This window comes from Odocoileus virginianus, chromosome 22 (genome assembly GCF_023699985.2).
Source record: "Odocoileus virginianus isolate 20LAN1187 ecotype Illinois chromosome 22, Ovbor_1.2, whole genome shotgun sequence".
Classification (NCBI taxonomy): domain Eukaryota; kingdom Metazoa; phylum Chordata; class Mammalia; order Artiodactyla; family Cervidae; genus Odocoileus; species Odocoileus virginianus.
The window spans coordinates 55259435-55400406 of NC_069695.1; the positions used below are offsets into that span (position 1 = coordinate 55259435).

Here is a 140972-nt window from a genome sequence, read left to right on the forward strand (position 1 = left end):
ATTTACAGAAGAAAAATGACAGTGACTCCACGTCCCGGGACTGCCGTACAATCTGTTAGTAATTTAGCGGGATGGGAATTTCCTTTCTCGGGCCTGCCAGTGGAAGCGCTTTTCCAAATTTCCACAGCGGGGGAAGCCTGCGATTTTACATAATGACTTCAGCATGCAGGGCTCTCTAGGCACCCCCGTCGGCCCCCCTCCCCGCCCCGCCCCCCTCATTAAAGCGCAGTGCGGTTCTCTCAGGACACCCGCGTGAACCCAGGCGTCCGGGCCGGGCCGGGCCGCACGCGGGTGCGCTCCAGCCTCTTCGCTTGCGCCCCTGTCCACCCCCCATGCGCCCCGCGGGACGGGCGAGCGGCGGCCAGGCGCGGGGAGGGGCGGCCGCTCGGCGGCTGGTCCCCCGGGCCCAGCGCCGGCTCGGGCGGGCGGGGGCGTGATGTCACGGCAGGGAGGGGGCGCGGGAGCGGCCGGGCCGGCGGGGAGGCGGGGGAGGTATTTTCCAGCTTTAAAAAGGCAGGAGGCAGAGCGCGGCCCTGCGTCAGAGCGAGACTCAGAGACTCCGAACTCGCCGGCACAGTCACCGCGCCGGGGAGGGCGGCCGGGCGCGGGTGCACACCTCCGAGCCCCGGCCACCGCCACCTTGCGGGGCTCCCGGGGCCGCAACCCGGCTCTGCCACGCGCGCACACACCCCCACCACCACCACCACACTTCTCCGGGGCGCGCGGGCTGAGCTGAGCCCCGGCCGGAGCGCGTCGGCCGGGGGAGAGGGGGCCTTTCGCGGGAGACCCGACCCCGGGCGGCAGCGCGAGGCGCCCACTTCTCCCGCTCCTCCTCCTGCTCGCCGCCGCCGCCGCGTGGATGCCAAGTACCAGTTTTCCAGTCCCTTCCAAGTTTCCACTCGGCCCTCCGGTTGCAGTCTGCGGGAGCGGGGAAACTTTGGGGCCCTCGGCGCCCGCCGGCGGCACCATGAAATCGGCAGAGGAAGGTAAGCGGGCGCAGCGGCAGTCCCCCACCGCGTCCCCCGAGGCGTGGGGGCGGCCCCGCACCCTGAGCCCCGCGCCCATCCGGTCCGCGCCCGGCCCGCCCGCGCCCTGCTGGGTCCCGGCCCGGGGAGGGGCGAGCAGGCCGGTCTAGAGTCCGCTCGCGGGGAGGGGCGCGGGCAGCCGGGCGCGCAGCGGGCGCGCTGCAAAGATTGGGAAGCGGTGTCCCCCTGGTGTTTCCCCAGAGCGGCCCTGATTTCGAGCGCGCCTTCTTGCCAATAGGTGTCTCCTCTTCTCTAGCGCTGAGTGCGCGCACTTGGCCTTCGCTGGTGCAGCCGCTCAGCAGATCCCGCTGTGGAAACTCGGTTCAAATGCAGGCGGCTTGGGGACCGGCGAGGTTAGGGCCGTCAGAGCCACAAAGGAAGGACATTTGGGGAGATTTGAGGCTTCTTTAGGAAAGAGGGATGGCCTGGTTTCTTCCCCGGTGGGACAGGGCCACCTTGTAGCCTCGAAGACCAGCCGTATAGTGAGGTGGGGATCTCTGCTCCCCTCTACGAACTTAGCCAGGGGCGGATTCTCACCAGGCGCCGGGCCACGGGAACCGCTCCGTGAGGCTCTGCCACGCCGATGGCTCAACCTCAGGACTAAAAGCGATGAAAGGCGCGGTGGAGCGCAGCCCCTAATTCAAACCAGTTTGCAATCTTGTGGATTTGAGAGTTCCAACCGTAGATGTTTCAGGACCGTTTGGGAAGGGCCTGCCGAGTTTCAAGATACTTTTTCATAGTCACAAGGATGGCATAAGCGTCTGCCCTGAAGCTGGTGATGGCGAGACCCCTACTGACAGTCTGCTGGTGACCCTCCTGCGTGCAGCCTCGGGTCCATAGCCCCTCACCCGCCCTTAGAAACAGCCACCACCACCCCCGAACTCCCCCACCACCCAATTAGCCTGGAGCAAAGGGGTGACTAGCCTGCTGTGAGAGGCCACCAGGGCCAGGGTTCCGGTGGAAGCCGGAGACACCTTTTGAAACGCCTTATCAGCGCTGAAGTACTTTGTCTAAATTATTTTAAGAAAACTGCCAAGGCTGCCAATGTGTAATGAGTACTCATATTTTATAAGGGCAGACATCCTTCTGGGAAGTGCTAGAAACTAAATGCTACCACCTCCTGCACGATTCTAATAAATATGACGGCCCCACTTGCATCACAACTGCAGTTTTCAAAGACTGCCTGCTCTGGAGAACTTTCTCACCGTCAGCAAAATACGCTCAAGACCCTACACTCAATGTAAGAACGTCATTTGGGGGTCAGGGCCTTGATGTCTTATGTTATTTCTATGCAGTTTTAATCAAGGGAAGGTATATATTAACATATACCTTATGTTTCTTACCATTTCATGCCAATTTAGAAAATGTTTAAATGTAAGCAGTAGATAATGCTTACAGGACGAGCTCTTTTACTGTCAGAAAAGTTTTACAAGTTGTCAAGATTTTGATTTTACATCTTTGGACACTTTCCATCAAAGTTTCCCCCACATATTTCTTACCTCTGCTTTTTAAATATGTGGGTCTTTCAAAGTTTAGATCTCTTTACTTGAGCAGTAGGTGGTCTGTCGTCAATAAAGGGTCTTTCTTTTCTCTTACAAGAAGAAAAGACATCTATAGGGGGTGATTATTTGTCCTGTTTCCTACACAAGAGAATACATTCTAAGGTGCCACACAGCTCAGAGACAGCTCGCCAGGCGCGGTGATGCCCTTCGACTAAACAAATATCGGTGCATGTATCAGGACTGCAGAATTAGGCCAACAAGAAAGCATGATCTAATCCTTCATACAGACAGGAGCGGGGTGTGAGAGGCAGAGCCCGTCTGCAGGTCCACGCCTGCCTTGCTGAGGGCTGGCGGAAGGATCTGGCCTTCCCCGCCGGCCGGCCTGGGCTTTGGTTGCCCATCTGAGAATCTGAGGGAATCCCCAGCCTTCCCCTCCAGTTAAATGAGCATCTGGTCAAAGCTCATTAGGCCTGTTGTTCGGGAAGGCCCTGTGCTTGTTTTTCCGCGTGGGGAAGGCAGAGAAATGCGGGCCTTGTAGGTACGCCCACCACCCATTCAGAAGTTGCTCCACACGGAATGCCTGGGGCGCTCCAGGACAGAACAAAGCCCGCCCTGTTCTCTCGCCGCCTCGCTCCGCGTCGTCTCCTAATCCAGATTAGAAAGGCCCCGTGGCCGCATCGCTCGCAGGGCTGGAGGCCTGGGCCCCGAGCACACCCGCCGCCGCTGAGAGGAAGCGCCAAGCTAAACATTTCCATCAAGACAGGAGTGTCTGCTGAATTGGCAAATAGCTCCAAACCATTTACAAGACGCAAGGCACTGGGGGTGCTGGTGAGGGGACCAGTTAGAAAACGGCCCCCTCTCGGGCGACCTTGGTGGGCGATCAGCTCCTTCTTGGGACAAAGCAGACCTGAGTCCTGATCCTGGGGGACTCGGGTCCACCGGGAAGGGTAAACCCACTTTCTCCAGGACAGAACAGTTGAGAGAGACGTTTTAGTGTAAACAGTGGGTAGAGGCTGTTAGGTTTGTGTGTAAGTTTTTGGCGGGGGTGAGAAAGTGGCTGAACTTAAAAAAAAACGAAAAGAGAAAAATGAAATGCTGTGGCTTCTGAACGGAAAACAGAACTTCCATTTGCCTGAAGGTCAGCAAAAAAAGCAAACTAAAACAAAACAGCCCTCCAACATACATCTTAAGTTAGGACTATTATTAGAAACTAAATCAGGCCAAAGTGAACTATGGTTTATCACTGGACAAAACCAGCCTTTTGAAAAGGGTCCTGAGAGAGAAGAGTTGGGGGGGAGGGCGTCAGGTGATTCCCAGGTTCTCTGCTTCCAGAAAAAGCAGTCCCCAGGGGCCGAGGGACTGCAGGGCCGAGGCGAGGACGCGGCAGGCTGGATTAGCAGCCGAGTCGCAGAAACGGACCATTGAGCACCGCCTCCTTCCCCCGTGGGCGATCCTCTGCCTACCCGCCCCCCGCCTTCCTGACCACCTTTCTCGGGCTTTTCCAGATGTTGCTTTCACGGGGCGCCAAGACCCCGGGGAAGTCAGAACGCCTGGGAGAAAGTCCAGTTGGGCCGGGGGCGGGCTGGTCTCAGGCGGGCCTAGCTCGTACACGGACTTTGTACACACACGGTGCTCTGTGCCCTGGCCTTGGGTGTCACCCCCACGGGCTCCCCTCTTCTCGCTCGGTCTGGGGGAGCTCTGGGGTGATTCAGGGATGGTTGGCAGGCTACTCGTGGGCCCACAGGCGTTTGCACGCGTGTTTCAGGAAATTTGAGGGACTAAAGTGAGCGGGGTACAAAAAGGAAAGGTAGCCAGTTGGGCATCAGCCTGCCGGTACCAGGCCGCGCGAGAAGGCGGCCGGCGCGGGCAGCAGCGCGACCCTGGCGTCCCCATGACCTCCCACCTCCTGACTCTCCGGGCGGGGGTGGGGTGATCTGAGCTGCACGGGCCGGAGCGCAGTGTCGTGCATGCGGGCTGGGGAAGAAGTTGCTCCTCTGGAAGCCGGCCCTGCCATCCAGGGGGTTCTGAGCCGGCCCGGCCTGCAGGGCTCCGGCAGGACGGAGGTGGGGGCTCCCCGTCCTAGGGGCCGGCGGCCGCCCGGAGGTTCCTTCGGCCGCCCAGCTGAGCCGTTGTGGTCCGGGCCGCGCGTCCCCGGCTCTGCGCCCCTCCCCGGTGGAACCGCCGTTGCCGCTCGCTGCGCCCGCCTCCCCGAGCGAGACTGCGGGTGGGAGGGGGTCCACCGCCTGGTTCCGTCCGCACCCCCAGCTTCTGTCCACTTGGCACCCGCCGCATGGGTTCTCGGGCGGACCGAAGTGGCCGGAGACCTAGTGTGCCCCCTCTCCGGCACCAGTGCACCCCCCGAGCGCGGACCCGGGTGGCACTCGGGGATCTCCCTCGCGCTGGAGGGCCGACCCCGAGAGCTTCCTGGGGGGCCCCCCGGCACGGGTGGGGGCGCGGGGAGCCGGGACACCAGTGAAAGGCGTGCGCTCCTGCTCGCGGGGAGAGTTTATTTAAAACTCGGAAGCCGGCAGCCGGCGAGCCGCTTGTTTATGTAAACCCGGAAACAGCGGGGGGAGGGGCACGGCGGGGGAGGGCCGGGGGGAGGGGCGCGGGAGTCACGTTACCGAGGACGCGCGGCCGAGCTCGGGCGCAGCCGAGCCCCGGCGGCGCGACCACAGGTGCCCGCGGCCCGCGCCCGATCGCGGAGCCCGGCCCGGGACCCCGTCACTAGACCCCGACCCCGGACCCCAGCCTGACCCCGACCTAGGAGCCCGACCCAGCCTCGACCCCAGACCTCGACCCCAGACCCGATGAGACCCCGGACCCCGAATCTGACACCGACCCTGACCTCGGACCCCTGACCTAGGACTCGGACCCCGAGCCCCGACCCCCACCCTGGACCCCTGTCCTCGAACCCCGACTCCGGCCCTGGCCCTCTGACCCCCGACCCCGACCCAACATGACGGGGCTGGAGGAGGACCAGGAGTTCGACTTTGACTTCCTCTTCGAGTTTAACCAGAGCGACGAGGGCGCCGTCGCGGCCCCCGCAGGTGGGTGCGCGGCCGGGCGCGGGGCGGGCAGCGGATCCGGGTCGGGAGGGGCCCTGTCTGGAAGCGCGTCGGGCTCCAGCCCCTCTGCCCGTGGCGCCCCCCGGCCTCCCTTCCACTCTCCTCGGCGCCGGGCAGAAAACAGGTCAAACTGAGGGGAGAGCGGGGCGGCGGGGGAGGCCCTCTGGGGTCATAGGGTCGCCCAGCCAAATGCGCTAGGCTCCGGGCGCCGTCCCGTGGAGGGGCCTCCTCTTTAGGGCGCGGTGGGTGCTGCTCGTGCCAGGGGACAGGGAGTCAGGCCCCGGACTTGGACGTCCCGCGGGGCGGGGGCCTGGAGCCCCTACCTCTGCCCTCCAGGTTCCTCTTGTCCTCAAGGCTAAAACCTCCCGCCTGGCCAAGAAAAGTCCCAGGGGAACCAGCCTTCAGGCCTGCGACCACCGAGTTCCCCGGCCTTTTCTTTCTTTCATTTTCTCTTCTCTGTCAAAACTAAAGGTTCTACTTAAACAAGCAGCTGATGCAGGAACCCTCCAGCCCCCGGGACGGGTGCGTACTCTCCAATAGGAATGAGACGTTGAGCAGTCACCCAGTTTTGCAGGAAGACGGCCTGAGCTGGAGGCCGCCCCAAGTGGAGGGAGGCCGGAGCCCCTCCCTGCAGCCTGGTCCCCCACCTGTCTCTTGTGTCCCCTGTCGGCCTCCTTTCTTGTTTGTCTTCAGGACACTCTCTCTGGCCCTGCCCACGTGGCGGGGAAGTGGTGAAGCTGAGCCCAGCAGCTTGGCACCGTTGGGCGCCCAGCTCTGCGATGACTGTATAATATTTTCCGTATCATTCACCACCCCTCTTTTAAAACTGCAGCGTCCTCCTCGTTTTTTAAAAACACGAATGTTCCAACCAGGCCAAGGTGGCCTGAATCAGTCCTCCCTGGATGGCCTCCGTTTTCCTCTTCCTGGGCTGGGGGTCCCCAGGCCTCTGGGTGGGCGGGAGCCAAGGCAGGCGGGGGTGGGAGAGCGTGGCAGTCTTCTGAACAGATGTGAGGCTCGAGGTGGAGAAGCGGGCCCCTCAGGCCTTCTGTACTCGCTTGGGTTTGGCTGTCTGGACGCAGGTTCTGGCTGGGCCGTCTGGGCTGTTTCCACTAGCAGACTTTCTCCCTCGGTATCCAGCTCTCGTTCCAGTCTTCTTAGCAGATGTGTTTGAGGCCTGATGTGTGAACTGCTCCCGACTGCTCCAGGGTGTGAAAGCCGGGTGAGGACAGAGTGCCACGCACATCCTGTGTCCTCAGGCTCTGCCGCCCCAGAAGGCTAGCCTGGTCAGAGCAGAGGCCTGGGCTTGGGAGTCCCCTGCAGTGGCGGGAAGGCCCCGCTGCCCCCTCAGTCTCTGTGCATGTCTGCTCCCCTGACAGCAAGTTGAGCAACATTCTCAAGGTGCTCTTTCAGCATCGTTGTCAAATGTATACCCCCACCCACCCCAGCCTCTAGGGACCACAGTCCCAAGAAAGCCTCCTGCAGGAAGGCCTCCAGAATACCAGCACTCGGGGCCCAGCATTCATCGGGCCTTGGTGGAGGGGCATCAGGCAGCTGGAGAGAGGTCTGGGCAGAGAAGAGGTGGTGCCTTCACCTTGTCATGGCGTTAGAAGAAAGCATCCCTTTTTATCTATTTATGTGAGAGACGCTCCTACTTTTTATTACGATTATTTTAGAGCAGGTTTACAGCAGAATTGAGAGGAAGGTATGGAGATTTCCTGTGTACCCCCTGCACCCACAGGCACAGCCCCCCCACTATTGACATTCCCCCCTAGATGGGACGATTGTTACAGTCAGTGTACCTACATGGACACACCATCACCCAAAGTCTGTAGATTACATAGTGTTGCCTCTGGGTGTTTAATCCTGTGGGTTTGGATGAATGTGTAACCACATGTGTCCACCATAGTGGAGTCATTCAGAGCACTTTCACTGCCCCGCCCCCGTTCATCCTCCCTCCCTGGCCCCCAACCACTGACCTGGTCACTGTGTCCCTAGTTTTTCCAGAGCATCCTACAGTTGGGATGCTGGACGCGGAGGGTGCGGCCTTTTCAGATTGGCTCCTTTCACTGAGTGACACTCAACTTGTGTCTCCTCCAGGCCTCTTCCTGACTTGATGAGTCTAGTGCTCAGTAATATCTCTTGTCTGGACGGATCAAGTTGATCCATTCACTTACCGAAGGACATCTTGGTTGCTTCTAAGTTTCAGAAGTTATGAATAAAGTACATTCTTCTTGTTCTTATTAATTACTAACATTACATTGCAATTATTAAGTTAATGGTTACATTGTTATATTAAATTCTTCAGCTCTTAATGGGTGACACACGACTTCACTTTATTTCTGGGATGAACTTGGATAGAAATAAGTGAATGACCAATTCTGAGGTTGTGAAGCAAGGTGACAGCTTGGGAAGTAATTATACTCAGCCCAAAATGGGCACTTTCTCAAAAGGACTCGGCCAGCCCTGACCACAGGGCCCCTCGCCCTCATCATTCTGAGTGAGGGTGGCATCTTCTCACCTGTCACCTGTCGCTCACGCCACCTCTTGCTCGAGGGCGTGACACCCCCGCGTTCGAGGGGGCCGTGGGTGCTGGGGTTCTTTCTGTGCAGAGAGCTTGGCAGGTGCAGATAGTCACCATTTGTTGGAAGAAAGCAAGCAGAGTTTTAAAAATAACCCGCCCTGGTCTGGGCAGGGTGTTGTTTGCCCAACAGGGGCTGCCCTGGCCCCTCTGGGGAGGAGGCTGGCTGGGGGCTTCCCTTCTGGGGGGGCTTCCTGCTGCTGCTTCCCTCTGGGTCTCAGGAAATAGCTGCTCTGCTGTGGGCCGGGCGGGCGTGGCCCTGCTTCCCGCCCCGGGCTCCTGTTTTCTAAGTTATTTTGGCCGCCCAGCTGGGGCTGTCACCGTGGCAACTCAGGAGGAAATGGGCGGGGCCTCCTGGCGGCCTGGGGGCGGGTCCCTCTCTGCCCTGACTGCTTTGCAGTGGGGGCCACGGTTCTTTCGTGAAAGGGGACGTTTCCTGAGAAAAGGAAGACTTGGACTTTTTATTGTCAGTGCCCTCCTCAGTGACGGTGGTGGCGTGGAGGCCCCAGAGGCCCACGTGTCCTGCTTGCTTGGAGCCCGCCGGGCTTCGGGCCCAGAACCCAACTGCCGGCCGACCCGGGGCCACAGGCCGAGCGCCGCGCCTGCGCCTCCAGCCGGCGGGCCCACGCCCTCGGTTTGCTCAGACCTCCAGAGACACTCCACCACTGGGGTCTTTTGTCCGGAGGATGTTTTACTCCTCCGTGGAGTTTGTCGGAGGAAGCGGCCGGGGCGAGTCGGCCTGGGGATGTCTTGACCCCTTCGACGTGGGGCCTGGAGCGGGAAGACCTGAGGCTCGAGGCTGGGCTTCGGAGCCGTGGGCCTCTGGAGGCCTAGACGGCCGGCTGCTCTGCCTCTGGAAACGTCTGCCTTGCAGGTGGCTGACTGGCCCTCAAAGCTGTGTGTCTGTCACCCATCGGCCTGGCCGCCCCTGCTCAGTCAGCGGCTCCCCACAGAAAGGTCCTGGCGAGGAGTGGCTTTGTTTTGCTTTGTTTTGTCTCCACTACCTGCGAAGCTCTAATCTAGCCCTGTGGGGCCACACCCGCCACCCGGGAGAGGAGACCTGGGGAGGCGTGGGGAGGCCGGGCCTGGCTGCCAGGCTGCTTCCAGTTCTATTTCTAGCTTTGTGTCCTGCGGTTCAACCCCAGCAAATGCTGAAGGGGATGTTCCTTAAAATGAAAAACAGAAGGCGCATGTCGCGTTCCCTCTCAGGGTCTGTGACCGACAGGAGTGAGGTGCTGTGACGATGCAGCTGTGGTGGGTGTGGGGGGAGCGCGGCCAGCCATGTGTCCGCGTCCCTGCTGCTCCCTGGGAAGGGTGAGGGGTCCTGACCTCACTGGCAGGGAGGGTCCGAGCAGTCAGGAGCCTGCCAGGATGCAGTTGGCCATAGTGGAGAGACACCAGACAACTTTTTTTGGTGATCATTCAGTGAAGTGTTAGTTGCTCAGTCGTGTCTGACTCTGCGACCCCATGGATAGTAGCTGGCCAGGCTCCTCTGTCCATGGGATTCTCCAGGCAAGAATACTGGTGTGGGTTGCCCTTCTCTCTCCAGGGGATGTTCCCAACTCAGGGATTGAACCAGGGTCTCCTGCACTGCAGGCAGAGTACTGGTTGTTCAGACCTAGCATGATTGAATGGTTCTAGAATCAGTGGTTTTTCAGAATGAGAGGAAACACTCCTGCCCATGCTGACCTGTTGGACGTGCTGCAGGTGGAGTTCGCCGTGGGCGCTGGATGGACCGGGAGCCATGCATTGTCCCCTGGCTCCACGCTGGCATCCAGCTCTGTGTTCACCAAGAGGACGGGGTCGGCACTCTGGAGGCGGGGCTGTGGCTGTCTTCAGAGATGAGACACAGTTTCATGAATGTCCGTTACGTTAAGGCTTTTTGAACAGGCTCTCCCTGGTATTCGCCTAGACTCCTGCGCTGAGAGTTAATGACCCTCCTTGGCGGGCAGCCAGGCTCCAGAGGCAGCGGCAGAAAGTGTGTGTTGTGGGTGCTGAGCCTTTCGGTGCCGCCTGACATGACGTGAATCAGCCTGGGCATCTCAGGATTTTAAGAAAGTCACTGAAAATATTTTCATCTCATGTAAATGTAATCCCTTTGAATAGTTAAAGAACTCAGATTTGAATATGGTTCAGGTGCGAAATAAGCCCAAATTGGGTGGAAGTGGGGCGGGGAACAGGGAGGTGCCCCCCAGGGCAGGCAGGCCTGGGCAGGCTGGCAATGACCTGTGGGCGTTTCGTCCTGCAACAGAGGTCTTCATCCCAGATGCTGGCTGAGCTCAGAACAAAGTTCAGGCACTTAGGGGTTTCGCTTCATAATTTATTTAATTGAGGAAAACTCATGCGTATGGGGTCTTGTTTGTGTTCTAGTAAAGGCTCATGCCTGTCTTTTCCTCATTGAGCCGTGGCTCTCAACAGACCTGGGTTAAACAGTGACACTCCTGGGAGGTCTGGGGGTCTGACCCTTGCGCCAGTCGCCCCCTCGGGCCATGGGCCGTGGTGGAGTCCTGTGGGCAGGTGGTGGTGGGGCCAGGACTTGTTCTGCCAACTGCAGGATTTTTCTTCTAATTCTTAAAATTACCTTCCTGCCAACAAATGGTAGTTCAGGGGTCAGATGAGCTGTAAGTCCTAAAATAAATGACAGATTTGCATCATATTGTTTGGCTGAGCAGGATGCGTGGGATCTGTTCTCTAGACCCTGTCAAGACCCCGTGGGCTCCAGGAGCTGAGGGTGGCCTGCCAGCCCGCTGCGCCTAGTTTGCGCGCTGTGTGCACTTCCCGTCAGCCTCCTGCTTGGGCTCCCCTCCTGGAGTTGGCAACTTGTCTTTGAAGTGAAGTCCCGTCGCTGAGTGCTAAAGTCTCACAGTGGCCCCGGAGCGAGGGGTCCGGTTTGCGGCACAGTGACTCCTCCTGGGGCAGCTAGGCCTGGGGGCCGCGTCTACCTGGGGGCCCGCGCAGTGTCCCGGCCACCGGACAGGGCCGCCTCCAGGACGGACGTCACGGAGGCACTGGAGCGCGCTCGCCTAGCAGCTGTTGCCCCTGGGGAGGGGCCCCCGCGGGTGCTGGGCCAGGCTGGCCTGTCCCTTTGCTTCAGGGCACAGTGTGACCACCACGCTGGCAGAGGGGCCCGTATGTGGGCTGTGGGCGGGGAGCAGGAGCCAGGGTGGGTGACCCCACCCCTGAGATGGAGCCAGATGCAGCACCGGTGGTCCAGAGGACCCGCCTGGGAGGAGGCCAGTCCTCGCTGACCCCTGCGCTGCCTCTGTAACTCACCGGTGGTCTGGGGACACGCTGAACACAGCATAGCCCCTTGCTGAGAAATCCCTGCCGTGTGCACAGATAATGCAATCTGTTACTGTTCCGCTCGTCGATCACGGTCCTCATCACGTCTCACAGTCCAGGTGGTGCTGCTGGACACTCCATCCTGGCCGGCCGGCCTGCTTTCGGTTGGCCTGGTCGACATCTGACTTCTTACCTGAAGCCTCACCAGCGCTGGGAACAGCTGTTTGTTTTCTGAACGAGCAGCTCTGGTCAGAATGGTCTGGAGATCTGGGTGGTGAAGGGGACCCTCCGAGCGGGAGGTCTGCACGTGGCTGGGACGTCCATACAGATTGCACCACTGTGGCCAGAGGGGTCCTTGTTCCTGCGGGCGCTCCTGCTGGACGCCTTTGGGAAGGAGCACAGAGCCGTGCTTAGGCTCCTGTGGCAGTGAGGATTCCGGCTGACGCCACTGTCCAGTCGGTCCTGCCCTGAGGGTCGACCCTCCAAGGGGCCCCGGGGCCTCCTATGGGAGATGCCCTACCTGTTGCCCCAGCCCCTCTGTGTCCAGGGCCTCTGCCGACCCAGGCTGAGGTGGGTGCCTCCATACCTGTCCTGAGGGCTCCCTGCAGGGTGGGCAGCCTCATCCAGGGCCTCAGTGGCCTGACCTGCAGCCCACCGGCCAGCTGCTTCTCAGAAGTGTTGACCGTCTCTTCTGGACATGCCTTTGCAGGGTTGTTAACTTCCTGGAGGTTTTTACAAAGATGGCAATCTGAGTCTCACCATGATTTTTGTGTTGAAGTGTCAGTGAGCCTGCGGGTGTTGGTGTGAGGAGTTGAGGGCAGCTTCGCCCAGCAGCCCCAGGAGGGTCCCTCCGTCCCCCTTGGGAGCGTGGGGGCAGGTGGGGGTTGGGACGACAGGGTGGGGGATGGTGTCTGCAGATCCGCTTATCCCCCACCTCCTCCCCCCCGGAGCTTCAATTCCCTCAGCTGCAGTTTCCCCGTTCTCGTCCTGCTCAGCCTCGCTCCGGGGCCGTTTAGATTCCGGCAGCAACTCTGAGCATCTGGACGCCTTCTCGAAATACAGCCTGCCTGCGAGGCCCTCGGGGCGGGCCTGCGTGCTCTCCCGGCCTGCCCTCTTGGGGGGCAGCTGAGAACAAGGTTTGATGGGATGGTATTTCAGAGTGTAAAAGCTGGAGCTCCTCACTAGCAAGGATGGTAAGGGCCTGGGTTACCAGAGGGTAGTCGCAGACTCCTGAGATAAGCAAGGATGGAAATAGATCTCCCAGATTTGGGGAGCTAGACCCGTTGCCGTTGGTAAATCTGTGGTGGTTGAGCCTGCACTTCGAGGTCCCTGATCTCTGGGGTCTGTCCAGGCAGGTTCAGAAGCCTGGAGGCTGGCTGAAGCATCTCTGGGCCAGTGTGCTGGGCCGGGGAGGTGGTGTGGGGTTTCCTCAAGTGGCTCCATTATTCAGAGACCTTGGGAGACTTGGCTCCAGGCTGCGGTCACGAGGAAGCAGCAGTTATGAACCGTCTGTTCAAATCGGAAGTCCAGGCGTGTAGCTTTGCTGCTAAAAGTGACTAATTACACTAGTAATGATTTTTTTACACATATTTTACTGAGGTTATAATTAGCCCGTAAAGATCTAAATTATGGCCGTGCATCGATACCCTACACTTCGCTTTTCTTTTGAACAGATTCTTGGGCCCCGAGTCACTATCAGAGGTTGTGTGAGAGACCCCGGAGTCTGTGCGTTCACCTCAGCTTTCTTTGTCTCTGGTGATCAGTCTGTTACAGGGTCTGACACCCTGGGTCTAAACCCCATCCATCTGTTCATTTAATTGATCAAATCAGCACCATTTGACTGGAAACAGGAGTGGATCACGGGGCGCACTGGGGTGGCTCTGATGCCCCCACCCTGAGACCCGGGGTTTCCTCTGGTGGGAGATATGATGGATGATCAACGTTACGAAGGGAAAATAAAGTGGGGGAGGGTGACATGCGTGTCGGGCTGGGGGGTTGGGATTGGGATAGGGTGGTTGGGGGAGGCAGTGTTTGAGTAGAAGAAGCACAAAGAAGGGGCCCAGCGTGCGGCTCTTCAGGAAGGATGTGTGGGCAGATGGAAGCCCCAGCGGGTGTGTGACCAAGTGTGAGACCAGGAGTGGAGAGAACCGGAGCGGGGCCTGAGGATGAGGCCAGGGTGGATGAGCAGCAGGGTTGTCTCAGTGGCCTACGGGATCGGGGGGCGGGTGGGGGCCCGTCCCAGTGCCCTGCGGGGTCAGGGGTCGGGGTTGCGGGTGGGGGGCCCGTCTCAGTGGCCTGTGGGGTCAGGGGTTGGGGTCAGGGGTGGGGGCCCCGTCTCAGTGCCCTGTGGGGTCGGGGGGGCCCGTCCCAGTGCCCTGCGGGGTCCGGGGTTGGGGTCGTGGGTGGGGTGGCCCATCTCAGTGCCCTGTGGGGTTGCGGGTGGGGGGCCCATCTCAGTGCCCTGCGGGGTCGGGGGTGGGGGGGCCTGTCTCAGTGGCCTGCCGGGTCGGGGTCGGGGGTGGGGGCCTGGGGGTGGGCCCCAGACCCCCGGTCCAGGCCCTCACCATCTCCCTCTTCCCTCCAGAGCACTACAGCTACGCCGCCCCCGGCCTGGGTGTGGGCCTGCCCCTCTCTGCAGTGCATCCCTCGCTGCCTGCTCCATGCCACAACCTGCAGAGCTCGGCCGCAGGCGGCTCCACCGTGGGCTACGGAGGGGCGGTGGACAGCGGGCCCTCCGTCTGCATCCTGTCGTCGGGCGGCGTCGGGCCCAACGGGGCGCCGGCCCTTGAGAGCCCGCGCATCGAGATCACCTCCTACCTGGGGCTGCAGCACAGCACCAGCTCCTTCCTGCATGAGGTGGATGTGGAGGACGTGCTCCCCAAGCGGTCCCCGTCCACCGCCACGCTGAACCTGCCCAGCCTGGAGGCCTACCGCGACCCCTCCTGCCTGAGCCCCGCCAGCAGCCTGTCCTCCCGCAGCTGCAACTCCGAGGCCTCGTCCTACGAGTCCAGCTTCTCGTACCCATACGCGTCCCCACAGACGTCCCCCTGGCAGTCCCCCTGCGTGTCCCCCAAGACCACAGACCCCGAAGAGGGCTTCCCCCGCGGCCTGGGGGCCTGTGGCCTGCTCGGGTCCCCGCGGCACTCGCCCTCCACCTCCCCCCGCACCAGCATCACTGAGGAGAGCTGGCTGGGGGCCCACACGTCCAGGCCCTCATCCCCCTGCAACAAGCGCAAGTACGGGCTCAATGGCCGGCAGCTGTCCTGCTCCCCGCACCCCTCGCCCACGCCGTCCCCGCAGGGCTCGCCGCGGGTCAGCGTGACCGACGACACGTGGCTGGGTAACACCACGCAGTACACCAGCTCCGCCATCGTGGCCGCCATCAACGCCCTGAGCACCGACGGCAGCTTGGACCTGGGTGATGGCGTCCCGCTCAAGGCCCGCAAGACCACGCTGGACCACTCGCCCGCGGTGGCGCTCAAGGTGGAGCCGGCGGGCGAGGACCTGGGGGCCACGCCGCCCACGCCTGACTTCCAGCCCGAGGAGTTTGCGGCCTTCCAGCACATCCGCAAGGGCGCCTTCTGCGACCAGTACCTGTCAGTGCCGCAGCACCCGTACCCATGGGCCCGGCCACGGTCCCCCGCGTCCTACACCAGGTGAGCGGGCGGGTGGGCGGGCAGGGCTGCAGCCTCCCGGCATCCCTCTGCCTTCTCCGGCCTGTGTCTGTGTCTGAATCTCCCTTTCTCAGGACCTGGTCACGTTGGCTGAGGGCCAGAGACCTCGTCTTCATGCGTTCTCTCCTTCCTAAAGGCCAGTGTCCAGACGAAGCTGTGTTCTCCGGTGCTAGGGGGACCTTCGGGCACATTCTCGGCCGTCTTGGGGTTTTCGAATACTCGGGCTTGGTTTTTGTCTTGCTCTCTGTAAAGCCAGGCGCGGCTCCCGTCTGTGTTTTCACCTCCCCTGCTACACCTAATTGCTGTCACTGCACGGTCGGTGCAGATGGGGCCCTGCTCACAATTCCCCGGAGCAGCCCGCCTGTGCCTGCACCAGCCCTGCTGGCTCGGGAGCGACACGGTCCCTCTCCTCGGAGACCGCCGCCTGGCAGGAGCCCCAGCTCCTCCAAGCCATGTTTTGGGCTGTTGATTTTTCTTTTTAACAGTGTTGGGGCTGCTGCTGCTGCTCCATTGGGTCCATTCACTCAGCCTGGGGTTTTTATTTTTAACTAAACAGCTTTCCCAGCAGGTGGACCACTAATGACCCCTAGCCGAGTGCTTTCTGCCCCAGGACTTTGGTCAGGTGTCGGCCATGCGCACAGGCCCTCCCTGGAGGCCCATGCTCTGCTGAGGGTTGTGGCCGCCTCCCGGGAGGAAGCTTCTGCCTGTGGCTTCGAGTGTTGCAGGCTTGTTGCTTCTCCTGTTTGGTTCTGGAGGCAGGACTGCATGTTGGGCCTTGTGGCTTCCAGTCGTCCTGTCCAGACCTTGAGGAGAGTGAATCAGGGTGTTACTTGTTACAGAGCTTTCTGTGTTTTGTTCAGAAACCCCCTTTTTTCTAAACTAAAGATGCAGTCAGAGCTGTAAGTGGACAGTTTAGTTCTCGGTGCCAAACCTTTACAGAAGCTTGTGGCAAAGAAGTGGTGTGAAGGGTGAATTTCTAAAGCTGAACACTTCCTTTCCGCTGGCGTGGGTAGCAGTCGAGAGCCAGGGGGCAAGGGGGCCGTGATGGGTCTCGACTGGCTTCACGACGCATCCACATAAAGTTGAAAAAGCTGGCATTTCCAAAGTTACATTACTGTCAGGTGTATCTCGGAACCGGGATTTCATTCATGAATTTGGGAGTTTAAAAAAATCCATTTGGAGGCATTTTAAAATGTAAGAATTTTTATTCATGCTCTCCTTATAATTATTATTTAAATAAAAAAAGAATATATCAAAGCACCCTTCTCCAGTTTAGAACGACGCTTCAGTGAACTTGCATGGTGACATTGGCGTGAAGGTCCTAAGGGTTTGTGAGGAGACCATGATCCTGTATCTCCAGGAGCTGCTGGGACCTAGCCCCACTGATGGGGCGGTTTAAACAGCAGACGTGCCTTCCTCGCGGTCTGGGGCTTGGAGCCCACGGTCCAGGCATTTAGCTCCTTCTGTGGTCATTGGACAGGACCGCTCCGGGGGCTTGCCCTAACTTGACGGCCCCTGTAAAGACTGAGCCTGCAGGCGCAGGGGTCTTCTGCTGTCTCTGCTTAGGACTCCACCCTGGAGCCTCTGGGGGGAGCGGCTCGGCCTGAGACCCCGGGTGGACGGGGCAGCTTTCCCGAGCCCCAGTGGTGGGGTGCCTGTGGGAACTTACATGGTTCTGAGGGGTTGTCAGTGATGGAAAGCACCAGTGCTGCCTCGTCTCTGCTTGGGGGTCTTGGTGACAGCTCCGCGGGCCAAGTGCCCTGCTCTGTCTCCTGATCCAGGCCCCCTTGGGTGGCCGCCCCCAGCGCTCCTGTGAGCTCGCGCCAACAAGCCCCACACTTCCTCCCGGGCTTGAAGTCAACTTTTCCCACTGTTTTGGTTCCACATCAAAATATGTTTCCTGGTCCCTGGCAATGTTTTCCGTGTTATCCTGTCCACGGGCGCCAGGGGCCAGCTGGAGAAGGGAGAGGTCGTGCCATTGCCCTGGGGGGTAGTGACCACACTTCCTGCCCTCGGACGTTGCCGTGTGTGCCCAGGGACTGGTGCAGGGAGGGGGCGGCACCCGGTGTCAGTGGGTCTCGGGCTGCATGGCCGGGCGCCTGGTGGTGACAGGCTCCAAGGTCTGGGATGGGCGGCTTATCAGGACAGATCATCGCTGCCCCCATGGGAGCAGACAGTCCCTCTGGGCACGTCCACGTCTATCCTGCCAGCGAGGGGAACTTTTTAACGAGATGTGTGCGGCGTGGGTCTCTTCCCGAGGAACGTGGGGCCCGTGGGATCACTGCCTCCAGCACCCGCAGCCTTCTGTTCTGCGTGGAGCCTCCAATAGGCCCACGGGGTCAAAGATGGTTCCCAGTTTCTGCCACAGAAGGAGTCATGTTTGTGGAATCAACAGTGTTGTTGGATAGAATGGTGCTCTGCTCCTGAAGCTTGAGAGATGCAGAGGAGTCGCAGGTGACCCGTCTGAAGCCTGTCTGTCTGATTGGTTAGCCAGGCCATGGGGGGCCTTTCCAGGGAGGGCTCCCCTCTCCTATCCTCGGATAAGAATAAGCAGGTCCGCCCACGGCGCTGACAGTGACGCTGCCCCTGGCCATGGCAGAGAGGGCAGAGATGGCCGTGGACTGACTCCCGCTGGTGGCTTCCAGGGGCCGTCATTGTCCTGGAGGCGCTCAAGCGTGAGCCTCTGTTGGTTTAAGCAAATGCTCTGGAGCTCCTGCCCCGGTGAGGGCGTCATCCCTATCCAGGGCCTGCTGCATGCATTCAGGGAGCTTGTTCTCCCTTTGGAATGGGCTGGTGGAGAGTCCCGACTTCTGAGGTCTCATTGCTGTCTCTGTGCCCAGCACAATCTCTGGATGTGACTTCAAGGGGCAGGGTTACATGAGGAAAGGACTGGAAGGAGCTGGTCTGGGAAGGCAGAGCATTTTGAGACGCGCTGTTTCTGACAGCAGCAGCATTGAATTAAATCCCTGCAGATGAAACTGTTGTGATCTGAGCATTACTGATTTATTTCTTTGTTAGCCGTGTCCCGAGGCTTGGGGCATCTTAGTTCCTGGACCAGCCCCGCGCCCCCGGCTGTGGAAGTGCGGAGTCATAACCACTGGACCCAGGAGAGTCCCTACTGCAGAACTGACTTCCTGAGGGCGAGGGCGCGTGATGACGCCTCTGTTTGCTCTGGTTCAGCGACCCAAGGGCCGCGCCTCCCAGTCAGTGTGTTTCAGACATGGTTTCTTCTCGGTTTTGGGTACAATTGATGACTTTAATGATATCCATGACCTTTGTGCCGCGCCCAGGTCTTAGCTCCCAGAAGCCTGATGAAGCTACAGCTGATTGCTGCATCTTTAAGTTATCTGAATATTTCAGAGTGTATTCTAATTTGGGATAAGATTAAGTAAAGCTGTACGCTGGTACCAAATCCGACTGCACATCATTCCACCAGAATGACCTCCCTGGCCCCAGCCGTCTGCACTCGAGCAGTTTGCATCTGGCCAGCCCACCCAAGGTCTAGGACACATTGCTTCTGGGTTATTTTCCCTTTTCTGACCTGGCCGAGGAGTTCGTCATCTGGAGGTCACAAAAGGAAGCTCAGCAGGGACTCGCCTGGAGAGTCTCCTGGTTAAGACTTGGCACTTCCACTGCAGGGGCCACAGGTTCAATCCCTGGTCCAGGATCTAAGATCCCACGTGAGGCAGGGACAAAAAAAATTTATACCCTTCTTCCAGTAAAAGGAAGCCGCTGATAGTAAGCTTTAGAAAGAAGCCAGTGAATGGAGTGGTCTCCATACGTCCCCCCAGCGCTTACAGGACCGGGGGGCCCAGTACCCGGGCCACTGTTCAGGCCCCTCTGGTAACAGGTGGGGCTGGACTCAGGCCATGATTGGTGGACCCCTGGCTGGGCCCCTGCTCCCAGGAGTCGTGATGTGTTTGCCTGCTAGATTGGGGGCTGTGGCGGTGTCGGGGGTTGGGACCTCTTTACAAAGTCCATGTCCTGCTCCCAGGGTATTGGCGGCTGCACAGGGAGGTGGGAGCCCGGCAGACTTAGGCCTCAGGAGGTCAGAGGTTGACCATGGCCTCAGCTGTGCAGAGGTGTCTGCAGGTGAACTTGTGGCCAGGGTTGGGCCTGGACTGCGAGTTTCTGCAGATCGTGCTCTCTCGCTGCAGGAGTAGATGATCTCAGAGGCCCAGCACCCGTCTTCTCATGGAGGAGGCTCTCTCTGGCTCCTCAGAGTCCACCGTGGACCCTGGACACAGCGCCCCGAGCACTGACTTCCGGCAGGAAGGCATAGCCTTGAGGGTTCAGCTGAGATCTGCGGGTTTGCGGCAGAGGCTTCTCTCCACCTTTCGGTCTTTCCTCGAGATGTAGGTGGAGGATGTGGGCCTGATTGCTCTTTTTATTTTTTTTTCAAAGATTTATCTATTTTGTGTTTTGGCCGTGCTGGGCCTTTGTTCCCGTGCACAGGCTTTCTCTAGCTGTGGCGAGCGGGGCCCTGTCTCATTGGGCTCTCCGGCTTCTCGTGGCACAGCAAGGCTCCAGGCACACTGGCGCAGTAGTTATGCTGCACGGGCTTAGCTGCTCCGTGGTACGTGGGATCTTCTTGGATCAGGGATCGAACCTATGTCTCCTACGTTGCACAGTGGATTCTGTATCACTGAACCACCAGGGAAGCCCCCAGTTGCTTTATTTGATGTTATCCTGTGAATGTTTGGACTTCCCTGGGGATCAGACAGTAAAGCGTCTGCCTACAATGCAGGAGACCTGGGTTTGATCCCTGAGTCGGGAAGATCCCCTGGAGAAGGAAATGGTAACCCACTCCAGTATTCTTGCCTGGAGAATCCCATGGATGGAGGAGCCTGGTGGGCTACAGTCCATGGGGTCACAAAGAGTCAGACACGACTGAGCAACTTCACTTGTGAATGTCTGGTATTATTAGCTATGAAAAGGAGAACAAGGATCTCAAGGACTTTTGCATTCCTGGAGCGGATCAAACAGTTTGAGTCTTTGTGACTTTATACACTGATTTTCAAGTCAAGCTTTGAGACCCGTGATGGTTGATTTTGTGGATAATAGAAGTGCTCAAAGAGTTTTGCTTTTGAGACTGGACAGCTCCCTGCCTGTTCTTGCTCGGACCCGGCTGGCCATGGCACGTGTGCAGGACTGGGCCACACTCAGGGATCTCCAGTCTTGAGTTTCCCAAACTGGTAGGAGCCTGACTGGGAGGAAGTGTCCAGTGACAGCATGCACCAGTGACCACAGACAAAACAGAACTCTTTCTGTCCAGATGTTTTCCTCCGAGGAGAGTGCGGGGTGCTCGTCGGGGCCCCAGGCACTTGCAGTGCACCTGGGTTAGGCGGCCAGGGAGATACGGAACCTGTCCCACAGAGGGTGAAACTTAGTCACATTTAAGACTAGGCCTTCTGTGGATATTAATGGGCCTTCATTGACAACTGTTTCTTGGGTTCATGAGCAAAAAATGTATGTGTCGTGATGGGGTTTTGAATAAATGCTTCTAAAATAACCTCCTGGAAGCTGGGGCTTCACGCCCAGCCTTGAGCTGGTTTTTGGTGAAGAAAGTAACTGCCCAGAGGCTTTGTGTCCAGGTCTGGTCAGTGGGCTGAGTGCCCAGCAGGCACCCTACCCCGCCACGGGCACACGGAAGTGCTGGTTAGCGCTGTGCCTTGCCCCGGCTCACTCAGCCATGGTGCCCTGGTCATTCCAGCCACACCGTTTCCGCGGCCCGTCGAGGTGGATGGCCCTGCTCAGGCTGTACAGAGGTTTAAGCAGCCGTTCGCGGGGTGGCCAGAACTGTTGGGATCGAGCCTACGGGGCAGGGCCTGAGAGGCCCACGTGAGATAGACCTGGGTTTGGGGGGGCTGTGGGGGCAGTGCAGAGTAAAGATAACGGGGATTTCCAGAAAGCTGGAAGAAAGTCCCTGCAACTTGGAATTCTCTACACCTTGGTTGGTGGAACCCCTGAAAGCAACAGAGTTTTGTGAAATTCCTGAATCCAAGATGGTGACCTCGCTATTCTTGCTCTGAAAGTTCTAGCTCTGTGACTGAACTCAAGTTTCTGAGCAGGTCTGGGCCCATGGACGGAGCCCCTGGGGGTGTGGGAGGGTGAGCAGGTGGCCTCCCCCCGCCAGCACCCCCCAGGGGCTTGACCTCATCTGAGCCCCCGTCCCGGGGCACAGGGACGCTCCTGGGATTCTGGGGACTGAGGTGGCGCTCAGGAGGGGTTTGGGCCCATGTGACCTGGCCAGAGCCTCCCCGGGGACCCTGAGTCTCAGGACAGGTCGCTGGCCGCAAAATCTCAGGGTGGGGGTGCTCTGTGCGTGGCACCCCGAGGACAGGCAGGGGATGAGTGGGTCTCTTCCCCCCCCCAGCTGGGCCCCTTGTATGTTACTGCCCAGCTCTGGCCCTCGGCCCCCATCCACCCACCGATACCCCGGTAAAAGCCCCTCTCTATCCGCCTCTAGGCCACCAGCCCCCTCGGCCGGTCCTGTCCCTAAGTCCCCTCAGTGCAGAGGAGGCCGTCCCGACAGTCGGGGGTGGCAGCCCACAGCGTCCTGAGACCCGGGTGAGAGCTCCTATCTGAACAGCCCCCGTTGCATTCTTTCCAGGCCCATCAGAAGAGCCTGGCCAGCCCTGGGACTTGGGCCTTCCCGTGGTTGACCCCCAGCCCCTCCCTGAGGGCGGTTCCCTGGGCCCCAAGAACCACTGAGGGTCACCACGGAGAGGTCAGCCTTGCCCGGCTGCCCTCCAGGAAGCTGACCTCAGTGGGAGCCGCTTTCTTGCCTGCTGGGGGTGAGGGGCAGGGTGGGCCTCCGGCGAGGTGTGTGGTCCTGGCCCGACCTCGGCCCAGAGCGGTCTGGGAGCCCAGAGACTCTGCTTCATTAAATAGCTGGGAACTGAGCCCGTGACCTTTTTTAAAATTAAAGGGAAAAAGTAAAATCAAAGCAAGTAAGTCAAGCGGCCCTTCCCTTGGCTGCGACCCTGGGAAAGCGCATTTCTTTCAAGCTTGGGGTGGCGGCCTTCCTCTCTAGGTCTGGTCCCCTTTGGGTAGATTTGAACCCTGCCAAGTTCAGAGTTTGTATCTTCACCTCTTTTAGAAACAGCTGAGTTCTAAAACCTTTGCAGTTTTCTTCTAAGTTCATATGGGCTTTAGCTCTCAAAAATTCAACATTGAAAGGACTTGGAAGAGCAGCCCCCTCCAGCCCCAGGGGTCTACATGGAAGGAGAACTTCACAGCACAGGGCTCCCTGAGGCTCGTCCATGGCCCCTGGCATGGGGCACGTGCACAGCCATTCAGTGTGAACCGTTCTGTCGTGGGTGGACGTGGCCTCTCGTGGCAGAAGGCTCAGGGGGCCCAGCTCAGGTGAAGCCAGACGAGGGAATAGTCACCAAGCTCACAGGATAAGAGCAGGAAGGTGGGAAAGCGGGTGGCTTGGGGGGTTTACAGCTGATAGTGTTTCCTGTGGCATGTTTTTTAATGTTAGTAAACCGAAAGGAACGTGAGTACCTGCCGGTTCCAGCCTGGAAGATCCCCGTGGAAACTCGAGTGTGTGTTTCTTAGATTTGCTCTTTCAGTTTGTGTCACAGGAAAACAACCTTGTGCAATGTCGGAGACTAGTTGTGGTGCCCACACCCACCCTTAACGGACAGAGGAACTTGGGGTCCACCTGCCTGCCCCCACCCACGCCCATTACCAGACCTTGTGTGACCTTTCCAGTAATGTTCCGTGTGCGTCTTCCAGAGACGGGGGCTCAGGTTTAGATGCGAATTGTGGCACCAGTATACATCACACTAGTCACTAATGTGTGATTCAAATAACCCCTCGGTGTCACCCAGTGAGTGTTCAGACCCCCTGACCCGTGGTTACCCTGAGGCTGTCGGAGTCTGGCTCCATGCCTCCTGGTCTGCTCAGGTACCTGAGCCATTGTCGTCCCCCCCCCCCCCCCGCCTGTAGTCAGATGCATATCAGACATCAGGGGACACCTGGAAGCCCAGACACTTTGGTGGGTGTTACCACTGGGAGTTCAGGTGTTTATGTGTATGTCACCACCTCTGTGGTGCCCATTAGTGTTGCAAGAAGACGCTGCCTCGAGTGCCCTTGTCTATGAGGCTTGGCCCAGATTACAGCCAGCAGGCCCCGTGCAGGGAGCCAGACCCCCAGGAGGCATCAGGAGCCCCGAGGGTTCGTGCTGTGACAGAGGCTGTGGGTCTGTGCCAGGGACATGGCAGCAAGGCCGCCAGGGTCTCACACTGGACGTTCACCTCTCTGGTGTCAGTAGTGGTGGGGTTTAGTCGCTCAGTCCTGTCTGACTCTTGTGACCCCATGGACTGTAGCCTGCCAGGCTCCTCTGCCCATGGAATTCTCCAGGCAGGAATACCAGAGTGGGTTGCCATACCCTCTTCCAGGGGATCTTCCTGACCCAGGGGTGGAACCCAGGTCTCCTGCATCACAGGCGGATTCTTCACCATCTGAGCCACCTGGGAAGCCCTTTTATATCTGTATAAAAAGGCAAAAAGATATAAAAGGGATATATCAACAGAATAAAATAGATGTGATACCCTGGCTTTTTTTTAAGAGGGTGAGGTAGTTGGATGACATCACTGATTCAGTGGACTTGAACTTGGGCAAAATGTGGGAGATGGTGAGGGACAGGGAGGCCTGGCGTGCTGCAGTCCATGGGGTCTCAGAGTCAGACACAACTTGACAACTGAACAGAACAACATCCCTTTTATGTAGAAATGCTTAGAGATGCGCAGCCAGTCGTGGAGGTGGTGTCTCTGGTTGATTGTAACACACGTACATCTGTGTGTGTGGAGAACGTAAGACAGCTCCTGTTTGCATGGGTCAGCTGGGTCAGCTGGGTGTCAGATGTGAATTTAACCATTTTCTTCGTTGCATTGAGTGTGACCTTTTAAGAAATCATATTAAGCTGGAGGTGAGGTTGACGTCATCCGTTGTGCTCAGCAGCCGGGGCTGCCGCACGAGAGAACCTCCAGGTGTTCGGGGTCCCATGGGGGCTCCGCTCCAGGTCAGAGTTACCCGAGGAAGGTACTCTAGCGGCAGAGCCACGAGGGGTCAGGATGGCGTGGCAGGCACATCTTGGAACGTTTCTTCCAGGTTGAGGCCTTTTCTCTGAATCAGAGGTACATTTACATTTTTGTGGAGCTGCCAGATTCATGCTGAAAATTTCCAACCTCAAACAATAATTTTAATTGTCTGTGTGTGACAGTATTTATTTTGTGAGCCATTCTAACTTTAAACTGCGTGCAGCCATGTTGCTGGCTCTGTCAGTGACTCAGGAGCAAGTTACTCCCCAACTCTGTTTTCGGCTGTACTCAAGCGCCGAGTGGCTCTGAGACCTTGCCCTCTGTGGACGGTGAGGAGCAGATCTTCCGATCCTCCTTCTCCACTTCTGTTTCTGTCTCTCAGTCTCTTTCTGTTTTAATTTCCTGGGAGTCAGATGAACCTAACTTCTACTTATTTTTATCTCTTTCTCTTCTATTTACAGCAAAGGACAGTCTTTTCACTTAGATGGACAGTATGTATAAGGGAACAGATCAGTACACCGGACGTTCTAAACGGAGATGTGGTCCCCTCACATGGGCCCGGGACCACTGCCCCGGGGGCCTGGAGGTTCTGTGGCCCGGTGCTCTCCCCACTCCTCTGGCAAAGCTGCCTGCTGCTCCCTTGGCCCTGCAGGTCTTGGTTGCTGTGGGTCACGGGCACAGGGCTGAGCGAGGTTGCTGCAAACCCATCGCCGTATCAGACACCCACCACGTGTCAGATCTGCTCATAGCTGGCTTATGGGCAGAGGAAATGGGAGCCAGCCTGCCCATTTCTCAGATCAGGCTGATAGAGCTGTGATTTTAAAAAGATGCATCTTATTAGGGAGGTTAAATAATTTTTAGGCCTTCCATGAAAGAAGGAAAATATTTAGGGTCGAGTGTGGAAGAGGTTTCCATTGCATTCAGGAGCCTCGTCGTGAAGAGCTGAGAGGGTCTGGGCGTCCGTCACAGTCAGCTGGCCATCCACTCTGAAGCTTTAACGGCTGCTCGTGTGAGGACAGTGACCTCACCAACGGGAGTTTCAGACCCACCCAGATGGACGCGCCACCCGTCCGTCTCAGGCCGGGTCCGTGGGCGTGGGAAGCCGCCCATGCCTCTAACGCTCCATGTGTCCATTTCAGCCCATCCCTGCCGGCTCTCGACTGGCAGCTGCCGTCACACTCAGGACCCTACGAGCTGAGGATCGAGGTGCAGCCCAAGTCCCACCACCGCGCCCACTACGAGACGGAGGGCAGCCGCGGGGCCGTGAAGGCATCAGCCGGGGGTCACCCCAGCGTGCAGGTACCGCTCTGCTCCGACCAACGCCGGCCCTGCTCAGGGAGGCGCCGGTTCAGCCCAGAGGCCGCTCTGCGGTGACAGCCAACAGTGCTTTCCATGTTCTTAAAAAAATCTTCACCTCCCAGCCAGTTTAGCTGAATATTTTATATCCACTCGAGTCCCAGTCTGCTCGGTACAGACAGGGGTAGATCGAGGGTGCGCTGCCTGCAGCCCCTATATGGGTGTAATGCTGGGGAGGAGCCTTCTTTTCAGCGAGGTGCTGTGGGGGCGGGGGGCGGGTGATACCCCGGAGACCATGGGGTGGCCACTGTGGGCCTGGGGGTGCTAGGAGGGCTCCCTGGATGGTGCTGTTGGGGTTACCCGCCTGGACCTGGGGGAGCTAGGAGGACCCGCTGGATGGTGTTGCTGCCAAATGTTTTTTCACCAAGAAGGGCGAGTGGCCATAGCTTTTGCTTGTGACTCCTGGTGGGGGCTACAGTGACCAGGGCACAGCCAGGCAGCTGCTTTGTCCAGAGGGACGCTGCCCCATTCCCCCGTGGGTCCCCGAGCATGCCTTACTCAGAAAGGACGGGTGAGAGAAGCCAAGGAGAGACAGCATGCCCAAGGAGGTGCCCCGTGGCCAGTGGGCAGCATGGGCTGGGGCTGCCACCTAAATTAGGCTCTTAACAGACTTGACCCTGATGCTGCGCCACTTCAAGGTGTCCTGGAGTAGGAAAATCTTAAAGAAAATAAAAAGAGCTTTGAAATAAGAGTGCTCCATTTTCCAGGACCTTTCTGTAACAATCTGTGAGAATGAACGTCTGGGGTTGGTCGAGCCGCAGAGAAGCTTCTGCTCAGAATCCCCCTCGGTCTCTCATCCGGCTCTGTTGCCCTTCGTCCCTGATTCCTGCCACAGGCGCTGCACAGCCAGATCATGTGCTGGGCGCCTCACACCCTGCATGAGGACAGGCAGAGGGCTTCCGCCCTGGGGAGAGTCAAAACCCAGTCCGAGGGCCCTCTGCCCACCCCGACCCCTGCGGGAACAGAGCCCCCTCTGCCCGCCCCCTGCTCAGAATGGCCCCCCAGCCCCCAGGCGTCCCTTCTCTGCCCACAATCCTGTCTCCCAGGGCTTCTCCCCAGATGTGGCCACGGTCCCTGTCCCTAAAGCCTCGACCGAGGTCACCTTGGGCCACGTTCAGATTCAGTCCAAGTGAGGTCTGTCTGCACAGGTTCTGCTCTGGCTTGGAGTTTTCAGAGGCTGATTCTAAAGACTGTGCTTTCCTCTCTGAAGCCTGGGACCCTTGGAGGCAGTGGCTCCCAAAGTGTGGTCCCCGACCTGCAGGGTCGTCCTCGCCACGTCCCTTCAAGATGCGAGTTCTCTGGCCTGCCCACCCCACTGGGCCCAGGGCCAGGCCCTGGGTCCGATGTTGGGATGCTGGCTAGGACCTGCCACTTGTCAGCTGGGAATGGAGGAGCGGGCACCCACCATGGGATGTCAGGGCCAGGGCAGTGTGGGGGAAGCGGGAGCGGTGTAGGCTCCGGGCGCCACTCCCCTGCACACACCCTGGGAGGCCAGCTTGCTTAGCTGCAGTTAGCATCCTCAGAGCTGGTGCTCAGACCTCACCTGCCTTGCTACCATCCTCCAGCCCTAGAGATAAACTTGAGCTCCCAGGTGGGCTGTCTCTGTGGACGGCAGCGTTCGGTCACACCTGTGACACTGCCTGCTGGGCCCTGTGCTGTAACCTGTGATAGTCCTGCCGGACACATGTTTGCGTCTTGTCCCTGAGAGCGGCAGGCCTCGAGGTCCCCACCCCCGTCTAGGCCCCACGGTGACCCGGGCTCCCAGCCCTGTCATTTAGGGAATGGTGCAGGCCAGAAGGTAAGGCAGCAGGCACTCCTTGTTTGTATTTTACTCCATTTAGATAAATAAAAAATAAAGCTATGGGCAGTAGGGTGCAGGGACAAGTGGCCGTCCACCAACGCAGCAATCAGGGCCTGGAGTCTGCGGGATGATGTTGAGGCGATGTTCGCAGCCACGCACTCATTGCCAATCAATACCCACTTGGTTGGCGGCTTGACTCAGAAGTACAGCAGGGGCCCCATCAGTGCCCAGGCCACCGCCTTTCAGGTCCTCCCTGGCGGAGGCAGGTCGGCAATGCCTGCACTTAGCCCAGTGGCATAAACATAGTGTTTACAGCCCCTCCCGCTACTGCTTCCACTGGAAGAAAGTGCATTGCTGAATGGGAAAGACATTACATTACAGAGGCAAGGAAATAGCTGTTAAGTACCAAGAAAATGAAAATAAAGCAGCAGAGAAATAACAGCCGAATGCCCCCTCCCTCATACATTCTGTCAGTCAGGGGTGCTGTCCTGTAGGGCAGGGAGCCTCGTGTGGACTGGGCGCTGCTGAGATGCCAGGCGCTTGGCTGTGGCCCCGAGCGAGGGTGTCTGCATCCTCAGTGTGGTGGCCACAGTCCTGGGGACGTGCCCCCCGCCGCCGGCCAGGGCGCTAGGCTCCCATTCCCTTTGGGGCACAAGATGCTATTACCCTCTCAGTGTAGACAAGAGAGAGAACTGAGATGTTCTGGAGGAATTCTGAAACTTGAAACAGCGTTTGAAGCATCTTAAGCATGAAAATGTTAGTTGCTCAGTCATGCCCAACTCTTTGTGACCCCATGGACTGTAGCCCACCAGCCTCCTCTCTCCATGGAATTCCCCAGGCAAGAATACTGCAGTGGGTAACCATTTCCTTCTTCAGGGGATCTCCCCAACCCAGGGATCCAACCCGGGTCTCCTGTATTTAAGGTGGATTCTTTACCATCTGAGCCACCAGGGAAGCCCCACCCAAGCATGAATACCCCAAAATGACTCGAGTTCAGTGCAGGCAGAACGGGGGCGGTTGGTTCTGGGTCTAAACGGTGAGGCCGCTCCTGCACCGTGCAGCTGGAAGAGGAATGCAGGCCCCACAGAAAAGTCAGCCTGGCTCGCTGTCTCTCCTGAGAGAGCGAGTCCTCTGATCTCGAGGCAAGGAGGAGCTACGTGCAGGGCTGAGGCAGCAGGTAGGAAGAGGGGCTTTTAGGGTTTGTTTTCTTTTTCAGTTAGTGGACCACAAATTGGGTAAAAATAGAATTTGCAGATAATTATAAAACAAATGAAAATAGAAAACTCTCTCCAGTTGCTGTGAAAGCTGGGTAACCACAAAGTTTTATTCTGTGCTGAGTTATTTTAGCACATCCTCCGACACAGCGGCTCCTCCCACCATGGCGTCGCAGCCTCGGCCAGGCCGATCCACACATCGGGGAACCGGCCGCTCCCCCGGGCCCTTCTCGGTCAGCTGGTCAGAAGGAAGCCAGGGTTTTTTCCGGAGCATCCAGGCCGTCAGTCAGAGCCACTGTCACGCAGAGCGGGGAGGAGGCCAGCACACGTATAGGCTGGACAGGGGCTTTCTTGCCCGCCTAGGACACCTAACTCATCGAGTCTGAGTCTGCGTCCCCCAGCTTGTTGCAAAGTCAGAGGCTGCGACTGTATGCAAGTCGCAGGTCCCTCTGTGCCCAGATATGGGGAGTGCTGCCCCCTGTGACCCCTCCCCTGAATCTAGGAGACATGGCAAAATGCAGAACCTTCTTTCTAGGCAGAATCAGACTGTAAGATTAGGAAAGGACTTCGTGTTTGGGGGGGCCTTGCCCCCCATTTTCATTTGGGGGCACGGATGCATGTGGGGCTTGGCCAGCATTGCTCGGAGATTGGGGGGAGTGTTTCAGACTGTCTGCCGCCCCGGCTCTCCAGAGGTCCCTGCAGCCCTGGTGGCTGTGTCCAGCTGCTGTGGAGGCCCCTTTGGGTGCCGGCTCCTCTCCCCCGGGGCCTGGAGCTGGGTGGGCACTGGCTGTCCTCAGCGAGGCCTCGGGCTCCACCGGCAGGTTCGGTGTGACGATGCAGCCAGGGCAACAAGGCCCCGGGTCTGGGCGGCCTCTGTAGTGATGGAACAGCGAGGAAGGGACTGTGGGCTTCTCTGAACTTTACAGTCCTGCCTTTCCTCTGTCAGCAGTTCAGACACATGCATGCACACAGTGCTCCCCGCTTCTGGCCTCTCGGCTGACGTCCAAGCTGGGGCGTTCGTCTGGCTTGCCCTCTGCACTGATGCCCCAGCCCAGTCCTGGGAGCAGACGGCCTTGCCGGAAAGATCCCCAGTCCGGCCACTCCACGGGGCTGGGGAGAGACCTGGGGGTCACCACTGTCCTCCGACCCAGGGGTCAGAGGACGACGCTCCATTTACCCAGTTACCAAAATAGCCCAAGGGATAGCATCTAGCCCCACAGCCGGCCAGTCCTCAGTGAATAATTAATAGGTCATGGAAACGTGAGACTCTGTGGGGCCTGTCAATTCCTGAACAGCGCTTTAGTTTGTAACTTGTGTCCTTGTCCCTATGAATGACCCATGTAGCCCCTGTGTGTCCAGGTGAGCAGACGAGAGGCCCTGGCCCAGGCGGCGGGGGCTGGGAGGCTGGGCTGCCCAGGGGGAGGGTCCTGGCCTTGCCTCATGCCCCGAGCGTCCCTCATGCTTCTTAGGGTGGCCAACTTCTGGGCTTAATTTTGCCCTGAAGACCATGAGAGCTGACACCAAGGAAGGAACACGCCAGGAAACAGTCATTTTTTACCAGATCATTAAAATCAGCATATCACATGATCATCACTTGTCATTTCATGTGGCATCCCTCCCCGCCACCACCCCCTGTCCCAGGTACAGAAGCATCAGTATTTCAAGAAATGAGCTTCCTGGGAGTGTCTCAGTACTGTAGCTAAGAAATGAGCTTCCTGGGAGTGTCTCAGTACTGTAGCTAGACAGCAGTGCTTCCTTCATCTGATGTTCTGGTGTGTTTTGTTTAACTCTGAGCTTCACTCCATTTTTTTCTTACTTGGTTTGTCCTAAGTGGGCATCTCTTTCTACTCTGGAGATAGAATCGTTTAACCTGAAACCAAAGTTTTCACAAAAGCCAGAGGAACAGACGCTAGTGGAAAAAATTCCATTTGACAGCAAACCTCCTCAGGCCCAGCAGGGAACTGAGGGTCAGAACCACCCAACTGCAGCAGCCCGACTCCCCTCTGCCCTGGAAGCCCAGACGCCACTCGGATGCAGGTCTGACCACAGCCACCCCTCAGCGAAACTCCACCGAGCTGCCCTTGTGATGAATCAGTGCTTCACGGGGCAGCGGGGCAGGGGTGCCTGCCCTCCGCTCTCCCTGCAGCTCCCAGGCAGCTGGCATTTCCCTCCTGCCCTTCCTTCTCGGCCATGTGCACAGACCTGGAAGGTCTCCCTCTTGGCAGACATGCCTGTGCCGCAGGAGATGCTGCTGTCGGGCAGCCTCTGTTCCCACGATGCGACGGGCTCCGCAGAAGCTCTGGGCCCCGTTCAGCCCCTGCAACATGTGGTCAGTGCCTGTGCTGAGCAGAATTGCCATTTGTACTCCTCCAGAAGCAAACAGGTGCCCGCACTCACAAGGTTGCGGGAGAGGTGTCTAGTGGAGTCACACGGCATCAGCACGAGAGTGCGTGAGGTGGACAGTGAGAATAGTAGAAGAGATGGCTGGGTTTGTGGCCGTCGCTGACTCTGCAGACACGGAGCAGCACCCGGGTAACTGAGGCCCCCGCCCCCAGGCTGGACCCCACGGCAGGTCCTCCCGGCCCCACCCCTCCTCCTGCCGTGCTGTGCACACGGTCCTTTCTTTGTGGGGGGCTTGCCCCTGCCCAACGTGCAGTGTGGGAGTCAGGAGCACCCCGTCCACACACTCTGGGTGGGGCAGCACGGTCTTTGCTGAGCTGGGCCCTTCGTCTCCTCTCCTTCGAGGGCCACTGGGCTCTGGGCTGCGGGACAGCCGCCTGCTCTGCGTCAACTCAGGTGTAGGCCACCCTGTGTAGGCCAGGCCCCACTCAGCAGGACCCGCAGTCCTGCCTGGCTGCTGTGTGGCAGCCATCCCCTCCACGGCACCCGGTGCCAGGGCTGGGGCTGGCCCAATGGCAGGCCGATGACGGGCATGTGGGCATCTGACAGGCAGTGCCCTTGGTCTCTCGGCACCTCCATCAGCCCTCTGGCCTGGCCCAGCCCATGGTGCCTCTTGGTCACTGGTGGCAGGTCCACAGCCCAGGCTTGGCCGCCAGAGTCACACCTCTGCCCACCCGAACCCCTGGGGAGTGGCCACTGCCCCCATCCATCATGCGATATTTACAGTGAGTTCAGAGACGTTGTCCTGAGGAACGAGGGCTCAGAGCACAGCCTCGGCCCTGCCCGCCCAAGGTCTGGTCTGCCGGGAGCTAACCTCACGCCGGGGGCCTGTCCTTCCTCCTAGGCCGTGGAGGATGCGAGACGCCCTGGGGGGAAACCCTCTTTTGGGTTTGGAGGCCGAAAGCTCACATGGCAGTCTCTCAAGTTAATCCAGTACTGGGAAAATTTTGGTTGAAAAAAGTGGAACCAGCTTGTGAACTGGAGTTTTTCTTCCTGCAGAGCTCCTTTGGGTATTGCATGAAGATGCAAATTTTACATCTGGGTTAAACGCATAATTTCCCTTTAAATTGCCTGCTTGACTGTGTACAAGGATCCCTGCTTGGTGTATGTTCATACCAACTGGAAACTTAGTTGAAAGTAATTTCACTCAATTAACTGGTCCTTTGTTTGACAATGCTGCTTCCCCTGTGTGTGCATGTGCTGTGGGAATTTCAGCGTCCGGTAAATTTGGCCTCAATCATTCCTCACCTGTCATCCTGCCGTGTAAGTGCTGAGCTGAGCGCAGCAGCTAAAAACAAACATCTCTGTGTGTAGAAAACTCACTAGCTCTCGTACCTTGAGAATGGAAAAATACATCCAGTCTAGTTTAGGGTGAAGCAAAGAGAGGCCATTGCTCTGACAGGTAATTTTATAAATATTATTTTGACAGATACTATAAGGTGCCAGGGGCAGAAAACCCATGCAGTGGAACATGTGAAGTATTTAAATGACTTCTCTTAAAATGAACTTCATGTTTTAAATAATAGATGTTTACCTCCCAGGTTAAGCCTTAAATATTCCCATTTTCACTGAAATGGTATGTTTTTAAAAAGGCAGCATTGTACCCACAATGCACTGCCCACCGGCAGAGCCAGGCCCCAGAGTGGGTCCTGTGGGATTCGAAGTTGTTGTTGTCAGACCGTCTGACCCCGGCCAGGCCACGTGCCGCCCTGGCGGCCCCTCCTGACACGAGGAACACACCGTGGCCACACATGAGCGAGTCTTGGTCAGAGACTCACCTGTATACTCTTGTGTTAAATGTCACAGAATGTAATACTGAGAGCCAGGATCGTTTCTTCCTCGGTCTCTGATTTTATTTTCACGTTTCCTGTTGTGAAAACCTAGGTCGAGCCCAGCACAGGTTCCTCAGGAAGCTTGTTGGTTTGGCAGAAGACTGGACTCGGGCTCCCCAGAAAGGGAGAGAGCAGCTGAGCGGGCTGGAGGGCCAGTCCCGGTTCCCAGCAACCCCCCCCCCCCCAGCACCATGCTCAGAGACGCTCGTGGGTCCACCTAGGAGAGTGCGCGTCCGCCCGAGTGGGTAGGGCGTGCGGTTCCTACAGAATTAACCTTGTCAGCAGGACCCACCGTCAGGAGTTGGTGGCCCCAGCAGGTTCTCTGTGTCGATGGCCTCAGAGGTGGGGGAGGCCCCATGTCAGCCTTTGTCCACACAGCAGGCCGGGAGGACAGCGAGTGGACATTAGGTCTCTCTTAGTAAACTTAGGCTCTCGCCAGCTCTCTGCTTGCTGTGGACACTCAGGGATCAGCCACAGGCCTGAGACCAGCTCACTCCCTCTGCTCACTGCCCATCAGGCACACGTCTGGTCCGTACGGGGCAGACCCTGTGGATCAGGATGAACACAAGATTATCCTAATAGGAAAGACCCACTTGGAAGATGAGCACACCCATGGGTGCCTGGGGCTGTGTCACAGACAAAGATGATAAAAACAGGGAGCCTGACGCCTGAAACTGCTGCTACTGCCAGCAAATAAGATCTTTAACCAACTCCAGGGTCCCAGAGAGTCTGGAGAGTATGTGTGCACATGTCAGCCTGTGAGCATGCGTGTGTGGCGTGTGCATCTATGCACACCCATCCTGTGTGCACGCCCGACTTGTGTGCACACCCGACCTGCATCCTCCTCGTCTCCGTAAGATCTCACAGTGATGCTCAGATGCCCCGGAAGCCACTCTGCAGCCTGTGACATTTAACAAACACGGGCTGTTAAATGTTACTCGGGAGCTACAGACTGCTCCCCAGAGACGTACGCAGATGCCAGTCCCCAGTGCTGGGAGTCAGCTGCCGGACGCTTACCTGAAGCTGTAAACTCGTTCACTGGGGCTGCTATTCAGCTGCAGTCAGAGCTGGGCTCAGTGGCCTGTGGTCCCGTATTGTCTGTTGTAATGCTGTGCAGACCACATCTGCCGGGAGATGGGGCTGGATGGACGGAGCCATGACGCTACGCGAGCCCTACCCTGACGAGGTGCCATGCAGATCCCTCTCTGGCCCGGTGCTCTGCCTGACGCCCCAGCTCATCCTCCCACATCGGGGGTGAACAGCCCGGCACTCTGCTCAGTGAGTGAGCGTGACTCTCATGAACAGCCTGTCATTGTTTGGATTCTCTTCTGAGGCCTCAGAATTTACAAGTGACTTCATCTCTTAATTAAGTGATGTCAGCGCAGTAGCTGGGTCTGTCAGCACGTCCTGATGGACCGTTTGCTGCTGCTTTGAACCACGCTGGAAGCAGCTCGCACTCACTTCTCTGGGAGGAAGAGACTCGTCCCTCACCGTGGGGTCAGAGGAGAGCTGGGGAGGCCGCAGCCGAGGACTGGAACAAGGTGGATGCCGCTACCCAGGTGTCGTGAAAAGAAGTGGAAACCAGCCAGGGAAGCGTGCAATGGGATCTCCACAAGGAGGAGGGAGACATGGGGCAGAGAAAGTGCCGGACCTGCCGGCAAAGTTCTGGCTTGTTTGTCTCTGGACCGTCAGCTTCCATTCTGACATCCCAGCTTGGAAAAAGTGAGCCCTAGAAACAGCAAGCAGGGTCTTGGACGTGGAGGTCAGCTGCTGCTGGACCTGGAGGTGTCCTGTTTCTGTGGATCACTGAGTCTGTCCCCCTGTGTGTCTGAGAACTGTCTGTGTTCAGTCTACCTCCATCCCAGTCCCAAGCCAGCGCTGCCTGAAAGTGCTCGGTCGTCCAGCCTGGACGCCTGCCTGTAGCTGTGAAGTGACCATCAGGACGACTTCCTGCAGGGCAGAGGCGGAGCCTGAATGGCAGGGCGGGGACTGGTCCCCACGAAGCCTCATTTAAGCAGGGGCTTTGGGTCTCATGTATTGGCCGGACCTGAGAACAACCCCACTGCAGGGCCAGTTCTCCTGTGGTTTCCACCTGGGGAATAGGGTCGGCCGGGGGGTGGGCGGCCGTGCCCTCACCCACATGGAAGCGGCGACTGACAGCCACTGAGCTGCCTGTTGTCCGAGCTGCTAACATGAGTCCAAGGAGCAGTGATGACGCCCCTCGAAGGGGAGAGTGGCCCATTGTGCCCCCTGAGCCTGTGTCGGCGGCTGCCCTCTTGGGATCCTGTGTTGGGACCCTAGCAGGTCCCCGCTTCTGTGGGGGGGGGGGGTGTTCAGCACAGGGGCTGGCCCTGCACTGCCTGCTTGCTTTGGGTTTCCCTCTTGAGGACGGCCTGCCATAAACAGGATGAAAGGCAAATCCAGTGCCGTTCCGAGAGGGACTTTCACGGAGGGGTGCAGGGGGAGGCGAGGCAGGGACTCCACCCAAGGTCCATCCAGGGGCAGCTGGTGAAGGTCCTGGGAGCGGCACTCACCCCCAGCTCCTGGTGCAGAGTCGGCCTATCATGTGTCTGGGGTCCGAGGCTAATGGGTTTTGTGCCCACAAAAGACCATGTGCCCAGCACACAATTGAAATGGCCATGTGCAGCCCCCCCTACACACCTCCCATGTGGGGTCTGAAGCTGGCAGAAGACGGGCCATGACCTGGGCCACATGGGACAGATCCTAGAGCCCCACACACCCATGGCCTGCCAGGCGGATGTCAGTTGTGTCTGATTTGAAGCATCCTGTTTCTGGTCAGGAGGGGGCTGAGTAGGAGAAAGTGGATCGAGTCCCATTGGGTGCGTGTCTAAATTCATTGGGGGAGGGGCTTGCACTTTGTGCACCAGCTTTGGGCTTGGCCTCGTGAGACGCTTGTGTCCACATGCGTGGGCAGAGGAGTGTCTGCGGACGAGGCCGTGGCCTGTAGACCCCGGCTCTCCTCCCCACCTGCCCCTCTTGGGGTCCCTTTTGCTGTCTTGAGATGCAGGCAGACACATGCAGGTGTGTATGGTCCTTGTGTGCACTCGTGTTCAAAGCCGACTCCAGAGCAGAGGCCCCAGACTTTGGGTCACGAGGTATCCAGACCAGTAGGAGGTGGGGGACTGACCTTGGGGCCACACACTTCCCTCTGAACCTGCCTCTGTGGGGAGCGAGGCGGGTCCCAGCGTGGGTGCGGCACTCATGGGCCACTGCTCCTCTGTCCGCAGCTGCATGGCTACATGGAAAGCGAGCCGCTCACCCTGCAGCTCTTCATCGGCACGGCAGACGACCGGCTGCTGAGGCCGCACGCCTTCTACCAGGTGCACCGGATCACAGGCAAGACCGTGTCAACCACCAGCCACGAGGCCATCCTCTCCAACACCAAGGTCCTAGAAATCCCACTGCTGCCGGAAAACAACATGCGCGCCATGTAAGCTCATCTGCGTGTCCGCGGGCCCTGCATGTCCGAGGGGCTGGCCCTCGGAGGGAGGGGGAGTCCTCTCCTCACATTTCCAGTTTGCTCAACACCTCAGGAAACTTTACAAATATTTACGATGGCAGACTTGTTTCCTTCCAGGGTTTTCATGTTGCCACTCAGTTCACAGCTATGTGTGCCCCCTCCGTGTGCAAACGTGGCACCCACTTCTTTTTTTTAAACTTTTCATTTTGTATTGGGGTATAGCCGATTAACAATGTTGTGATAATCTCAGGTGAACAGCAAAGGGACTCAGCCATACATATACATGAAGTCATTCTCGCTTAACTCCCCCCCTACCCCCGCATGGCACCCTTTTCTTTTTGAAAGCTCTGTGAAAGCCAGAGGAGTGGTTAAAATGCAAATAATGTTGAAGCATTATGGAGACCGGCATGTCTGGGTCGTGTTTTCACTGAGGGTTTCTGCTGATGTGACCAGCTAGAATGTTCAGGTCAGGCCTGGCTCGTTGGCGTAGAGGTGACTCTGTTAGCGAGCTATAAAGTCATCTTCTCAGGTCCAAGTGGGGTCCCTGTTTGTGGCCTCATTAACCGAGTGACCACAGTGTGCCCAGCCCTTCACTTCAAGCTGCAAATGCGGCAGAGAAAGGGGACAGGGTTGTCCCTCTGGACTCACCTTCTCCTGGGGGCCTCTGGGTGCAGGATGGAGCATCAACACCCTGTGTGTCTAGATCAACACGTAAGGCAGCAGTTCATTAACACGGGGTTCTCAGGGTGTCTGTGGGGGTGGCCTTGAAGCTGACTGTGCAGGGAGACAGCAGGTGAGAAGGCCCTGAGGCCAGGTGGGTTTGGGGTATCCTTGGGTGAGATGAAGCCAGGGCCATAGTTGGGGAGGGAGGGTGTGGGAAGCCACAGTGTGGGCTTGTGTGGGGTGTTGACCAGTCATTTGTAAGTAGCTCCTAAATCCTCCGTATTATAAACAAAATGAAAGCCTTCTCTCTGTGTTGGCTTTTCAGGAATTTGGGGGGGATTCATTCAGTTTCCCAAGGACCAGGAATGCTGACAACTGGGAGACCCTGCTGGTCCCTCTAGCAGCTGCAGCTCTGACTCCAGTGGCTGCGTTTACTCCATGAAATAACCCTTCAGCCTGGGGCAGCGTGGTCAACGCGGGCCAGGCTTCCCGCCACTCTGGGCCGGGCTGTGGTCCCGACCTGCAGGCCTCGTGCTGCCTCATCTCTGACCTTCTGACAGAGGCAAGGGCTGGTTTCCATCTGACAAGTTGCCTGTGGATTGTGCTGGAGGCTGGTGTTGGTTAGAATCATTAAGTTAAATGAAACTAGAGGAAATCACATGAGGCCCTAGCAAATCCAGGATCCTGAGTAGAGGGGGGACACTCCCAGAATCTTGGGGAAGGAGGTTTTCAGAGCCTGCCTTGGGAGCCTTCCTCTGGGGCGTCCACACTTGCCCAGTGCGGCAGGGCCCTGAGCAAGTGGGGCTCTGCCTGCTTGAGACCAGGATGCGTGAAGATCTAGCTTGTCCTGCCTCTTCGCTCCCCCCCCCCCCCCACTTGACGGGTGGACGTGGGGCCGTCCTGACAGGTGAGCAGGTGTCAGGCAGGCTGGGGGCTGAGGCGGCACTGTTGTTTCACAGCATCGACTGTGCTGGGATCCTGAAGCTCAGGAACTCCGACATCGAGCTGCGCAAGGGGGAGACGGACATCGGGAGAAAGAACACACGGGTGCGGCTGGTCTTCCGCGTCCACATCCCACAGCCCAACGGCCGGACGCTGTCACTGCAGGTGGCCTCCAACCCCATCGAGTGCTGTGAGTGCCCCGCTCCCGCTGCCCCATGTCTAGGCCGAGGGCCAGTCCCCGCCGGACACTTCCCTTCCCACAGCCCACAGCATTCCGCCCCGCCCCAGGGAGTGTGCCGTGTCGGGACCCCCATCCTCATAGCTCACCGGCCCACTGCCTCAGGGAGCATCCTGGTTCATTCCTTTGTCTCTGACCTGAGCATCAGTCAGATATCAGTGACGGCCCCCCTCTGCCCCGCGGCCCCTCCCTCACGGCCCCCCTCTGCCCCGCGACCCCTCCCTCACGGCCTTTCTCTGCCCCGTGACCCCTCCCTCACAGCCCCGCTCTGCCCCGTGACCCCTCCCTCACGGCCTTTCTCTGCCCCGTGACCCCTCCCTCACGGCCCCCCTCTGCCCCGCGGCCCCTCCCTCACGGCCCCCCTCTGCCCCGCGGCCCCTCCCTCACGGCCCCCCTCTGCCCCGCGACCCCTCCCTCACGGCCCCCCTCTGCCCCGTGACCCCTCCCTCACGGCCTTTCTCTGCCCCGTGACCCCTCCCTCACGGCCCCCCTCTGCCCCGTGACCCCTCCCTCACGGCCCTTTCTCTGCCCTGTGACCCCTCCCTCACAGCCCCCCTCTGCCCCATGACCCCTCCCTCACGGCCCCGCTCTGCCCCGTGACCCCTCCCTCACGGCCCCCCTCTGCCCCGCGGCCCCTCCCCTCACGGCCCCCCTCTGCCCCATGACCCCTCCCTCACGGCCCCCCTCTGCCCCGCGGCCCCTCCCTCACGGCCCCCCTCTGCCCCATGACCCCTCCCTCACGGCCCCCCTCTGCCCCATGACCCCTCCCTCACAGCCCCGCTCTGCCCCGCGGCCCCTCCCTCACGGCCCCGCTCTGCCCCGTGACCCCTCCCTCACGGCCCCCCTCTGCCCCGTGACCCCTCCCTCACAGCCCCGCTCTGCCCCGTGGCCCCTCCCTCACAGCCCCGCTCTGCCCCGTGGCCCCTCCCTCACGGCCCCCCTCAGCCCCGTGGCCCCTCCCTCACAGCCTTTCTCTGCCCCGTGACCCCTCCCTCACGGCCCCCCTCTGCCCCGTGGCCCCTCCCTCACAGCCTTTCTCTGCCCCGTGACCCCTCCCTCACGGCCCCCCTCTGCCCCGTGACCCCTCCCTCACAGCCCTTCTCTGCCACGTGGTCCCCTCCCCCACTCTTGCTGGACCCTCCTGTCCAGTCTCCAAATGTCCATCCCCAGGCCGTGGGCTCTGCTGCAGGTGGCCCCAGCTTTCTGCCCTGTGTTCCTGTGAGAAGGAGCAGGCCCCTCATCTCAGGCCCTCTGGCTACTGGGGAGGGCTGTGTGAGGACCCTGGTCACTGAGGGGTTCGTGTGAGGACCCCGGTCACTGGGGGGCCTCGTGTGAGGACCCTGGTGCCTAGGGGCCGCAGAGTGTATCCTCATTGTTGCTGCTACACAGACCTCTGCCCCACATCCCGAGCTTGGCTGCCTGTGCCCTCAGCCCCTGAGAGCCCACCATGGACAGCCCTCCACATCCAACTTTAGCCTGGGGTGCCTTGCTCTGTGGGCCCTGTGCCCAGTTAGACCCGGGAATCACCCTGTTGCTGCCGGCGGGCAGGCTGTGTCCCCCCTCACCTGCAGGACTCCCCACAGCTTCCCCAGGCCCTTCAAGGGTGATCACCCTAGCAGAATGCATTCACTCTCACGGAGTCACACACACACACACACACACTCACAGGTATATGCACACACGTCTCCACTTGGACCAGTCAGAGGTGTGCTGCCTTCCCTTTGACAATGGGTCATGGGTGGACCAGCTGCCCAGGAGGGGCTGGGGGGGTGTGGGTGGACCGGCCCTCCTGGGAGGGGTCTCACTGGCTCACTTCTCGCCCCACCCCTGCAGCCCAGCGCTCGGCCCAGGAGCTGCCCCTCGTGGAGAAGCAGAGTGCGGCCAGCGGCCCCGTCCTTGGAGGGAAGAGGATGGTCCTGTCTGGCCACAACTTTCTGCAGGACTCCAAGGTCATTTTTGTGGAGAAAGCACCAGGTATTTCCTCTTAAAACCAGCATTGAGTGTTTGCTGTTTGGCCGTTGGCAGAGGCTGGCTGGCGGGAGAGGGTGCCATGCGCGGTCCCAGGGCCTCCCTGCGTGGCTTCGAGGGGCTGTGGGTGTGGGGCCTGCGTCTGCCCGGCTAGCGGGTGCCTCCTCAGGGGCTCCGACCAGCTCTTGCTGGTCTTTGCCTTTCTCAGAACCACAGACCATCCTAGGCGGGTATCCAGGTGTGCAGTGGGCACGGCAGCCGTGAGGGACCCCACTGGGGCCCAGAGACCTTTCTGTGCCGCTCATTCTGGTGGCACAGCACCCCGCGGTGCAGAGGGAAACACTGGTTGCTTTCAATGACGGTGGCCCCTGGGGCCACAGCTGCCCATGTGCGTGGGTGTGTGCTTGTACGTGGACCTGTGTTTGTATGCTATGCTGCAGGTCTGAAGGGAAAGGGTCTCTGCTCTCTGGTGTCTGGGGAACCAGGTGACCAGCCTGTCATCGAGCTGCAGGATGGATGCAGGGCATTAGGGGTAGGCATGGGAGTAGGGCTGGGGGAAGCATGGCTCCTGCCCCAGGGCTGCCCGGCCCGCCCCAGCCCACATGCTCATAAGAGTGAGCATGTGGCCTCACCTGTCTCACACCCTGGGGTGTATTTGTAGAGCACGTTCCTTGTGGGGAGCTAGCCTGAGGGGGTCCCGCTGCCCACAGACTGGGAGGGGGTGCCCGCAGGCCGAGTTCCGGGGCCAGTTGCCCAGCTGCTCCTCTGAGGCCCAGTCCAGCTCTCGAGCCTAAAGCAGGGCCCCTGCTGCTCACCGCTAACCGCGGAGGCTCTCAGCCTCCATAATGAGGCTGATTTTGTACAGTCTGCAGGAAACGTAAGTGCTTCAGTCAAAACGGGCTTGAGAGTCTCTCACGTTGACTTGGTTCTGCCTGCACTATTGTGCCTGTGATTGGAAATTATTTTACAGGAGGGAGAAGACGCGCCTTAGTACAGTGGTGGGGGAAGAATTCACATTACCAGAATGCCCCTCTTTGGAGGAGGTGAATTTTGAAATAATTTCAGCGTTTGTGTTCTAAATGTGTGCGTGGGCACCCCCTCCCAGCCTGTGGGTGGCGGGGTCCTCACCATGCTCGGAGTTGTGTGTGGTGGGAGCCGGCCGGTGCCCCAGGCTGTTTCCTCGAGCGATCAGCCTTGACCTCGACCTGGGTGCCATGACGGGACCATGAGGCGTCTCCCGATCTCCTCAGCTTATCGTGGACGGCGACGGGCTCCTCGGTCACGGTGGCCTGGTCACGGGTCTCCACAGTGGCCATCCGCTTGCAGCTGGGAGCTGAGTTCCCGGGCACCTGGCTGTCAAACTGACTGGGCTTCCAGGGCTCCCTGACCCCCAGGCGGGCTCAGTGCCACTGCCACTCGCTGCCACACTGGCCTGTCCCCAGCCTGCTGTTTCTGCAGCAGTTCCATGTCTGGTGGGCAGAGGGCGAAAAACCAGTAAGTGGGTGGAAACCAGACGTCCCGCAAACACATGGTGCGTCATGAAAAGTGCGATGTAAACACACAGCTGTACGTCCTGTCATGTTGTGTCTGCATCTAAACAAAGTTGCTCACACATTTGCATACACATCCATGCCAGTCCTGTGTGTCCAATGTGCATTCTTGGCCGAGCACACATGCTTCCTGACGGGCCTGAACAGTCAGTGGGCTTTTCCTGGTTGACTTTTGGGCGAGAAACCACTAAAGTCAATTTAGACTGAAAGCCTGGTCATCCTCTAGGCTCCCAAGGAGGTGCCTGGTGTGCTAGAAAGTTCTGTCTTTAGCTGCTACTTGGAGGCAGCAAGGCCAGCATGCGAGTGGTGAGGCTGGGCAGGAGCAGGACTGTGGCTGCCCTGTCGCACGTCAGACGCTGGGTGAGGTGGGTGTTTAGTCACCATGTCGCCTCAGCTGCTCTGAGCAGTGCTTGGAGTTTCTTAAGTGTTTCAAGATTCCTCCTGGCCAGGGCCAGCTATCACCTGTGCCCACCTCGTGTGACTGAGCAGGGTCCCAGAGGAGGATGGCCCTCAGGATGTGGGAGCAAAGGCCCCTCCCGTGGTCATGGGATCCCTCAAAAAGAGCCGTGAAGCAGCCGCTCTCATCTCTGAGATGTTCGTGTTCTCAGCTGCATTCATGGTGGGACTCTCCAGAACCAACCTGCAGTTCTGCTCAGGGCTTAGTGTCCAGCAAGAAACCACAGGGCCTTTCAAGGAGGACAGCTGTGGCCTCTGAGCCAGATGCCAGCTCCCTCAGTGAACATCCCTGAGCGTGGGGCCTGGGACAGACTCACTGGGAGGCCTGGCAGGAGCAGGACGCTAAGATGCCCCCCCGCCGTCTCCTGCTGGAGGTCAGGGGGCTCTGTTCAGACTTGTGCACGAGGGATGTACTTGCACACATGTGCGAATATTAAAAAAATATAAAAAACATTTAAATACGAGAACACAGAGTGCCCACATGAAGAGGGATCAGGAGAGACCAGGGATTTGGAGCTTGCATCACCCTGAACATTACCAGGTTCTCGATTATGATGCTTATAGTCAGCGGTGTGCAGCCCAGCCTTTCCACGTGGTTCCTAGAAACCGTGTGAAGCTCAGCAGACCTCACCAGAGCTGGCAGCTTCGGCAGGCAATATGGTTTGCTGCAGCTTATGCGTGGCTGGACATGGGTGTGGCCCCCAGGGTATCCTCAGTGGACACTGGGCCTCCTCAAGGCCCAGACTCGAGGGGGACCCCTTGGCACTGAGGCTCAGGCAGGTCCTATCTGCCCAGGCTCAGGGCTAAACCACCCAGGGTGTAGACTTGGAGAATCATTAGGTTCAGCGTGACCGCCAGCTACACGACCAGACCACCTCCCTGTCAGACCTCTTCACACCTATTATTGAGGTCCCAAACCCCACGTGGTCACAGACCCAGAAGAGAATATCACGTCCTCAGTCCTTGCAACAGAAGCAGGACTTGTTTCATGCAGGGAAGGCCTGCCACCCACCCAGGATTAACCATCAGGAAACAGCGCTGACCCTCAGTGGGTGGAAAGGAGCCGGGGCCAGGCTCCTCTAGTCCTCAGGAGGCTTTTTCTCACTTTGGGCCTCGGAGCCAAGTGGTCCTTCCACGACCCTGAACTGAATGTTTTCAACAGTCTTGGGGGGTTGTGTTTCCCAAGTGCCTTCAATGAAGAAGGCAGGCAGGTGGGGCCCTGCTGGGGTCAGGGGACCTGGCATCCTATTCCCAGCTCCGCCACCCAGCAAGGTCCTCAAGGAGTGTCCCGTGAGGGCATCAGAACATCACCCTTTGAGGGCCAGAGGGTGCCCGTCCTGCTTGTCGCTCGCTGTGGGCGGCTGTTGGTGTCACGCACGATGCCTCAGTGGGTCTGTGTGCAGCTCATGTGAGTACACATGTGTTCCTCCCCTGGGTGAGGGAGTGATCTTCCTTCACTCGAGAGGCACGTCTGCTTGTCCACCTGGGCGTCAGAGGCAGCACTCCCACCCTGGCCCCGCAGAGGGCTGGAAACCAGCGAGTTTCGGGCAGGGTCAGCTGCCAGGGACCCTCTGGCCTCCGTCCAGCGGGCCCGCTCGGTCCCCACCCTGCAGAGCCTGGAGCAGGACGTGCGGCCGCGGCCCCTCCCAAGGCCCGGCTCCTCCCGCCGGGTGTGGCGGGGAAGCCTTTCCGATGACTCATGCTGCAGGGAATTCCCTAATGACTCGGAATATTTTTACTCCTGGGCTTGCACACAGTTTCCTACTGAGGAGGCCAGCAAGCTCCTGATAAGGCTGGAGCACAAAGGCCCATTCAGGCCCATGGCCTCCCTTCCCATAGGGGCTGCGGCTGCGTTCCACACCCGGTGGCCTCCCAGCAGCTTTGCAGACACGGACACCAGAGGCTGGGGTGCACTGGACCCAGGCCAGGGCAGTGCGAGGAGTCAGCGGTCAGCGGGGTGGGGGCTGCTGGGGAGCATCCCGTGTGGGGGTCCCACACAGCAGGCACCGGCCACCCTGGCTCCTACTCCGGCCTCCTCCTGGAGCAGGACTGCGTGTGCACTTCTGACCACAGAACAGAGACTGGGCCAGAGCACCCAGGCCAGGGTGAGGGACGCGGGAGCCCTGGGCCTGTGAGCCGGACCTCAGTGGCCTGTCTGCCTCTCCCCTTTGCTCCGTGCTCATCTGTCTCTGGCTCTGGGATCTGTGCTTTCAGACGCTGTGACAGGGCTGTGAGCCTGTGCAGGTGGCCAGGCTGGTCGGCTTGCGGACGTTCCTGCACGGTGGGACCGCTGGACCCCAGGCCAGCACTGGAGGGGAAGGTGCCTCCTGCCATGCTTGTCCTCGGTGTGCACGCCTACCACCCACTCCACGCCCGTGTTTCTTTTCATGGCTGTTCCACCTGTGGACCTGCAGCCCGTTCCCAGGAGGCTGGGCTGGTCTCAACCCTCCTGGAGGGTGGGTGATGGACGCTGGATGAAGGGGTCTGTCAACCTCTATGGACCAGAGGTGAAGTAGTTGCAAGGCCTTGCCCCAGCTGTTCAAGTTTTAACATTTAACTGCTGTTTTGGGGGCAATGATGGGCTTTGTCATAAGAAAAATTGTTGTTTTCAAAAGGCACCAAGGACGTGGGAGGCTCGGTTACAAGAAGAGTCATTTTGGTTTCTTCAAACCAGTGGGGGTGGGTGGGGCCCAGTGGCACATCCACAGCGGGTCTGGGCTGTGCCGCGGGAGCCGTGTCCACAGGTGCTTCGCACGGGCACCAGGGACCCTCTGCCGTTTATTGCCTAAGTTGGGGTCACTCCTTCCCTGAGCCCTGCTCTTGGGAGCATCTGCTGCTTGTGGAATGCCGGTGCTTTTAAAGGTGGGGGTGTTCTTTCCGTCTCCTGTTGGTTTTTCCTAGAGGAGAGACGGATGCGGGTCCCCAGGCTCCAACAGTGTTTGATCCCCTAGTGGGTCATCTGCTGGATGCTCTGCACGGGCACTCGGCGTCCCGAGGGGCTGATGTGGACTGGCACGTCCAGGCTTCTCTGTGACTCACATTTCCTCTCTGCTCCGCCCTCCGCCCCTGCCCGGCCAGCACCGCGAGGGAGAAAAAAGCAATGCTGTTTAACTTATTTATAATTTAGTATTTGTAACACATACATTTCTTCTTGGAAAACAGAGAGAAAGCAAAAACTAGACCCAGAACCATTACTAGATGTAATGATTCATTTGGGGAGTGACTTTATAAAAAAGCGCAACGAAGTCTGTGTAGGAGATTGGCATCTGTTAATTCCAAATAACGACCAGGCCTTGTAGGCAAAGCATGCCTGCCAGAGGGGCTTCCTAGCACCTGGAACGTGGCTCCGTCACCCCAGCCAGCGGGTCCCAGGCCTTGCTTCCCTCCAGGGCCTGGCCCAGGGACAATAAGCCCTTTCTTTCACGGGCACTGGAGCCTTTTCATTTTTTCAAACATGCAAACGGCCACGGGGTAAGGTTAAAAATACCTAGTGTTTTGCATTTCTGTGTCCTGATGTGGCAAAGAGTAGTCTCAGAGAGGATTTTCTTATTCAGCCCCCAGATCCCCTGAGCAGGGCAGGACCCATGGCTCTAGGGCCACACTGATTAGAATAACTCTGCTCCCAAGACCCACGAGGGCTCGTCAGGCCCAGGTAATGAGGCCCCAGCTCCCACTGTGTGCACTGCACTCAGGCCCCACATCCTAGACGACGGCCTTCCTACCGGGGTTGCCTGCGTTCCTCCTGGGTCACTCCCCCTTGGAGTGTAGACCCCTTCCAGGGCTGATGCTAGGGACGCTCAAGGGCTTCCCCCTGCAGAGTGGGGGTCTCCAGGCCCCCACTCCAGACCTGCAGTTAGGTCTGTTCGAGCTTCTCCCCTGGGGGCCTGGCATCCACTCTCTGGTTGGTCAGTCACGCAGGGACCCACCCCCCCATCAGCTGCTGCTGAGCCGGCCGGGCAAGTGTGGGTCCTCTCATCGCAGGACTCTCATCTGCCTATGTCCAGGTGCAATTTGGGGGCCGCCCCGTCGGGACAGAATAACAGACTTCCTGAACCCTTTCTTGCAGATGGCCACCACATCTGGGAGATGGAGGCAAAAACCGAAGGAGACCTGTGCAAGCCGGTGAGTGTGGGCCAGACAGGTGGCTGTGGGGGCCCGGGGAGTGGACAGACGGCCTCGGGGGCCACGGGCTCTCTGGGGGGACTCTCGACTTCAGAGGAGCTCCTGGCCCAAGGTGCATGGCTTCTGATTTGTTGCAGTGAACCAGGGATGAGCATACAGAGAGAGTGAGGAGTAGAAACGGTTGTGTAGCACAGGGAGCAGACAACGCAGACGCGGGGTAACTGCAGAGAGCCAGGCATCACCTGGGCTGCCCGCCCCCACCAGGTAGACCAGGTGCACGCACATGCCCAGAGCCTGCGGTCTTCTCTGGCCATTGTCACCAGGGACCCCAGACTTGCTGCCCTCTGGGAGGACCCCCTCTCCGGAGGCTGAGCCCTGCCCCTCACTGCCTGTCCATGCGGGCCCAGGGTTTCCGCCAGCGTCCTTGGTTCCTCATGGGCTGTTCTTCCAGCAGGACACAAGCTCAAGGTCAGATCTAAGTGCTGCTCCACCTGCTTGTCCTGCTGGCCTGGGTGACCTGCAGGCCTGAGGTCCGCTGTGCACACCTGCCCTCTGCAGGGCCCGGGGCCTGCCGGTGCCCATCTGTACACTCGGCCTCCATGGTGTTTGTGGCTGCTCACACCTAAGGAAGAACTGGGGGGGCCTGAGGGAGAACCAGGAGGGGGGCCTGAGGGAGAACCAGGGGACCTGAGGGAGAACTAGGGGGCCTGAGGGAGAACTAGGAGGGCCTGAGGGAGAACCAGGGGACCTGAGGGAGAACTAGGAGGGCCTGAGGGAGAACTAGGAGGGCCTGAGGGAGAACCAGGGCAGGTGCTGAGGGAGAACCAGGAGGGCCTGAGAGAGAACCAGGGCAGGTGCTGAGGGAGAACCAGGGGACCTGAGAGAGAACCAGGAGGGGGGCCTGAGGGAGAACCAGGGCAGGTGCTGAGGGAGAACCGGGGTGGGGCCTGAGGGAGAACCAGGAGTGGGGCCTGAGGGAGAACCAGGGGGGCCTGAGGGAGAACCAGGGGACCTGAGGGAGAACCAGGGGACCTGAGGGAGAACCAGGGAGCCTGAGGGAGAACTAGGAGGGCCTGAGGAAGAACCAGGGCAGGTGCTGAGGGAGAACCGGGGGGGGCCTGAGGGAGAACCAGGAGCGGGGCCTGAGGGAGAACCAGGGGGCCTGAGGGAGAACCAGGGGGGCCTGAGGGAGAACCAGGGGGGCTGAGGGAGACTGGTGCCTTCTTGGCGTGTTTTTGTCTGAAGTCGGCAGCAGCTTCTCCACTGACGTGGTGCGCCTTTTGGCCTGCCTCTTTGTTTTGTAAGAATGGCCAGCACAGCAGCCCTGTGCTCTCACCCACACTCCGTCCTTGCCTTCTGGTTGGGGTGTGGAGACAGTGTGTCTGAAGTGTTTGTTGATGGGTTGGAGGTGGACAGCACCTCCAACTGTCTGTCTTCCTTTGTCCTCACAGAGCAGGAGGAACCTTCAGGTGACATAATGCACAGGCTGGCAAGTGATTTTTTTTGACTTTTTAAAAATTCTTTACATTTAAAACTTTAAATTTATTTATTTTAAATGAAAAAAGATGAATTTTTTTTAATGATAAAAGGTACAATTCACAAAGAAGATAGACATTATAAACCATTAGACACCTAACAGCAAAGAAACAAAGATACATAAAGCAAAAATCAGAAGAAATATAAGGGAAAAGAAAAAATATATAATCACTGTAAGACATATTAGCATTTTTCTGAGAATGTTTTATCAAGTGCAGAAAAAATAAGAATAAGAACATCTTGAATGAGGTAATAATTTAAATATAATAGACTTATATTTAATAATTTTATATTACTCTTACATCCTACGGTGTTTTTGAAGTTCAGAATCCCTCCAGTCTTTCTCCCTCGTCCCTCTGGTCCCTCTTGATGGTGGCATGTGGACGGTCCATTCCCGAGAGCACAGGCAGTGGCAGTCATTGTTCAAAGTCTCATTCATGATAAGGACTGAATTTTCTTCGTTGGCTGGAAGGTTTGCAGATGTGATCCTGGTGCCCTCTGCCCTGTGTCTGGAATCTCCTCCCTCCACACAGGTGGCTTCATCAGGAAGAAGCATCTTATTGTCGTTCAGCTGCTAAGTCATGTGCAACTCTTCGCAACTCCATGGACTGCAGCGTACCAGGCTTCCCTGTCCTTCACCAACTCCCAGAGCTTGCTCAAACTCATATCCATTGAGTGGATGATGCCATCCAGCCATCTCATCCTCTTTTACCTCCTTCTCTTTCTACCTTCAATCTTTCCCAATATCAGGGTCTTTTCCAGTGAGTCAGCTTTTTGCATCAGGTGGCCAAAGTACTGGAGCTTCAGCTTCAGCATCCAGTCCTTCCAATGAATATTCAGGGTTGATTTCCTGTTAGATTGACTGGTTTGATCTCCTTGCTCTCCAAGGGACTCTCAAGAGTCTTCTCCAGCACCATAATTTGAAAGCATCAATTCTTTGGCACTCAGCCTTTTTTATGGTCCAGCTCTCACATTCATACATGACTACCCCAAGCATCTTTACCTGTGACTTTAGCTTCCTTTTCCAAGCACTGCTCCATTTACAGAAACCTTTCCAAATGGTGTCAGAGGAAACCTTTCCTCCCAGGCCCAAGGAGGACACCTGTATCCCCCTGTCACCACCACCCCCCAGGGTGTCCAGGCCTCTAACCTCACACACTGCCTCACGGCTCCTCCTGGTTCCCTTGGAGAAGTGTTGCTGGCATAGGAACTCCACTTCTGGACAAGGACTCTAGGCCCCACAGGCCCCGCGGTTACTGAGGTGGACCTCGGGTTTACCATGACCAACACCAGCTGCTGGCGGTCACGCCGAAACAGAGGCCCTTGGCTCCAGGTTCCAGCCCCACTGTAGGCCCAAGTCCTCTGCCCCCGGGCCACCCACCCCTTCTCCCTGGGCAGGAAGGAGAGGCCAGAAGAAACTGCATTTTTGGCATCGAAATAATTCCGCCAAGTTGCATGTTCAGATTTTCCGTTGTTGGGTTTCCTTTTCCACTGTGAACAGTGCATATTTTAAAGAAAACTTAACCATTATCAGTCGTGTGTTCTGAGAGAAAAGCATGTGAACAGCAATGTGCTTCAGGTTTACGGTTTCACCTTTCTTATCTCTTAAATGAAGTTTACTTTCATATATTTCTTCTAATTATGAAAGAGTGCCATATTCATTGTGGAAACTTGGAAGATATTAACAAAGTATAAAAAGGAAAACGCCTAGTGAAATTTCAGTGGGATGTGACCACCATTAATATGTGGGCGTATTTCCTTCCACCCTTTTCCTGTCATGGGCGTGTATCTACACGCACACACACATACATACACATTATACATTTCAACAAGGCTGGGTGGCACTGCGTGTGTGGTTTATGTATGACCTTAAACTGTATACAGTTGGTATGTATCTACACACACACACATACATACATATTATACGTTTCAACAAGGTTGAGTGGCACTATATGTGTGGCTTATGAGTAACCATGAGCAGTGTAGACAGTGGGCATGTATCTACATAACACATGTACATACACATTTTTCAACAAGGCTGGGTGGCACTGTGTGTGTGGTTTATATACAACCATGAGCAGTGTAGACAGTGGGTTTTCTCAAAGTAAGTGGCATGGAGGTGCTAAGTGCCGTTTGGACCCCTCGCCCTGGTGCTGGAGAGACAGGTTTCCCTTCTGACCTCTACCCTCACTGTGCATTTAGTGCGTCATCATGATTTAATAACCTGTCCAGCATATCAGTCTGTGCCCACATCTAAATACAGTCCTCCAGTCACTTGGAACAAAGAGTACCCGACCCCCCGATGTGGAACCTGCTGAAGGTTCCTTGCCCCACCGGGCATGTCCCGGTGCGTATCTGCAGCCATTCCTGCGTCCCAGCTCTGGTTCTGGTCTCGACTTGAGCAAGCCCTCTACCTTTCTGCTGTTGACTCCAATGTCTTCCGTCATTGAGCACCAGCTGTGTGCGCGATGCCAGCATTACCTGCAGTCCCCTCCTCAGACCACCACCCCGAGGAGCATCTTCCTTGTCCTTTCCCATGTGCCAGTGGTGGAGCGAAGACTTGGAGATGTCAGAGCCTGGGCTGAAGTGCAGGCCTGTCCAGCACAAGTCGGGCTCCCGGACACGGGCTGCGGGGCTGGGACACAGACTTGGCAGAGGTGCAGCCCCGGTAGGGGTCTGACTGAGCACACATGCCCTTGCAGGGTCACCCACCCTTTGCTCCACTGGCTCTGTCTTGTTCCAAACAGGATGAAGTTACTGAAACAACAGAAATGCAGTTTCTGACCCACATGTGGTCACAGGAGATAGAGCCCAGAGCAGGCTGCAGGCCTGGTCCTACCACCACCCGCCCTCCCGCCAACCAGATGCCCTTAGCAGACTGTGCCTCATGTTTTAATCTATAAAGGGAAGAGTTGCCCTGAAGTTCTCACTTTTCTGTTTAAACTTTCTTAAGATTTCATTATTAACTGGATTGAATCAATTTTGCTGTTAATTAGGTAATAGGCTACAACAACTCTTTAAAAAAAAGTGATGCCACGGATTTTTCTTCTACATTTTCCTCTTGTTAACTGAAATCGTATGATAAAAATCATTGAAGAAACCTTTTAGGATGTGAAATCTTACCCTACCCGACCCCCAAAATCAGGGCCCCTCTTTGGTGCTGAGGCTGGGCCCTCATGTAGATGGCCGGGCACCTGAGCACATGGACCCTCCCTGCTTCCTTCCCCAACACACGCTGGCCCCGCCCCAGTGACTCCTCTGTGTATCTGTACTTGAAAGGGGGCAGTTTTGTGCAGATGTTGCTGATCATTAATTTAAAACCTGGAAGGGTAACAACAGCCTCCATAAACCCTTGGTCCATCATGCCTGCCAGTCCACCTTCCAGTCCCCGTCCATTCTTGGGGTCCTGGCTCGGGCTTTGGGCCATTGGCACAGAGTATCTCCAGGGGGCACTTGCCCTGGGTCTCTGCTGCCAGTTACCTGGACAGGTGCTCCTGGCTCCACCTGCAAGTCAGTGCCTGGGGGCTTATTAGTTTCCTGCAGGTCATGCTTGGGTTTGGGGGCAGAAAGGCGTGGAGTCCTGCCCAGTGGCTGGTCCCCTCTTGGCACCTGTGCTCAGGGCTTCTCTCCTGGACTCAGTCGGCGGCATCTTAGATGAAGCCCCTGCCTCCTCCCCGGATGCTCCCCTCAGCCCTCTCTGGGCTCTGGCCGTGCAGGAGCCCAGGGCCTCAGGCTCTTGGGCCAGCCTCTCCAGGGAGAAACCTGCGCCTCTCACTCTTGGGGGCGGGGGGTGGGTTGCTGGGTGTGTCCCTGCCTTGTGAGTTGCTCACTGCCCTCGCCCACCTCTTTCTGTCTAGAACTCGCTGGTGGTGGAAATCCCGCCTTTCCGCAACCAGAGGATAACCAGCCCTGTGCAGGTCAACTTCTACGTCTGCAACGGGAAGAGGAAGCGGAGCCAGTACCAGCACTTCACCTACCTGCCTGCCAATGGTAACGCTCTCTTTCTAACCGTAAATGCTGCCAACGAACCCACGGGGTGCTTTTCCTAAAAGAAAATCAGGGACCCTGATGTTTCAGTCGCTTCAAACTGTGTGGTCGCGCTGTGGGCCCAGCCATCATGTCCTGTTAGCAAGATCTCGTCGTTGGTTCCTTCCAAACAGAAGTGGAGCTTTTGGTGTGCTTTCCTTCATTACTGTGGGAGTGGGGCTGCACTTGGGGGTGATTACTGATCCTTTGGAGGCTGCTTGCTGATGTGAAACCACCAAGGGGGCAAGAAGGTGCAGCTGTTTTGTTCTCAGAAGCTGATGAGGTGGCCTCGGCATGAGTTAAATTCTCGAGATGCTTAAGGTGGAAATGCAAGTAGTTGTCATGATTTTGCAGGTGCTTGAGAAATAAACCTGAGGCCTGAGGCTGGTGACTGGTGTGGTCATTCACTAACATGATGGTTCCGTCCCCAAGCTGACGTCCCACATAAAACTCTCAGCTGGAAAATTGCCTCTCCCCTTGACCAGGAGGCTCTCACCCCCAAACACCCTTTGTTGTTGTTGTTCAGTCGCTCAGTCGTGTCCGACTCTTTGCGACCCCGTGGACTGCAGCATGCCGGGCCTCCCTGTCCTCCGCTATCACCCGCAGTTTGCTCAAGTTCATGTCCATTGAGTTGGTGATGCTATTTCACCAAACACCCTTTACTTAAGCAAAAACACCTTGTTCACATGGTCCATTCACACACTTTGAGGGTGGTTTCTCGTTCTAAAAAGGCCTGTTTGCACCTGTTCCACGTTCCAGGCTATTCTCTTAAGGAGAGCAACACTGTTGTTGCTTCACCCCTGAACTTGTAGGCAGTTGTTTCCAAGCAGAGCTCAGCCCTGCAGCCTGGTGCCCCAGCCCCTGCCACCTCCTCCAGGCAGGCAGGTCTGTGTCCAGAGAGGACCTAGTCCTGATTCTGTTGTGTCATGTAAGCGCAGCTGTTATACTGTGGCTTTTGTTCTCAAGACTTGAGAATCCCTATAATCTAAGAGGGAAATCACATACTTAGAACTAATTGCAAAAGCAGTTATATCCTTATGAAAATATTTTTAGAGGCTTTAGTTTTTCTGTAAATGTGAAACCCTCTGTGTTACAATAGACTAGGTGACAGAAAGCCCTAGAAAACCTGTTTGGCCATCAGACAGTAGAATTAACTGTTTTCCGGGAAACCAGTAGCCAAGGCTTTCCAGGTTTGAACAACGTGGTTTTGCTGTAAAGTCACCGTGTCACAAGCGTGCACATGGACAGAACCGCAGGAACACGTGCTGCCGTGGGCCTGTGCACGAGGAGAACATCTGCCCTCCTGCCCTGGGCCCATCTGCACATCTGTGGTCAGTACTGGGTGCACCTCGCAAGTCCTGCCTGCTGTTGGACACAGTACTGCAGCCCTGGTGGCAGAAATATTCAGTGTTGACTTGAAAATGTAACAATCATGTCCTAATTAAAATTCAAGTATGGTTGATTAAAAATCGAATGTTATAAAGAAAAATCACTTTCTGAAACAGTTTAGAAACTAGTTCGAACATCATTTCCTACATTTCACTCCAGGTTCACCTCCCACTAACACAGATGCTCCAGTGTTCGTGGGGCCTGTGCAAGAGCCAGGCCGCCCTTCAGATGGGGGTACTGAGGCCCCCAAAGAGATGTTGCTGCGGTCATGGGCGGGGCTGTCTTGGGGCCCCCATCTCCCCCTCCCTGCAGCTATCGTTCAGTCCTGCAGGCCCCTCCACCAGCCCCTGCTCCACACCCCTTCACCCCTATGTCTGCCCAGAATGCCCCTTTCAGCTGGTGACCCTGCTCCACCCGCAAATTCTCTGTCCATCCGTCTGTCCATCCAGAGCATGGCCATGTGGCCTGGTCTCCCTTCACATCTCTCCTGGACATTTGCTTCATCCCCAGAGGCCAAGGGGACCATGCCACCCGCCCCTGGAGCTCAGCCCTGCCCACCTTCCTGAGTGGTCTCCATGCCCCAAGGGGCTGTGATCACAGACACCACACTGAACTGCAGGTTCACTGTGAGCAGCCCCCAGGCAGCCCGGACTCCTTAGCAAATCACAGGGGCCATCCCTATATGTATGGTTGTTTTCCTTTTCAAAAAAATAAAATAAATGCATGAATGAAAAAACAGAATTCAAGTTTCCAGTTTTGGGTTTGGTGTTCTTACCATTGTCACTGCCTCCTTCAGCTTCAGGCTGAGTCTTCACAACAGTGGTGCTGCTGAAGGGGGCGGGCGGGCAGAGCCCCACATCCCCACTCCTTCCCCACATCTTGTCTCAACCCTGCCCTCACCCCTGGAAGCCTTGACCGCAGGGAAACCCACCGCAGCCCCCTGCCCCCTGCCGTCCGCCACATCACGTTAGCATCAGCTGTTCAGCCTAGAAGGGAGTCCTGGCTGCTGGCCTGCGTGGGGCCCAGGCAGTTTGGGTCCCTTCCCTGGTGGCTCAGACGCTATTGCAGGCTCCTGCAATGCTGGAGACCTGGGTTCAATCCCTAGGTCAGAAAGATCCCTGGAGACCACTCCAGTGTTCTGGCCTGGAGGGCTACAGTTCATGGGGTCGCAAACAGTCGGACACGCCTGAGTGACTTTCATTTTCATTTTCTTTCCCTCATGGAGAGGAGTCTACAGCTGTGGTGGGACACTCAGGGCAAGCAGAGTGGGCAGGGCTGGGCTTTGTGCAGGCTCTGGGTGAAGGTCAAGGGCAGAGCAGAGCAGACATCCGGGCGCTTGTGCTGCAGACACACCGTGTGCGGCCGGGGCGTTTCCCTCTGGTTGGCCACCGTCTGGGTTTAACTCACAGTCTTCTGAAAGGAAGCGTGCAGTCTCTGGGGTAACTAAGCTGAAGACCCTAGTCCTGTCGTGGGACTGAGACCTTCTGGGGAACAGTGATGGTCCTGAAGTTGCCATGCACCAGCTGTGTTAAAGATGCAAAGCAGCTTGCCTGTGGGGGGCGGCCCCTGAGTCTGGGGGATGGTGGTGTCCACTTTAGCTGTGTCCCTGGGGCTTGCGTTCTTGGCGATGCCTGGTGCCCCTTGGACAAGCAGCCTGCACTCAGGGAAGAAGCCCAGCTAATGACCGCAGGATCACAGAAGGAAGTCTGCATGCTACTAAGTTGAGAGTCCAGCAGAGCCTGGGGTCTAGAGATAACTTTCTCTCCATCTGAGATGCTTCTAGCTGTTCCCCAGACTGCCGGCCATGGTGCCCAGCCCCCTGTCTACCTGTTGCTCAGGCCATGAGGGTCCTTGAGCTTCGCGGGGATCGCGAGAAAGCCCTAGGGACACTCAGGCACCCACGTGGCCTCCGCTGACAGAGAAGCCAAGGGCCTGAGGCCGAGGGTCGCACACTTGCTGGGTTCAGGTCAGCCGGGTGGCCGCGACTGGTGGCCAGAGTCACAGGCAGGCAGCCATCCCACCCGGGCCGTCAGCGCTGCGACCTTGCCTCACAGCCAGCTCTGGGCTGACCTTTCCACTGGGCGTCTGGCTCATCTTTCCCCGAGTTCATGGCGCTGACATTCCATCCCGAGTACTGACCTCCCAGAAGCCAGTGTGCACACCCGGCAGTGACCGAGGAAGGCGCCTGTCTCCCGAGCTTCGGGGGCCGCCCCCGGGCCACCCTCTGACCACTCCTGTGAGCTGGGCCTCACGGGCACCCACTCTTCAGCATTCCCTCAGGTCGCAGATCCCAATGGGCCCCCATGTCCCCTCCCACCCCGTGTCACAGCTGTGTCTTCATGGCCTTGACCGCAGGGAGCCGTGCCTCTGATCCTGAGACACGTGTGTGCACAGGCCATGTCGCTTGCTTGGAGCAGCTGTGTCCAGAGCTCACTGAAGCCAGGGCTTCAGTCTGTCTCCGTCCTTCGCCCTGAAGGCCCTGGGCTGAGCTTTCTCACCTTGTCTCCCGTGGGAACGGGGGGCCCAAGAGACGGTGCAGATAGACCTCTGTCCACACCAGGACCCGGCTGGCCTCGCCTCATCTCAGAGGACCCGTTGGCCTCCCGGCCAGGCAGGTGCTACAGCGTTCCCCCCATGCAGGCGGAGGACCAGGGGTGTCCGTCCTGGGCCTACAGCCCCTAAACTTCCGCCCGAAGGCTGAGTGGAGCTGCATGGGGCCGGGTGCAGGTGGGAGAGTGGTGGGGGGAGAGCCGCTGTGGTTGGTGGCCTGGCCAGTCCTGGGAGCTTGCAAGTCAGCTCAGCCATGTGGCCAGGGTGCCGTGTGGTGTGGGGGCTCGTGCGGGCACCTGGCTAGGCTTCTCCTGCTGTTACTAAACCCCAGCTTTGTGGGCTCCCTCACAGCTCCAGCCGGGGACGAGGGATCCCTGTTTCCAGCTCTTTCCATGTTAAACCTGCTGCACAGGGGAGCTGGGAGCTGGCCGCCTGTGTGTCCAGGGCCCTGCTGCCGGCCCCAGAGGGACGAGTTGGGGGAGGGGGCTTGGACACTCCTTGCTGTGGGTCTGGCCTGCGTGCCACTGGCCTTGGTGTCTGGACCTGGTGGTGGAGAGCCCAGGTGTTTGGTGGGGACTGGAGACTGTTCACCTGTAAAGGCCTTCACCGGGTCAGCACCATCAGCTGTCTTGACCGCCGACTGCTTCAGGCTGCTGCCCGGCCTCAACTCTGCAGGGAGGGGTCTGAGCTTAGAATGGAGTAAGGATGGGGGAGGGTGAATCGGAGGCTTGAACTGGTGGGAACGAACGTGGGCGCCCTTTCCGTGGGGGTCTGGGCCAGGAGCCCAGTACAGCCACACCAGGCCTCCCCTGCAGAGACCATCACATACGGCGGAATGAGGGGGTGGAGGGTGGACAGCGAGGGCCACCAGCCACCGAAACCTGAGGCAGCCTGAGTCAGGCGTGAGGCTGGGCCCCCAGGCACAACCTCGCGGAGCAACTTGGCAACTCCTGGTCCCAACGAGGTGCTCACACAGAGGTCACCCCAGGCCGGCCCCTGGGCCCCGAATGAGTCACAGCCCCAGACGCACAGTTGCCTGGACCAAATGCGGGAGGGTGAGCCACGGTCCTTCTGACGCAGCTTTCGCGGCACCAGGTAAAACCCAAAAGTGACCCGCTTGTTGGTTCGTTTGGTCTGTTCTGCCCGCCATCCATCGTCAGCCCAATCAGTCGGATCCCCAGGCCGGGTCGACCCAGCAGGGCCATCGCCATGGATGGCCAGGCCACCTCACAGCTCACACCCCACATGTCTGCCTTAGAGCCGTGAAGCCAGTCCATATCAGCGTGCCTGAGCCTGCGGTCGCTCTGTCTCTTGGGGTCCCCTTGGTGCTCCTGCAGAGCTGCCAGGCGGCACCCCCAGGATGGCTGGGGGGACCCGGAGAGGATCGGCCTCCTGCCCCATCGGGCTTGGCTGGAGCTCCTGGCAGCACGGACCTGAGGTCTCAGTGCCTGCCATGGTCGTGAGGTTCCGCCCCGAGCCAGGAGCTTGTCCTCTGGGACCCGGGACCTGGCACAGGTGTGTGGGGAGGCCAGAGCTTGTGCGCAGAGGAGGAAATGTTGCTCTTGCCGTTGTGGGCTTGAGTCCCCTAGTCCTCTGGTCCGGCCGCCCACCCCCATGGTTCCCTTCTGTCCTGGACTCGTACAGAGGTGCCCGCCCACCGAGGCTGGCAGCTCGGGCAGCTCCCCTGCCCACGATTCCTGCTTCAGAAACCATGCCCTGAAGTTATCCTGTGGGTGTCTGTGTTCACGGCTTGAATGTCATGTAACAAACAGAAGACAGTTTGGGCTTTGCTCTCTGGGTGGACAGCCTCTCCTGTGCAGGTGGGGGCGGGAGGGGCTCACGGAGCGTCCTCACCACAGGCTGGGCTCACGCCCATGCTGCCCTCAGGAGGCTCTGCAGGCGCAGGGGCCGCGTCTCCAAGAGGTCCCAGCCCGCCTGGGGAGGCTGCAGTCAGCTCAGGTGCTGGGGGTGCCAGATCGGGGGGGAGGGGGCTGGCCCACCTGGCTCACAGATGCCCCTGCCTCAGTGTGTTCCCCTGTGTCCCCCCAGTGTCCCCCTCACTGTGCCCCCTCCCTGTGTCCCCTCACTGTGTTCCCCTGTCCCCGCCTCCCCCTCCCTGAGTCCCCCATGTCCCCCTCACCGTGTGTCCCCTCACTGTGTCCCCGTGCGTCTCCCGGGTCAATAGACAGTGAGACCCTCTCTCTGTACCACGGCCCCACAGCATCGGCGCTCTCCTCTCACTGCCCCGCCTCCTCTCTGCTGTCTGCCTCCAGACGCCGTCCCCAGGCTCGGGGTCTCGCCGCCCGGCACCCGTGTGGGGCAGGTCTGCTGGCAGCAGCCCTTGGGCTGTGGGCTCAGCCCAACCCCGGCTCCTCCTGCGCAGTGGGAAACCTCGGTCCCCTCCTAACTGGACGTCACCTGACCGGGGGGACCATGCCGCCGGCAGGTGCTTCCAGGGCCGAGCCCACCCACCCACGTGCGGTGTGGACACTGGCCATCCTCCCGGGTCTGTCCATCAGGAGAGCGCCTCTTCTCTGCCTCCGTCACTCTTCTTGTCCATTCATCTCTATCTGGATGCCGAGCCTCCTGAGGAGAGCGGGCAGGTGTGCCAGGACCCCACCTCTGCCGCACGCTGCCTGGAAGTGCCCCCTGGGCTGACTCACTGGGTTCCGTCTCAGTCACTGTCCCGGGACCGTGCGGAGCCCCCAGGGTGGGCAGCAGGGGGGTCATCTCCTTGAGTACACAGGAGTTTCTTCCCAAAGGGCGCCGTCGAGATGGCCTTGTGCTGGGGCTTCAAGGCGGGGGCGACCCCGGTGTGCAGACACGGGAATACGTCTGAGCGAGGAGGCCCTGCTCGGCTGGGTCACCGAGAAGCCGGAGCTGGGGGCTGCGGGTGCGGGGGTGCAACCTGGGTCACGTCCACCCAGTGTGGTGGGGACTCCAGGACCCCACAGGCTCACGACCTGATGCCAGTGCCCGCGGCTGCATAGACGCCCGCCAAGGCAGGCAGACCAGCCGCGGCATTTCCCCACAGCACCTCCAGAGCAGGTGGGGCGGGTGGGGGGCTAGTTAAAGCATTCTAGGGGCACCTGAGGAAGGAGGTAAGCCCGCCCTGGTGCCAGGCTGAGGACCCGGCACGGGAGGGAAGCCCCGAAGGTGTTGGCTTAACCTACCAGACGTGCTACTCTGAGGCCCCAAGCCCTGCAACCGTAACTGGAGCCATCCGGGCCGTGCGTGTGCCGGAGCGGCCGCCGGGCTTGTCGGGTGACCTCAGCGCCATTGCTGCCCGGTCGGAAGGCCCCACCCCAGCGCGCCCCCTGCCACTTCCGATTGTCCTGCTGCCCTGCTCGCTAGGCAGCATGGTCCGTGGAGCCACAGCCTGGAGCCCCGGACCACCCCAGGCAGGTGGCCGGCTCCCGGAGTGGCCTCGCCCGCACAGGAGCCGCCTCACACCGGGCTTCTTGGCCGGCAGCAGGTAGGCGCATCACGGGTTCTGTGACCCGTGGGACTGGCGCCTCCGTCAAGGCACCTGGCCCGCTCTCCCCACCGCCTCTCTGGGATGTGGGGCTCAGGGCAGGAGCCCCAGTCAGGAGGCATGCAGGGCTCAGACCCAGTCAAGACATCTCCTGAAGTGGCTTCCACGTGGGGCCCCAGGCTGGAGGAATGGTGCTTACTGCAGAAGCCCTGGACTGTGGCTGCCGCTGACCACAGGCATGCAGATTGGAGGGGAGGGGTTGCCTCTGAAAGTGGTTCTGCACACGCGCTCAGACATGGGGCCCACAGGCACACCAAACCTTGGGGACCCAGCCTGGACTCGGAACAGTCCCGGGCCCAGCACATGCCCTCCCCTCGGGCTGGCGGTCTCTGCATTGGGCTGTGTCCAGGTGGGGAAGTAGCACACCCACTTGGGAGGGGTGGGGCTTGCAGACTCACCTACGGGCTGTGGGAGACCCGCCAGAAGGGGCACATGGAGTCTCGGGAAACCCGCATCCACAGGGCTGCAGGAGACCCGCAAGAAGGAGGAGACGGGAGTCATGGGAAACCAGCACCCTCGGGGCCACAGGAGACCTGAAGGAAGGGGGACACAGAGTCACGGGAAACCCACACTCACGGGACCATGGGAGACACGTACCCATGGGAGACCCACAGGGCTGCTGCGGGAACCAGGACCTGCGGGTGTTTCCCGACGTGCGATCCAACTAGGACAGCTGGCCCTTCTCCGTGTCTGACTGGCAGCCAGTGAGGCATCCCTGAATCCTGCCCCATGGCGTCTGGAGCCCCTCACACAGAGCTCTGGCCAACTATGCGCTCGAGAGAGAAGTCTCTCGCCCAGCAAAGGACCGCGAGTGCGGCGTGGGCACCGGGCAGGCCAGGGCTGCAGGAGTCGGCCTGACGGATGGAGACCGACCAGCACCGGGAGTGAGGATGCCTGCCATGCCCACACCTGCCATGCTGGACACCTGCTGTCCAAGGATGCCTGGACACCACAGCTTTCTACCCGACATGACTTTGGGGACGTGAGTGACCACCCTGGCTCTGCCTGCAGGAGGCTGAACGGTGGCCATCACCCGCTGTGCTTCTCCCTGGCCTTCCAGCTGCAGCACTGCCTGGGGACCCAGTGCCTCCCTGCCTGCACAGGCGGGAAGAACAGAAACAGGGCTGGGGATGGGCCACAGGGAGGGCAAGACCGAAGAGAACGACTCTGCTGGGCATCCCAGGCACAAGCCGGGACCTGGCAACACTGAGTGGGGTCATGCGCTCTCACGTCATTGTCCCCGGGTCTCAGCCACGCGGCCACGGCACTGCCCAGGCACACTGTGGATGGGCTTCGGGAAAGCCAGTCCTGGTCCTCCAGACTGCTGTGGGTTGCAGGCACCAGCCGTAACAGAGAACAGATGTGCACCCGCACCGGCTCGAGACTGTTACAACAAAGCTGCGTCTGAGAGAGGACCTTTATTTACTTAAGGCAGAGGCTGGGTGCGTGGAGGCCCACAGGCTGGGATGGTGAGGGGCGTTCCCTCCACGCGGCCCACCCCGCCGCCTGGAGGCCAGCAGCACACACATGAAGAGGCGAAGACATGATCAGGAGGGTCTGGTGACAGTTTGCTGTCCTTCCTCCATCCGCGCACGGCAGCGCCAGGCGTCTGTTGTGAATTCAAGTGTGCTGTCGCCAGTTGCTCTCCGGGGAACGCAGCCATCAGGGTGTCCCTTGTGAACATGTGCGTAAGAGGCAGGAACCAAGGAGAAATGAGACACAGGAAATGAGTGGGCGGGTGGGGTGGCCGCGGTGGAGCCCAGCCCACCACAGACCCAGGGCACGGGGCTCAGTGCCATCGGGACCTGGTCAGGCCCACAACCTGGAGGGAAGGAAGGAACCGTCCATTGCCTGTGGTGCCACTTCCCAGCCTGGCTTTCCGCACCCTGGGGGTACCAGAGGCACTGCGAAGGACCCTGTGGCCATAGTCATGCGTTTTCCCCTGGGAACGAAGCCGTGCGCGGGAAGGAGGGCTGGCATTCTTGCTGGTGTAAAAGCATTTCCTTGTCTAGCGAAGGCTTCTCTCCTGCAGCAAATGGACACTCGCCTTTTCTGTTGGATTTTTACTGACCTCTGAGCGCCATCTTACTCTCTACTCAAGTTCACCCCATGTCAGACATTTATCAGATAGGATGTCGGTAGCAGCAGAAACGCAGTAGTACATCCAAGTTAAAATTTTCACTTTGATTGCTACAAATCCACAGGCCCTTGGGTCCAGGCTTCTGCTGCAGCTCGCAGATGGGTTTTTATAGCACATTAGTGCCGCAGGAGAGTCCAAGGAAAACAGTGCTCTCGGCCTGAGAACCAGCTGCAGCTCTCCCGAGCCGATGACTCACGCCCTCGTTTTAATTGGGTGGGAGAACCAGGCAGGAGACACACAGGGACTCAGTCAGAGCACTGTTTGTTTTCGGAGGGTATCCTAGCCACAAGCCCGCCCCGGCGCTCCCATCTGCAGCTCATGTTTATTTAATTTTTTTTTTCCTCCTCGCAGTTCCAATCATAAAAACGGAGCCCAGCGATGATTACGAGCCTGCCCTCACCTGTGGACCAATGAGCCAGGGCCTGAGCCCGCTCCCCAAGCCTTGCTACGGCCAGCCGCTCGCCCTGCCACCCGACCCGGGCGCCTGCCTCATGCCCGGCTTCCCGCCCCGTCCGCAGGGCAGCGCCAGCCCCGAGCTCCACGACCTCTCCTGCGCCCCTTACGGCTCGGCCACAGCCGGCCCTGGCCACGGCCCCCTCGGACTTCCGCGGCAAGTCGGCGGGGTCCTCGCCAGCCAGGAGGCGCTGAGACCCTCGGGCGTGCCTCCCGGGCCCCCCCAGCCGCCGCCTCCCAGTCTGCTGCAGCCACAGGTGAGTCCGACGTCGAGCGGTAGCTGCTCCCCGGGGTGCCGGCCAGCGCTCTGTCCCCACAGCCCCTCCTCTCCGCTGCCGCCCGGGACCCGAGAGCCGACCCGCCTGCAGTCCTGTGGCCCAGCGCGCCCCTGCGGGACGGGCCGCCAGCAGCACCAGCCACCCGAGGTTCCGAGCAGCGAGCCCACCACCGCCCGGCCCCCGCCGCCGCCCGAGGTGCGTGAGGACAGTAATCGTAGTCTGGCCCCCATTCCCGTAACGGTCAAGCGAGAGCCTCAGGAGCTGGACCCGCTCGACCTGGACGACGGTAAGTGCCCGCCGCAGCAGGCGCACGCCCAGCCCTGGGCTGAGGGGCCCCGGCCTGGAGTGTGCCCACTGCCCTGGGAGTGTGCCTACTGCCCTGGGAGTGTGCCTGGCGTGTCTCACGCCAGAAGGTCCCGGCGGTCAGCAGTGCCACCGTTGGCCAGTGGGGGACGCCATCCCCGCCTAGCAGCTGCCTGTGCTGTGCATCCTGGGGGCACGTGGTCCCTGTGGCGATGTCAGCTGTGCTGACCACGGTCCCTAGAACACGGCCTCCACCAGCTGAGATGTCCCATGAGGACAAGAGGCCTCTTTGGACTGGGCTGTGGGCCCTGCTTGTTGCTTAGCGTCTGAAGTGCCTCTGTAGTTGCATGAACCATCATTAAGTGGTTAAATAGCTAAAAATGAGCGGCTTTCACTCTGTTCAGCTTGGGAAACCTTGTGTTCTGTGCGTGTTTGCTGTCACGTCCAACCCTTTGCAACCCTAGACTGTAACCCTCCCGGCTCCTCTGTCCATGGGATTCTCCAGCAAGAACACTGGAGTGGGTTGCCAGATCCAGGGGCTCTTCCTGATGCAGGGATCAAACCCACATCTCTTGTGTCTCCTGCACGGGCTGGCGGGCTCTTCACCACTGTGCCGCCTGGGAGCCCAGTGATCAGATGGGGAGGGGGGCAGCACTCCAGCGCACCCACCCAGCGCAGCGCCCACTCTGCAGGGGCGAGTTTGGGTAGATGTAGGGCATGCTTTCGGGATCCCTGCAGTCAGGTTGATGATGCAAACTTTCTAACATGAGGTCTTCCTGTGAAATGATGGCAGACGGCACCTGGTCGAGAGATTTATTCTCTTGCTTTGGGACAAAATGCCAGGGGCCCCCAGGTTTTGTCACTTAGGTGATTCAGTGCTCTTGTGGGCCCCACATGGCGCATCCGTGTGGGCGTCTGGCCTCTGTCAGCCAGCAGCCTGTCTCCCTGGTGTAAGTCACTCCCTAAGCAGGGTATGACCCAGCGCCCACCTGCCGCCCAGCTCCCTGGCTGCAGGGCTCGGGGAACCCGAGAACTGCAGGACAGTCCTGGGCACAGCCCCACACCCCCGCCCCCTGTCGGCCACCTTGGCCTTTCTGCCTCCACCGTTGAGGCTCCTGGCCTTTTCCCTGAAATCGGAGCCAGACACGTGGGCATCTTCCTTCCATGACTGCCGTGTCCCCCACGCCTGTGTTCTGCCCCAGAAACCCTCCAGGGAGAGTCGCTGGGTGTGTTGTCCCAGGCGTGGGTACAGGGCCCCCAGCACCCACCCTCACCCTTGGTGCCCATTCCCACCTGAGGTGTGGGTACAGCCAGACCCAGGGCACATGGGCCTTCCTGGTGGGGACACCTGGTCATAGCCCCCAGCCCAGTGACCGGGAGGGCCCCAGGCCTGGCAGTCCCCATCTGCTTGGGTGGATCCCGGGATCCCGGGCCTGGCAGGTCCCCATGTGCTTGGGTGGATCCCGGTGCCCTGGGCCTGGCAGGTCCCTGTCCACTTGGGTGGACCCCGGGCCTGGCACGTCCTCGTCCGCTCGGGTGGACCCCAGGCCTAGCAGGTATCCATCCGCTCGGGCAGCCTGGGGCCCTTCTGGTGCCTCTCCAGCTCCTTCCTCATGCGAGCTCACCGGCTCACGAGTGTTCTTGTTCCTAAATGCTTGCTTCACAGCAGGCACCCCCTTTGCGGGCTGTGTTTGTGGGTTCCTAGAGAGTCATCTCTGCTTACCCTGGTCCCACCCCGGGACCCACTTGCTCATGGGAGCTGCCATGTATACATGGGTCAGCCCCTTGTCAGTCCTCAAAAGACCGTCTGGTGCAGAATAAAGGCATCATCAGCATGGGGACCTGAGTCCCCAGCCTGGATACCACAGGGGTTGGGGTGGTTCTCACTGGTCCTCTCTGACCGGATGGTGACGGGGGTACACAGGTGTCATGGAGTGGGTGGGGGCCTCGAGGGGTTTCTGTAACGCTTGGATGACTTAAGTAGGCACCAGTAATCTAATCCCTCAATGGCCTCAACTTTACACGTCATATATGGTCGAAGTATCTGAAAATTAATTTGTGAAGAGGGTCGGTATCCAGGGGTATGCACAGTGCGGCCCCGAGGCCTGAGCCCAGGAGCATGCGCGGTCCCGAGCCCTGACCCCAGAGCCGTGCGGTGCAGCCCTGAGCCCTGTGGGGAGAGGGAATCTGTGGGCTGGGGCCGATCCCTGATTTAGAAACAGACCCCTGTGAAAGGTCTGGAGGGGGTTGGGGCAATGGTTGGAATTCACTCCAGGCCATGTGAGTCTCTACTTGTGTCTGGGTTTGAATTTGCAGCCCAGCCCAGAAAAGTATAGACATAGAAGATGGAAACAAGGGTGAACAACTAAATCAGAAAATTAGAAACCATTGGTTTCAAGCAGTCTTGACATTAACAAGCAGACACTCCATCTTTGTCGTTTGAGCCCAGGAAGAGGCAAGAAACGGGGGTGACTGACGGTACAGACCAGGGAACTAGGACGGGGCGGAGGGTGCAGCGGCATGTCCTCCCTACAGGACAGGGGAGCTAGCTCTGATGGCACTGGGGGGCCTGCTGTGCCCTCTCCTGGGTCTTTGTCCTGCGAGCCCTGGCACCACCCCCAGGACAGGAGGGCCTGGCGTTTGCTGCGGCTCCTGTGGGGAAGTCATCCTCCCACAGGCTCAGGAATGGAGCAACTGCGCGTCTGACCCCATGGAGACGGTTCAGGGCACTTCTGCCAGGTCGACCCCACAGTGATGGGGTGACTCCTGCCAGGCCGTGCACCCTCCGCACTGGGCTCTCAGAGGCTCTGTGCTGACCGATAGGAGTCGGGGCTATGTGGGCTCCTCTGGCTTCCTTGTGATGCTAGTGGTGCCGGGCCTGTGAGCAGTGAGAGTTCATTTCATGTGTGTTCTGGTGTTTTATTTAAGGTTTTTGTCTCCCAGAAATGTAGAGTGAAAAGGGCAATAGTAGGATAGTATGTCCAGTTCCAGGGAGCCAGGGCATTTGGAGCGCATAAGTGAATCTTTCAGAGACAGGAAAGGTGCCGTACCTTAAACAGGACGCCCATGCTCCGTGCAAAGTGAAGCCCTACACACAGCGGGTCCGTGCTCGTGCCAAATCTCCGTTTGCTTCCAAGACATGCCTCGAGTGAACCCCATTTCTTTGTTTTTCAGGTGTTTCTGCTGTTGTATCAATAGTATCTGGCCCATAAGTTACTTTGGTTATAATTGATTCTTTGGTTCAACAATATTCATGAAATTTAAACTTTTAATTTGGATTTCTCAATCATGGCGGTATCACTGAATATCTTTTTTAAAAAATTAGCTTTGTGATCTCTTATTTTAAATATGGATTGAATGTGTCATAAAAGCTACAGTGTTTCCTCGGTGATTTCCATGACCTGCCCCTCCCTGGGCTGAGCTACACAACCACCCAGCAACTCCCCCTCTGGGTGTATACATGGCAGTTCACACATGTGCACAGCGATCTGTGTGTCCTGTACTCGCCCTCCCGGTGTGCACATGGTGTTTCACACACGTGCACAGTGGTCTGTGTGTCCTGGACTCGCTCCCCAGGTGCACACATAGTGTTTCACATACATGCACAGCTGTCTGTGTGTCCTGGACTCACTCCCCAGCTGCACACATAGTGTTTCACACATGTTCACAGCAGTCTGTGTGTCCTGTACTCGCCCCCCGGCTGTGCACATGGTGGTTCACACACGTGCACAGCAGTCTGTGTGTCCTGGACTCGCTCCCCGGGTGTGCACATGGTGGTTCACACACGTGCACAGTGGTCTGTGTGTCCTGGACTCGCTCCCCGGGTGTGCACATGGTGGTTCACACACATGCACAGCAGTCTGTGTGTCCTGGACTCGCTCCCCGGGTGTGCACGTGGTGGTTCACACTCACGTGCACAGCGGTCTGTGTGTCCTGGACTCGCCCCCCGGGTGTGCACATGGTGTTTCACACACGTGCACAGCGGTCTGTGTGTCCTGGACTCGCTCCCCGGGTGTGCACATGGTGTTTCACACATGTGCACAGCGGTCTGTGTGTCCTGTACTCGCCCCCCGGGTGTGCACATGGTGGTTCACACTCATGTGCACAGTGGTCTGTGTGTCCTGGACTCACTCCCCGGGTGTGCACATGGTGGTTCACACACGTGCACAGCGGTCTGTGTGTCCTGGACTCGCCCCCCGGGTGTGCACATGGTGTTTCACACATGTGCACAGTGGTCTGTGTGTCCTGTACTCGCCCCCCGGGTGTGCACATGGTGGTTCACACTCATGTGCACAGTGGTCTGTGTGTCCTGGACTCGCTCCCCGGGTGTGCACATGGTGGTTCACACACATGCACAGCAGTCTGTGTGTCCTGTACTCGCCCCCCAGGTGTGCACATGGTGGTTCACATTCATGTGCACAGTGGTCTGTGTGTCCTGGACTCGCTCCCCGGGTGTGCACATGGTGTTTCACACACGTGCACAGCGGTCTGTGTGTCCTGGACTCGCCCCCCGGGTGTGCACATGGTGTTTCACACACGTGCACAGCGGTCTGTGTGTCCTGGACTCGCTCCCCGGGTGTGCACATGGTGTTTCACACATGTGCACAGCAGTCTGTGTGTCCTGTACTCGCCCCCCGGGTGTGCACATGGTGGTTCACACTCACGTGCACAGTGGTCTGTGTGTCCTGGACTCGCTCCCCGGGTGTGCACATGGTGGTTCACACACGTGCACAGCGGTCTGTGTGTCCTGGACTCGCTCCCCGGGTGTGCACATGGTGGTTCACACACATGCACAGCAGTCTGTGTGTCCTGTACTCGCCCCCCAGGTGTGCACATGGTGGTTCACACTCATGTGCACAGTGGTCTGTGTGTCCTGGACTCGCTCCCCGGGTGTGCACATGGTGGTTCACACTCATGTGCACAGCGGTCTGTGTGTCCTGGACTTGCTCTCCGGGTGTGCACATGGTGGTTCACACTCACATGCACAGCAGTCTGTGTGTCCTGTACTCGCCCCCCGGGTGTGCACATGGTGGTTCACACTCACGTGCACAGTGGTCTGTGTGTCCTGGACTCATTCCCCGGGTGTGCACATGGTGGTTCATACTCACGTGCACAGCAGTCTGTGTCCTGCACTCGCTCCTTGGCTGTACACGTGGGCAGTTCACACTCGCGTACACACTGATCCCTGTGTCCTGGACTTGCTCCCATTGACGTGGATCTGCTGGCAGCATTGTGAACATCCCTGAAGCTCCGGGGCCTGTCCCATCTTTTCATGGGGGGCCCTAAGTTGCTGACGTGAGGACCCGCTTTGTGAGCCAGCAACGGTCTCAAGGTGTCATTTGCTGCTGCCGGCCCCTCCCTTGTGTCCCCCCAGCCCACCCCGCGGCCTCGGCCACAATCGGCCCTTTCAGGCCCCTCCAGGGGTCTCGGGTTTCCAGAAGTCTCGATGTCATTAAAACAACAAGCAGGTGGAGCAGGCGGCCAGGCCGTGTCTGCCTGAGTCTGGCTTGCACCCCCCTCCCCCCGCTCCCCCCTTCTTTCCTGAGCTGGGGCTGCTCTGGGAGCGAACGCGGGCTTTCCTCATGGAAAGTTTTACTAACCTGGCCCAGGGCCCAGCTCTGAGGCCTCCCCACTCCTAGTGATGATTGAAAGAGTCTGGATCAAACACGCTGGATTGTTAGACGGTGGGCTCTACCTGCTGGGCAGAGGGTGCACTCGGCCATGCACGGGTCCTGAGGGTCAGTCCTTAGAGCACGGCGTCCGGAGACGGCCGGGGTGGGGACTACCATCAGTCTGATGACCCACAGGCCTCATCTCCCAAGACAGGAGTCCCGGGAGCAGAGCCCCAGCCCCACAACTCCCAGCACCGAGAGTCTGGAAGGGCACAGAGCCCTGTCCACACTCGGCCCTGGGAGCCTCGCGGGGACATGAGTCTGCACAGGGACCCTGAGCCAGGCTTCCAGGGACGCCATGCCCCCAAGGGTCAGATGGTGTGAGACTTCGGAATAAATAAATACCCTCCTGCCTGTCTAGATAGACCCGAGTGACAGCCGGTGACAGAGGGGGCCTGGACGCTGCCACTCAACCCCGGGCGGCGATCAGGCCTTGTGCTTCCCTGGTCCTGGCTGGTGTGTGCGTTCCTGCTGCACCCGCACCGCTGGGACATGCCCCTCGAGAAAGGGGGGAGGCAGGGGCCGCTCTGAGTGTCCGCTGAGTAAGGGCCTCTATAAATAGGCGTTGTGCCTGGCCCCTGGGATGCAGCCCGCTGGGCTGTGACAGCGAGCGTCTCCTGGCCTCCCGCAGCTCGGGTGACCCTGCAGCTTCAGTGTCTGCCGCTTGGGCCAGCCCTCAGATGCCAGATGCCGACGTGAGCAGGAAGTGCAGGCCGCCCGACTCTCATCCAGGGTTCTTCAGCCCAGTTGCTTTCTGGGCACTTGAGGGGCATCTGTTGGTTTGCTTTCAGCTAATGTGAACCTTCTCCCTTAATCCTAGGCCTTAGCTTACTTCCTTCTCTAAGTGGAGAATTGTTTGGCGTCACTAACTCGAGGGAAAGAAAGAGGAATCTGACCTGGGTGGGGGGTGGGGGAGGAGGCGGAGGGAAGAGCGTGGAGCCGGAGCCCCTTGGCTCCGCTTGGGCCAGAGCCTGGCGCTGGCCTGCCGCGCTGGGGCCCTGCAGCTGTGTCACGGTGCATGCTCCCTTGTGGGCTGGCCTCAAGGGGGAGAGCATTGGCAGGTGAGCGCGTTGGGACCCGAACGTGGTCTTCCTAGTGGATATGCCTCTGCGGAGAGGTGGGCGCCTTCCCAGGGGCCCTAGTCAGCGCCGCCCGGTTCCAGGCCTGCTCTCCACGTCTTTGCTCTCCGATGCCACACGTTTCACAGCTCTTCCTCACTGAAGAGCAAGCAGGCCTGGCAGGTCCTTTCAGACGCGTGAGCCCACACCTGGCACATGGCTGTGCTGTGACACCAGGGGAAAGGTGCTCAGAAACCCCGCTGCTGATGGGTGGTCAGGCCTGGGGTCTCTGAGGAGTGGTGACTGGGGCCGGAGGGCCCTGTCTGCATCTGCTGGACGCCTGTCTTTTCGAGAGCAGTGGGCGTGTGGCTGCCCTGCCTAGAGGGCCAGGCAGAGGGCCAACGGCGTGTGGCCCTTCTGAGCGACCTCTCTGATACAGGAGTGTCCCTTCCATGTGGATTCCTGAGGGAGAATGACCGCCTGCCACAGCCGTCCTTCGGGTCCAGGCGAGAACCCAGATGATTGGTGTTCTAGAAACTGTGTTCCCATCAGAGCTGTGTGTGTCCTACCTGACACACTATCACCAGCACGCAGAAAACCCAGACGACAAGAATAGCGCCAGCGCGTGGGCTGGGCTCCTTCCAGAGTGACTGTACATACAGTTTCTGTTGACGAATTCAGCCTCACAGCAGCCCTGAGCGGGCAGAACCGCCGATTCAGCCCCAGCTGACAGAGAGGGAGGCTGAAGCTCAGAGAGAGGTGTCACTGGAGCTGCTCGGAGCGTGGCAGGGACAGAACCGGGGTCCGCCGTGACCTGCCCGCCAACCCCGATGTAAGAGTCAGCTCTGGGCCCCTGAGGTCGAGCTGTGTCATTAAGATGCAGTGAGCGAAGATTCCCGCTCAAGAATCTAGCTTTCATGTGTGGACTCGCCTCGAAAGCCAAAGAGAAGTGTGGAGTGTGGTATGTGTTTCCTTCATCAGAGAATCTCTGTTATTCGTGGAGGCACTTTTTGATGACCCAAGGAGAAATGGAGGAAAGGCAGGACTTCCAAAGTGATGCAGAGAGGACCTTGGTGAGATAGCAGTCCCTAAAAGTAGTAAAAACACTGACACAACTTCCAGATCAATTATTCCAGAACCTGACAACAACCCAGAGGCAGAGCAAACTGGAAAGCATTTATTCAAGGGAACCTGGACCTTGGGAAACTAGATCTGTGGTGCTGTAACTCGGGGCTATTCCTCTCCCCCCACTCCATGGAGTGGAGCCACATAACCCAGTTCAGTCCCTGGTCAGGGGAACCATGATCCTGCAAGCTGTGTGGCATGGCCAAAAAAATAGACCAGCAACATGTGAGATGGATGTATTTGCAAAACAAGTGTCTGATAAAGGACTTACACTTAGAACATGTAAAAGCTGCGTATCTTAATAATAAGACAGCCAGTCAAAAACTGGGTAAGAGATTTACATAGACATTTCTCCAGAGAAGATACATGAATGGCTAATAAATACATGAAAAGATACTCAGCGTCGTCAGTCCTGGGGAATGCCAGGAAGACACCTTTTCACACCCATGAGAGATGCTGTGAAAAATCAGAGATGGTAGCAACTTAGAAGTGAGCACTCTCGCAGGTTACCAGTGGGGATACAAGGAGTACAGTCACTTGGGCCGTGCCTTCGCCAGAAGACCCGACAATCCCACGCTCAGACATCTGCCCAGAGAAATGAACAAATATGTACACATGAAGACTTGCACACAAATGTCCTTAACGGCATTGTGTGTAATATCCAAACATGTGAAACAACCTAAATGTCCATGGAACAGATTTTAAACAGTGTGCTGTATCCATACCCACAAGGAAGAATGAAGTACTGATTCGTGGTAGGACATGGTTGAACCTTGAAAACATGTAGAGTGAAAAAGCCAGACACAAAGGACCACATTTTATGTGGGTCCATTTATATGAAGGTGTCCAGAGAGGCAGCCTGGCCTGGGGACGTTTCTAGGTCTGACCTCGTGTGCAGCTTTGTTGGCGTTACTTACGGTTTTGCTGAAACACTCAATGTCAAAGGAGAGAAGTGCTTTGGAAGCGAAGGCGTGTGTGCGTTGTGCGTGTTTGCTTCTGTATGTGGAACACACACAACCTTTTTTCAGGCGCGATGGGAGAAAATTCTAATTCTATTTTTATATGACACAAAATAATGCTGATAGCAGAGTTTCTCTTGGGGAATAAAAATATGTGTGCGTCTCCATCACTTACTGTTTAGCTAAATAAAGGACTCTCTTTAAAGCAGGAGCCATGTGGGTCCTCACATCAGCTGGGCACAAAGCCTTGAGCCCCTTTACCCTTTTCAGTCTGAATTTTGACACCAGGTTCTTCCTTCCTTACAGATTACAAAGTGGACGCTTCCACACAGTTAAGAATAAAGACGGTCCATTCCCCCTCTCAAACATCCGCCCTTATCAGGCCCAGGGGACCCTGACTAATCACAGCCTGGTCCTGAGACAATGGGCCGCGCCAGCCTCTGGAGGATGCAGACAGTTATCGCCCAGAACCCAGGGCCGGCTCTCAGGCTCTGAAGCAAGGCACACAGTTCAGGATGCATCCTCGGCTGGGCAGGGGGCCTTATCAGCTCCAGCCCGCCCGCCCTCCCCTGGGAAGGCTTCCCCACTCGCCGTATCAGGCCGCACAGCTGCCGCTCTCCAGATACAGCCTGGGAGCGCCCTAGGCGGCGTGGGGAGACCGCCGTGATGCCCCGGCTCCGGCCGGCGGGCCTGGCAGGAGGAAGCAGGGAGGTGTGGCCAGGCAGGCCTGGCGTCCAGACGTGACCCGGGCCCCGCCAGCTCCCTCTGCCGCCCCCAGGGCTCTGAGGACAGCCCGTCTCAGGCCTCCCTGTCCTCTCTCCACGTGCCGAGCCTGGTTGGTTTGCAGACCACTCTGTGTCTCTGCAGAGGTTTCAACCGAGACTGGGCAGGGCCCCAGCAGCGGCCTCGGGAGTTAACTTCTCACCTATGAGTGTGAGTGAGGTTGGAGCATTCTGTACAGACAGGAAACTCACAGACCAAAGTCGGTGAATGAGAAGGTCACTCGGGTGGGGACACCCGGGGGGGCACCCAAGAGGTGGGGACACTGGGGGAACACCCAGGGGGGACCCCTGGGGGGGTGACACCCAGTAGGGTGGGGTCACCTGGGGGCGGGGACACTGGGGGGACACCCAGGATGGACACCCTGGGGGGGTGACACCCAGTGGGGGATACCTGGACTCGGGGTACATGGGGGGACACCCGAGAAGGACACCCCGGGAGTGGGGAGAGCCGGTGGGGAGACACCTGAAGGGGGGAGGTATATGGAGGGACAGCCGGGGCCCTGACACACTCCTTCCCCTCAAGGGTTTTCTCTGGGATCGTCTTTAGGACAGAGCCCCGACAAGACAGCAGCACCAAGATGACCTGGCTGCATTTGATGAGAGAAACCACACTTTGGGTATTTCCTCGTAACTGCCATCCCCAGACTCAGATTGGCCAGGAGGGGACAGACCACGTCACGTGTCGGGGCCCCCGTCCTGGCCGCAGGAGAGCCTGCTGTCTGCTGCTCTTGGCCGGGCTCCTGGCTTTCCCAGCGTCAGACTCAGAATCGCCTTTCTGTGCACTTTGGTTTTTTTTTTTGTCCACAGTAGCTGTTGCCAGCAAGCTGTAAACTACCGTATATCACTCAGGCTTAAGAACCTAAACTTTAGAACAAATTAAACTCTTGTTGACATTGTAATAAAAATCAGAATGGAAGGGGTGGCTCAGTAGAAGCGAAGTTCAATTATTTTTGTGGATTTAAAATTGTTTTCTGGGATTCGCAGGCTCCCAGGGCAGCAAGCGATTTCCTCTTGGCAGACGGTCGGTCGGAGGAAAAGCAGTGGTGGCTGCAGTGGTGGCCGCCGCGGGCCATCACCTGCGTGTTTGCTCTGGTGGCGCAGGGCTGACTGTGGCCACGCTGGAGACGCAGTGTGCTGGCCGTGTTGGAGGGGAGATGTGCAGGCAGCTTTAAGGCATCTTAGTTTAAGAAAGGAGCTGAAATCATGTATGTCGGAGTCCGTCTGTCACCTCAGTGTTCTGCTGGATGGAAGACGGCCCTGGGAGCACAGGCCATTGTCCTCCAGCACCCGTCCACCGTCCAGACAGCGGAGCGCAGCATGCCCTGCCCTGCCTAGCACCCCCCTGGGCCTGTCACCCCCGCCACACACCCATCACCCCCACACACACCCGTCACCCCCCCACCATACCCATCACCCCACACACACCTGTTACCTCCACACGCACACATCACCCCCATACACCTGTCACCCCACCACACACCCGTCACCCACCACCACAGCCGCCACCCCCACACACCTGTCACCCCCACACACACCCGTCACCCCCACATACCCATCACCCCACCACCACACCCATCACCCCCCACACACCTGTCACCCCCACATACCCATCACCCCACCACCACACCCATCACCCCACACACACTCCCATCACCCCCACACACACCTGTCACCCCACACACATCTGTCACATCCACACACACCTGTCACCCCCACACACACCTGTTACCTCCACACACACACATCACCCCCACACACCTGTCACCCCACCACACACCCATCACTTCCACACACACCCATCACCCCACCACCATACCCATCACCCCACACACACCCGTCACCCCCACATACCCATCACCCCACCACCACACCCATCACCCCACACACACTCCCATCACCCCCACACACACCTGTCACCCCCACACACATCCGTCACATCCACACACACCAGTCACCCCCACACACACCAGTTACCGCCACACACACCCACCACCCCCACACACCTGTCACCCCCACACACACCCATCACCCCACACACACCTGTTACCTCCACACACACACATCACCCCCACACACCTGTCACCCCCACACACACCCGTCACCCCCACATACCCATCACCCCACCACCACACCCATCACCCCACACACACACCCATCACCCCCACATACCCATCACCCCACCACCACACCCATCACCCCACACACACTCCCATCACCCCCCCACACACCTGTCACCCCCACACGCATCTGTCACATCCACACACACCTGTCACCCCCACACACACCTGTTACCTCCACACACACCCACCACCCCCACACACCTGTCACCCCCGCACACACCCATCATCCCCACATACCCATCACCCCACCACCACACCCATCACCCCACACACACGCCTGTCACCCCCACACATGCCTGTCACCCCCACACACCCATCACCCCACCACCACACCCATCACCCCACACACACTCCCATCACCCCCCCACACACCTGTCACCCCCACACACATCTGTCACATCCACACACACCTGTCACCCCCACACACACCTGTTACCTCCACACACACACATCACCCCCACACACCTGTCACCCCCGCACACACCCATCATCCCCACATACCCATCACCCCACCACCACACCCATCACCCCACACACACGCCTGTCACCCCCACACATGCCTGTCACCCCCACACACCCATCACCCCCCCACACACCCGTCACCCCACACACACCCGTCACCCCCACACACATCTGTCACACTCACACACACCCGTCACCCAACCACCACACCCATCACCCACACACACACCTGTCACCCCACAGACACCCATCACTTACCACCACATCTGTCACCCCCACACACCTGTCACCCCCAATACGTCACCCCCCACACACACCCGTCACCCCCACACACATCTGTCACACTCACACACACCCGTCACCCAACCACCACACCCGTCACCCCCACACACACCCATCACCCACACACACACCCATCACCCCCACACACACCTGTCACCCCACAGACACCCATCACTTACCACCACATCCGTCACCCCCAATACCTGTCACCCCCCACACACACCTGTCACCCCCACACACACCCATCACCCCCCACATAGCTGTCACACCCACACACCTGTCACACCCCACCATGCCTGTCACCCACCCACACACCTGTCACCCCCTACATATCTGTCACCCCACACATACCCATCACACACCCCAGACACCTGTCACACTCCTCCACACCTGTCACCCCTACGCACACCCATCACACCCCGCCGTGCCCACCATCCCCCGCACCTGCACCTGTAACCCCTGAGCTATGACACCTTCGCTCACCAAGATGGAGACAGTCATTCCCATCAGATCACACGTGGTTTCCTGCCACAGTGCTGCAGAGTCGCGGGCTGCAGGGAAGTGTGCGGATGGAAATTCGGCAACAGGCTCGCCCAGTGAGCCCGGTGGGCTCGCGAGCGTGGGCTGCCACCTGTGCTCTCCAGCAGCCTCTCAGTGTCGCGCCCCTGCCCTCGCCTGCCTCGCCCCCTTCTGCACCGCGTCCTGTTCCTCTCTGCGCAAGCCCAGGTCGGCTGTGAGGTCACGACCTCTGAGCTGTAAAGATGCTGATGTCCCCTGGCCACCATCAGTCAGTTCGAGGTGTCCAATCACCACCATCACTAAGTCTTCAGAGCCGGCGCTGGGGTCACCTAGGCTGCCTGGGGTGGTGAGGTCCCCAGTGGGTTCCTGACACAGAGGGCAGGAAGGGGGCCGCGGGCGAGCCTCACTCTGCAGATGGCGTCCAGCGCTTCCTGACTGGTAGGAGAGTAAGGAGGAGATTTAGAAATGCAGGACCCTCGGAGGAGGTTCCCTCATGGAGCCCTCCCTGTCCCTGGCTGCTTAGAGGCTTTAGAAACATGGCTTTTTCCCGTGGCTTTAGAAACATGCCCTTGGATCCCAGCAGTTTGTAACCCTGCCCACCACAGGGCTTTGCAGAAACTGGTGGGATTCCTGGGGCTTGCTGAATCTATAGAGTATTTGGATAAGACCATGCTCTTGTGCGGTGAGCTTTTCTGACAATTTGTGGACCCGGGGCTGTGACCAGTGGGAAGGTGCTGAGCTCGGAGCCCCACTCCTGGCTCAAGACTCCTGTCACTTCATCTCGGGTCTCTTCACGCCCTGTGATGGAAATAGGCCCTGATTTATCCCGAAGCTCAGTCGTCTGAATCCCACGTGAAAGCCCAGCACAGCTCGGGTATAGAGACAACCCGTCCAGAAACCACTGGAAGGCCTCAGTGATCTTCAGTCTGAGCTGACACTGTGAACAAATATCCTACCCAGCTTGTTCTCCACGTGCTGGTTCTTTGGTTTTGTTTTTTTGTTTTTGAATAGCTATATCAAGGCTTCTTCAGAAATCAGATTTAGATAGAACATCCCTGGTGGTAAAGTGGATTAAGAATCTGCCTGCCAATGCAGGGGACACAGCTTGGACCCCTGGGCCAGGACGGTTTCACAGGTCTCAGGCAGCTGCAGTGTGTGCACCACGACAGCTGGAGCCTGTGCGCCTAGGGCTCATGCTCCGAGACGAGAAGCCACCGCGGTTAGAGTGCAGTGCGCCACAGTCCATGCACTGCAACAAAGAGTCGCTCCCGTCTCTGCAACTAGAGAAAGCCGCCTGCAGCAACAGAGATCCAGCATGGCCAAAAATTAATTAATTAATGCTTAAAAGTGGTCCTCTGAAAGAAAAAAGAAATCTAATTTCGATAAACAGAGAAGGAATTAATGTTAAGTTTCCAAGCTCTGCCCCACAGAAGGAAGATGTGGTGAAGTTACTGTGGCCATGACTTCACAGCTGGAGAACGAGATCTCCGAGGCCTGCGGGGCCCAGACTAAGCCTCAGTGAGTCTCCTGGTGGAGAGTAGTCTGACTTTCAAAGAGGACAGAAATCAACCCGTGTCTGCAGATTGCTGGCTCTGCTGGGGCATTGCCGGGTAGTCGAGGCGCCTGATCGGATCAGATGCCTCGCCCCTGGGAAGTTAGAGTGGAGTCAGGGAGAGCAGGTTAAACAGTGTTTAAAATATAAATAACAATTCTGGGAGACAGAGCCGCGCTCTAGACGGCCCCCAGCAGCTGCCTGTGAGTCGTAGAGGCCAGTGAATCCAGGTTTAAGTTCAGGACTCTTAGAGGCCATTTCAGGAGAAGCAGAGATGGAGCAAAGCCTCAGGGGCTGTTGCTTCTCTGCCTCAAGTGGATCTCTAGGTCACATAGGAAGTTCAGTGTCGTCAGCATGGGGGATACATTTCCAGCCTTGATTCTGCGTTTGTCAAGTGCAGGCAAGGTCAACTGATAGAACCTCCAGCCTGTGAGACCCTCCATGGGGAGGGTCCCTGGCCCCCTGTGCTGTCCTCAGTCCAGGCGACCTTTCCAGGTGCCAGATGAAAACACAGGGGATCCCCTGCCCACTCCTCCAAGGAGTGTGGGACCCGGCCACACCCCTCTATGGGCTGCTACCTGAGATCTGAGACGGGGTCCACGGGGCCGGAATCGTGGGACCTGAGACCTGAGACGGGGTCGGGTCCGCAGGGCCGGGGTCATGGGACCTGGGACCTGAGACCTGAGACGGGGTTTGCGGGGCCAGGGTCGTGGGACCTGAGACCAGTCTGCAGGGCCGGGGTCATGGGACCTGAGACCTGAGACAGGGTCTGCGGGGCCAGGGTCCTGGGACCTGAGACGGGTCTGCAGTGCCGGGATCGTGGGACATGAGACCTGAGACGGGGTCCACGGGGCCGGGGTCGTGGGACCTGGGACCTGAGACGGGGTCTGCGGGGCCGGGGTCGTGGGACCTGGGACCAGGTCCACGGGCCAGGGTCGTGGGATCTGAGACGGGTCCGCGGGGCCGGGGTCGTGGGACCTGGGACCTGAGTCCTGAGACCTGAGATGCGTCCGCGGGGCAGGGGTCGTGCGGCCTGAGGCCTGAGACGGGGTCCGCGGGGCTGCTCATTTTCGTGGCCACCAGGGGCATGGCGTCATTACAGAGTCAATTAGAGTGCGTGCGTGCCGGTCCTGTTGATTTGATTTAGAGCGAGGAAAGCTCCAGTAATGTGCAATTACAAGAAACTTAATGGCCCTTTATACTGAAGGCAACTTCCATGGCACCTAATATACTTTGATGAATTACTCATTATGTGCAGTGTTGGAATAGTTTCTATAAAGATTAATAATTGGATAATCAATACAAAAATTCAATCTTGGTTTTTGCTTTTTTCCTACTCCAGGGTCAATATGTCCTGAAGATTATGGGACCTGTCTCATTTGCCCGAATTTTCTGCCTCCCTGCTTCGCTCTCTTTCCGATGTTTTCCAAATTAGGAGTTTACGCATTGATTACCAAGTTGGTGTTGCACTTTTTTCTTCATGCCTTCTGTGGTGGTTTTTTTTTTCTGTCCAAATCTTTATGGATCTGGTCTTTATGGAGTGAACAAACAGGTTCTGCTGTCAGTGGGTTTTGTCAACATGCAGGTACAGTTGACCCTCCAGGTGGGCCCGTGCTGTGAGGAGGTCGGGGGTTAGCTGGCGAGGCTGGCCACAGGACTGCATGTCCGGGTCACCCTGTGCGAGCTGGGCCCGAGCCGAGGTGGGGACGCAGGCAGACATGACGGCCTGGGGCCAGTGAGATTCAGGAGGGACTCTGGAGCCAGGAGGTTGGGCATACTGCTGTGTAGCGGCCGTGCCTGAGCCCTCAGAGACAAGGACATCCACCCCTCCATGCCCAGCATGGGGGGCTCGGGGCTCCAAGGCCATTAGTTGACACTGAACTAGGGGCACTACCCAGTGAACAGGCGAGAGGTCCATGCCAAGCCCCTGCCGCCAGCCTTGCCCCCCAGTGAGCAGCCGGAAGCTCTTAGCTGTCCGTCCACGGGCTGCCCGGGGCCTGCAGCACAAAACCTCTTCTCAGCGATTTGAACGATAGTTCAGAATATTCTAAAGGTGAGGAAAGCATGCTTTTCTGTCCACAGGGACGTGGGCATGGACTTCAGCACAGCAGCTCTAGAGACTTCTCTTCTGTGACACCCAGAAGGTTTCCTGTCTGCCCCCCAGCCAGCCCAGGGCTCCCTAGACGTTCGTGGGTGCCAACTGAGTCCCTGGCGTCTGCCTAGCATGTCCAGTCCCTGGGATCTTGTTAGAGTGTTCAGTGGGCCTGGATGGGGCTCGGGATCTGCCACAGGTGACACAGCGTCCCCAGCTGGCAGGAGCTCCGGGCCTGGGTCAGGCGGGGTAGGTGGCCAGTCCGAGCAGGGTGGGGTGATGGCCCAGTAGGGCACAGGTCCGCGTGTCGCTGGTCATCGTGGGATGGCGGATGCTGGGTCTGCCCGTCCCCAGCTTGCTTCTGACCCTGGTGCTTGGTCATGAAAGGGGACAGAAGGAACAGCGTGCGGGTCCCTGGCCCCTCACCAGGTTCCCTGCCATGGGGGAGGGGACAGCGGCAGTCACCCCTCTGCCCCGTGTTGCCTTCAGACGCAGTCCTCTCATTGGCCATGTGCGGACGCAGTCAAATCAGACGGACCTACTGCTGATGCTCGGGGGGGCTGAGGGCTTAATTCAGGGTCACGGTTAGCTTTGAGGCAGGGTTTCTCTTCCTGCAAACCCAGGTCTCCGGAGCTTCCTTCATGGGCAGTGTCTTTGGACCAAAACTGGTGCCGGCTGAGAGGTCATGGATCTTGCACCAGGCAGTCCTAAGAGCCCCAGACTCGGAGCAGGCACCTCTGACCTCACTGACCGCCCCGCCTCTTCCCCACAGAGAAGGACTGGCCCCATGCTGACTGTCATGGGTCCAGGGGTGCCTGCAACCGGGAAGGGGGCCCAAGCTCCCTAAGCCAGGGACGGGGCACGCCTGCCAAAACCACGGCGGCTCCTTGTCGAGGTCTATTTGTTTAACTTTACTTTTTAATTAAATGGGTCTCTTAATTGTTTTTATTTTTCCAACTTTGTTAATTGTCAGCATAGGAACTTCATCACTGGGGCAGTGTGTTCCCCAGTGGCACAAAGCAGGCCCGGGAAAAGTGCTTGTTGGTGGTTTAATGACCCCAGTGAGTAACGCGGAGCGAGCTTGGCGCAGCTAGAATAATGGCCCAGGTCACATGGAAGGCGTCCACCGCACACACCAGCGGGAGGCCAGGGGCGAGCGGGGACCCTCCCGTCACGTGGCCCCCACTCCCCACGGACGCTGCAGTTTCCACACGGGCCGTTTGCATTATTTGGAGTATTCAGGCTAAATGAGGAAGCGGCCATGGAGGCAGGACAATTATTCTGTTTTAATGGCTGGCAGCCCCGCGTAACAGAGGTGCCTGTCAGGGCCAACCCGCATCCAGCTGGGAGGGTCATGTTTTATTAAAACCGTGACTGTTGTCATCCAGCCCCTCTGCCGTCCCATTCTCTCCTTCCAAAAATAGCAGGCCCCGTGGCAGTGGCTTATTATGATTAAAAAGATAAAAATAAGTGAAGGCTGAAATAGGTCCAGGACACCCGAGGTAACACGAGAACTTACTTTTTAATGAAACTTGAGAAACTGTTTTATTTTCCACTGCCTCACAAAGCATCTCTGGAAAAAAAGAAAAAGTGAAGAATGATTTTAGTGCTCTTGCAACTCTGCATTTTCAGAATTACGGCAGTTGTGATGCACACGTGGCAAAAATCACCATTTTCAGCCCAGAGTCTCACAGGGCGACACCTCCTCAGGGAGGGACAGGGGCTGCGGGTGGACCAGACATGGTCACGCTGGACACGGAGGCCACTGGACCTGGGAGACTGCCCAGTGCCCACCTGTGAGGGAGGTGGACTTGCCACGAGGTCGCCTATTCTCAGGAAACTGAACACCCACACAGAGCCACACCTCATGCTTCCTGCATGGGGCACGCACTCCCCTGGTGCCTCTGCTCTCTGAACTGTGGCCTCAACCGTGTTGAATCATGGCTTAGCTCAAGTCCACAGAGATGCCATTAGTGACAACCGAGTGTGCCTGCCTGTATCCAGTGCAAATGGGGACACATCCATCCCATCAGTGACGGAATCAGGAGTGAACGTCCTTATGTCTGCGAGGACGCACAGCCACCAGAAAGGGCTTCCTTACCCAAGAATCACTAGGTTTGCAGGCAAGCACAGCAAACATGATCCGGAGACTTCCTAGAAGTTAGTTCCTTAAGAATAGATTCGGCTGAGACATTTCTGCTTCCGTCCACCTAAATTATCATCCTCTTAAGTTACTTACATACTAACTTTAGCCAAAGGTGCATTTTCTGGGAAAGTTAGCAAATACTTTTTTAAATTATCTTTTAGTTATAGGAATGGGAAAGAATATCCTTCCTGTTTTGTTTAGAAAGCTATTTTGGCTTTCCCTTAAAAATAAGAATGATTTTGATGACTTGTCCTCTAGAAGGATGTGTGTTTTTCTACCCCTTGGAGGAAGATGGAGGGAAGAAGTGATAGTTTCTCTTGTGCCATATACTTATTTATGTGCTGTATTTAATTTGATCATGAGCTTTGATGGAAAGTCATGGGAACTCGTACAGCATGGGGTGGTGCGTTCGAGCTGAGATGGGGACAGAATTCTGTGGGAACCCCTTGGGGGAGTCACCAAGACTTTCTTTGTTTCTTATATTGCTCTTGTCGAAAGGACAGTGATGCTCTAAAGAACTAGTTCTCTTCGTTAAAAAAGCAACATCACAGCATGTTGTAAAACCAGAAATGGAAAAAATGACAGTGTCCCTGCTGGGCTGACTAGTTTGCTAAGTAGTAGTAGATAAATACTGTTAGTTTTTAAAAATCCATAGTACAATTCGATTCCTTATTGGAACGCAACTATCAAAAAAGAGAAAGATGTTTTAAAGTGTATTGTATGTAGTTAGGTATGTAATTTGGAGAAGGAAATGGCAACGCAGTCCAGTATTCTTGCCTGGAGAATCCCATGGACAGAAGGGTCTGGCAGGCTACCGTCCATGGGGTCACAAAAAGTCAGACATGACTAAGTGACTAACACACACAGAGGTATGTAATTAGGCATTATATCAACAAATACTTTTTTTTTATTGACACAAAAGTATTATTTGTAAGGCATGGTCTTTATCTGAGTAAGTTAACTTGAAAGCAAGGATTAAACCGTGAGGCGAGGTTAACATTGCTGAGCTAGATTCTTACTCTCTGAGCCCAAACCCAGGCCTGAGAAACCAGGGTGGGAGCTGTGTGAAGACAGCCGGAGGCTTCTGGCACCTGCTCCTCCTGGCCCTTCCTGCCCCGTGCCTGCAGCAGGAGGGCAGAGCCCGCCGCCCGTGTGAACAGGCCACTGTCCTGCGTGTCCCTGAGCCCGTGTCCAGCGAGAGCCCAGCAACACTGCTGGTGTCTGTGACCCACTCGGGGACGTGGTGATGTCATTAACCCGAGAAACCTACACGGGCCCTCTTCTGACAGGACAGGGATCCACGCGGGACGTCAGGAACGTGGAAACTGAGAGCGGAGGGGCCGGGCCCACGTCCCGTCTTGTGTCTCGTGGTTGAACCCAGACTTCTCAGGGGCTTTAGAACAGGGCGGCCACCCCTCACACAGCTGGTCAGGCTCTCTCTTACCGGTGGCCGGTAACTGAAAGTTCCCCGGAAGGCACTCAAGCAGCTCTGCTCCCTCTGCAGAGGCCGGAGGCGAGGCTGATGGGGCCTCCTCAGCCGCCGTCCCGCGGCGCGGACACAGACCAGACCCCAGGGCCTCCCAGCGCAGGCTGCGGTGAGCCAGCCCGCGGTGAGGCGACCGCTGTGTCTCCTGCCCTCCTGGTCCCGTCCACAGCGATCCAAACAGTGATCACCCCAGGGGGCTGGGAGACACCGCGTCATGCCTCGCCTATCCCCGGCACAGAGAGCTCGAGTCCAGGAGGGGTCTGTTCTCCATCTGACAAGACTGAGTTGGCGAGTCACAGGGCGGAAAGGGCCTCAGGCATGCCCGTGTCTTCATAGCAGGACCTTCAGGCCCCAGGGAGCAGGCCGCTCCCTCGGGGAGCTGGAGGCCAGGTGAGGATGCCCGGCGGCCTGTGCAGCCCTGGCCCCACCGCACTCTGTGTTCTGACTCTGACCACGTGCCGTCCTGTATCTCCCGGGGTCTCGAGGACCTGCTGGTGTCAGGACCCTGGGTTTTCCATTGTACTCATTCTTTCCTCTCTCAGAGCAAAGTGATACTACTATCACCATGTTCAAAGTCCCGATTTATTCTAGAGTCAAACCCAGAAGCACACATATTGCGTCTTCACTTAGGGCAGGAAGTGGGGCACTTGGTGATAAAGTCTCGGACAGATAAGGTGGGGACGCTGGCGATGAGGAGCCACCTCGGGGCGGCAGGAATGAGAGGTGATCATAAGCAGGAGGGAAGTGTGGATGGTGGGCAGCTGCCACTTGGATGTCAGACCTTAAAACTGGCCAGAGCCTGCTGGAGCTGCAAGAAGCCAGTCTGGCTGGGAGCAGCTCTCGGAGCCCCTGCCTGTCGGCGCCATGCACGGGCACCACTGCGGGGGCGGGGTGCTGTTTCTGAGGCTCCTCCTGGCCTTGGACCCGCACCCACAGCGAGGGGCACCTGCAGGCTCGGCTGCCTGCAGTGTGGGAGCCGGGGCTGGCTGTCCACGTGCAGCTCCTCCAGGTCAGGGGAAATGGTCAGCACAGAGACCCTGTGGATTCCTTGGTCGCCTGCAACATCTCTCCCTTAAAAAAAAAAAGTTTCTAAAGCACAGAAAAGCAATACAGGAAAAGTGAAAGACAGTCTTTCTGGCTCAAACAGTGCACTGTGTGTGTATGTGTGGTGGTGGGTGGGTGTGGATTTTTTGTTTTGAAAACATGCCATGGAAAAGGAGACAAAAGACTGTGGCCTCAGCCTCTCTGGCCTCTGTGTTCTGAGCACCTTGTGGGTGAGGACGGTGAGGGTCAGGGGCAGAGAGGACCTGGCGGGGGCCGACCCTGAAGGAGGGCAGGCGAGCAGGGCTTTGCCAGCCTGGCCGCCAGGGTCCCTGCCCCTGTGTGCATCTCCCCAGGCTTTCCGACTTTCATAGTCAATACTGAGAAAGAGCAGGTCACGCGGCCCCGTGGAGCCCGAGGGAGCAGTCTGGAAGCTTCCAGACCCGCGGTGTGTGCAGGTGGGGAGGGGCGGCCCCAGGCTGAGGTCACCAGGTCAGGGTCTCAGCTTCTCACCTTCTCTCAGGGGCCAGGATGGCTGAGCCTCCCCACCTTTACCCCCATAGGATTGCTGCAGGATCAAGAGTAATACACATGCAAGGGCTTAGAAACTAACCGTAGGAGTTGGGTAAATAGTTTGTTCATTCCTTATGATCTGTCTTGAGATCTGTAGTTGCATTCAGAAACCAAGAATTCAGAAACGTGGGAACGTTTACTTAAAGGTCAGACGTTGAAAGGAGAGAAATATGTAAAAAACTACTCAGACTCACGATTCCTTTTAGGTTTGCTCTGTTCTCAAGATAGTCACACGGAGCCCACGGAGGAAACCGCAGGGACGAGCCACGGTGTTTCAGCACAATGGGAGGCTCTGATGCCAGCTACTCTCAAAGCGGTGTCAAAAGAAAGCCAAATAGTTTACTTTAAAAGGACTTTTCACATTATTAGTGAATTTGCACACTCATTTATGAATAGCAGAGACATCTTTCTATGGTTTCAGGAAGGATATAGTTAACATTTACCAATGTCAGTCAAGTACAGGTGAAAACTATGTGCTTTGTACATGTTAGTTTTGGTCTTTTTTTTTAAAATGTAACTTCCTTTTCACTCAATCCCATATTTATATAGAGAGGTGGATTTGTGTGTGGGCATCAGATACACATATCCTGCATCTATATCCCAGATTAAAACAACAATTCAAACTGCCACATAAGTTTTAGGAAAAAAACAATAGTTTCCACCTCAGGAGCATTTTAGAGAAAAATTAAATATAAGGGAAAAAACCCTTCTTATTAAATTGTGGTATAACAGCTCACCACATCCTGTTGCAGGGACATCTGACGTGAAACACAGCAAAGGTTCCTCTTTCAGGTCCCTCACGATCCGGGAGGGTCACATGTTACCTGCAGTTCAAAATACTTCTGTAAAGAAAAAAAAAAACCTCTGTGTCGGTGGAAAAGCTGAATAAGAAGGTGGAAATTATCAGTAGAGAGAAGACATTGTAGGAAACCGTAGGTGTCTTTGGCACAACCATATCAAAGAGAGAAAGCCACCCCCGAAATAACCCACACGGAGCCCCGGGGCTGGGCCTGATGGGGGCTTGGACCCATGACCTCACGGAGGGAAGATAGGAAGTCGTGGCCAGGAGGACCTCTCACCCTCTGTCGAGGCCCCTCCACCTCAGCCCTACCCTGACCTGGTCTTTCTTTATCCATCTGTGAAATGGGGCCATCATGGCTTCCCTGCAGGACTCCTACCCAGACTGTGTCTGTGGAAGGGAGTGAGGTCTGAGCGCCCACCCTCAACCCCGGGGACCCTTGTGGGAAGCGTCATCCACTGGGGGTTTCTGGTCTTCCACCTTTACTTTGGGCAGCATCCTGGCTCAGGCAGCAGTGCTCAGGGAAGATGCAGGAGGATGTGTGTATAGGGGTGGAGGGTGGGTAGTTCTTGTGTCTGTTCCTAAGAGGAATGAAACACTGTGACCCCAGCCTGCCCTTTCCAGTCGTGGACAGCACTGGGTCCCGCCAACAACTTGTCGACAGGGGGCTCATCAGAGACCCCAGCTGACGGCGATGGGCAGGAGCTCTGCTCCCACCCTGGCCCCTGTGGCTCTCCTAGGGGCTCCCCACAGGACCAGGCCTCACTCAGAGCAGAGCCCTGCACTGGCCTCCTGTCTGGGCCCAGCATGTCCGGGATATGCCTCTTCACTACACCCCCACCCCCACCACGGGCACCCCCTTAAAGGTTCAGGTGCCCCAGTAGGCAAAAGGGGAAGCCCACCACTGAGGTTTCTTCCCCTTTTATCTTGTCAAACAGATGTTATTTTTCCTGTGGTCTCTCTAACCCTGAGTAAAGATTCTCAGCTACTCCACTGACTGCCTTACTAACCCTCAGAGCTCCCTCCCAACCCCCTCACTTTTACCCCTCAGATGGGGAAAAAATGGAAACAGTGACAGGTTTTCTTGGGTTCCAAGATCACTGTGGACAGTGACTGAAGTCATGAAAGTAATAGATGCTTACTCCTTGGAAGAAAAGCTTTGACAAACTTAGACAGCATTAGAAAGCAGAGACATCACTTTTCAGAAAAAGTCCATATAGTCAAAGCTATGGTTTTTCCACTAATCATGTACTAATGTGAGAATTGGATCATAAAGACAGCTGAGTGCCAAAGAATTGATGCTTTTGAACTGTGGTGTTGGAGAAGACTCTTGAAAGTCTTTGGACAGCAAGGAAATCAAATCAGTCAATCCTAAAAGAAATCAACCCTGAATATTCATTGGAAGGACTGATGCTGAAGCTGAAGCTCCAATACTTTGGCCACCTGATGTGGAGAATCGACTCGTTGGAGAAGACCCTGATGCTAGAAAAGATTGAAGGCAGGAGGAGAAGGGGATGCAGAGGATGAGATGGTTGGGTGGCATCACCGACTGAATAGGCATGAGTTTGAGCAAGCTCCAGGAGTCGGTGAAAGACAGGGAAGCCTGGCGTGCTGCAGTTCATGGGTCGCAAAGAATTGGACACGACTGAGCAACAACGACATTACCTCTCAGGTCTCTCTCCCAGTTCCAGTCATTATTGCCCATCAGATATTTTTCAGCCATCTATTCCTGATCTTACTAGACTGCTCTGAGATTTCCATTTTCCTAAACCTGGGAAGGCAGAGCTGGATTCTGAGTGGTGTGACTGACCTCCACCCCCACCCCCTTCAGGTGAGGTCGAGCACAGTTCCCAGTGTGAAATCTTTGCCTTGAGGCAAGACAGCTGATTTCTGTTCTGGGATGGAGCTGGCCCCACCACCTCCATTACCCTTTCTCAGTAGTAGCTGTCACCCAATGGGAGGGACCCTGACCTGCGTGGCCCCAAACCTGCTTCTTTTCTCGGAGAAATTTAGGCAGCCCCACCAGGCCCCTGGCCTCGGGTTGCTTTAGGACAAAATGAGGTCACGGTCAGGAAAGCGCCCCGTAAACCATCGGGTGCCCAGTGAGGACAGTGTGAATGGCTCTTCCATGCCCATGCTGCCACAGGGTGCCCGCCGGCCCCTGTGTGTATGCACCGCCCACCCCCGGCACGTACGCTCCTCTCTCCCGTACACTTTCTACCGTCCGCAACCCCCTCCAACTCCCCATCTGCGCACCCCCACCCCGCACATATGCCCTCTACCGGTCCGTGCCCCTCCGCCACCCCCCCATGTACGCTCTCTCCCGCATTCGCGTCCCCTCCACTCCCCATGTACACTCTCTGTATGCGCTCTCTCTGTCTTTAGTTGTTCTGCACAGTTGGCCTGGGGCAGAGACACCCTGGGTGCCATTGAGGCCCATCCTGACCCAGATCAGACCTCGGAGAGACTCGGATCCTGTCTTTTGTCAGAATGACCTTTGGGGCAGCGCTTGGGAGAGGTGGACTAGACTTAGTAGACTTAGGAGCACAGAGGCCAAACCTGGAGGAAACAGAGAAGCTGCTGGGCTGGGAGCCCATGTCCCCCCACCTTCCCTGCCCCAGGCCCTCGGGGACCCATGAGCCAGGCAGGGGCATGTGGCCTTACCCGCCTGCCGCAGCGCCTGGGCCCAGGTGCACTGGCCGAGGGCCGTGGAGGCAGCTGCCGCCTATCCAGCATTTCCCGCACGAGGCTGGCGCCATTGGCAGAGGACCTGTGACCACCTGTCAGACAGCCGTGTCCGTCCGGGCATGTCCCTGTGGGCCGCTGCCCGGCACCCCCACCCCCCACGTGCCCCCTCCTCTGGAGGAGCCGGGCTCCGGGGTCCACAGGGCCAGCAAGTTCTGTTGTCGGTTCCCGTGACACAATTCCTGGTTCCCCACTGTGCTTTATTATTGTTATTCTTAAAAATACTTGGCGGGTAGGGGGGTGTTGAAAAGCAGTTTAGGGAAGGGAGTGGGCTCGGAAACGCGCCCCACTGATTGCTCCGGGAAGCCGCCCTCGGCCCGCCGGGGCCTCGGCAGAAACACATGGTTTATCTGGCGGCAGAGGGGAGCCCGGGCAGTTCCGTGACGCGAGCACGTCCCCACCTCTGAGCCCTGCGAGCGGTGCCGACAGCCTCCCGGTGACATTTCCCATCTGTGCCGTCGGGGGTAGGGGCGGACGGAGGGAGGTTGCCGGTCCCTCCCGAAGCCTCTGCCAGCTCCGCTCACTTCCTCCCCAGCTGCCAAAAATCACAGGCCAGTGGTGGACACGGACGAGGCAACAGAGGTGAAGGAAGAGCCCTGAACAAAGGGAGGCTCAGGCCGGGCAGTCAGCCCTCCTTCCCGAGCTGCCCTGAGCTGACTGGCCACAAGGCCGCAGCAAGGGGCCCACGGGGCTTGTGCTTCAGGCGGTGCTGCCACGGCCGGGGTTTATCTGTTGGTTTTGCAAACCTGCATGAGCGCAGATGGCGTCCTGCCCTGAGTCAGCCATCAGAACCTGACGCAGCCCCTGGTCTCAGCCCAAGTACTGGCCCTGCCGTCACAGCTCCGGGTCTGGGGCAGCCGTGTCCTGCCGGCTCAGGACTCATTCTCAGGGCACAACTTTTCACAGGCTGAACATAACTGAGTGATGGGATTTCTGGTGTTTACGTAAACTTGGCGTGTGGAGTCCTGTGTCTCTGACTCCCTCTCTACTTTTGTTTTCTTACAGTAAATGAGATAATCCGCAATGACCTCTCCAGCACCAACATCCACTCGTAGTTGGCAGCGTGGACTCTCAGAGGCTACGTGGTGTCTGTCTGTTCCACGGTGATGACTCTGAGTCAACAAATTGAATCCACACCTGGTACCACTGGGAGCTTCTGCCGCAGTGAAGGCTCAGGTCACTTGTGCAAAGTAGCCCAAGGAAGGAAGGACCGATCCCTCTTCTGAAGGAAAGTCACCTCAAGAAGGAAATGAAAGTGGGTGGGTGGGGGGAGCACGGAAGACAGACCTCGTGACACTGCCCTCGTGGCCTCGACCCGACATGGCGGCCTGAACCCAAGCCGCGCCCTTCAGGCACGCTGGATTTTTCAGTGGAAGTGCCTTATTTCAGCAGACCGCAGCAGCTGGGCACTGTGGAATCAAGCACTGACATGGCTACCAGGAGGGCATTTGTAGGAGCAGAAGCTATAGGACGTTTCATCATGAGGCTTTATCCTTTGTATAACTTAAAAGAATACTGGAGGACTGGGCATTGTGAGGAAACCCTACCATGTTTCCTACTTTCCCACCTCTTCCTGGGCTGTGACATACAATTCTGTTGCCTTACTCAGTGCGCTTCAGAACTGCTCCAAAGTGTCATCTCAGATCTCGTGACTACCTTCCCTCCCCTGTGTTACTCAGACCATAGGGTTGTTCATTGTAGCATGTTAGGATTTTGTTTTTAATCTGGCTTCAAACATAGCACAGGTAAGTTGAATAGCACAAGATAGGTTACTGGACAAAAAGAGAGATCTCTCTGTCTTGGGATAGGTCTTGCATTTGCATGTGTGTACATATATAGGCATATATTTATGGTGAACATAACCGACATGGTGACATTCAGTCTCCACCCAGCAAGGGTGTCCGTGTCAGCAATAATCAGTATCCGTTTTGGAAAATACACCAGAGGCTCAAGATCCAGCTCCCCATAGCCACATCCGTGGGGGCGACCCCCGGCCCCAGGAGGTCTGTGTCTCGGGTCTCCTGCAGTTAACCAAGCACTTTAGAACCAGGAGAGGTGCATCCATGATATCGGCTATTACACCAAATGGCAGAATTGGAAAGGAACTGTAAATATTGTTACAGAAGGAGTGTAATATATTTGTTCCACTGTAAGATCATTCTTTTCACAAAAGCCTTGTAACTGCTTCATCTGAGGAAACCATTACCAAAAACAGCGTTTTACTATGTGGTGACTGTAGTGTTTCCAGACTAGTTACTGTTAACATAGGTTAGTGTGAGCTTTACTACTGCATTTTGTACCCATAACAGCTTATTACGCGTTATTGCTAGCCGTGACCTGTTGTTTCACATAACCAAAAAGCATGGTTTAATGAAAACACGTTTAACCTGATAACTGTGCCTTAGGAACTCACGCCCCCTGCTGGAATGTGGACGAATTGCACCCTCGGGGGAGGTGACACATCCTGTCACCAAACTCAAGTGTTTCAGTTGGGAAGGCGCTCTCCCACGGAAAGAATTATTTTTAAAATGTTGTTCTGTACGACTATGTCTTACTTGTTTTTTAAGTCACAGAAACGAAATCCTGAAAGCCATATTTGTAACATTTGCACATTACTGTGAAGAGCTGACGGTATATGGCTTCCTGTACATAGCGCCCCCCAACCCCGCCTGGAGCCCTGTCCTGCATTTAGCCTCCTAGGAATTGCATGAGACGTTTCTCGGGAGACCGTCCTACAGAAAGGAGATGTTTGATACTGTGTTAGCTCTCTTTGTAGGTAGAAAATAGATCCAATAAAGCAATATTTTTCTTTCTTTTTTTTTTGCTGGACCATCTTAGTCGGACTGTGAGTCATTCCATGCATGGAAAAATCTTCTTTGTTCCTAAGCGTGTTTTCTGCTGTAGGTCCGTGTGCTTGTGTTTGTAGAAGGGCTTCCTGTCATCCAGCTGCACGTGTGAGGCGTGTTCTCGCCTCCTTACATGTATCAGGAAGGCCACCCTGGGAGGCGTGGATGTTAGTGGCGTCCCCATTGCTTAGATGGCATGTCAGAAATGCTTCTCCAGGCCCCGTGGAGAGGACCTCCGCTTCTGCCAACATTTCTGTCTGGAGGCAGAGCCAGGTGAGACCTCCCACACTCATACGTGACCTGCTATCACCTTCACAACGAGGCCTGTGGCCACCTGGCTTGGCTGTCTCCTCCCCTTCCCCACCCACATCCCCTACTTCGGGCTCAGGTGGGGACTATCAGCAAGTTGTCCTAAGGCAAGGGTGACACCAGGAACTTCCAGGGGACACTCCAGGGCTCAGTGCACTGAATTGCGGAGATACTGTTTTGCATTCAGGTCTTTCAAACTCAAGAATTCCTGTTTCTTTGGCCAGAAGGTTTACAGATGGCAGTGTACGTGTGTTAGTCACTCAGTCGTGTCCAACTCTGCGACCCCATGGACTGTAGCCCACCAGGCTCCTCTGTCCATGGAATTCTCCAGGCAAGAATACTGGAGTGGATAGCCATTCCCTTCTCCAGGGGATCTTCTAAAATCCTAGAAAAATCTCATCGATGCAGTTAGCAAGAGTCCGTCCCACCCAGTTTCTGTCCTGTCTGAAGGGAGCCCAGTGGTAACGCCCACAGGAGCTCAGGGAATCGAAGATGCGTGGGTCGGCTAAGGTGGGGGAGGACCGTGGGAGGTGACACTCGGCCGGCGGTCAGCATGGGGTGGCCTCAAGCCTGGGACTCCGCTGGAGAGCTGGGTCCCAAAGCACATCCCAGAGGCCACAGGGCATGCAGAAGGTCACAGCTCATGTCCACCTCTCTGAAGGACGTACTAGAGGCCGTTAGTTTCAAAATGAGTCTCTATAAGCCCACCCCCACTCCCAACAATGGCATTTTATATTCCAGAAATGAAAACCTTTATAACAATGGTTTCTGCAAAAGAGGCTGAAAAAGTAAAAGTGAAGTTTCTCAGTTGTGTCCAACTCTGCAACCCCATGGACTGTAGCCCGCCTGGCTCCTCCATCCATGGGATATTCCAGGCAAGAATCTTTGGAGTGGATAGACATTCCCTTCTCCAGGGGATCTTCCCGACCCAGGGATCGAACCCAGGTCTCCCACATTGCAGGCAGACTCTTTACCACTTGAGCCACCAGGGAATCCCTCAAAGGAGTCTGGGCCTCTGCAAATACCCGTTTACTGAGTTTTCACTCCTTTCATGTTGCTTTTGAATAAGAAGGAAAGCATCCCACCACTTGTTTCTGGCAGGCAGCTACCGTGCTTTGCTCAGGTGTGTAGACTTGGAGGCCAGGTCACCTCCCAGATGCTCCTGCACTGTCCTGGGTGACCTTGGCCCTTCAGGAACCTGGGCAGGTGCAGCCCGGGAGCCGCTGACTTGGGACACTCGGGGCAGCCTCATGGGGGCATCTGCTGACTTCCCCCTCCTCCCCTCAGGCTTCCCTTGGCTCCAGCCTTGCCCCAGCCCGAGGCAGTGTGAAAAAACCTGATAGACATCCAATTTCTCCTTGTAGCCAGTGCAACCCGAGCAGAACTCGCCGGAGTTCTGAGAGACCCCTCTCTGTCCGAAAATGTCCCCTGATCCCTGCAGCCCCCACCCTGTCACACAGACCACCCACCCCACCCCAGGACGTGTGGGCCAACCCCAGTTTTAAGGAGGGGCCATGGGGCAGCTGCTTCTGCCAATCGCCAGGGTGCAGGGCCCCGGCTGACGACACTGCAAGGAGGGGTTTCCGCACCCTTTTATTACATATTCCTTCAGAGACAGGCTCCATGTTGCAATAAACTGCTTGGGTTGTTTGGAAAGGAAAGACAGAGAAGACAGGAGCAGTTGAAGCTGAGGAAAGCAAGGCCAGATGTAGGGAATCCACAGAAGATGAGATTAGCTGCTTTCAAGCGTACAACCGGGATTTAGTGCATTCACAGTGCTGAGATACCTCAACTTCCTTCACTCCAAAAGGAAACCCTGCACCTGTGAACAGTCACTCCCCACCCCCTCCTCCAGCCCCTGGGAACCATGATAATTCTGCTGTGTGAATCTGTGTGTTCTGGACACTTCTTGTAAACTGACTTGAACAACATGGCCTCTTTTACGGGGACTTCAAGTTCATCCACATAACGGCCTTTATCAGAGCTTCATTCCTTATGGCCTAATACTGTCCACTCTGTGGATAGACCACACCGTGTGTCCATCAGGCAATGGACATCTGGGCTGTACCCACCTTTTGGTGACTGGGAGTAACACTGTTGTGAACATTCGCATATGAGTTTTTGCTCCAATCCCTGTTTTCAGTTCTCCAGGGGAACGCCTAGGAATGGAATTCCTGGTAAATTGGTAATTGTGTGTTTTACTTTTTGAAGGACTGCTTTCCCTTGCTCAATTTTTAGATTATCCATCCCTGAGACAGACTCTGGATCACTAACCTAATTTGGAATCACATATGTGAAGCACATCATATTTATACTTCTTTATGCCAAAAAAATTAAGTTAGCGCTAAGATGACTAAGTGCTCGTTTATGCCCCAGCAGAAGGCAGCTCCTGCATGTCTGCCTCCAGCCTCTTGGGTGGAGTCAACCCGCCCTGGTCCTGCCAGTGAACTGGGGCCTTGCTGTGCATCTGAGTCATTGAGGTGGTGCCAGCCAGGCCCCAGGTCACGTGTGTCTGTACTTCACACGTGCAGACGACAAGACCTAGAAGAAAGCCTCATGGAGGCCACGCTGCCGCACCCTGTTTCTGAAAGAACCGAGCTGCTGCAGGCGTCTTGCACGACGACCTCCCTGCTGATGTGCGCCAGCCTGCCAGCAGGGCCGCACACACATGCTCTCACACACGCACTCATTCACTCACACACACACAGACACGCACTCACACACACACTCACACCCAGACACACACACACACATGCACTCATTCACTCACACACACACACCCAGACACATACACACATACTCACACACAGACACACACACACACACACAGACACCCACACCCACCCAGACACACACTCGTTCATTCACACACACACTCACACCCAGACACATACACACATACTCACACACAGACACACACACACACATGCACACACACCCAGACACTCACACCCAGACACATACACACAGACACAGACACACACACAGACACCCACACACACATGCACACACACCCAGACACTCACACCCAGACACATACACACATACTCACACACACACGCAGTCATTCACTCACACACACACTCACACCCAGACACATACACACAGACACACACTCACACCCAGACACATACACACAGACACACAGACACACACACACACATGCACTCATTCACTCACACACACACACCCAGACACATACACACATACTCACACACAGACACCCACACCCACACACACATGCACACACACCCAGACACACACTCATTCACTCATACACACTCACACCCAGACACATACTCACACACAGACACACACACACACAGAGACACAGACACATGCACACACACCCAAACACGCACTCATTCACTCACACACTCACACACACCCAGACACATACACACATACTCACACACAGACACACACACACACACACACATGCACACACACCCAGACATGCACTCATTCACTCACACACACACTCACACCCAGACACATACACACACACTCATACACACACAGACACCACACACACACTCATTCATGCTCACACACACACATATACTCATACCCAGATACACACACACCCAGACACACACACACTCATTCACTCACATACTCACACACACTCACATATACACACACACATACACACCACACACACACACTCAAACACACTCATATCTACATACACATACCACACTCAAACTCACACACTCACATTCACACATACCCCGCAGAATCTTCGTCTCTAGCAGCTGCCGTCTTTTGGAGGCTATGACCACAGGATTTAAGCGTCACGGCCTCCACACTGTTGCAGGGAGCAACTCATGGTCAAGACTTCATAACAAGGGCGTTTGTCCTCAGCTGCCATTCCTCCTTTTTTTCCAGAGGGAAAGCACTGATGAGCATCTGTTTAGGGGAAGGTTAAGTCCCAAGTGGGAGGCGGGGGCTGGGGCCTCCACACCCCTGCCCTCACGTGCGTGTTGGGTCTCCTGTGCTTGGGGTCAGCTGGGCTTCAGGATCTGTGGGCTCACAGTTCTCATCTAAGTGGAGCAGTTCAGCCACAACCTCTTCCAGTGTCTCTGCCCCTCTGGCCATAGCTCTGATCACACACCCGAGGCTGCACAGAGTCATCCATAGTTCACAGCACTCACTTCTGCAAACTTTTCCTGTTTTATCTTCCGTAGCTTTTTGTGCTTCGTCCTCTTCGGAGGCATCTAATTGCTGTGACTCAGGGTACCTTCAGCCCTGACGCTACAGCTTTCAATACAAGTTTTTTTGGGCATGTCACTCTGCCCTCTGACTCCTTGCATGTGTGGGAGACAGTTATAAAAACTGCTTTTATATCCTTGTTTGATAACTCCATGATGGGTGTAATTTTTAGTTGATTTTTATCTCATCTGGGTTGCATCTTCTACTGGTTCTCTCCAGGGTCAGAGATCAAACATGAATTTTTGCCTCACTGAGCATGGGTCATGTTCTGTGTTCTTACGAATGCTTGTTCTGGGGAGCAGTTAAGTCACTTGGAAAGATTTGATCCTTTTGGGTCTTCCCAGGTTATAAATGTTTGACGGAACCAGAGCAACACATGGTCTATGGCTAATTTTTCCCACTCTCAGAGCAAAACCCTCTGAGGATACTCCCTAGTGTCCTGCGAAGTATGGGGATGTATACACACCATGCATCAGCCTGGCATGGTCTCCGAGTATTTCTCCCTGTAATCCTTTAGGACTCTGCTCTTCACCAGACCTGAGGGGACTCCCTCCTGCACCTGTGTGCATGAGGCCTCAGCCATGCGGGTCTCTGAGCACCGCCTCTGGGTGGCTCGCTCCTCGGGGTAATGCTCCGACTCTTCTGGCAGCCATGTGGCAGTCCCTCCAGCCCCAGCTCCTCACTCCGTGAGGTTCTGCTTGCGTTGCCTCACCACACACGGCCTGGAAGCACCCCGCAGGCCACAGGCTAAGCCATCACAGGGTCCCCCTCAGGGTCACTGTTCTTCACTGCCTGATGGCTAACGCCTAATACGTTTCATATATTTTTCCTATTTTTCACTCTTGTCAGTGGAGGGTAAATTTGGTCCCTGTTAGCCCATCTTGGCTGAAAGTAGATGCTCTGATGCTTGATTTTTCAAAGCCTCTTTGGTAGGCCAAATTTTAGTCAGAGAAGTAGTCAATCTCCCATTTTCCCTGTGTTTTATATCATATAACAATAATGCTATTCATGTAAAAGCTGCATGTCTAGCCAAGAGTGACTTGCGATCACCAGATATGCCTTGGGGCCCCATATAATTTTAATCGGAAGGGAAAGCGTCAAACAGAGGCTGAAAAACAGCTTTCGCTGCCAAATATGCTTTTTACCTGGAAGAAGAACAAAGGAATCCCAGGGAAGAGACAGAGGTTTTCATGGAACAGAGGTTCTCAAGCAACAGAGAAGAATGACCGTGTCTGTGTTCAGGTGGTGATGTGGCCCCCGCCACGCATGGCCCCCTGCCCTGCTGTCCCTGGGACAGGAAGACAGGAGCTCGCAGCCACGGCCTCACCCGGGTCAGAGCCGCTGTCGGGCTCGTCCCAAACAACACACACCCAAGACTGATGGGGCTGTCAGAGCATCCAGCATCACACCGTGAAACAGTGGTTGCTGAGCTCCGTGGACACAGCCACCTTCCGTGCTTTCATGTTCTGTACCTGGACACGTATCAGCTGCGGCTGCCTTAACGTGAGATCTGGAGCAATTAGACACTAATGATATTTGACTGGTTCAAGTTCACTTCTAGACTTTCTAGTGGGAAAGGGGTTTGTGAGCAATTTAATTCCTTAAAATAAGAATGAATGCAAGCAGTGTTAACGTCTTTGGGAACATTTGTTGTTTGCATGCAAATAAGGCTGCTAATTATGAGATTTTTTTTTCCTATTCATTGTAGTAGGCCCAGCAGGACTTAGACTTGAAAATATACTATTAGCCATCAGCCCCTGTAACTACATGTACTTGAAAGGAATAAGGTAAAAAAATTTAAAGCATACCCTCTAATCCAAATTTCTCACTAATCTCTATGCACTCTATTTAATCTAGATAATAAGAGTACATGGACATTCCCTGGCTGTCCAGTGGCTAAGACCCTGCGCTTCCACTTCAGGGGGCAGGGGTTCAATCCCTGATCAGGGAACTGGGACCCCACAAGCCTCACAGTGTGGCCAAAATAAATAAAAAAATAATAAAAAGAAACAGTACATGGACTCATGTATGCAATTTAGACACTTTCCCAAGTGATTTTCAAATGTGCTCTATGTCATTTGCTCCTCAAAGCCATTCTGTGAGGGAGGGGGCAAGACAAATCAAACCCCCAGTCAACAAGTAAAGTTCCTGAGGCCCCAGGGGAAAGTGCTTCTGTTACTGTGGGGCAACAGGGCTTTCTCCCTGTGCTCCTGCTTTGAGGATAAAGAACCTGGCATCCATCTACCACCCCACCTACCCATTCATCCACTGACTCATCCACCCATCCATCTATCCACTAACCCACCCATCTATCCATGCACCCACCCAACCACTGACCCATCTACCCATTCATCTATCCGCTGACCCACCCATCTGTCCACACACCCACCCATCTATCCACCCACCCACCCACCCACTGACCCATCCATCCATCCATCCATCTATCCACAGACCCACCCATCCACCCACCTACCCAACCACCCATCCACCCAACCACTTACCCATCCAGCCACCCATCCGTCTATCCACAGACCCACCCATCCACCCACATGCCCATCCATCCATCCACTGACCCATGCCCTGTTTGCCACCCACCCTGTGTTTGGTGACCCTCCTTTGCTGGGGTCATGGACCACGCCTGCTGCCCCCTCACTGTGTCTGGATTCAGGTTCCTTTGCATCTGTTGATTGCAGTTTCCCAGCAGACCTGCATCCGGCTGGGACGGTGGCCCAACAGTCGGTTTCCTCCAGCCACGCTCCTGTCACCAGCCACCCCCACCCCCATCCTGGATGCCACTGACAGATGGCCTGGTATTCCCCTCACATGGGTTTCCTGGTTATTCTTGGAGTCAGAGCAAAGCAGGAGATGGAGGCCATGCCTGTGGGTCTCGCTGACCTCGCTGCCCCTGCCTGGACCTTCCGGATGGTGCGACCCTCAGGGGAGAGGCCCTGGGGAAGGAGTGTACTGTATTAGGTGACTCCATCAACTGCACACGTAGGATGCACGCATTTAGGACGCTTGTGCGTTGTGATGGGGACGCAGGTACCAGGCTGAGGGGACCATGGTGCTGGGGCTTGAGAAGGGAGGGACTGAGTCAAAACCCGGTATTTGTAGCCCCAGGGCTTTTAGGTTGAGTTACCCAGCTGAGTGACTGAACACACACCCAGCAGCGATTATACTTTAACTGCCTTCTAAGTTTCTGTGTTGTAGTACCTGACATTCACAATGACCCAGAAGCTGTTTGCAGGCATCCAAAACCTGCCCTGCAGAGATGAGGCGTGTTCAGAGCTGGTTCTGGAGAGGTCCGTGTGGGTCCTGCGTGGGTCCAGGGAAAAATCCACATGTGCTTGCTGCTCTGCCAGCCTCTGTCATGTTCTGGTCTCTTCTCTCAGGCCCAAGCCTTGCCTGCAGGCTTCCCATCTGCTCTGGGGCCCCCATCCCCAGGACGGGAGTCAGGGCAGGCAGGCAGACCCAGCTTCTCCCTGGGGAAGAAGAAGCCAGCCAGGCCCGCAGGAGGCAGTGGCCAGTAACTGTGGCACCCATACAGGTTCTGAATCGAGCAGATCCAGCCCGAGCCTCATCCCGCAGCCTCAGCCGATGCAGCCCAGCTTCCGGTGAGTGCTGGCTGTGTGGACACTGGGGGCACCGCTCCCGCCCACAGAACACCCTAGGGTGGCTGGGCAGAGCCACCACCCCCAGCCCACAGGGTGGGAGTGGGGCCGCAAGTGGCAGGCTGCTCCAGAAAATGAAAATATCACGTCTGGTGGCAGAGCCGTGAGAGGCAGGCCTTTGTCTGCAGGTTTGATAGGAGCTGGGGGCTGAAGAAAATCCTGTGGTGGCAGGCACTGGGGGTGTATCTACAGAGACATCTGAGGAAAACCTCCAACAGAAGAGTTTTATATCCCATTAACTAGGAAACCCATTAACCAGATCATTTATTTCCTGATTATTCCATTAAGCAAAACTTTCTGGATTATGTTTTGATGGGCTGTGATGAAACCCCAGGCAGCATTTCTCTAATGCGGAGGGTGGGGGCTCTCCCCGGAGAACAGGGGAGCCACCTGCCTTGGCACTGGGCTGGGAGGCTGGTGAGGCCCCGGCCAGGGTGGTAGGGGTGATGCCGGATGGTGACCACAGCCAACTAGGCCCTGGCGGGAGTTTGACCTCAGAGTGTGAGCAGTGGTGGGTGTGCTGGGCCAGGAGGCCGTTCAGCTCTGGAGTGAGCGGGAGGCACCCCGGCTGCAGGTGGTGTCGGCACAGGTCTGGCATCTCTCGAGTCCGAGGGCGACTCATCCCGGCTGCGTCATGAGACGCATTCACATTTGTGCCCAGGCCCCTCTGGGCTCCAGGGACGAGTCTGGTCTTGTTCGGCCCATGGGACCCCTCCTCCTGGCAGGGGAAGGGTCCCCAGGCCAGCCCTCAGCAACTGCACATGGGGCTGGGAGTGGTCCCAGGGCCTAGGCTCAACGGACAGTCACCCTACCTGTCGTCGGTGCACAGACAGAGGATCTGAGTGGCCAGCGGGGGCCGGGGTGGGAAGGCATTATCACAGAAGAAAATGTACCCAGCTCACTGAGCAGGGGAGGTGAGCAGGGGCCCAAGGGAACAGGGGACCCTCGCTCCTGGCACAACCCGATGGCTGAGGGGGTGGGAGGGTGGGACCACCAGCCTTGCCCCGCAAGGCTCAGTGACTGGCCGTCACCCAGTGGGCGATGTGGGTGTGTCCATGATGGGGCTCCTGCTCTGTCCTGGAAGCTTCTGTGCCAAGGCCCCAGTCCCCACCATGCACGTTACTGTGATGTGGCGAATGGGGCCACGTGGCCTCACCGAGTTCACTGCCCTGGAATGAGGTGCCAGGAGCCTCAAGCTCCACACACAGTCAAGGTCAAGCCTTAAGCTCCACACACAGTCAAGGCAGCTCGAGGTGGAGGAGACAGGGGACAATGGCCCCCTAGGCAGCCAGCTTGACCCCACACTCTTGATGCTGATGAAACACAGGTCTGTGCTGACCCAGCTAGGTGTCTACACCTCCTCCCCTGTACCTGAGAAGACAGGTGCAAGCCTCAAGGTCATGCAGACCATGCTCTGACATATGAAGCCAGCTTACAGGGACCTGGGGTGCTGGGGTCTGGCCTGCCACTCAGGCCCCCCTCTCATGTGGCTAAGGGCAGAGCTGATGCCACGGTCTCTGGGCTCTGTCCTCTGCATGGAAAGAGCAGCCCCACAGGCAGGTGGCCCTGGGCCAGGAAGTGTCCAAGGCCACCGCGTCCTGTCTTCCTCTTCGAGAGAAGAAGCTGCAGCCCTGGGGTTGCGCTCATACCCTGTGCCCCCCGAGGTGGCCAGCTGCCTGTCCCCGGTCAGCAGGGCCCGCTCCCCAGCCCCAGCACTGTCGTAGGGGCCCCACACCCTGCCGAGGTTGCTGGCTAGAGGCCCCAGGGGTAAGGAAGTGGTGTTACTGACGGCCCAGAGAAAGGGGAGGTCAGGCCCCAGGGAGGGTGAGACAGGCCAGAGGCCACCAGCAGGGATGGTTCTGGAGGCTGAGTCAGGGGAGGAGCCACAGGTGCTGGGGTGGGAGGGAAACGAAGGAGAAACCTGGGTCCCTACACAAGCTCAGCCCCAGGACCCGAGCACGTCCACCAGGGCTGAGTTCCCAGGGCCCCTTGGTCCTAGCGGAGCAACTCCAGCTTCCCGTTCCTCCAGCCTTGGCCTCGACACTGCTCACGGGCCCCTCACGGGGGGCCGCCGTTCCTCCCACCCCAAGGCCCTGGGCGGGCACCTGTCTCCACCTGAGTCCTCCGCCTGCCTCGGCCCGGCCTGTCCTTCCAGCTTTTGACCAGAGCCCCTGTGCCAGCCAACCACCCACCTAGGTATTTTTTCCCTCGAGAAGGCATTGTTTATTTTATATACTTTTGGTTCTGTTTTGCCTGTTCTTTGTCACCTGAATCTCCTGCCAATCCTTTCAATACCTCCTGTTGGGACCTGCCCAGTAACTCTGGCAAATTGGTTCCAATTAGTACGATTGTAAACCCGTGGGCACCAGGCCCTAACACAGGTGCCGGGCTGGGGGAGGGAAAGTAGGAACACGGCTCAAAGCAAGAGCAGGCGCCGGCATGGGCTGTTAGCTCCCTGGGCCGCCTTCACCCATCCCTGTGCCGGGCAGCTTCAGCCACGCAGATCCCGCCTCATGGGTCAGGGGCTGGGTGGCCCAGCCCCTCCAAGCCGGGAGGGGGTGTCTCCTCCTGGTCTCTCCCCCAGCTCCTGGTGGCCGCCTGAAACCCAGGGCATCCCTGCTCCCTGCCTCTGTGGTCATACGGCCTCTTCCTGGGTGTGTCCATGTCCAAATGTGCCCTTTCCTCAAGGGCTGCCCTCATGCTGGGCGCAGGCCACCCTGGTCCAGCATGAGCTCATCTCAGTCACGTGTGCAGAAGGGCGCCCTTGGGTACCCCGGGGTCGGGCTTGAGCGTGTGTCTGGGAGACACCCTCAGCCCTGAGGGGCCCTGCCTACGTGCTGCCCAGCCGGTCAGCCTGGCCCAAGGGCCTCCATGCTGCTCCTTGCCCCCTGCCCTCCACCCCGCCCCAACCCTCCGCCTGGGCCTGGCCTCCACTCCGCCTCTGTCTCCTTTTCATCACCGAAACTGAATATATTTTCACCTTTCTTGGTAACAGGACAATCCACCACAACTGAAACCACTCCAGTTAGAGAGGACAACGGAGCGTGAGTGTGCTCTGCCATCTTTCTTTCAAGCCTTCATTTAATCTCCAGAGAAAGGTGAACAGCCAGGCAGGACCTCTCTATGAAATTACAGAAACAAAGGCTGGCTGCCCTGACGGGCTCAGGCATGTCCCCGAGCTGGGCCTGGGCCCCAGCCTCCCGTACCCCTCTCAGACAGAGCCACATGGAATGGCGGCAGGCCGGGAGGCTCTGAGCTGGAGGAACAGGGACTTTCTCTGACGTCCTCATCACCTAGCTCTGCGCTCTGGCTCCAGAGCTGGCAGCCAGTTGTCCCTGATCACCTGAGGCCGGACACTGCCCTGTTGCTCTTGTGCTAAGTCCCTCTCGCGTGTCATGCCTTGGAAGACGTGGTCCGTGTTTTCACCAGGTCCCGAGCAGGTCTGCCTGCCCTCATCCAGAGACGTGCGGCTCCAGAGGGCCCACAAGCCCCAGGGTAGGGGAGCCCATCCCCATGCCTCGCTGAGCACATAGAGAAGCCCGAGTCTCCCCATCTGAGACCCCAAGGACCCCACACCGGCATCCTGGGAAGCGCTGGTCCACAGCCACCCTGTGGGCCCTTGTGTCTCCCCGTCACCCCCGCCGTGGGGCCGCTCTGCCCCATAGCTCACCAAGCCCCCGCCACCGTGCATGGGGCTCAACCAGCCGTGACTCAGCCCGGCAGGAATGTGTTCTTTGGCACTGGCCCCGAGGAGCTGGCGCTGGCATTGCCTCTGCACACGTGTGAGTCCCGACCGGGCGGCTCTGGTCTGCCACCTCCCAGGGGTGCAGCGGGGGCCACAGGCGCCGTGGGGGCCCAGGTGGGCCCAGCCAGGATGGTCCTCCAGGGCCGGAGGAGCTGCTTTTATAGGATTAACAGCGACACCTGCGAAGTGGAGTGAGCAGAGAAACTCATGCCGACTTTGCCAAAGGCCATCCAGGCTTTTGTCTGGTGACTTCAAAATTAGGCAAACGCAGCGCTAGATGTACCTGCAGTGTTTGGTGGGGCCAGTTTCAATGGTCACACCCAGGCAAACACCTGCAGCGCCCGGCGGGGTGGCGGCTCCGTGACTCACGGGACCGGCAGCCGCCCACTGAGTCACCACGTCTGAGCCCGCGCCGGCTGGGCCGTGAGAACCGGCCTCTCCCAGGTGGACTGGCCTGGCCTGCCTCCCCACGGACACGGACGTTCACGGCCACTGCCTGCACTGCTCTGGCCGAACCAGGTGAGGGCTTGATGTCTGCTTAAACAGCCGATCCCGAGTTACTGACCTCTGAGCCAACGTGCGGACGAGTAAACTGACAGGGGCATGAACATACACGAGGAGCCGTGTCAGGAGCAGCCCGAGACGAGGCGCGTCACACGAGGAGCCGTGTCAGGAGCAGCCCGAGACGAGGCGCGTCACACGAGGAGCTGTGTCAGGACTCGAGACGAGGTGTGTCACATGAGGAGCTGTGTCAGGACTCGAGACGAGGTGTGTCACATGAGGAGCCGTGTCAGGACCCGAGACGAGGTGTGTCACATGAGGAGCTGTGTCAGGACCCGAGACGAGGTGTGTCACATGAGGAGCCGTGTCAGGACCCGAGACAAGGCGCGTCACGTGAGGAGCTGTGTCAGGACTCGAGACAAGGCGCATCACACAAGGAGCTGTGTCAGGAGCGGCCCGAGACGAGGCGTGTCACACGAGGAGCTGTGTCAGGACCCGAGACGAGGCGCATCACACAAGGAGCTGTGTCAGGAGCGGCCCGAGACGAGGCGCGTCACACGAGGAGCTGTGTCAGGAGCGGCCCAAGACGAGGCGCGTCACACGAGGAGCTGTGTCAGGACCCGAGACAAGGCGCGTCACGTGAGGAGCTGTGTCAGGACTCGAGACGAGGCGCGTCACACGAGGAGCCGTGTCAGGAGCGGCCCGAGACGAGGCGCGTCACTCGAGGAGCCGTGTCAGGAGCGGCCCGAGACGAGGCGCGGGAGTCCCGCTCCCACCCCGGCCGCTCTGCAGGGGCCGCGTCCTCTGTGCTAACTGGGGGGAAGGCTCACTCCTGAAACTCCCCGCTATGAGGTGAGGCCTTGGATGGTGGCATGTCGAGGCCCTGCACCAGGACCCGCACCAGGACGTGAGTCCGGCTCCCTCCCCAAGCCACCTCGGGTCCCTTCTGTCCCTCGGTGCCCCTGGCCTCGGGCACTGTCCCCATCCCCCCATCAACCCTCCCAGCAGCTGACGACGCCAGAGCTGGGTCTCCAGGGCCTTCGTGCTCCCACACCCTCCTCCCTCCATGGGTGACACCGCTGCCTGATCCCAGTGTCCTTCCCCACTGAGCCCCGTACCCCAGGAACCGCTGCCCACCCACCGCGTTCACACCCTGAGATGGGGCCTCTGCCTTCCCAACTGTAGTTAATGGCTGGAAGGCGTTGGTGGGGTTTTGAACCTCGCTGGAGGATTGTCCATGCCAGCCTCCTTGAAACCACACCATCCAAGAGCTGGCTTAGCCTCTGAGGAACCTTAGAAATTCCAGCATCATCTAATGTGCCAATTCATGCAGAGGACTCTCCTGGTGATAATCAATCTTATTCGAAAGCTGCCCTCCGGCTTCCATGGGAGATGGCCCTGTGAGTGCGGCAGCCACCCACCATTGGCAGAGGCCGTTTCTGCCCCAGGGTCGCTCATCAGTTCCGTGTGCTTGTGCGGAAGCTTCTTTCCACTGGAGAAATCAGGTGAGGAGTGCTTCAGTGCGGCCATGGCCACGTTTAACTGCAGATCCCGGGCTGGCCAGGGAGATGCTTACCTTCACGGTCCTTCAGTGGACAGTGCTAACCTCAGAAGGCTGGCCAGCGGTCCCAGGGTTAAGACCCACCCCTGAACATCCCTGCCCAGGGGCCTGACCCCAGCCCTTTGTGAGACTCTGTGCAACGTCCTGAGTATGAACTGATGTCTAAACCACACCCTGCTTATCTCCCTAAACGCCAAGTGGCAGATGGAAAGCACATTTCAGGACACTGGGAGTCCTGCAAACATGGAGATTTTTCTTGATTTCTTCCTATCTGTTTGAAGCTTCCATGAGGTGGGGTCACGGGGGCTTCCACGGGAGAGCCTGCCGCTGGGAGAGGGTGACTTCTTCCCCTCCCCCTCTTTTCCCCTCCCTTCCCCTCTCTCCTTCTCTCCTTCCTTTCTTCTCTATCCCTTCTTTTTTGCTGCAAAAAGACAGTGCGTCTCTGAGAGATGCTTTGTGGCCAGCACATGGGGAGACTGGCCATTCCCTACAGAGTCTGGAAAGAGGGGCCAGCAGGATCCTTTTTGGGGGTCTGGGGGCCCATGGTGGTGACAGCTAGCAGCTGACCATGATAAGGGTGTCACGCAGCCCTAGGAGGATGGCCCAGAGTTGCATCTACAGGGGAGCTGAGCGTGGCCTCCGGAGACAGCTGAGATGGCTGGGTGCTGGCCAGTGACTCCAGGAACTGCCACAGTTCCCTGGGCACAGGGCAGATCCCACACCTGGCTAATGCTCAGAAGGTGGGGTAGGCCCATGCTGGCTGACGCTGCTGGGAAATGAGACCCGGCTTGAGGAGGGTGGGGCGGGGGTCTAGAGAGGTGGGTTTGGTTCCTGCCACCACAACACGGGCCCTGTTGGGCCGCTGCCCCCGGGGCCCAGAGGGCAGCCCGCTGCACCCCGCCAGAGACCAGGCACCTGCCGTTTGAGATGAGCCCAGGATACGACTGAAGAGCGGCCTGCAGCTCGGGGGCAGGGCCCTGAAAGGCTTAATGGCCTCAGCAGGATGTTCCTAATTGTCTGTGAAATTGAGGATCTATTTTCAGATACGACTCCAAGAAGTGATTCCTCCAAGAGTTGAAGGGGCCACTGCTCCTCCGTCCTCGGGCAGGGCGGGGCTGTTCACCCCGACCCCTGCCCCAGCCGGGGCACCCGGCCCACTAAAGCGAACACAGCAGAGCGCGGGGAGGGGAGCCATGCCCAGACCAGAGGCTCCTCCACAGGCGGGGGTCCGGCTGCGCCCGGAGTCAGCATGGCCCCACGGCCCCAGCGTCGGCTGTTCTCCACGGTCGCCTGCACCTTCCCCTGAGCCAGCCGGGGGCCTTGGGTTGGTGTCAGCACACAGACCCCTGTGTGGGGGGCCTCCCGGGGCTGAGAGTGAGGAAGGGGCAGCACAGAACGAGGCACATCACACAGCTGCTCGGGAGGCAAACTTGGCTTTACAGAAAAGCGAAGCAAAGGCACTTCTGCCCTCCTCTCCCTCCTGAGGACTGAGCACACAGCCCCCGGTGGTCGGATCCTGCCCCCGGGTCCTCGGGCTCTAGCCTCTGACCTCCATCTGGGCGGTGGCTGTTCAGTCTCCAATGGTTCGGTGATGCTTCTTGGAGGACACGCTGCTCTGGTGGGGGTGGGGGATGGTGAGGACACAGCACATGTGGTCCCCATTGGACCCCACAGGTTGGCACCAAGGAGAAGGGGATGCACGCTGGGCTGGACGAGGTGCAGGACACAGTGTGGGCGCGGACAGGACAATGACCATTAGGGCAAGACGTGGGGAACGAGTCGGCCACCTTAAACCTCCTTAAAGAATCCCACATGGCAGACCACAGCCTCCCTGAGTTCCCGTGGAAGCCCCAAGGGTTCTCTCATGAGTCCTGGATGCAGTGGGAACTCCTGCAGGCCATGCCACTCTGGGGTGGAGTCAGGCCTGCCGGCAGCCTGCAGGGAGGTGACAGCCCCTCGAGGGCGGCCAGACAGGTAACCAGGCTCTGCCCACAGGGGCACCCCCAACTTCACCCAGACCCAAAGCAAGAGGGCAGTTTCGGGGCCGACAGCACATAGACAAAGCACAGCAGAACCTCTGCCGGCTGTTATGGACAACTCTGAAAAATTTTTTTTAACTACATTTTCCAAGTTATCTCCAACAGATCATGTTCCGTTTGAAACCAGAGAGAAAATGAAGGTTAGGGTGAAAGCAGAATAAAGTGGGGCCACTGTGGCGCCCGCCCACATTGAGCAGCGTCCCCTGTAGCTGAGCACGCAGAGCTCTGTGCCCTTCAACTGGGCTCCCGACACATACCCCATGGGATGGGCATAGGTCCACAGAGATGCAGGTGCCCATGTTTGTAGCGCCTTGGTATCACCTGGGTAGTGGGGCAGCAGCAACATCAGGCCCTGATGCTGTTGCGAGGACGAACACAGGTCGCACTTGGAGGCCCCAGTGCCCCCGGAGCTCAGGAAGCACTGCTTCTTCACCTGCTCCGTGATTCATTCTCTCCAGCGGGCCAGACTTGCTGCCATGGGTGGCATTTCACATTCTTCCCCATCACATGGCCTCATGACCTCCTGTTTCACTCACATGTCCAAAACCAGGTCTTAAGAAATAACCCATCTGAAAGCTTTCTTTTCTGTGCAGACTCCAGTTGCTGCCACGTATGGTGCATAAACATTGCTTAAAACCTTGTACCAGATACAGCTGTGCTTCCACAGGCTAACAGATCAAGATGATCAAAGGGTCCAAGTAAATATTAGAAAGTGTACACAAAGCCAAGTTAAAGGATGAGATTTTAATTTAGTTTCTTGTTATGCTAATAACTTTTTTCAGTACAGCCCTGAGAAGTGTTCTAAATGTGCAAAATCAAATTGTGCCCTTCTCCAAATAACCCCAAATGAATACTTCTTCAGTAATTAACAAACTAAGATTCAAGTCAACACATCTCCAAGGTCCAATCCAACTCCAAAGTTAATCATCCCAAACAGAATGACAGAAACCACGTGGTTAGGGGCCTAGAAGCCCTGAAGAGTCGAGGCTTCTAACTGGGTTTCCTCACGTCCCCTGATTCTGCTCCATGCCTGCACTGGGGACACATCCAGCTCACGGGGCCACACCATCCCCAGGTGGTCCATTTGTGGAATTTGCTGTGAACCTTGTAGTGTACCTTCAGGTGTGTTTTGACCAAATGGCACCAACAGGTTGGATAAGAAGCTTACTGTATTTCTGCCCTAGGAATCCCTGCAACCCTGAATTCCTCGGAGAAGGAGGTAATTACTCTGAGTCTGCTGAGGCAAACAGTATTTGTGTCTTCTGTGTAGGTGCACACATTGTTGGAGGAGGAATATCTACAATGTCCTTGTATTTGAAGCCATGGGTGAACAGATGTGAACAAGCAGGAGGCAGCTTTGAGCCCCACTCGGCATCTTGATGATATGACGTCCAGCTTTTCATCTCATGGCTCCTGGGTAGCTGTCCAGGAACTACTGCCGACTCTTTTAGTTGGACACCTGGGAGGTGTCTGGGCCAGGCCACTGAGACAAGGGGACTGGGCTTGACCAGACCAGAACCAGACTCACCGAAGACAGAGCAGCCCCAGCCCTCGGCAGGGACCCCAGGGAAGGGGTTAAGGTTTGGGTTAGGGTGGCAAGCATCAGGCAAGATCAGTACCAGATGCTGGAGGTTAGAAAGAACACCAGGCATCCACCAGTCTTTACAACAGCTTCTGGAAGCCACAGCTCATGTGAACATCGCACGTTCTATGCAGATCATGGAGGGGAGCAGTCAGAGTTGTCACAGAGTGACACTGCAGCCCTAAATAGCAACACAGAACCCAGGAGATGGTGAGCAATGCTTGACTGTTTCTCTAGGAAAATCATCTCCCACCTTTTTAGGAACTGCTTTATCAACTAAGCACAAAGGAAAGGCTACTTTCAGACATGTGTGGAAGCTCCTAGAGGATGCGCTCCAGGCACCTGAGAGCATGAACCATGGAAGAGGAAGCCTGGGGCTAGGAATGGGCTACCCAGCTCTGGCAGGAGGCCAAGGGCTCTGTGGACCATGGGAGACGATGTCCTGGGCGACAGATTTCCAGTGGCCAGGTTCATGTGTGAGAGCAGAATGCTTGGTTGGACATCCCCCAGGAAAACATGGAACCAGCAAAAAGTCTGGTGCGTCTCACTGTCTGGGGACCCAGGCCCATCCCCTGTGGTTTCACTGTCCTAAGCACTTGGGCCTCCTTTGTGGTCTGAAATGGTTGCTTCAGACCCTGCTGCCAATCCCACTGCCCTTCCCACCCACTCAGCAGTACACCTGGTGCCAGAGACCCTGGAGATTTACCCACATGCCAGTGACTGCTACAAAAGATGTCTTGAGAAAACTGGAGGAAGTGGGATGTTGAAGGTGATGGTTATCTCAGCTGGGTATGAAAGTGATGTTGGGTGATGTTGAGAAAAAGCCCATGTCTCTAAGAGGCAGGAACTCAGGTATTGACAGATGAAACAATGTGATGACTGAGATTTGTTTCAAATTCCAAGTATGTTTATTTGTATTATGTAAACTTGTTCAGTTTAAAAGTGAGTCTTAAAAAGTTAAAGGATGTCTCTTGTCTAGAAGAAGAGGAGGATGGCAATGCCAGGGGTGACAACTGTGCTGCCTGTCCTGGTGTCCCTGGCCAGGCATCCCTGCAGCCTCCACATGGACGTGCTCACAGTGTGGGGAACTGAGGGTTCAAAACCCTGAGCCTTCACCTTCGACAGTAACACGTCAGCAGATTGCTGACATCTTAAAAGTTAAATCTTAAAAATCTTAAATTGACAGTGAATTGACAAAAAATTGATTTTTTTTTAATTGGAGGTAAAATGAAAAGGAAGTTTAAAGAAATGAAACAGGGGTCTTTAGTGAGCAAGAGTAAGGGGAGTGACCATTGTACTGTTTTGCTGGGGCTATTGTCACTCTAAGTATAAAAATGCATCTAAATGTAAAAGAATGTGTCACTTTAATTAAAAACTAAAGAAAGCAATGCACTGATTTTTAAAGACTAGTCTAAAGCAAGGGGACCTTACCGTGTGTATGAGGAAGAGAAAAGAACAAAATGCAGGGGTGCACATAAGCACCCCAACACCAGCACCCAGTCCTTCCCCCTCCAGGCACGGGCTCCACAGACTGACCCACTCTCCCTGAGCCCTTGCTGACCTTGAGGCCAGGGGAACAAGGTGCCCTCAAGAGGGGTCCTGGATTTCCAGGCCTGCCCTTTAACATCTGCCCAGCGTCCCTGCCTCAAGAGGGGCCTGTGCCTGCTTCTCCATACAGACCCGCCTGCTGGGCAGTGTCCAGCCACCCGTACTGAGCAGTCCCCACCATGTGGAAGGAAACAGAAGGATGAATGTTTTAACCCCTAAATGGTTAGGATCTCAAAAATAGGATCTGGTGAAAGATTAAACTAAATTGCAGACCTAATTGCCTTCACTTAAAATAATATTAAAGCAAATGTGATGCTGTGTTTAACTTGGAGGCACAGTGCCTCCGGCAGGATCGTTATGCTCTGGCTTCTCACAGGGGGAGGAGGTAGGTCTGCTCTACAGACCGCTTGTGCAAAATACGTGAAATGGAGTCCTCGATATCTGTTAAGCTAAAGAAGTACTATTAAATGAAGCAAACGGCCACTGTGGGGAATTCTTCACCCCCAAACAAACAATCCCTACCAGTGAAAGAGCCTCGGGGTTGGTCGGGGAGCAAATGTCATGTGGGCCCCGAAGCACGCCCAGCCTGGTGCCGCTGCGGGGCCCAGAGGCCTGGGTGCGAGGGCGGGAACTGTGACTCAGGGCCTCCAGCTCCCGGGCCCATGTCCAGGGGCACAGGCCCACGGGGGCCGAGGTGGGCCGCAGGGGCCACGGGCACCGTGCTGACCATGAAGGCCAGAGTCTCCCTCTGGGCACAGGGCTCAGAGGTCAAGATGGGGACACCTTCTGGAAGAATCCAAGGGGCCATAGAGCAGTTGCCATGGCCAAGCAGGCCTTTGGAAGGAGCTGTGTGCAAAGGTGCAAAAACAGAGTGAGGAGCCTGGTTCTGAACCGCCTTCCCCCGCAGTCTGCAGTGTCTGAGTTCACTCCCAAAGTGACCTCCCTCAGAGCGGCAAAAACAGCTGTTCACAGGGCGAGGGCAGACCCCCACCCAGCCCTGCCCGGCCGCCCACAATGAGGCCAAGGGGTCTCGGTCTCCCGGGGCTGCCCGGGGGCAGGGCGGGGGCCGGACAAAGGGGCACCACACACGGGTACCCAGTCCGCCAGGTGGAAGCTGCTCATTTTCAGTCATCCCAAGTTAACTGGAAGAAAGAAAAGTGAGAGAGACAGAGAGGGAGGCAGGGAGAAGGTGAAAAAACATGTTCATAAATCTGGGATCTGGTTTTATTGTTTTTATTGGTGCTTCTACTTCAGATTTTCAGTTTGGAAAAATACTCTCTTACGCATTCCAGGCACCTCAGTGCTGGCTGAGAGATGATGATAAATGCAAAAAGCTTTTTAAAAAAGGAAAGTCCTGCTCAGATCCAGGAGAACAAATCCCAGTCAACTTGCCTTGGGCACTTCGTCACATTGACACTGAAAGGTTTACTTGAGCGTCTCCACTGTCTCATCCTGCTCCTCTTCGGCGGGTGAGACCCGCCAAGGGAAGCCACCCTACGCTTCTGGTCTCGCCAGCGTGTCCGGGGCGGGCCTGTGGGAAACCCTTGGCTGAGGCTCCAGTGGGGAGCTTCCTCCACGTGGAACAATTTAGGGGAAAGGTTTCAAATGAGCGGTAGTGAAAAAGCACATGCCTACGACAGACTGGGGCTGGCCCTGGCAGGTGGGGAGGAACACGTGGGGTGCACGTCAGGCGAGGGAGGGAGAGAGGTCCCAAGAACACAGAGCTCCTTGTTTGGGGCTGATCTGAGGATCGGGCCTAAACTGGGAGGCCTTTCACATGCAGCTGTGGTTTGCCATGAAAAGACTCTTGGCGGAGCTGTGTGAGTCTGTGTGTATGGTGGGTGTGCGTGGCTCACGGATGCCAAGCTTGAATAGGTGGATTTTAATTTGCTCCAGCTGTGCTGGCCGGCCCACTCCCCCACCAGCACGGATGGCAAATACAGTGATGGGGGAGTGGAATCCCTTTGAAGCAGCTGCAAGTCATTCGCTCACATAAACCGAAATGAGAAGAGGGTGAAAAACCCAAGTCTGCAACTCTGCCTTCTCCCCCATCTGTGCTCAACGACTCAGGGAGATAGCCGTCCAAACAGAGCCACCCCCGGGGCCAGCCACTGCCAGGAGGGAAGAAAGGCGATCACTCTAAGCCCAGGTATTTGGTGAGCCGGAGGCCAGCCTTGGGGACGCAGGCGCCAGTGACACCTCCAGCTGGCGGCCGCTCTTGGCAGCCACGTCCCCACCAGCACATCCTGGTGCATCGTCAGGCCTGGACGTTGTGGAGGGGGTCAGGTCACCAAGGGGCCCAGCCCCCAATGCCAGCAGGATGGGACTCCCCACATGGACTACTGGGGACCCTGCCCGCCCCCGTGATTGCCCAGGGCAGATCCTCCCAGGACTGCCAGGCACCCAACAGAGAGTGGGGGCAGGCGGGGCCCAGAACGTCCAGGGAAAGTGATCGCCAAGGGCTCTCAGGCCAGCCTGGGGCAGAGGAGTTGGCACCCATGCACCCAGTCTGCCCAGGCTCCCCATCCACATCCCAAGTTGGCCAACTCCAGCTCTGCAGGACCCCTAGGAGGCCCAGGCCTGAGGACACTGGTCCACACATCTGGCCACATGCTCCCCTGCTGGCCTGAATGCTTACTCCGGGGGCGGTGAGGCCCAGTCTTGCAGGACAGGGCTTTGAAGGATGTTGAGGAGTTTTCCTGGGAGAAGCATTCCCCATGTGCTGTGTAAAAGCAACAAGTGGTCAAGCATCTGGCTTCTAAAAATCACGAGACTCTCCATGGTGGAAGAGCAGGTGTGTGAATATGGGCAAAAGTGGGATGGGAATGCAGCCCGGGAAGAGGGGTCCAGCCTCTTCCTGGCCCGTGCACACCTGGGCCACACTGGGGTTGGTCTCTGGAGGCTGGGAGAATGGTCTGGGGGCAGGCGTGCAGGGCACTTCCCAGGTCTGGCAAGGCTGCTGGCATCTGCTCATGGGGTCTAGGGGGGTTACAGCTCTGGGTGAGGGTCCCGGCTGCTCAGTGCCTGGGGGCAGCCCTGGAACTTGGCGCAGAGTCACCCTTGAGACCGTTTGGTGACTGTCTTTAATCTCTTTCTGCTGAAAACTGTTACAGTGATTTAGCTTCCGAGACTTAGCCATGGGCCACCAGGCGGGCTGGGGGAGGAGCAGGCTGGGCGCAGGGGCTGCAGTCACTCCGCTCACTGACATGGACTGAGGACGCTGCAAGTGCTCAAGGCACACCGGCCGAAAGGAAAAGACGGATACTCACACAGTGCCATGGCTGAGGGTGGACTTGAGCCAAGGGCCTGGGACGGGATGACCAGGGAGAAAACAGGAACTGACAGAAAGGGGGGGCCAGACCCCTCTAGCTTGGGATGGACTTGTGCCGGCTGGTGGGCTGGGACACAAGAGGGGTCGGGGTGTGGAGGTAGGACAGTTGCCCCTCTGCAGCAGAGGGCACAGGACAGACCCCGCACCCAGAGGACATGCTTTCAGGTGGGGGTTCCTGGGAGGGAGGCCCGGGGTGGGATGCGTCAGGATGAGCGAGGCCCTGGATCCAAGGCCATGGCTCCCTAGACGGCTGCTCCCTGAGCTGCATCATGCTCGGTGCTAAACTCCCTGCTCCAACAGCCCTCAAGAGCCCTCTGCAGTTCTTGCCACCTTCTCTCGGGTGTGCAGGGGGCAGGTGAGAGTCAGAGTTAGGCTATCACAAGGGCAGATGGACGCCGACTCCATCCCTCTTCCAGGGCCTGCCCCTTGAAGTTTCCAAGTAAGCCCCAGGAATGCAGCCAATTAGAGACCTATTTGGGTAAATAGGATTCTATTCTAAAAATGCAAATTGTGTGGACTATTAAAAGGCCATCAGTCATTCACGCATTAGTGTGAATAAGGCCAGGGAATTACAATGCTGGTCTGAGCTCTTGGAGTGGGCTCTGCTGAAGAGGTCAGGCATGGAGTTTAGAGCTGGACCCCCCCATCCCCTGCCCACTACTTCAGGGGGGCACCCAAGTAGCTGTCGGTGCAGCCCGAGAAGGGGCAGCAAGGAAAGTTTGGAACCAAGAAGCTTTAGTTGGAGAACTTCCTGTCCTCTTTCACAAAGCGTTCCCCAGCCACAGTCCCAGCTCCTCCGCAGAAACAGCTTTGTACACAAACCAGACAGATGGAGCCAAGAGCCTGGGAGTCCCAGTTCTGGGGGCTGCCCCAGCTCCAGCCCCCTACTAACCCAGCCCTCCTGGTCAGAGCAAGGACCAGTGCTTGCTCTGGATGACCCCTTTGCAGTCCAAGTCCTGCCTCAAAGTTTCCAAAGGACTTCTGTATTTTGGACAATGTCAGTTTCTTTCAAATAACTCATATTATAACACACACCGGAAAACATACTACCGGAAAAGGCAAGCAGAACTATGAAATTTTGACATCTGAGAAAACTTGCAAAACATTACATTTATGTCTTCTCAAAACAGTAAATATGTCAACAACAACAAAGTCAAGAACAAATGCTTTTTTTACACAGGTTACTTCCCCTCATCTAAAAATTTGTTTCAAAAGACACATAAAACTTACCACCACCTCCATTTTTGGAGCACAGTTTGGTGGAATTAAGTACTTTCATGTTTCTGTGCAGCCAGCACCACCTTTTGTCCCCACGACTCTTTTCATCTCGTAAAACTGAAACTGCACCCACCAAACACTCACTCCCACCCCACCCCCAGCCCTGTGCCACCATTCTACTAAGACTGGACAACTCTAAGTGCCTCATACAGGTGGAATCATGCAGCATCTGTGCTTTCGTGGCTGGCTTACTTCATAGAACACAATGTCCCCCAGGTTCACCCTTGCTGTGGCCTGAGTCAGAATTTCCTCCTCCTTTTTTTAATATTTACTTTCATTTGTTCGTTTGGCTGTGCTGGTCTTTAGTTTCGGCGTGAGAACTTTTAGTCGCGCACCTGGGATCTAGTTCCCTGACCAGGGATTGAACCCAGGCTCTGCATTGGGAACATGGAGTCTTAGTGCCTGGTCCACCAGGAAAATCCCTTTCCACCTCGTTTTAGGTTGAATAATATTCCACTGTGTCTGTCACCATATTTTGTTTATCTGCTCACCTGTCGATGGACACTTGGTTTGCTTCCACGAGTGAGTAATGCTGTTGTGAGTAATGCCGCTATGAACACGGGTGTACAATATATGCTCAAGACCCTGCTTTCAATTCTTCTGAGTATAACCCAGAAGTGGGATTTCTGGGGGTTATTCTACATTTAATTTTTTGAGGAACTGCCATTCTGTCTGCACAGCAGCCACACCATTTTACACTTCCACCAACAGCACACAAGGTTCCATCTCTCCACACCCCTGCCCGCACTGGTTTCTGGCTCTGGGATAATAGCCATTCTAACGGGTGTGAAGTAGTGTCTCATCCTAATGAGAGATGGTGAGCATCTTTTCATGTGCTTATTGCCAGTTGTGTGACTTCCTTGGAGAAGCGTCTATTCAGGTCCTTTGTCCACTTTTGAATCCAGTTGCTTGTTTTTTGTCGGTGAGTTTTAGGAGTTCTCTCTATGTCCTGAATACTAATCCTTTTTCAGATGTATGATTTTCAAATATTTTCTCCCATTCAGTGGATTGTCTTTTTATTCTGTTAATATTCTTTTGATGCACAATTTTTTTTTAATTTTCTTGAAGTTCAATTTGTCCATTTTGCTGTGTTGCCTGTGCCTTTGGTGTCATATCCAAGAAATTACAGCCAAACCCAATGTCATGACGTTTTTGTCTTGTTTTCTTCCAAGATTTTCGCAATTTTAGGTCTGATTGTTTTCTGTTAATTTCTGTATATGGTGTGAGGTAAGGGTTCAACTTCATTCTTTTGCATGTGGATGTCCAGTTTTCCCAGCACCACTTGTTGAAAAGACTGTCCTCCCCAAGGAATGGCCTCAGCTTCCTTGAGAACCATGTGACCTCACACATGAGGGTTTATTTCTGGGCTCTCCGTTCTGTCCTCGGGTCGTCATGGGTGGCTTTGTGCCAGGACCACTCTGTTTTGACAACTGTAGCTTCAGGGTGCATTTGGGAATCAGGAAGTTAGTCATTTTTAAAGCTATGTGGGACTGTTGTGCCAGAAACTGAGGTGTGACCTTGGCGTGCCAGTTAAGTCCATCTCCTGAGGGAACAGAACTGGGGAGCATATTGAGCGCAGTGCCCAGAGTCGGGCAGTCCTCCAGGTGGGCTGGGAAAGGCATGTGGAGAAGCTGCCTCAAGGGCAGTGTGGTGACGGGGCTGCAGGGGTCGCTGGGCCTCTGGTCTGCTGGTGAAAGAAGCCCCCCAGAGCTCTGACCAGAGCCTCTTGGCCCCACTCCAAGGGCCAGCACTGCCCCCGTGGCACTGACACTGGCTCCAAGCGTGGCTCTGATTTTCCTGAGCGGTGGGAGAACAGGCAGGCAGGTGGGCCCCTGCCAAGGTCTTGACCGCCCCTAGGGGTGGCCCGTTACCAGGCTCCCATTCTTCTCCCGCAGGGCCTCCAGGCCCCACCCCAGGAGCCTGTGAGAAATTCAGGGTTGTTCCCACTTCTCTGTTGTCAGGGTCAGACTTCTTAACAGGCTCCCACCATGGCGTTCATGAAGCTTAACTTTGCTCCGAGATGCCATGAAATTTCCCTTTCCTACATCTGTAGAAAATTAATGTAAAGATCACATGTGTTCAGGACACGCATTGGCCACAAAACACCCGCAGCTGAGATCACACTCGCCCCAGAACTGAGGCGCGGGACAAGACGGCTCAGGAGCACTGCCCAAGCCCTCAGCACGCATGACGCCGTCTGTGTCAAGTGTCTCTTCCCTTCGGATGGTCCACAGCATCTGGCCAGTCGGTGCCACTGCCAGATGCAGCTGCCCCACGCACGCTTCACGCACCAGCTTTGTTCTGGCAAAGCATCACCTTTTCCAGCAAAACAAGGCCAGTCTTTCTTCAGTCTCCACTGTTAAAGCCAGAGGCCCATCCCAGCGGAAGCACCCACGGAGTGTCTGCAGGGCACGTGCATCCACCTGCGTGGCCAGACGGTCCGACGGGTGGCCAGGCTCTGTGTCCACGGGAGGCTTGCAACTGTTTTCTCAAACCTTTGTCCTCTGAGGTCCACGTCTCCGGCCCCAGGGAATCCTGGGGTGAATGCCCACTGGCCCCAGTCCGAAAAGCCCTGACCCTCAAAGCCCTCGGGTTCAGGAAGCATTGGTCAGGCTCCAGTTCTGCCAAGGCGAGCATTTGCCTGTGGAGCGAATTCTCCTCTGGCCTCAGTGCTCCAGACGCGGCTGCTCTCGGAGGCCCAGGGCAGCTGCCAGTGGGGCCTGGGAGGGAAAGAGCATTCCAGGCTGGTGTGCAGAGGCCTGGACTCCGCGCCCCGGCAGCCCCTCCCCAACCCAGGACAGGCCTGGCGGCCACCAACCTTCTCTCTGTCTCCCTGGCCTGCCCGCCTCCCTCTTCACATCTTAGGTACACTCAGGGGTCCTGCTGGAGGGAGGCGAGCTCTGACTTTCGGCCGCCCTGTGGCTCTTGGATGCGGCAGGCTTGAAATTAGTTCACGACGATCCAGACACACATGGCAGCTCGGAAACCGCACAGCAGCCCCGCCGGTGGAGGAGCCCCGTCGCCAGGCAGCCAGACTGAAATTTATGACAGCGACCTGGGCCTCGTCAGGCCAGTGACAGGGCGTCCGCAGAACCGCTGCTTAGTCACCCATTCTCTTGGCAAGACGGGCAGATGAGGAAACACGGGAAAGGTCAGACAGTAGGAGTTTGTCTAGACGCTCTATTTTGGATTCTCCGCGCCGCGTGTCCTGTAGCAACCTTTGCAAACACCGTCTTTCAGCGACATCTTGAATGCATTGTTCTCCTGCGACAGGGCCCCTCTGTCTGCACGCCAACCTGCCCGCCCCGCTCTCGACCGCAGGCTGCCTGGGCTTCAGTTTAGAAGCTGGAGGGAGACCCTTGGGAGGCCCCTCTCCCGCCTGGCTCCCTCCCGGAAAAGACGCACCACTTGGGAGGAGGCCAGGCCCTCCAGAAGCATGTCCAAGGCTCCTAGGCAAACACGCCAAGAAGCAGGAGCGGCTGTTCTCCCTCCAGGCCTAATGGAAGGCTGTTTCTGGCCCCTCCTTAGTCATCTCTCAGATTCAGAGCAGAACTTCTGAGAGCTGAGGACAAGAAATCTCACATGGAACCAGGCCTCTAACTGCCCGAGCCCCGTCCTGAGCCAAGGACAGGGGGAAAGTGAAGAGGATTCCAGAAAAACAGGCAGGTGTGGGCTGCACCCGCCTGCTCCGTCCCCAGCCCATGCTCTGGGAGGCCTGACCACACCCTGCCCCACGGCCCTTGACCCCTTGGACACAGGCACCTCTGCACACCGGTGTCTGGAGGCTGCAGGTCAGGGTGCTACCCAGCACGCTCGAGAGCACGACGCACACTGCAGAGTCAGCCTGAGGGCCATGGAGCAAGGGTCAGAGATGCTGCTCTGGAGCATCAGAGCCAGGCGATGAGAGAGAACCATCCCACAGGCTGCCACTGGCGCTGTCGCCGCCTCGTTCCTGTCTCTCCGCTGCCTCTCGAAGCCTTGCTCAGGGCAGCAGGGAGGCCTGGCATAGCCACACCCGCCCGCTGAGAGCCGAGGGCAGGACTGTGGTTGAGGCATGAGCAAGCCAGGCACCAGCACCCGTGCCCCGCGCCTCCCTGGGCTTCCTCTCCAGGCTCCTCCCATGAGCCCCGCGGGGCTGGTGCAAGCCGGTTGCTTTCACTCCTCAGAGCCCTGGCTTCCTGATCACGTGAACCAGGCTGCTCTCTGGAGGTTCCCCAAATGGCCAGGCTGCAATCTTTCTTCCAGACAGCTCCCCAGACATCTCCAGGCGGGGCTGCAATGCATCCTTCTTACTTTGGAAACCTCAGAGCAGGGCCCCAATCCACCTGGCCACTGACTCACGGCCACCATGTCCTCCTTTTCAACTCCTGTGGGTCCAATGTCACGGGGCCACAGGACCTGGAGTTCAGGTTCTAAACAACTGCTCATAGCACTTGAGGCCGCCAAACAGGTCAACACCAAGCTCATCCCCTGTACCTGGCGGGATCTGTCCACCTCAGAAGGAGCAAACGCACAAGAGGCCTGTGATCTGGACACCGCAGACTGGACCATGAGACCAAGTTAGAACCAAAGTGGATTTGGGAGACCACCCCGCAGAGCAGGGGAAGGGTGTGGAGCTGAGCAGAGAGGTTTTTGGGTTTATTGAGTCAGTTACCACCACGGGAAGTGGAGCTTGACCCAAACAGTGGCTCAGGGAGATGATGCAGAAATACCATGAACTCAGAGTCCCTGACGGAGGGCCTGGGGTGTGCAAACTGCCTCGTGCACTGGTCACATCAGAGTCCCCCAGTGTCCACTCTTCTGCCCAAATAGGTTTCTCTCATTTGAGCATTTTGTACAGACCATGCAAATTCTGTTGACAACCATGGAATTCATGTCATAGACTGAATTAGACATAAATTGATAACTGCTGAAAAAATGTTAGGTACTGACTTTCAGCTTAAAACAGAGAGTAGAAGGTCTCAGTTGTTTGTCCTCACCAAAATTGCTTGGAAACAAGGAAAACAAGGACAAAATAGAAACATTGTGTTTGACCAAACTGCAGGCACTGGGAATCTTAAACCTTCCGCATGGGGAGACACCACCGTTCAGAGATTGTACCAGGATTGCAAACAGGCTCAGAAGAGACCTGGGGCAGGATTACTCAGGTAGAGAATGCAGGACACTGAATTCTGCACGTAGGTAGATACCCTGACATCAAAGCTCGTGATCCTGGGATGGAAAATGGGACCAGGGCCACGGGCTGGCTAAGGGACCATCCCTAACCATATTTAATGCCAGGGGACGGGGATGCAGGGCTGACAAGGAAACCCATGCAGGGGGCTGTCGGTGAGGTGAGCAGGGAGGAGCCCACACAGTGATTCCCCTGCAGGACTAACCTCTGTTGGCGGCAGGCAGAGGTCCAGGTACAGCCAGGTGAGTGGTCCCGCCAGGTGCGCAGATCTGTGAGGCTCTGCTGAGAGCCAGGCTACGCCATCAGTCCTAGGGCACTGCTCTGACCCCCTCCCGCCCGGACCTCTTGCAAATGGACAGTCTGCAGAGAACTCACCATGTTCAGTGAGGACTAATGATCCAAAAGGATTCATTCAAAGATACTGCAGGAAGCAAGGAAAAGGGATGAAAAAACAAACGGCAAGGAACACGTACCATCAAAGAATACCCAGGGTGGATGAAATCATGTTGACTTAGTGAGATAAACTCAATGAGGGCCACACTCAACTTTCAATAAGAGCTCAAGCAGAGATACAAGAGCTCGTGGAGAACTGCTGAGACACTGAAGGAAAGGAAAAATTAAGTAGCAGAATTTAGGAAAGATATGGAAAAGGAAAATAAAACTGTCACAGGGTTAGAACCCAGAGAAGCTGAAAATAGGAAACTAGGCTGATGAAAACATGGAAAAGTCAGCAAAACAAACCCGCCTTGAACAGAGGAGATGAGAAAATCAGAGAGAAAATATGGAAATAGAAGACAAACCCTAAAGAACAGTGAACAGAACCTGTCTTATCTGTAATGTCCCAGTCCCTCTGAGGCGCCCATGACCCCTGACCCACCGCTAGGGGCTCCTCTGGCTGCTTCCCAGGTTTGTGGCCTGGCTCAGGGAGGAGTCGGAAGGGGACTCAGTCACCTGCTCAGGGTGGAAATGAGACCCACTTCCAACTGTGTTTGCAGTGAAGCAGAGCATCTACGAGCCAGCCACGGAGGGACAGAGAAGCACCATGGGGACACCCCAGATACCTCACTGACCCCCACTGTACCCCCATACCCCAGTACCCATGACACCCTGCACCCCAATGCACCCCACTGGGCCCCACTATACCCACTGCACCTCCAAAGCATCCACTGCACCCCACAGCACCCTGTCCCCAACTGCGCTCCCACTGAACTCGACTGGACCACCTCTTTGGGAGGTCACAGCCATGACCCCACGGGACTCTGGCATCCTCCTGCCTTTGATGGACAAGCACCCCCAGAACCGGCTTCACCCTGCCCACATCCCATGTGATGCCCATGTCCATCCCATCCTGGTAAATCCAGGACTGAAGCCTATCTCTACACTCAGTTGTTAAAGGCCCTGGACTAACCCAGCTCTGAAATTTGTTTGTTGAAGGTCAGGACAGAGGGAGACGGTCCGACTTTATGACGTCACAGCATGGGGGCGGGGTCACAGTCTGGGGGCGGGGTCACAGCCTGGGGGCGGGTTTGCTGCCCCCTGCAGTCCCGGTGCTGTTCTGAGCAGACCCGTGCTGACAGGTGCAAGGGCCACTCCAGGTGGCCAGGCTCCGAGGCAGGTCCTCGTTCAGCCAACACCTTCCCTGGGCCCGAGGGGTGGAAGCCCTGTGACACCTCCCCTGGCAGGTCCCCGTGCTCCACGTCCACAGGGCCCACCTGCCTGTCCTCATCCTCGGCCAAACTGAGGACCCAGGCCCCACGACAGAGCTGGGCATCTGTTGAGCGACCCAGGTTCTCATCTCAAAACATTTCAAGAGAAACCGGCCTGGGTGGCGGAGGATGTACAGCAAGAGAAGCCAGGGTGGCTGATCACCACCCCCCCCAGGGCCCTCCCTCATCCCTGAGCCCCTCGGGCGGGCACGAGGTCAGCTCCAGGCAAGCCCGCCAGCAGCCCCCGAGGCCCCGCCCTGCAGCCACACAAAGGCAGCTCTGTGCGCCCCGCTGGCATGGGGGGTCAGCCTGGCAGCTGGGTTCCAGGAGGCTGCCCCTGCCCCACAGATGCCCTCTGAGAGGTCTGGGATGGAGCGGGCCTGGGTGGGGCCTGCCTCGCCTTGGAGGCCCTGCCTGCCCCACACTCTGCAGGGCCCAGCTGGGTGGCTTCCGTCGAGTCAATGGTTCCAGTGGCCCTGGCCGCCCCCAGAGCATGAGACCCTGCATGCTTGCCCGCATTCACGCCCCCTCAGGTACGTCTGCCAGGAGAAGTGAGGCGCCCCCAGCCTGTTGACTCTGAAAGGGAGCACTGAGGGGCTGGGGCCCCTTGAGACCAGGATGGGCAGGTGGGAACCAGCCCGGGACGGGACTCAGCCCTCAGACGTGTAACCAGGGCACAGAAGTGCTGGGGAGCCCGCACCTGGCGGGGAACAAGGGAGGTGGGAGGCACATCTGAGCGGTGCCGGCGGGGCCTCGAGTGAGCTGTCCAATTACTGTCCGTGTGGGAGGCAGGTGTCGTAATGGAACCTCGCAGGCGCACTCAGCCGCTAATTAGCCGTTACCTTGGGCAACTTCCCCAGGCCTCAGTTCCCCACTAAGGGGGTGGGTGATGGGGTGGTCGGCTCAGAGCAGCCAGGTGTGGCGGTTGGGGGCTAGCCCCTGGGACCCTGGGCCCAGGAGGACGGGGACATGCTGATGGACACATGCACGCAGCCGCCGGACACATCTCACAGAGCTGCTCGTGCAAATGGTGGCCCCAAGCCAGCCGCTGGGGGCCAGTGAGGCCTGCAGACCCCTGGCCAGACTCAGACCTGAGGCCCCAGAAGCTGTGTTCAGACAGGACCCAGTGCTCCCAGCTCCAGACTCACCTGCCTGTCCCGCCCACAGACCCCAATATACCTTTGTGGGGGCCTTGACACCCCTTCTTTGCCTCAAGTTTGTCCTCGAAGAAACACGGCCTCGGGCTGCCAGAATTGGTGCCCCAGACCCTCAGCGGACAGCAGGCTGGGATGGGGGTGGGGGGGTCACGTCACCTGCTGTCCTGGCCCCAGTGCCCCAGTGCCATGTGTGCGGAGCCTGCCCTGCTCCCAAGGTGTCCTTCGGAATTGATGTTTGGGGTCCGGCACAGCCCGTGGACGTGGCATCCCAGGGCATCAAGGTCAGGGTGGACAGGGCTGGGGGCCTTGTGTGCAGTGTGTACTCCACGTCCAGAGCCCGGGAGGACAGCCCTCAGGAATGCACCCCACACCCACCATGTCCTCTCATGGAGCAGGGGGGCCTCCTTGTTCACAGGTGTGAAGCTTCCAGGGGCAGATTGGCCAGGGCAGTGATCCCGGGTTCTCCCAGGAAGAGTCCTGCTCCATCATCAGTGAGTGGACTGTGCACCCGGCCCTCCCTGCCTCCCTGCCCCACCTCAGGCCAGCATCCAGGGTCCAGTGAGGACCAGCGAGGCCTGGCTTCCTAAGATGGGAAAACATGTATGGACAACATGTCCACAGCATGATGGACTAAACACTAGTAACCACATGGCCACCCATGAACTTGACATTCTTCCTATGGAACATCAGGTAACTCACTCACGGCCATTGCTCCAGCCCCAGAACCTGCCTCGGATGCCACCATTACCTCTTGCAGAGCCAAGGCCACCCAGGTGGGCCCTGTCCACAGGCTTCCAGCTGCCCAGGGACAGATGGAGGGTTGTGAATTGAGCTACAAGCGTAGGGGTGGCCAGGGAACACGTGGTCCATACCCACCAGCAGGAGCAGGGCAGGGATCCCCAGAGGAGGGCAGTCCACTCATCTGCCGACCATTAGAGTCAGATTTTTAGAACTGGGACCCCGGCAAAGGTAATCAACTGCCCAGGCCGTCAGCGGCCAAGGCCAACAGTCACACAGGACAGCATGTTGTGGCCCCTTTTTACAGATGGGGAGACTGAGTCCCAGAGGAGCCCAGTGCCTGCTTGAAGCTGAGAAGAAAAGAGGGCTTTGTCAGATGTGAAAGGTCTGTGCTGTAACCCAGACCCAGCTCTCTTGTTCACGTTTCTTTGCTCTAAAAGCCACGCTGCTGAGAAAGGCGGCTGCTCTCTGGCCCCAGCGGCCACAACACCCACAGCTGCAAGTGGGGAGGAGAGCGTCTGGCCTCTTTAGGCCAGGGGTCAGGATGCAGATGGCCCTGGGAACTCGTGGTTCAGAGGCCTCCCTTCTCCACCCTGACCCCCAGGAGCGCCCCTGCCTACCAAGGATGCCAGAGAGTGGGTAGGATTTGCATAGTTTTGTGGATTTGTTTTTGTTTTTGTTTTTTAACCATTGAGCAGATTCTATGGTCAGACTGGAGGGTTCAAATCAGCAGAGTGAGACCAGCACAGTTCCTGGAATGTTCCCTCCGTGAATTCACCAGAAGGAACACCTAGAGATTCCATAGTCATGTCTATAATTGGCCAGGAAAATCAACCCCTGTAAAGCCAATGTTTTGTTTGAACTGTGCCTTATTCCATAAGAATTTCATTAAAGCAATTACACGTTAATCAGTGTGGCCAGGGTTATGGATGGCACCTCACCTCACAACAGACCCTGTGTACCACAGCAATTAGCAGGCAGCAAATGAGCAGGACATGGCCAACTGCAAGGCCTGCGTAATGTTTTCATTACAGGAGTTGCTAATAATCTATTAATCTCCCTCTAAACACCCAGCAACATGCACACATTCCTCACCTCCAAGTCGGTTCCGTGAAATGGCTTTAGGTAAACAAAATGGGATGCAGGAGGTGGCATGTCGGTGGATGATTTATGGTGTGAATTGAAAACCTTTGTGTGAATAAAGCCATAACTAACCCACAGGAGCAAATTGTCATATTATCAAACAGCTTCCCTCGAGGCGAGCCCTGTAGCACACACCCATGGCCCACACTGCCTGCTCAGATCCATTCCTGTGTCAGGAAGGTCCACGCTCCCAGGGATGTCCGCCCATCCAGGCCTGTCTTCCTTAAGAAGCCTTAGCCCTGAGTCCCAGCAGATAGGAGCTTGTCTCCTCAGCACCTGGATGACCCCCAACTGCAAGTGAAACCCCAGCTGGATGCCCACAAAGCTCAGGAAGACACACACGAGGGGTGCATTGTCCAACATCCTCGGGGGTGGGAAGTCCTGTGGTCAAACCCATCAACATCTCTGCAATGAAGCAGTTTTGTTACACACAGAACGTGAATAAAGACTCAACAGGCCACACTCATCTCTGGACGCTTGTCCCACCTGGACCAGTCACGGCCACTGACTTCTGGGCAAGGTCCCTGGGCCTCTGTGACAGGTGGGCTTTTGGGCCAGGAGCTGCCCCATCAGATGACAGCAAATTAAATCTCATCTGTGGGACAGCCCTCTTCCTCTGTGAGGCCTGGGGTCCAACACACTCTGGGGAAGGTCTTCTGGTCCTTGGTCTGCAGCAGCCTGTATTGTCTATATCCCAGCCTGGCCCTGGGTCTGTACAGAAGCCAGGACCCCAAGAGAATGGGCAGCCCAGCCCTAAAAGGTCCCAGCCACTCCAGGTGCTTCAGGGAATCCAAGGTGGTCCCTGAATGGTGAGAAACCCCCACCCTTCCCCTAACTCGGGTCACGGAGTGACCCCTCATGTCCTCGCTCGGTCCCAGGGTCCTGACCAGCTCACTGCAGGATGCTGAGTCCTCACATGTCCTCGGCTCATGTGGGCCAAGACGATTTCTGAGACGTCCCATTTTCAATTGACCCGTTGGCCTCAGGGAGAGTTGGCCAGCTGTCTGGTACGATGTCCCTCTCTTGGGACCTGGCTGTTGTTTTCCTTGTGATGACGCTGGGCTGATGGGTTTGGGGACAAGTTCTGGTCAGACTGTATCAAAGGTGAAGCTCCCTGGGTCACCTGCCTGTGGTGTTTGTCAGGTGTCTCTGGGAGCCGTGACCAGGTGGGAGGAACACTCTCTCTCCTGAGATGGGATGGGGAGAATCCACAGAAATTCTTTGGAATTCTTCTGCACAGGAGATGTGTCTGTTCTCTCCCTAAATTTAGTTTTTGGCTTAGTAATACGTTTTATAGAAAGTCATGTAGTCTTCATTAGAAACATAAAGGTAATTTATTTTTTTCTACCATAAAATACAGAAAAACAAGTTCTCCTTAGGTGTCCTAGTCACTGAAGTGGGGTCACTGGTCATCTCGTGCTCCGCCCCAGGCACCCTCGCCAGGACCCCCAGGACTCAGAGCCTGCGGAGTGGGGAGCCTGTCCTAGGTGACCTAGGGACGTAGGTGACCCTGGGGAGATGTGCCTTCACTTCCCATGGGGACAGGAGCTGCAACCTGTGCTGAGGCCACCCACTGAACACACCCTGAGGGACGGGGGCCCCACCAGGACCCAGATGTCAGAGGACAGGGCCCCCCCGGGCTCTGCCTGCTCCCTCAGGGCCTCTCCCCAGAAGCCCTGATGGGAGAGCCGCTCCAGGCCCCAGCAGGTCCAGGGTGGAGGGTGGGGGCCTGCTCACTCTAGGGCCTCAGCCCAGGGACACCCCGCATGCCCGCCTACAAGGGAGTTCCTGCTCAGATAAGCAGGCCCCAGGGCTGACCCAAGGAAGGCAAGCAAGCCTCCCCCATCCCTGCTCCCCACCCCCCAGCCTTCCCAGCCGGGAGACCCAGGCCCCAGGGACCCTCCAAGAGTCACCAGTGAGGTGGGCTCAAGCAAAGGGAGGGGCCTACCGGTGGTGCCTGGTGGACACTGGCCTCAGGCCCTCGGGCCCACGGAGCCCAGAGGGGGGTCACTCGGGTCAATGCTCAGCCTCCAGGGGTCCAGGAGCAGCTGTGGGCGGGAGCGAGCGGACACCATAATCTAATCTTTCCCTTCTGGCTGCAGCCGTCGCACGCTAAGAGCTGCTCTCTCTTAATTAAGCTCAGCTCCCAAATCCTTTTAACCACGCAACTTTAAAAGAAGAATGCATCTGTCCAAATTAGCCTTGTATCTACGAATAATAAGAGAGAAAGAGTGTGTTAATGAACTTACATGAGCTCCGAGGGCCCATCTGCAGGGGGTTTATTTGTTTCAAAGGAAACCAGCATCCATTACCCTGAGAGGAGCTCCGGGGCCACTGGGCACGCCTCCCACATCCTCACCAACTCTGCAGCTCAGACAGAGGTTCAGAGAGCTGGCCGCAGGCTATGGCAGCCTGGGTTCTAGGACGCCTGTCAGTATTCAGTTGCTCAGTCACGTCCAACTCTTTGTGAGCCCATGGACTGCAGCACACCAGGCTTCCCTGTCCTTCACTATCTCCCAGGGCTTGCTCAAACTCATATCCATCGAGTCGGTGATGCCATCCAACTTTCTCATCCTCTGTTGTCCCCTTCTCTTCCTGCTTTCAGTCTTTCCCAGCATCAGGGTCTTTTCCAAAGAGTTGGCTTTTCACATCAGGTGGCCTGAGTCTACCCTAAATAGTCTCCAGTATATTTCAAATGACATGAAGGTTTTTCTCCCAAAATGTGCTAAAGTCACAGGCAGACTCTGTCTAGAATAAGTGCCTTCTCAGCGCCTGCTGTCCCAGAAAAGTGGGGGCGCGAGGTCTGGTCCAGCGACAGAAAGGGGGTCAACCCTGAGAGAGCCAAGGGTTTCTATACATCACGGGGTTTGGGGGCTCCCCCGCACTGACCTGAGGTGTCGTGTTTCATGAACAAGGAGCGAGGGTCCAGGGATGATAAGCCACTTGCTCAAATGACCATCAGGGTTGCTACCAGGACAGGCCCTGTGACCCCTGACCCCTGACCCCAGGCCCTGGCCTGTCCTCTGTTCCACTCTGAGTTTATTAGACCACCGCCAGCAGAACAGAGGGGGCGGCCGCAGTCAGGTGTCTGGCGGCACAGAGCGGCACGGCTCGTACCAACTCCAGGTGTCGCCGGCCTTCCTGAGTAGGCACTTCAAGTGCGTGAGCGGGTGAGGAAGCCACACCCACAGAGCAGTGGGACCAAGGTCCCAACCAGGATCTCAGACGCGAGAGGAAAGGCCGGCCGGGGCATTTGCGCTCAGCTTTGATGGAGGAGAGGCTGTGGGGTGTGGTTGGAGGAGTTATTCATATTTCCCAAATGGGTCAAAGTAAATAATCTATTGTTGGCTCCCTCTGTCAACAAAGGCGAGCCTGCTCACCACCCAGGCCCTCCCTTTGGGGCCAAGTGTCAGCGGGGACATTACGTGCCGGCACCTCGGGGACCAGGGTGTGAGGAGAAGGGTGCGAGGCTGTGGAGAGGCCCGTCTCGGGGACCCGGAGCCTGTGCGGCCCAGTGTCTGGCCTCCAGCCAGACTGTCACCCCACAGGATCAAGCATGCTCCTTAGAAGGGGGCCTGGAGTCAGCGAGGGGGGCCCAGGGGACAAGCCCATGAGAGCCTTGTCCACCATTACCTCCGTGACGGGAGTTGGCCATGGCATCGCCGGCATTGGAGGAGGACCCACAAAATGTGGAAAATCTTATGTGGATCAATATGAGCACGGCCCTCTCCGCTCTGGCTGCCAGCGACTTTCTGATGACACTGCAGCTGACGGGACTCGTCTGGAACCTCTGGCGGTACGGCAGAGTGCTTTCCATAACCTGGAAAAAAATTTTAAGTTGACGAGTAGATGGGAATCCCAAACCTGCACCATTATCAGTACTTACGCAGGACAGATGCTAACAGGAGCCCCGCTGCTGGTCTTAAACACTCTCGTAACCAGAAGGACTGCTTTCATAACCAGAAGACAGATGCCCACCTGGTGACACCAGTTAAATTTGGTTTTTGTTGCCTGATGAGACTTCATTTTAAGGAAGTCTCATATTCAAAAATCTCGGTGAACGGAACATAGAAATTAGGGAATTTCATTGTTTTCCTAACACATCCACCCTTCCTCCCAGAGTCTCTGGTGTAGTTAGACTGTAGCTAAACAAGATAATCTAGCAACCTTCTACTTCCGAACTGGTTTTAAAAGACACTGTTACTGTGTAAATTCAGGAACATTCTTATTTATTTTGAGCAAAAGTTGATAACCACAATTGTCATTACAATGAGAGATATGCTTGATTTTATGATTTTTGTCTTTTGGCAGCTGGGAGGGGAGGGGAGGCGGGGCTGACAGGGGGGTGCTGGTCCAGGAACCCCGTCTCTCCTCGTGGGGCTTCTCAGTGACCTTCAGGCAGCGCCAAGTCCCCCCACCATGTCCACGTGCGGATGAACCTGGCCCTGGGGGTGGGCGGACGCTGGTTTCTGGACTTTTCCAGATTCACCTGTGTGCAAAGGAGAAAGGTGTCCTGTTCCTGGCCTGTGTCCTGTCAGCCTGTTGGCTCTGAGGGCAGACCCCTGCCTGGGGCTGGGAACAAGAACTGGGTGTGAAGGGCCCTGAAGGAGCAGTGAGTCCAGCACCATCACTTTCCACAGTAGGAGATGAAGAATCGGTCCAGACTCTGTGCCCACGGGGTAGGTTGGCCTGGCCTGGCCCAGCCCCTGGGCAGGGAGCCAGCCCAGTGCACAAGCTCCCCTTCCATCAGTGAGGCTCCACATAGAACCGCTTCCAGGAGAGTGCCTACGAGATCTATCCACTACCGAGAGACCTGCACTCTCAAGGCCAGGGGCTGTCAGAAGCCCCCTCATGAAGGCAAGTGGAACCAGCCTCAGAATGAGGTAGAATCCAGAGGCTTTCAAAAAGCAAATGTTTGGTGTCATCATCACGGGTGGACGGCTTTCATGGGGCGGCCGCGGCAGCGCCACCTTGCTTTTCCACAGTAGAGATTACAGACTTCAGGACAACAGATCCACCACAGGAAACCCCGTTTTATGAGATTCCTATCCAAAACCTCAGTCTTAGTATTACAGAGAATATTTAGGATATTAAAAGCAACAACATCACGCTTTGGGGAGCAAACAGCTGCCAGAGGCCAATGGCATGTCTGGTAAATGTTGAATCCGCACACTTATGAAGGAGCTTTTAATTAAAATGTGGAACTCCAGGAGGCCTAGGGTCCCAGGGGATTTTCCAGGGTGAGTATCCACTCTGCTAATGTGTCTCATCAGCAGAGAGCTGCTTTGGGGAAAGAACAAACAATAAACCAACCAAAAATACTCATGATTGATCCAAGCTTCCCCTTTCAGAGAAAAACCGGAAGTCCCCCTTCCGCATTCCTGTGGAAACCCTGGCAGGTGGGGGGCATGGGGCCGGGGTCTGGGGAGCAGACGCCCCGTGGAGGCCCTGCTGCCCTTGACTCACAGCCGGGCCCCCACGAGGAATCTGCACATGCACCCTGGGGAGACGGTGATTAAACCCTGACTCAGCCCATCCCTCTGTGCTGGAACTTGAGAACGTTCATTTTTCCTCTTGGAAAAGTACAAGAGAGGCAAAGCAAGATCAAGAAAAAACCCATGTTTATAGGCATGCTCAGTTCTGCCAACACATTTGGAGATTTTTATAGATGCAGCCCATGAAGGGGGCTTCCCAGGTGGTGCTAGTGGTAAAGAATGCACCTGTCAGTGCAGGAGATACAAGAGACGTAGGTTCAATCCCTGGGTCAGGAAGATCCCCTGGAGGAGGGCATGGCAACCCACTCCAGTATTCTTGCCTGGAGATCCCATGGACAGAGGAGCCTGGCAGGCTACAGCCCATGGGGTCGCACAGAGTCAGACACGACTGAGCCCGCACGAAGCCCATGAATGAGTGAAGGCCCAGACCAGGCCTGGACGGAAGATCTACCTTCAGCCCTCTCTGAGATTAGGCAGGATTTAAATCAGTCAACAAGGGGGCATCTTTAAAATCTGGTCCCATTCACCTTCTGAAAGGCCTCTTCAGGTGGACAGAGCTCCCGGTCACAGAGGCCAGAGGACAGACTCCAGAGAGTTCTCGGAGATCTTTCATCTCATGACATGGCCTCTGAGGCACACCAGTCCCCCAGGGGCTCCGCTGAGGCAGCTGGTCCCCATTAGCTCTCACACAACCCCCGGGGAGGGAGCTGTCAGCCCCCAGCTAAGTATAACTGCCCCGCGGCCTAGGGCCACAGGCATCAGGAAATCACTGTAGTTTTCCACCCACTTTCGAGATCTGCATTTGAGAGAAGCCTGTGTTTAAAGGCCCCTAACAGACAGCTGGCAGCGTGGATGTCCCCGGGCTGGCCTGACGTGAAGCCAGCTTGACAGGCTCGTTGGGTCCGGCACTGGCCATCTGGCCATGCAGAGCAGCTCCACCTCTTGGGGTGACAGCCGATTTGTGAGGAGCCAGTGCAGTGACCAGTCAGTGAAGCTGCTGTTTCTAACACCCAAATAAGCAGGTGTCAGGCATCCACTGGAATTCTAAACTGGAGATTTAACCTCCTCTCTTACAAAGAAGGCTGAGTAATGAAGAATTGATGCTTTCAAAGTGTGGTACTAGAGAAGACTCTTGAGAGTCCCTTGGACAGCAAGGAAATCAAACCAGTCCATCCTAAAATAAATCAACCCTGAATACTCACTGGAAGTACTGATGCTAAAGCTGAAGTTCCAATACTTTGACCACCAGATGAGAAGAACCAACTCATTGGAAAAGACCCTGATAGTGGGAAAGATTGAAGGCAGGAGAAGAGGGTGACAGAGGATGAGAAGTTTGGATGGCATCACCGGCTCAATGGACGTGAGTTTGAGTAAACTCCAGAAGATGGTGAAGGACAGGGAGGCCTGGCGTGCTGCAGTCCACGGGGTCGCAAAGAGTTGGATACAACTGAGCGACTGAACAGCAACAACTTCTGCTTGAAATCAGCTCCCAGGGATGCAGAGCCAGGCTGGGGCTCAGGGGAGGTCAGGTGACTCGGACCTCAGAAGATGAAAACCTTGCAGCGAGAGGAGAGACTGAGCCAGCAGAATACCCTCTGGGGAAACTGGTGAGTCCAGCCCAGCAGGAGGAGTCCAGACGGGAGAAAGCAGGCGGGCAGCCGGGGCCTCTGTCCTGGGACAGTGCTCGCAAGGGACACTCTGATGGCCCTGGGCCTTGAGAACGGCTCCCTGGGCAGACAGGCCTTGGGGGTTCCAGCAGAGCCTGTCCACATAGTCCTGGCCTCATCCTCACTGTATCACTGGGCTTCAGACAAACGTGAGGTAAAGGGTACATTCTTTCCTGTCGGGGCCCCTGAGTGTGGTGAGGGCCCTGGTAACTGCCCCATCACTTCCCACTGGGCGGTGCTGTCCTGCGGATCTTATGTCCGCCCACCCGGGGCTCCAGCCTGCACTCTGGACCAAGGTCAGAGAGGTGGAGCCAGAGGAGCCGCTTGGTCCTCCGTGACCCTGATTCCCCACCTTATCCCGGCACTTCTACTCAGGAGCACTTGGCAGTCTGGAAATCTCAGCTTAACAAGTGGGACACAAAACCAAGACCCATGAGGGACCCGTGTCTCAAGGCCCAGCCACCCTGACTTTCCCCAACAGGGGAGTTCACACCCCCCGTCATGCCTCTGGATTCCTCCTCTTCAAACAGAATCAGACAAACATCAGAGCAAATGCTATGTTGTGAGAAACAAACCTCCAGTAACAGCTTGTGCAAATAAATAGACACCATGCAGAAAGGAAAGCTTAACATCATTTCTTCAAAAGGCGGGAAATGTAACCAAAATAGTATTTACAACAGAAAACACACAGCAAACACAAGGAAACCTAGAAATGAGAAATATGGTGACAAATGTCAAGAAAGTCTACCAGAAATTACAGCTGAAAGATGACAAGATCAAAACTGGGAAAGAGAGGATCAGAAAGCCACAGCGCACGTCCGGAGTGCCGACACTGGCCACCCGGAGCCCGGAACGACGAGCAGTTCAGGTGGAACGTAATCAGCCAGTAGTGGAGAAAGCTTCCCAGACCTGACGGCGTGAGTCTCCAGGCAGAGACCTTGAGGGTCCTGCACAGACCATCCCTGCCGATCCCCCATGGACTCTGCACTCAGCCAGAAGGAACGGACCAGGGACCAGGAGGATGCAGGAGGGGGTCTCGGGCCCCAGAGCAACCACAGGGGCTGGCAGTCAATGCAGCACCCAAGGATTGGGCCTCAGGGGGTCCAGTAACAAGTGCCAATTCTCAAGGGGTGGACACTGAGGGCAAGCGGTCAGTTTGCTCAGGCTGAGGTCTCGTGAGGCTATTCACATGACCAGTAGGGAACATGCCACACGGTGAGGGCCCAGGGCTGAACAGAGGGGCCAACAATTAGTACCTAAGAGACAGTGATGGTAGCCAGTGGCTGAGAGGCTGTGGAACCACTGAAATTCAGCTCAGAGATCAGGGAGCAAGTGCCCCAGAGAGGGGGTGGGCGGGGGGCACGTTCAGGGGCTGCTGCTCCAGAACACACTTAATAAGACTAGGCAAACGCTGACCTGGGCGCGTCGCCTCGGACGGAGTCTTCCCTTGAACTTCACGGAGCTGGAACGATGGTGCCGCCACATAACTCAATAAAGGCACCCTTTGTTATCATTACTGTTATCATCAGGGAGCCTTCGCCGCAAATTAATATATTAATAATTAATATCAAATTGTCTTTCTGTGTGTCTCCCAGGGACAACATGATGCTGGTGAGGATGTGGAAAGTTCATCCGTCACTGCAAGTCTAATCGCCTCCCAGGTCTTGGTCCAGGAAAACACCATCCATCTGCTGCGTCTCTGAGCTCTGTCTCCCGGGAACCTGGGGACCGTAGGTGTGCAGACGTCTAGGGCACGCAGGCTGCCCACCGTCGGCTGGGTCTGTGGGCAGAGCAGCTCGGGTCCCGCAGGAGATGCGCAGCAGAGGGGTGTTGACATCTTTGCACGGACAGCACGCTCCACATGTGCCATGCCAAGACCTGTCCAGGCCAGCCCAGGTCCCACGGCAGCCCCTAAGTGAGCCGCGGGACCCCTGATCCCTTGTCCTTGTGAGGACAGGCAGCTAAGCTGATGGAATAAAAAGTGCCTGACAAGAGGGGAGTGTGGCTTGTGAGCCCACCCTGAGAGGCCAGTCTTGTGACTACACGGGCTCCCAACACATGGCCAGGAGTCACACAGCTGCTACACATGTGTGTGCATGTGCCTATGTGTGTCACGTCATGCTGACACACAGACAGCTAGAGTGAAAGCTGACTAGTCCGGGCCATAGTCTGAGGCTGGGCCTGGACCACTGTGGACACCAGCGGCGCTCGGGGGTCTCCCCTGCACGGCCGTCACCTTGGGGCTGGACCGAGGTGGGACTGCCAAGTAGGGTAGGACCTGGAGGGGCCTCAGGTGGAGGGCCAGCTCCTCCTGCTCACTGCCCTCAGCACGTTGGCCCTCTGTGCATGCGTCCCAGGAATGCGGCCCTGCAGGTGCACTATTCCTGGAAACGCCTGACTGACCGGAGGAGAGCCGAGGAAGGAGAAGGACCCAGAGTAAACCAGCGGTGACCGCAGGCCAAGGAGGGGAAGGCGAGGCCGCAGCCTCCACGCCCAGCTCACATCCTCCCCAGCCATCTTCCTCAGCCTAAGAGCAGCAGGGGATGGTCTCATCGACCTGGATGTCCCCATCTTCAGGGACTTCACCAGGCATCTGCTGGAGCCTTGGCAGCCCGTTGCTACCCATCGGGGGGCCTGTGATCTCAGCCTGGAAGCCATGCCTCGGAAAGGAAGACTGGAAACACAGGGACCCCTGGTGACCTGACGGCGACGAGGTCTCTGCCTGGCCTCACCTGGAAGGATGCAAGCCAGGGGCTGGGCAGGAGGCTCAACCGGATGAGGCCTGAGGTCGTGGCCCACCTAGCCAGAGTGGTGGGGGACCCTCGGGCCTTGTCCCAGGGCCATCCTATCTGTGAGAGATGAGAACCGCACACATACCCACCAGCACAGCTGGTGACTCCAGACCAATGGAGGGCCGCGGGGCCGCGTGACCACGAGACCAGCTGGGCCAGGACCACGGGCACGCCTCCTGCTGCCGCCCCCCACATCCGGGCTCAGCTGTCCCAGCTGGCTTGGTGGAACCCTTTGTTGTTGACTTTTCATGCAAGAGAATACTGAGTTACAGTCATTTAGGGAGAAAAAGAACTAGCTTTTCTGAATGTCCATGTCCTGAAACACTGAACACAAAATTAAGAAACAAAAGCTGAGGACTACAGACCGTTCCAGCTTGAGAATGAGGTCACATCAGTAACAAACCACAGCCTCCAGAGCCTTCCCTTCTGGTGGCTCAGTGGTTTCCCGGGCCGGAGGGGCCCCTGGTGCTAGCTGGAGACTTGGGTGATGGAGAGGCTGTGGGGTGCTGGGGGTGGGCCCAGGCCCCTGTGCCTCGGGAAACCTTCGTGGTGACCCACTGATCACTCCAACCCGAGCGCTGACCCCAAAAGCTCAGCTGAACCAGAAGCCACTGGCGAGAAGTCCCCGGGGCCGAGTGCCCAGACGTGAGGTCAGGAGACCTCTCAGTGTCCAACCCAAGTGCTCACTGAAGTCTTTGTTAAAATACTGGGGTTTTTTTCTCAGAAAAAAGAAGGCAAACTCATTATAGGAACACAGGAAAGTACAGAAAAATGGAAGGAACTGGGGATCATCAAGAACCTCACTTCAGAGAGGACTGGGGTTAATGCTCCTGCATGATTCCTCTCAATTGTGCGTGTGTGTGCGCGCGCATGTGTGCGCATGTGTGTGTGCGCATGTACATGTGTGTGCATATATGTGTGCGCAGGTGTGTGTACATGTGTGTGTTTATATGTGTGATTGTGTGTGTGTGCATGTGCATGCATGCAGGCAGGCATATGTGTGTGCGTGTGGAGGCCAGGACAACAGCTCAGTGTAGCCTAGGCCAAAATTCAGCCCCCAAAACGGGGGCATCCTTTGCAGGTCCGAGGTGCTGGCCCCCGGACCCCCTTGCAGCAGCACCCTTTCCCACAGCAGGCCCATCCTCTGAAACTGTGGTTTTTATGAGGTTATGGACACCACTGCAGAGAACACCTCACAGGGGTCAACATGAGGGTGGCTGACCTTTCCCGGGAGTCAGTCTTGGATGCAGAAGTATTGACCAAAGGGCAAAGATGTTTCAGGGCTTGTGGCACATGGGGCCAGTGGAGCAACCCTGCTTAGGATCCGACTGCAGGGCTGCACCCGCTCATTGCGAGGGGCCCGTGAGCATCTCAGGCACTCTGACCCCCAGGGGCCTAAATAGCCCCCAGACCACTGAGTTGGCTTTTGACCCTGCCCAAGGTGCCAGGACACAAGAGGTGACCCTAGGACGGCCAGCACACTGACCCTTGACCTGGGCCATACAAGGGCCTTGACCACAGCAGGGGCAGGCGAGGCACGCCTCTGCCGGAGGAGGAGGGTCAGCCTCAGGCCTTTCCCAGTTTCCAGGGACTCTGAGTGCCTCCCAGGCCTGCTTGCAGCATCGCCGCCTACAGCCCTCGAGTGCCTCCCACCCGTGGATCATCCTTACGGGGCCCGCACCCTGTACACACTCCACCCCATGGCCCTCTCCTGACCCACCCTCCCAATGGCCCCCTGCACCCACCCTTCCCCATGGCCCCCTGCACCTACCCCTCCCCAAGACGCCCTGCACCCTGCCCACCCCAAGACCTCCTGCACCCACCCCTCCCCAAGACCCCCTGCACCCACCCCTCCCCAAGACCCCCTGCACCCACCCCTCCCCAAGACCTCCTGCACCCACCCCTCCCCAAGACCCCCTGCACCCACCCCTCCCCATGGCCCCCTGCACCCACCCCTCCCCCTGGCCCCCCTGCACCCACCCCTCCCCAAGACCTCCTGCACCCACCCCTCCCCAAGACCCCCTGCACCCACCCCTCCCCATGGCCCCCTGCACCCACCCCTCCCCATGGCCCCCCTGCACCCACCCCTCCCCAAGACCTCCTGCACCCACCCCTCCCCATGGCCCCCTGCACCCACCCCTCCCCAAGACCTCCTGCACCCACCCCTCCCCATGGCCCCCCTGCACCCACCCCTCCCCACGACGCCCTGCACCCTGCCCACCCCAAGACCTCCTGCACCCACCCCTCCCCAAGACCCCCTGCACCCACCCCTCCCCAAGACCCCCTGCACCCACCCCTCCCCAAGACCTCCTGCACCCACCCCTCCCCATGGCCCCCCTGCACCCACCCCTCCCCATGGCCCCCCTGCACCCACCCCTCCCCAAGACCTCCTGCACCCACCCCTCCCCATGGCCCCCTTGCACCCACCCCTCCCCAAGACCCCCTGCACCCACCCCTCCCCATGGCCCCCTGCACCCACCCCTCCCCATGGCCCCCTGCACCTACCCCTCCCCAAGACCCCCTGCACCCAGCCCCTCCCCCAAGACCCCCTGCACCCACCCCTCCCCATGGCCCCCCTGCACCCGCCACTCCCCCAGCTGCTCCAAGGGCATTAGACATCCTGGGAAGGCCCTCTTGCTCAGGACACCCACATGCTTTCCCCACTTTCCAAGTTATCTTTGCCCTGTTGTCCTGCTTAAACCTGCATGCCTGACCCCAGCACTTCAGTCTCCTGGTTTCTTTCCTCTGTGGCTCACTTCGCATCTGACAAACATCTTCTTTGCTCCAGGCCTGTGTCCTGGACCTGAGGTCCCCATGGTGTCCTCTGGTGTGGTCGCAGCTGCAGACAGAGCCTCGCACATGCGGGCCTGGATTGCTCACCCAGATGCCATGGGCCCCAGGGCTGTGCCCTGCTGGGGGCAGACCCTTCAAGGCCCCGGGATGGGGGTCCTGCCCTTGGTGGTCTCGCACTGGGCCCACCTTGCTGAGAAAGTCAGGCCAGTCTCCCCACCTGGACACCACCCCTCTCTGGCCCCTAGGTGACACTGGCTGGTAGGGGAGAGTGGCAGAGCCCTCCTTAGTGGCTGGGGCAGAAACTCTGCTGTCTCTAACCCTTCAGTAGGGGGTGGGCTGCTCCCCCCGGCTCCCAGGGTCAGCATAGAACTCCACTCATGTTTAGTCCTACATGAACCAGGCAGCAAACCCAGCTCCTCCTCGAACCCGAAGCCAACAGTTCAGTGACAGGGGCCCAGGGGTGAAGAGGAAGAAGGCAGGGAAAACTGGAAGCTAGGTTAGGCCAGGGCCACCTCTGTCACTACAGTCCTGTGTGGACTCGGAGGGGAGAGCTCCGATCTGGGACCCTGGGACCCTCCTGAGCTGCCAGGGGACAGCTCTGCTTCTGGCCCTGGCACCCATGCTCAGAACTGAAACCAGTGTCCGAGGTCAGGGATGTAGAATCGCGCCTTGAATTAATTTTTGTTGATGTTGAATTTCAATTGTGTTTGTCTTTTTATGTGTGTATTTGGTGTTACAAGCTTTTAATCCCTTTGGGGTTGAAAATCTTCAAGATATATTGGGCTCATTTTTAGAGGTGATAGAGCTTCTGTTTTAAAAATTTAGTATTAAGGTCTTAGAATATAAACACATTTTGTTATTTGTATAGTACTATCCATTCCTCCTGAGATTTTGAGTACCTACTGGAAATCCTTAACCAGTTGCAGTAGTTCATAAAAAATGCCATGAAAATAAAAAAAAAAAAAAAAAGATGGAAGGGAACAGAGGATGAGGAGAGTGTCTTGTGCTGGGACTGACCCTCGGAGGGCCCCAAGGCCCAGGCACTCACCCCTGCCAGGGGTGAGTCACCTCCCTGGACCCCAGCCCACAGCCCCTCACACCCCTTATTCCCAAGGGTGGCACAGCTGGGTCCGAAGAGCAGTGTGTGCCACGCTCATCTGCCAGGCTTCACAGCATTTTCCCTATGATGAAGCGTGAGAGCAGGTTTCCACAGGGTGTTGGAAAGGCCAAGTCCACTCAATGCTTGTTTACAGTGGTATTTGTAAACACTTTTATTAGCACCATGGGATCCTCAGAGCTTGTAGGACACTCTAGGGATTGTAAACGTCTAGGTAACATCAGATCAATGAACGATCCAAAGCAAAAGAACAAAAGTATGTCAAATAAACTACATGAGAATTCTGACACTGAAAAAATTCCAAAACCTAAAGGAAGACACAAATGTGGGACACACATGAACACGGGGCTGGGCCACATCCTGTCTCTGTGGTGGGTCTGCACCACTGGGGGCTGGGCGGGGGAGCCTCCTCGGGACACCACAGCAGGAGGAGATGCAGAGCGACTTGTATTTAGGGCAAAACTCGCAGGTACAAGGCTCAGGCCCTCTAGAAACGAAATTTTACCTTTAGGAAAAGCAACTTCTGAGCTGTTTCAAAGTAACTTCCGTGCTGTTTCAAAGTAACTTCCATGCTGTTTCAAAGTAACTTCCGTGCTGTTTCAAAGTAACTTCCGTGCTGTTTCAGTATCTAATACAGGTGAAACAATCTTCAAGAGTAAAATGGCCTCCAATTGCTTTAGAATGCTGTGTGACTTCCCCTGTTTAAAGAAGGGAGACAGCTCTCTGTGCACATCCCCCCTTTCCATGGATTTCCTTCCCGTTTGGTCACCACAAGCTCTGAGTAGGCTTCCCGGTGCTCACGAGTCACCTCTTTCATACCTACTAGTGTGTATGTGTTAATCCCAATCTCCCAGCCTCACTCAGCATCTTAAAGATTCTGCCTCCTCCCCAAAAAAAGCCACATGGTGAAAGGTCGTTTAAATCCACCCCTTGCTTGCATTTCTGAGGACCCAAAGGCCCGAGGGGCCCTGGTAGGCCACGGGCCCCTGCTCCCGCCCCAGCCAGGACTACCTCCCAGAGGAGCAGCTCCACACGGGGCTCGGGAGAGCAGGAAGGGGACGCTCCTGGAGGTGTATGAGCTATCACAGGCCAGGGCTGGGACAGGGGTCAGGGTGCCTGTGTTGGACCAGGGGTCAGGGTGCCGGTGCTGGGACAGGAGCCGTCATGCTTTGAGGTGGGATGCAGCCCCTCCTTTGTGGTTCCATCCCCCTGGGTGGAGCCCCCGGAAGGCACAGCACTCCCACCAGGCATTGCTTGGCTTATATGACTCCACACCTGGCCTGGGGTCGCCTAGCACCAGGCTAGGCCCACCTTCCTGTTGCAGCCCAGGGGGTAAAAGCACGGCCACTGAAGGCACAACCGCAGACCCTGTTCTCGGGAGGGGGCCAGCTTCTGGCCCCCTGAGCTGTGAAGCTGCGTCTGCAGGATCATGCCACTCGGAGGAGCTGCTGCTGACAACACCCGTGTACACAGGCGAGTCGGCACCTACACAGGGCGGGCCTGGGGCTGCCCGTGGCCTCTGGCAGGAAAGCACCCCCGGCGCTGTGATGCAGACAAAGGCTAGACAGGGCCTCGGAGAGCGCCTCCCACCCCCAAGAAGACAGCAGGGCCCCCAGGCTCCCACCCGCAGCAGCATCACAGTGGAGACCGCAGAGGAGCTCCATGGAGAGCTCAGCGGCTGAGCCGCCGGTGCCTCTCCAGTCTCTGCCTCTGGTGGACTCCAGGCCTTTCTTTCGAGGCCCTGCAGCCCCCCTCTGCAAGCCTCCTGCTGGTGGCCAGGCCGCTCTGCTTCCCTCTGGGCGGAGTCAGAGAGAAGGTGGAGTGCACATCCACCTGGGGTTGGCACCAAACTTGTGCACAGGCTATCGGTTTCCAGTGTCTCTGCTCTGAAGTGAGGAGGTTCTGTCCAGCTCTGATCGCCCCTGGCAGCCATCTAGACCGAGGCAAACTGCCAGCATTTGGACTCTGTACATAAGAAACTCCAACCTAAAATGTTTTTATAGGCTTGAAAGTTTCGGTGAAAACATTTCTTGAGAAGTAACATTTCTTGAGAAGTTTCTGTAAAAAAAAAAAAAAAAGAGCATTTATTTTGGTTCTGTGTCTGCTGGCGGGTTGCCTGGCTCTGCATCCCCCACCCCTGTGCCACCCCCACCGCCCCGGCTCTTTGCTCTAACTGGGCTTTCCAGCCTCCAACCAGTAACTTGGGCTGAGAGCCGTTTTGAGAAGCGGGACGGCTCTCAGGATGCCTCCCTACACTGCAGCACCGTGTGTCTGCAAGACTGGGCTGCCCTCCGTTGAGGGGGGGGCCGGCCCCAGCCGGAGATAGGCCAGGACTGGGGCCTCGGACGGCAGGGGCTCCTGCCAGTAGAGATGCTCCCACTGGGAGTCTGAGTGGGAGGAGAGGGCAGGTTTTATGGGACTTGGAAAAGAAGGATGACAACCACTTAAAACATGTCACAAATTCCTTTCATGAGATGGATGGAATGTGGCCAGCCACACTCTCGGAGTGAAAGGGCGGGAAAAGGGCGAGGACACGGCCCCCGTGCACATCCAGGGGAGGCGGCCATGCCAGGCGCTGGGCTCCTCCCCAGGGCCCTGCAGTCCGCGTCCTGGCAGGTCCTCAAACACCTGCTGCGAGTGCTGGTCCGGGAACCTCACTGTGAAGCTGGAAGGATGCATCTTTGCTGCCTGAAGATCAAGCCTTCCGAGCAGCCCTATCACAGTACAGTGACACCCA

The 140972-nt window shown here is 57.1% G+C and overlaps 1 protein-coding gene and 2 long non-coding RNA genes across 6 annotated transcripts; 2 read left to right on the top strand and 1 right to left on the bottom strand.

Moving 5' to 3' along the window:
• Nucleotides 1–549: 549 nt before the first annotated feature.
• On the top strand, nt 550–90657 carry NFATC1 (nuclear factor of activated T cells 1). Of its 2 annotated transcripts, none has more exons than XM_070453005.1 (10): nt 550–986; nt 14040–15111; nt 25322–25481; nt 36034–36236; nt 37889–38061; nt 39943–40083; nt 46150–46205; nt 51599–51731; nt 61733–62091; nt 88834–90657. In XM_070453005.1, the coding sequence occupies exons 1-10, from the start codon at nt 860–862 to the stop codon at nt 88834–88836; spliced, it is 2427 nt and encodes an 808-aa protein (XP_070309106.1). In that variant the 5' UTR covers nt 550–859; the 3' UTR covers nt 88837–90657. The 2 variants fall into 2 exon arrangements, with proteins under 2 accessions (XP_070309106.1, XP_070309107.1); XM_070453006.1 differs by lacking the exon at nt 550–986 and adding an exon at nt 5167–5577.
• A 20405-nt stretch (nt 90658–111062) lies between these two features.
• LOC110126150 (uncharacterized) lies at nt 111063–121099 on the bottom strand. 3 transcript variants are annotated; one of them, XR_011482788.1, is made up of 3 exons: nt 121036–121099; nt 119833–120048; nt 111063–111376 (listed from the first exon to the last, which is right to left on the bottom strand). It is a non-coding gene; the product is annotated as an uncharacterized lncRNA (long non-coding RNA). The 3 variants fall into 3 exon arrangements; XR_002310331.2 differs by lacking the exon at nt 121036–121099 and adding an exon at nt 120579–120695; XR_011482787.1 differs by lacking the exon at nt 121036–121099 and having other exon boundaries at nt 119833–120695.
• A 1601-nt stretch (nt 121100–122700) lies between these two features.
• Nucleotides 122701–124446, top strand: LOC139030457 (uncharacterized). The gene is made up of 2 exons (XR_011482829.1): nt 122701–122730; nt 123978–124446. It is a non-coding gene; the product is annotated as an uncharacterized lncRNA (long non-coding RNA).
• The last annotated feature ends 16526 nt before the right edge of the window (nt 124447–140972 follow it).

Excerpts from the sequence above, each read along its gene's own strand:
- NFATC1 (XM_070453005.1), top strand. The coding sequence starts at position 860 with ATGCCAAGTACCAGTTTTCCAGTCCCTTCCAAGTTTCCACTCGGCCCT. Across the intron at positions 987-14,039 it reads CATGAAATCGGCAGAGGAAG|AGCACTACAGCTACGCCGCC; the intron begins GTAAGCGGGCGC and ends TCTTCCCTCCAG. Across the intron at positions 46,206-51,598 it reads AAGGAGACCTGTGCAAGCCG|AACTCGCTGGTGGTGGAAAT; the intron begins GTGAGTGTGGGC and ends CTTTCTGTCTAG.